The sequence below is a fragment of the Xenopus laevis genome, chromosome 2S (genome assembly GCF_017654675.1).
Source record: "Xenopus laevis strain J_2021 chromosome 2S, Xenopus_laevis_v10.1, whole genome shotgun sequence".
NCBI classification, from domain to species: Eukaryota; Metazoa; Chordata; class Amphibia; order Anura; family Pipidae; genus Xenopus; species Xenopus laevis.
The window spans coordinates 153,334,840-153,479,018 of record NC_054374.1 but is presented as its reverse complement, the minus strand read 5'-3'; the positions used below and the strand labels follow the sequence as shown (position 1 = coordinate 153,479,018).

The 144,179-nt window shown below is 40.7% G+C and overlaps 2 protein-coding genes across 2 annotated transcripts; both read right to left on the bottom strand.

Moving 5' to 3' along the window:
• Positions 1-53,027: 53,027 nt before the first annotated feature.
• On the bottom strand, positions 53,028-84,605 carry ouro1.S (ouroboros 1 S homeolog). Its single transcript, XM_018250333.2, has 10 exons — positions 83,923-84,605; positions 81,282-81,493; positions 78,939-78,999; positions 77,997-78,092; positions 76,534-76,710; positions 75,191-75,316; positions 72,456-72,569; positions 70,995-71,101; positions 55,428-55,810; positions 53,028-53,698 (listed from the first exon to the last, which is right to left on the bottom strand). The coding sequence occupies exons 1-10, from the start codon at positions 84,559-84,561 to the stop codon at positions 53,682-53,684; spliced, it is 1,932 nt and encodes a 643-aa protein (XP_018105822.1). The 5' UTR covers positions 84,562-84,605; the 3' UTR covers positions 53,028-53,681.
• Positions 84,606-110,051: 25,446 nt separating this feature from the next.
• c11orf87.S (chromosome 11 open reading frame 87 S homeolog) lies at positions 110,052-111,721 on the bottom strand. The gene is made up of 2 exons (XM_018250332.2): positions 111,616-111,721; positions 110,052-111,099 (listed from the first exon to the last, which is right to left on the bottom strand). The coding sequence occupies exon 2, from the start codon at positions 111,020-111,022 to the stop codon at positions 110,591-110,593; it is 432 nt and encodes a 143-aa protein (XP_018105821.1). The 5' UTR covers positions 111,023-111,099; positions 111,616-111,721; the 3' UTR covers positions 110,052-110,590.
• Positions 111,722-144,179: the final 32,458 nt, after the last annotated feature.

The window sequence follows — 144,179 nt, the reverse complement described above, 5'->3', positions numbered from 1 at the left end:
ATATATTTATATATTACACACACACCGGCCTCTGTACTCTAGCCAAACAGCAGGCTCATAATTAACCATTTCAGCACAACACAATGCAGACAAAGGTACATTGATGAGTGGAATAAAATTTATTTTAATACATATAATACTAACATTTCCCCATTAAACAGTGGCAAGCCTTATACAGTACAACTAGTTGAATGAATTATATGTCTATAGGTAAATGTAAACATATAGTATATAAGGTCCCTATCACATTCACACAATGCACTAATTAACCTTTCTGTAAGATACATAGACCAATATTAGATTGTGTAACAGTTGTTGGATAGTATCAGTATATACAGTATATCGTGCTTGCCTTCATCTCTGCCCTTTGAAGGGGAATTTTAGTTATAAAACAGCTGGGGGGGCATAGACAGGACATTCTTTTTCTGTGCAAATCTCCTAACTTTGTACCCCCACCATTTATGTATTTCCAGGGTCTACTCTCTTTTATCTCTGGTCCTACATGCAATTGTACCTTCTCTTCTCCTTCAACCTACCCCTTCTGTACTCCTATGTGTGCTCTTCCTTCCTCCAACCATCTCCTCTTTTCTTATAGTGTCCTCCCTCTCCTCTCTTTGCAATTTGATGAGATCAGTCTGTCAGATTTTGGGAGCTGTAGATGACTGGTCAGAAGAAACAACTAATCAATTTATTGCCCAGAGACAAGGAGATACCTCCAGAGGTTATAAAGGGCTCCTTGCAGCCATATACCAGGAGAGTCACCTTTTGGTTGCAGTGGAACCTGGCAGTGACTCAAGGGGTTGGTGATAGAGTCCTGCAGTGGGATAACCCTCAGGTTACCCGCAAAACAAACCAGCACCCTGCGGAATGAGGGGAGCATTTTCAGGTGCAGGAATACCCGCTGGTCTGCGGGTCAGGTTGCGGGTCTTATCTAAATTTCTTATCTTATGTAATATTGTCTATATTTTACTCCTTTTAAAGTTTTACAAAACTTGTTTCTGTCCTATCCCACTTTTGATGACGTCACTTCTGGTTTGCAGCACCATCACTTCCTGTTCGATGATGATCAGCGGTTTGCGGGTCAGGTTGCAGATAAGTTGCGGGTCCGAGTTGGGTAACGGATCAAAGTGGGTAAATATGCGGGTTGCGGTTTGGGTTGCGGGTTCAGGTTGGGTCTGGGTCTTAGAAATTGGTTCCGCGCAGGACTCTAGTTGGTGACATCAAAGGGGCAAGGCAATAATGTCATAGAGTGTTGATGTCTATGGCTGTGATGTTTCCAGTGGTGATTGCCACATTTCGGCTAGGGTTGCTGCCTTTGTTGAAGCCAAAACCCTGACAAAGGGGGGTCTGTTTGGTTTAAAGCTGGCCAGGTGGCAAACACTAATTTGGGGTTTCCTATTGCTGAAGTTATGCAGTTCTGAACCAGACAACCAATGTTAAAACCTGACAGGTAGCAACCATAGGAGATGCTCTTGATGAGCTTGGCCAGAATGTTCTATTGCTATGAGACATACTGACCCAACTGGAAGATGTGACCAAGTGACATAACTGTGGAATCTATGGAGAGCATGTCCCTGCTAGTGCCTCATTGAGTAAACTGTCATTAGGACAATACTAGCAGCATTACAAACTTGTGGCTCCCATGTGAGGGCCCCTCAAAGGCTATGTAGAAGAGTGTGTCTGTGAAAGGCCTTTTGAATCCACTATTAGCTGCTTTGTATGTAGTAAATCTGCATGTTCAATGTATGAATCTATTTGTTGCTCATATGCTAACACTTTATAAATAATGATATAAATAATAATATTATCTATATACCTAAAGTATAGTTAGTTAGCATTAGCAGCCTAAATATATTAATATTATGATAAGAGAAAAGCCTATGGTGGGAGTGGCAGTTAATATTGAAATGAATGTAGGTGATGCCTACCCTTGTTACAGGTGGAACAGAATGGCACCTGCTCTACAGACCTTCTTCCCCCTAAAATAATGTGTAAGAAAAAAAAAATGTGTTTGATTATTTACTGACAATGACAATAAATTACCTTTTTTTCCTACCAGGCTTGTTATAAATAATAGCCTTGAGATTTCAGTGGCCTTTTGAAGTATCTTAACTATAATTGCTTTTATTACAAGCGGAGCTATCACATCTTCCATTCTGTCTAATCTGGAACACCAGCCATAAGGCCGAGTTCTAATACAAATCTGCAGCGAGCGTGGTGGTGGTGGGGGGGGTCGTTATTTGGCTCAGAAGGGCATCATAATATCAGGCAGGCAGTGGACCAGGCTTTGGATAATATGGGGTTTCTGGAACACAGTGGTCTAAATTCTGAATTATTTTGTTTCCTTCCTATATGTATAAATAATACAGGCGTTGGGATTTAAATTAGAACGGTTCAAACGCTGACAGTTTAGCTCTTGACTTAGCTGGCATTTTGAATGCTGAATGTTTTATTTATTAAGAGCAAATGAGGGAGATCATGTAACAGAGTAAAGAGATTCCATACAAAAACTTAGGGATTGGGGCCCAGCAGGAACATTTTCATTCGGAATCCGATATTCATTTCCAGACTCCCATAGTGTATGATAATGCATTAAAGGGATATCTCACACTTTATCTGAGATGAATGCTTGAAAGGGGCCTAACCTCAATTTTCCATAAAATTCTCCAAAAAAATATTTTTCTACCCAGGGCTGCCCCAAGTGCCGAACCTCAGCCTTAATCGGCACATGCACAGAAAGACCTGCTGTTCTGCATATGCCCTAATTATGGAGAAACAGGTACCCCTGCCCCCCTCCCTCAGTTCTGCCATCGAGGTTTAGCTGACAAGTACCTGCCAGTGGAAGGGGATGAGCTAAACTGTCAGCTAAACTGTCAGCATTTGAATAGTTCTTATTTAAATCCCAATGCCTGTATCATTTATACATATAGGAAAGAAAGACCTGCTTTTCAGTTTTTGGCTGAATAACTGAATCCAGGGTTATGGATTTGACTGAATACCAAACCAATTCCGAACCCTTCTCTAGCACCGGAAAAGCAGGCAGCACCAGCGGAAATCCCTGATACATGTGCAAAGCTTTTGAATTCAACCAAATGCCAAACCAAATCCAGGATTCGGTGCATTCCTATCCACCCAAGGCCCTGTGACTAGAGACGTGTATGGTCAGTTAGCCGCAGCTCTTAAAGTTCCCGCCCTGAAAAACTTGACCCATACAGAGTCAGCCTATGGGGTTTCTGTCAGGCAACATCTACTGGACCGTGAGACCCTTTACATTATCATTGCCTGCACACGATACCAGATCTGGCAGCATAGGTGCAGGAGATCCTTTGGCTTTGCTGGTGCTACTCCTGGTAACATTATTATGGCAATTCTGGCTCAGTTGAGTTTCCTGAAGGAAAATGAGATTAGAAGGTCAGAGGCTAATGAAAAGCGATGGCGATGGGTGCACATTCCTCCGTAAACTTGCATCTTGTTATACGCTGTATGGAAACTGTTGTATTGGTATTGTCTCCCACACTCTGATACTGCTCTTCTTTTATCCTCAGGGTGATGGCAGAGATATTGCACAGCACAATGTACGAGCAGAGAAATGTCCTGAGATTGTTCTTCATGCATTTCTGGAAGGGTGGGGGAGTTTAGTTATTGTTTTTGTGTTGGGGTGGTACAAAGGCCATATGGACAAAAACAAGACTTTGCAAGTTTGGCCTTGTGAATTGGTGGTTTGGACTATTGCCTATGGACAGAGGGATGGACTCGGCGGGCAGGAGGGTGTATGGGTGGGTTTGTTGCTTTTTTGATTTTCTGATATGTTAACGTTTTGAATTAATGTAAGTGTATTTTTATAATAAAAATCCCTATCCACCCAAGGGCCACCCTCCTTAAATTGTGGCCCTACACCCACAAGTACTTATAAGGTAAATACAGCCCTGTTTCCACCCAATTCACTTGTATAGGCTTTTAGTCGCCAATTACCGAAATCTACTAGGGGAACACCTCAAGTGAATGAGAATGATATGATAGGGACCTCGGACTTTAAGCTCCACTGGGGCAGGGACTTATGTGAATGATGGGGGAGGGACTGATGTTGGCCCTATATTAATAAAGTATAATAATAACTGTATTGCAGTCACCACTTCTCCTTTTGTAAATAATCCATTGGGGAGATAAAGATGGAAGGCCCAGTGCCTGGGTAGTCTCTGTAATTAATGGTATAAGAGCTGGTGCTAGGTTGCTGCTCTCTGTTTCTTGGCCCTTAATTATTAAATGCCTCAAAGCCGAATCAGAACAAAATCAATTAATTTTATTAGCTTAGTTTGGACTGCAGGCCCCTTGCGCACATCGGGCTTCAACTGAATGGGGACAGCAATTTATCAAGAGTTGTAGTCAAAATTCCAACAACCCCGAGCCCTGACAGAGAGGATGGATTGCTGCTTGTATTTCCCATGTGGGGCGCCTTTCCCTGGCATCTCATTACTGCCACGTGGATTACCCCCTCCATTGCTTCATTTGTATACCCTCGCCTACGAATGGAGCTGCCTAGGAGACATTTATAGAACAGAGTGTATGTGCTGAGATAAGCAAGTGGCACTATTCTGTCAGATTAAGTGGGTCAGACACATTTGTGACTGTGTATAGGCTTTGGCTTTGGCAGCTCTGACCTCTATTTCAGTGCTACAGATGTGAATGGTAAGTTCTCTAAGGAACAATGTAACGTGTAAGAAATCTCTTAACTCTCCGGGGAGTTCCATAACCATATAAAGTCAAAGGACCGCTGGCTGAGTACTTGTATACAGGTCATGGAACTCCAAAATTACAGTACTTTTAATATCCTTATATATTTCAATAGAGGACAGGGATGGACTGGGCCGGCCACTACTTTCTGACATGGCCCCAATCATGGGCACAAAAAGAATTAGGTACAAGGGTGGAGTCCTACCGGGTCCATTTATATAAAAAACCCATACCCGACCTTTACCTGCAACCCAAACCCACAACCCGAACTCGCAATAGGCCAGCTAACCTTCCGACCCTGGGGACACACGAAGGCCCGGACACACATGCAGTTTTACGGAAATGTGGCATGGTTTTTAAAAAAACCAACGGCCGCGTTAATACGCTAAGCGGTTTCATGCTTAGGCAATGGCACGTTAGGTTAGCGTATTTACGTGGCAGTCAGTTTTTTTAAAAACCACACCGTGTTTCCGTGCCAAAAACCGAATGTGTGTCCATGCCCTAAAGGAAATATATTCTATTATCAGCTTATAAACAGCCAATATCTTGAAAACTAGAAAAACTTAATGAAAGTGCTCACAAGTGCCCTGACAGGTTTTACATTAAATAGTTTTGAGAGTATTAACCAAGATTCGCTAAACACGTTAAAAGCGGTTTGCAGTCTGCAGCTTATTGGCCCGTCTGTGGGGCCTTCCGACTGGCTTCTTGATCATGGCAGGTTAAAAAATCCTGTCGGAACGCGGCTGGATCTGTGCGTTTATGCGGTTTATTCATTAAGATCCGATTGGATCAGCCCGATATAGCCCACCTCAATGTGGGAATATCCGGGAGAGATCCGCTTGTTTGGCGAAATGAGCAGATCTCTATGTCTATGGCCCCCTTAAAGGACAAGGAAAGTCTAAAATAGAATAAGGCTAGAAATGCTGTATTTTGTATACTAAACATAAACATGAATTTACTGGACCACAAGCCTAATCAAACAAATGATTTATGCTTTCAAAGTTGGCCACAGGGCGTCACCATCTTATAACTTTGTTAAACATTTTTGCAAGACTAAGACTAAGTGCACATGCTCAGTGTGGTCTGGGCTGCTTAGGGATCATCATAAACAAAGCTGCTTGAGTTCTGCATGGCTGGGAAGTAAGGCGGGGGCTCCCCCTGCTGTTCATAAGTATGATTGTTTCCCTGCTCAGCAGTTAGGGACCGTCTGACAATTCCTAACCACAGCAGTAAATGAAGGGAGAATTTCACTGCATACAGTCAGGTTTCTTATAAAAATGGTACACATTTTTTAATTAAAGTATATTGGAGATAGGTTTCTTTTTCATTAAAGAAAGTAAAAATGGGATTGTATTTTTTTGCCTTTCCTTGTCCTTTAAGAGAACGGGTGCTGACGGGGTGAGGACCAATGTGGCCCTTGATTGCCAGAAAAATCAAACCTCCGATCAATGTCTTGGCCAGATATCGATTGGGGAGACCCATAATTCAGTGTCAGACTGGGACATCAAGGGACCACCCAAAAACCTTAGACCAGGAGCAAACTCTCAGTACTATTATTTTTCCTCTCCTCACTCAACCAGAACAAGAAGGGAATCAGATGGCACTCACACATGCAAAATGTGCTAAATATGTTTGGTTTATTGAGATCTCCATACAATGTTTCAGGGGATCTATCCACTTTCTCAACTGTTCTCTCCTCACTCAACTTCTCCTAGTCCCTTGTCTTTGCATACTATAATCTATTATTCCATCTATTTAGCCTCTTTGTTCTCATAGAAATAGGGAACAGCCATGAAATAGGCCAAATGTTTAGCTGCATGAGGGCCCACCGAGCGTTTCCCTGGTATCCCTGTGGGACAGTGCAACATTGCAATACATTCAGTTTTGTAATTACCTGTAGAATACAGCTCCTGTCATGCTTTAACCATTTGACAATATGTTGGAGAATTTGGGAGTTGTAGTCCTGCAACCATATTGCAAGGAATGTTTTATGTCCTGCTGTTATGTTACTGCTCCCAACATGCAGCACGGTGCTCTGACACCTGTAACAGACACCTCTGAGCTGGATTATGTTGGATAAGTTTAAACAGAATTTACCATCACTCCGACCTTTTGTCCCGTATCCGCCGGTGCTCAGTATATAGTGACGGATCGGAATCCTCCGCTTTCTTGCATTAAACAACAAAATGAACGTGGTGACTGCAAGCAGGACCAAAACTGCTAAATATGTTACGTTTCAGGTTGTGCCCCTTTGTCAGATATATCCAATTAATTGACATAATAATCAATAAATGAGCATGCAACTCTCCATAGTTCCAATCCATAATGTTCACAGCCCATTGAGCATGAAGCATTATTCCTTCTAATCATGAGTCTAAAAAAGTGCTTGAAACTATGTAACATTTGTCATATTTACATGTTGCCAACCAATATACCATAGTTTTTAACCAATATACCATAGTTTTTAACCAATATACCATAGTTTTTAAGTAAGCCAGTAACATGTCACATATACAGAATCTGTCCCTGGAACATTGGGGCACTCATTCATCTCTGCCATCACTTGCAGTTCATCACATTCCTCCCAAAATCTTGAGTTTCAAACAATAAACCATTATAGAGCACCCCCCATAACTTGCTACGGCCATGCCCTGATACACCCAGCTCTGCCAAAACTTTGCCCCTTCACTAACAAGTCCTGTCCTTTTGGAGGTATAAAACATGGTTACTAACATATTAACTGCGTTCCAAAGAAAATGCCAACATAATTAGTGTCTCCCCCACCCCACGTTTTACATATCACCTTATAGTTTTGTAACACAGCTATAGTTTGTCAGGGACTGCCCTCTATTGGTCAAAGAGTAAACTGCAGTTTGAAGATAAAAAAACATCAGGTACAGGTATACTGTAGGACCTGTTATCCAGAATGCTCGGGACCTGTTGTTTTCCAGATATGGATCTTCATACCTTAAGTCTACTAGAAAATCATGGAAACATTAAATAAACCCAATAGGCTGGTTTTGCTTCCAATGATTAATTATATCTTAGTTGGGATCAAGTACAAGCTACTGTTTTATTATTACAGAGAAAAATATATATTTTTTAAAAAAATCTGGATTATTTGATTACAATGGAGTCTATGGGAGATGGCCTTTCCAAAATATGGAGCTTTCTGAATATCGTGTTTCCGAATAACGTATAGTCTAAGTATATGAGTCAAGAAGTCCTTTTAATTCAGAAATGGGTCCATGTTTAACTTTTCCTTATTAAACATAGTGAGGGGAGCATAGTATGACACATTTTCCAGAAAATTATTTGAAGACCCTCAGAGACCTTTCAAGGCTCTTGTGTGCCTGTTTGTGCTACATGGGATTTCATTGCAATGTGATGTTACAGTCGGCTCTAGAGCTGCAGGATTCTGTCATAAAAGACTCCCAAACCCAGGGAACCCACCAGGAACCCTGACTTGACATGTAACCACCATCTGCGGCCTAAAGGTCTGACTCTGAGCTTCTCATCCAACTCAAGGTCCTACTGCACATGTGTCATGGATAGTCCAGCAGGGCAGGCAAGGGGGGTGCTACAACATTACAAGAATGGGGGTGACATCCTATGTCAATGGTTCTCAAGTCTCCCTGAAGGTCCCTCCTTGGTTAGTGCCCCCGTTAGCTCATGAAATAAGTACAGATATAGAAGAATATCAGTTACTCAGTCACATCATTGAATTTCATTGAATACATGTTCATCCCAAAGCTCATCCTAACCAACGGGGCCCTCAGGTGCATCTAGGAAAGATTTGGGCCTCTCCATAGAATCCTCCTCAGTAATCTGATTAATTGATTGATCCAGGGGCCACAAGATCAGTCCAGTTTGGGCCACTGTTTATGGCTGCTAAATTGATGATCTATTGGTTATCTCACCAAACGAGTGGATCTGTGTATGACCAGCTACACAGCTTGACAGTCTTGATCAGATCTAGAGGCAGAGGAATGTTCATAGGGAAATAACGGAGGATACTTTTAGGGGTTTGTGAAATATATTAAGCCACAAAAAAGCTAATTGGTGTCATTATAAAGTTGTGATTTTGCAGTAGATGGGAGAGGAAGTAGGTTTAAAAAAATGGGTAAGTAGGTGAGCTTTGTTAAGGGGACATTTACCTTTAAATAAACATTTACCCCCATATGTAATAACATGCACTAAGTTTGCCCAGGAGCAGTTACCCATAGCAACCAATAAGATGCTTGCTTTAAATCAGATGACCAGTAAATTCTACCTGCTGATTGGTTGCTATGGGTCACTGCTCCTGGGCAAACTTAGTGCCTTTTATTACATAAACCCCTAAGTATGGTATAAATGCACTCTAAGAAATTTTCTGAATGGTCTTCATCTTGTATTGTCAAAACTTTTCAGATTATTAGCCTTATTATTAGCTAGCCACAGGGCCAAAACTAGGGGCAGGCTGAAGAGGCAGGTAACTCTTAAATTGTCTTCTGCTTACTGCCTATTCCATTTTCACAGCTCTCTTTAGTATTCACCATTTGTCCCGCTCCTACCCCCTCACCTCCTCATACCTCCCAACTGTCCCATTTTTACAGGGACAGTCCCTCTTTTGACAGCTGAACCCACAGTCCCTCGTTTGAACTGGAAAGTCACGATTTTCTCTGCACTGAACAGGCAGAAAAAGAAACAATGTTTCTAACTTAATTGGCTTTTGGCAGAGAGCCCAGAACAGCCACATCTGCAGATAAGATACTTTTGTAACAATTTTGAGATGAGCAAATAAGTAATTGTAACAATATAAGATAACAGGTCCCTTGTGAGAGGTTAAAGGGCAATTCACCTTCATTAGCAAAACTGTCATAACTGAAAAAAAAACCACAGAAATATGTTCATAACCTGCCAAATTTTGGTTCTCCTGCTTTGACTCACTTCTGACGCACATTGCACACGTTCTGACGCATAATCATTTTACAGATTGACACCGAGCGCTTATTCCTGATGGAGATTCCTGGTTGACTTGGATTGCTTTTGACTACACTTCGGATTTCCCCCTGGCTGTGCAGATTTCGATCCTGATCCGGACTCCTACCTGTCTGACTGCGCTTCTTATCTGAATCCCTTTCTGCTACGTTGCCTTTGGGTACAGTTAAGTGGCTACAGAATGTATTTCAGCACCTCTGTTACGCTGCACCTGGGTTTAAGGTGGCCATACACGGGCCGAAAAAAGTTGCAGACAGACAGAGTCGACAGCTTATTGGCCGTGTATGTGGCCCTCCAATGGGCTTCCCTGAACGATATCTGGAGGAAAGTTGCGGAACACATCTGTTCATTGATCCGACCGCCTACAAGGCTTTAGGTGTGTGAACAATAGAGGTGTCACAGTTGTGAACAATACAGGTGATTAGTCTGAATTTGAGGTTAAGGGCAGGACTACACGGCCTATTCCGCCGCGATCCGCCGCGCTGCGCAAAATCGCAGGCGTCACGTCGGATACGACGGAAATAAGGTAAGTTATTCAATTGTCGCATCGTGTCGCATTTTTGCGACTGCATCTGACAGTCGTGTCACGTCGCATCAACAATGCGACACGATCCGACACTGCCATTACTTACCTTGTTTCCGTAGCATCCGACGTGACACCTGCGATTTTGCGCAGCGCGTTGGATCGCGGCGGAATCGGTCGTGTAGTCCTGCCCTTAAACAATGCAGGGTCCAGTTAATCTCTGTAGTGATACCTTTTAAAGTTTACATTTAAGGGGGGGTTGCAGGCCACCAGTTGGACAGCCCTGGTCTAGATAGTTATTATGTACTGGTGCTGTGATTTCTTCTATAATAGAACATTGATATCAAATTGTGAATCATATCTGATTTATAATATATATATATATAGGGATTCCAAGTTTTTATATTCAGCAACCTGGCTAAAGCTGGCTTAATCCAATTATAACGATGCACATTCATTTTGAAGCATCAGGGTGAATTGCAGCAGATAAAGCTCAGCACTCGGACACAGCGGCGCTGTAATTATGTCAAAAAACACTGCATTATGGGTAAAAAAAAATAATCATGCTTTGTGACCAAATATTGCACTTTACAAACTATACTCTGTTCCTAAATGACTCTTGCAGTTTCATAAATGTGTACAAACATTGCTGGACTTTGACATATTATCAAAGGATAAAGTGTGCTGGGAGTTGTAGTGCAAGAACAGCAAGAGCAATTGCTTCTTTATGCAAACAGTCTGGTTAATGTTTTCCAAGGCTCCAAGCTTCCCACCTAATTCAAGAGGAACCTCTGCCTGGAATCCCCTCCTATGGTGGCCTTGGGAGTATCACTGAATACCCAAAAATACAGAGCAATCTCCCTTTATTACAAAGCTGGAGGGTGTAAGGTTGTTAGGGATGATTATTTTACTACTATTCTACTTAGGTTTTATAGTCCCTTTAATTGAAAAACATACTACACTTTTTAAATATGGCCACTAGATGGCAGTGTAGTAACACAATATAATAAAAGTTCTACACCGCTCTCCATACTGAATATTGGAAAATAAAGTTGGACTTGTTAATGGGATGAAGGTGCAGCATAACTAAGTAACTGAGGGTGGGGGCATTGCTCTTATGTAATAACTACCGTAACAGTAAAAATGTTAACTCAGGTTTTCCTGTTAATGTTTATTATAACATAAGGGCACTGGTTATCATGACACTAAATAACACTGTGGAATAGTTTTTTTTGGGTGCAAATGTGGGTGATGGTGTTGTTGGTGGAGGTGTTAGGGTGAATAAATGTTACTTCTAATTAGATCTACGGGGCAAATTTACTAACCTCCGAAAATTCGCCAGTGATGGCTTTGCTCACATCGCAACACTTCGGCAGGCGTAGATTCACCAGGACAACGCTAATTCACTAAGATCCGAAGTTGCGCTAGCGTTACTGCGCCAAGCAAAGCGAAGTTGCGCTATCGTTGGGTAATTTGCATATGGCAGGAAGTTAAAGTTCAATGAATGGATAATTTGCAGCAAATACATTACACTACACAAGCCCAGGAAACCTTAATAAAGAAAATAGAGTTGTTATATTGCCCTACACATGTGCCCAGTGTATAGTTTATGTGCCAAATGTTAGGAAATGTAGGGGGGAAGCGGGTTACCCCAAAAAAAATTGACGCTCTTTTGCAATGAAAAGACGCCAGCGTTTTTTGGGTCTTAGAAAATTTTTCAACTAAATTTTGAGGAAGTCCTATCTATTCTATTGCACTTCGCCTGGTCTGAGGTGGCGAAGGCAAGTCTGACGCAAGAGGTGACATTAAGTAAAATCCGCATCTTAGTGAATTTGCGTAGTTACGTCCATTCGCCAAAGCGCAAATTCATTCGGCAGGCGTTAGGGAGCGAAGTACCACTAGAGTCTATCTCCTTCGCTAGTGAAGTTACGCCAGCGACCGAAATCGGCTGAGTACCGAAATAACGTCACGCTGGCGAATTAGTCACTTCGCCCTTTAGTAAATTTGCCCCATGACTCTTCTTTCTGCAGTTCCTAGACTGGTGACTAGGAACTCACATATAAATCAAGGACACCCTGCTAATCCCTTCTTTTGTACAGGAAATTAAAGCAGAGCAGGAAGTAACACTTCCAAGACACCCCACTTGTTTCTGTCCCTATTTATAAGGCATGTATATAAGGCTTTTACGGAGTGTTGTCAAAATGAAAGTAGAGCAGGTAGTAACCTCCTAACACTTTGCCCTTATGTGTGTCCATATGTTTATTAACCACCTATTTAACATTTACAAATAAGCACCACATATGGCATGTCCCTGCGCCTCTCCTACTTGATCCTTGTGAGCTGATCCAACAAAAGAGGGGTTTCTCCTCTTAGCTCAGCTTGGTGAACTGAACTGAAAAAATGCGGGGAGTATTTTTTTTCCTGTTTGGGAAATTTTGCACTTTCCCACTAAAGCTACCTTAAACATGGGCCCTTCGGTGTCTGTATATAGAAAATCTGGAATATGAAAACAGAGCAGATAGTAGGAATTCCAGCGCTCTCACTTTATTTCTCAACCCGTCTCCCATCATTGCAAGGTGCCACAAGGGTTGCCAGCTTGGCGGTATTATTGCCAAATTGGGCTACTTTGGGTTTTAAAAGTCCAAACCTGCCAAGGTACGTAATTTGGCTAGTTTTGGAAGTTGCCGTGGGTTTGGACTTTAAAACCGCCCAATATCCCAGCCCAGCTTTTTCTGCGCCTGTTATTTTAATTGAATTATTCCCCTCCGACCCTGGCAGCTTCACTATAGACAGAGACTATGACTACGTGTGGAAAAACATGAAACGCGTAAGGTGTTACCTGTTGTGGAATAAAGATTTCTTGTTTGATCTTACACTGCATCTAAAGAGTTACTGGAGCCCAAGGAGGATTTGCTAAGTAAAGTGTTCTCCCCAAGCTACGGGTGGGACCACCAACGGAGATCGGTGAGTGTACCTGATTTTAAAAGTATAAGTGACCAAGATGATCAATTAATTAAATAATTAAGCTGGTAGCACCTGTTTCAATTTGGTATTAGTTTCACTATAGTCAGACATCGATCCCCCCTGAGTCTGCCTGCTGTTCGTTTGGGGGGTGATGCCCATCGCCTCCAGTTCCGTGCAGTCCTCCCCTCTGGACTCCAGCACAATTTGTTTCGGTGTACAAATTGGGCTATTTTTGGGATACTTTTAAAATGGCTTTTGGCTACTTTTTGGCTATTTTTTATAGTCTTTGGCTAGTTTTGAAATATAAACCTGGCAACCCTGGGTGCCACTAATCCCGAGTGAAAACATTACTGTTGTTGTGTTTGGACTGTGCTGGAGTGGCTGCTTCTTCATCCATGGCTGCTCTGTACAGAAATAAATGGTTCAATAAGCAAAGAAATGGAGCTGAGGAACAAAGTAGACCCTTGCTGAGGCCTCCAAAAGATGGCACATTCACTTCAGCTTTGTTGTGCTCACTGTGTTTTGCACCCTGTGCTGGATTTAGGCTGCACAGATCCCATGCTTCATGGATGGCTCCGAAGGGGTGCTGTGTTGAAGAGCTTTGTAAAGCGAGCCCCATATCTTTTATACTTTGCTTCCCTGCCAGGATTTGTGTGTGCCACTTATAGGCACAACTTTTTGTGCTTGATGGTGTATACAGCACTACATTATATATGAGCGCTATATAAGAATGACGTGGGCCCTATTTTGTGTATCAATAAGGTCGGAGTAAAACTGGGCCAACAGGTGCCGGAATCCAAGGCTGCTTTCTGCTAATAAGCCACAATTAGTTATGTCCGAACAACCCCCAGTTTCCCCAGACTCCCCTCTGGCTCAATAGGAAAATTTGGATGAATTCTGGAAGAGGGAAGGCTGATCCCATACAGATACCTTTAGTGAAATGGACATTTCCTTATAAAGTTAAGGCTGTACTGGCAGATAGAGTGGGCAGTTTCAAGAAAGGGGTGCCTTTTAAACACAGAATATCTAAGATGACTGCTTGCATTGTTATTGCCAACGGCTATGATTGTAATCAGAGGAGATTGATTCCCTCCCTTTGAAGCAATCGGGCAACTGTTCCAGATTTGATTTTCTTTCCTTAGATTAACAAAAAGATCCGTGAGGATTCTCTAGGCGCATAGAGCTTCTGTTTTGCATGAAATGTTTTTCTGAGCAATAAGTGAAGGCGCGGAGTGCAGTGAAAAACTGTAAATGCAACAGATTGTGCTTTAAACTAAGATTCCAAGCCGTATATTTCTCTCCATGAGGCAGAAGCCGGCAGAGAGCGCAATGTTCCTTGGCAGCAGGCAGGGGGTTTATTCATTCCGCAGGGTGCAGCATTAACCCAGCAGTGAGCAGGATATAATACAAAATAAAGAGCCAAAATTAATCCGGCATGTATTGTACCTTGCCTGGATTTTCCTTCTCACTGAATAAACAGCCGGGGTAGCCTGCTCAGTTGTCTCTACCCAGGCCTAATGCCAAGAATTAGTCTTCCATTAGCTGCTAGCTACCAGGGCTTTATATAAAAAGGATATATAACCCTATATATAATATAAGGCCAATAAAAATATACTCTGAACTTTTCAAGAAGTGTTTTGATGCCAAATATGATATGGAACTCACTCTGTACAGTTTAGTAAAGGAAATGATGATAAATGACCTGTCTATCTTTATTCTATAGGGGATGAAGTTAAGTCTTTAACAAACACATGTTTGCATCATGTAGGGACTCATAGGAACAGGGCCCCTATAGCTTCATTCCTACCAATGCCGGATTCAAGCCCATGTAACCATTCCTACTTTTTGCATTCCAGTTTCAACTGACTGCCCAGCACTACCAAAGAACTAGGAAGAGAAAGCGACCACCATCAATGCTGCACTACCCTAGACGGACTCCCCATAGCTCCGGCGAAGGGGAGTCCAAACAGCCTTAAACGTCTTCGGGGGGCGGGGATGGTGGGGCTCATCCTAGCTTCAGCGAAGTTGGATCCACCTGCTCATGCTGTTCCTTCAGGTACACTTGGACAATGTTTCCCATGCCTTCGGGTAGGAATCGGAAAGGATGATTCAATATCATCTGCTGTAGCCACCATGTTTCCCATTGAAATGGGTTGCTGGTGCCTGTAGGTGGACAAGGGGGTTTTGATGGACATGGTCCTCCCTGGGAGGATTGCCTTGATCAGAGTGAGCCATGACCCTAACATGATGAGAGATAAGTGAAATAAACTATATATATATCACCTGCCATTCTAGTAAACCTGCTGTCAAGATGTGACCTTGTTTTATAGCCGCATGGGTGCTGGCGTTTGTATTGCGACATGACTAATAGTATCAGGTGCCGGTTACAGATGAAATTCCAGGGCAGAACTGTAAGCAAAGCTCTGGTTTAAAGACATGTGTAATCACTGGGAACAAATCATAAATCCATAGCATTGCATCATCGTCCATGGCTACCAGTCACAGCCGAGCTCAATTAATTCCAATTCTGTGACAGTAGCAGTTAATTCCGGGCATTACGGCAAGATGTATAACATTCATTTTATCTCTAATTTTCTTTGGTCTTCCATGGAAGTATAGATTTAGGTTCCCTACAGGGTCTAGTCATGGAGGAGATCAATAGCTGTCCTAGTGTCGTCAGGGCATGCGATCGTTACAGTGATATCTTGTGGGATTACACGGCCTGTGGTGCTACTGACGGCTGCTGGAAGCTTCACACCAATAAACAAACCAGAAGTTATGTGAAAGGAGGATGATAATTATTTATTACCTTCTCAAACGGGATTCTATGGTTACTGAGGCTTTAAAAGGTCCTACAGAAAACAGCGAAATTCATTCTAGCCAGTTCCAAGCAGCAACTGCTGTATCTCCCTTTGTGACATCAGTCTCATACAGATAGAGCCAAAAGGACAGTGACAAAAAAGCTCCGCCCCCTCTTCTTCAAGGATAAAGATACAGGCCAAGGAGAACGGGGCACTTAAAGGATAAGTAAACCTTTAAAATAAGTGAATGTAAAATTGTTGAGTGCTATTCTAAGAACTTTTGCTATTTACTTTTAATTTGTTGAATTGCAAGATATTAAGGGATACATGTACTGTTAATATGATTGAATTTTGTTCCAACAGTGCCGCCTGCTGGTCAGTTTCTGAGCATGACGTAGTCGAGGAAGTTGTCAGGCGAAAGAAAGAGAGCTGGCCTCACGTTTTTTAGGTTAGGAAAGTTGTGGCTTTACTAGGGCGAGAGAGCACAATTGCGCTCTCCGCACTAGCGTTGCTGCCTCCCCCCGGAATTGGATTCAAGCTGGGGGGCGGCATTACTGGAGCCGCCTCAGGCTGCAATATATACAGGAACGGCGCTGAGTGAATGTAAAATTGACAAGAGCACCATTCTAAAATATTCAGAAATGTTATCTGAGGTTTCTAATGTTTTTCCTAACCAGAAGAACATCAAACCAGCCCTTTTTTTTCCTCCAGACATCTTTCTCAGCTACTTTGTGTCCAAAATGCTCAGATACTGACCATCAGGTGGCACTGTTGGAACAAAATTAATTTAACAGCACACGTATCCTTTGATATCTTGGAATTGAAAATAAATAAATCATACATGTCAATTGAAAAAGTGCTTAGAATAGCCCCCTCAACAATATTACATTTACTTATTTTAAAGGTTTAATTATCCTTTAAGGCAAGGGGTTGAGTTAAACCTTCAAAGTAATGCTGCTCTGAGTCCTCTGTCAAAAGAAACACCACCTTTCCTTCCTTTTCATGGGCTTATGTAATGCATGTCCTTCTTTCAGCTTAAAACTCCAGGGCTCGGGCTTGAACATGCCTAGTAAACTCCTCTCCCCTTCCCTCCTCTCCTCACCGCAGTAATCGAAACCCAGATCTATGACGAGCAGGGAGAGACTCAGGCAAGAAGTTACATCACAATATTCTCGAAATAATTTATATATTCACACAGATGGTATTTGTAAAAAGATTCTTTATATGTAATATTTTACATATTTTATCACACCAAGCTAATATGGCAGCTGCTATCCTCAACAAACAGAGAGAGCTTCTAGAGCTGTTTACTAAACAAAATAAATATAACATTGTAGCTTGCACTATTGTGGCTAATCTATTGGCAATAAAATGCCTCGGTAGCTTTCCTTCTCCTTTAAATCACACAGCAAATTATATTCTACAACCACTTAAGGAAAATCAATAATTAGTTATGTTTGTTGACCTAGTGCCAAAAAGAGAATTAAACTGTGTACATCATCAATGTGTGAATGAGTCAGAAGTCTTCCTCTCATTGCACATTTAATCTTTATACAGCACAACACCACAAGGTAAGAACCTTGTCTAAAGTCAGGTGAGTAACTACAGTTTCAGTGACTTCAGGGGGGCCCAGGACTGTAGAGATCCCAGAGTGGTTACTGACTAATGTGTAATGTCATTATCTTTTTGTTAAAGAAGAACTAAACCCTAAGAGCAGAGACACACGCTCAAATTTGGGGAGATTAGTCGCCCAGCGACAAATCTCCTCTTCTTCGGGGCGACTAATCTTCCCTACTGCCTCCCGTCGGCTAGAATGTAAATCACCAGCAGGATGGCAATCGGTGCGCTTCATTTTTCGAAGTTGCCCAAAGTTGCATCACAAGGGCCATCCCGCCGCCGATTTAGATTCTAGTTGGCGGGAGGCAGTTTGGGGAGATTAGTTGCCCCAAAGAAGAGGTGGTTTATTGTCAGGCAACTAAATCTCCCTGAAACTGAATGTGTGCCCTAAAAATTAATATCACTGGAAATGCTTTGTTTTATATACTGACCTTAATGCATCAACTTAAAGGTCCAGTACTGCTAAAGAAGTAATGATTCAAGAACTAAAACTTAACTAAAGAAGTAGCTAGAAATGTTGTACATTATGTTTTGTGCTTCTGTACCAGCCCAAGGCAACCACAGTCCTTTAGCAGTAAAGATCTGTGTCTCCAAAGATGCCCCAGTAGCTCCCCATCTTCTTTTCTGCTGATTCACTGCACATGCTCTGTGCTGCTGTCACTTACTGAGCTTAGGGACCCACTCACAATATACAGTACACATAGAATAGAAATGTCACAATATAAGGCTGATTAGTAATTAATACAGATAATTACTAAATGGCAGCACAGAAACCAGTGCAATTAGCATCAGAATTTAATAATCAGTAAACCTGTAGCATCAGTTTATATTACTGGGGAAGCTCATTTTCTGCTGGACAGGGGTGCTTCGCCAATGAGGCCAGTTGAGGCTGTCGCCTCAGGCGGCAGCGCCCCACTAGGTACTAGGGGCAGCAAAAATGCTGCTCCTGGTACTTTAAGAGCGGATTTCCAGGGGAGGGGGGCAGCAGCAACTGCTGCTGCCTCAGGCGGTGGAGGGGCCAGGATCGCCCCTGCTGCTGGATAATTAGTGACGAGCCCTAAGCTTAGCTTCTCAACAGCCAATCAGAGCCCACTGAGCATGTGAGTGTCACAGACACTTTCCAAGATGGTGACCCCCTGTGACAAGTTTGAAGTCCTGGATCATTGCTGCTATTGACAAGCTGAAACTTTAGCCTTGTGCAATAAGCTCAGTATATAAAATATGGCATTTTTATCCCTATTCGTTTTTAGGGTTTTGTTCTCCTTTAAACAATATTTAAACGTAAAGGTATAATGTGCGTGCTTCAGGAGAAAAACATTCCAGTCTGCCAATTTATAGAGCAAATATCTTCAAGGATTCCTAATAAAGCCTGTTATGTTAAAGCAAGGCTTATACGGTCTCAGGTAATGAGATTTATAGTGATAATTCAAGCAGAACTCTTAATCACTTCCATACAGATAATAGCATGAGCGCAATATACAGGAGATTAGACTTTATTTCATCAGCACTTTATCTGGAAACCACTTATCTCTCTCCTCGAGACTTTACCCAAACATTCTGCTTTATAAAATAATTCGAGATTAAACAATGTTCAGTAGTTTGTTTCCATATTTCATGCAGAGAACTGATGTATAAACTGTACATTGTGTAAGCCATCTTATTCCTGTCACTAATAAAGTACTAATACACTTTACAGTAAGATGCAGAGGGATTCAGTCAGTAGCAAGCGGATATGTTATATATATATATATCACTGGAATATAATGGCAATATTTACAGCAAATTCAAGCAATATGTTCTTGCAGTTGTATAATGCCTTTTTCAAGGGGTGGTTAACCTTTAAGTTAACTTTTAGTATTTTATAGAATGGCCTATTCTAAGCAACTTTTCAATTGGTCTTCATCCTTTATTTTTTTTTTTATTTGCCATCTCTTTCTAACGCTTTCCAGCTTTCAAATGAGGGTCACTGACCCCATCTAAAAATGAATGCTCTGTACGGCAACTACAAATGTATTGTTATTGCTACTTTTTATTACTCATCTTTCGATTCAGGCCTCTCCTAATCATATTCCAGTCTCTTATCCAAATCAACACATGGTTGCTAGGGTAATTTGGACCCTAGCAACCAGATTGTAGAAATTGCAAACTAGAGAGCTTCGGATTATAAAGCTAAATAACTCAAAAGCCACAAATAATAAAAAATGAAAAACAATTGCAAATTGTCTCAGAATATCACTCTCTACATCATACTAAACGTTAACTCAGAGGCGAACAACCCCTTTAATTTGAATATATGCACCTAGGGGAAAAGTGATCATCATTGTTTTGGCTTTGTTTCCCCATGGCTGCTCTATAACAGGCCTGATATTCTGCTGATGGCTAACTAAGTTCATCTTCCGTCTCTAACCTGAGAACTGCTCTAAAGTGGTGGTTTGCAAGTTTACTTTTAGTATGTTATAGAATGGTTAATTCTGAGCAACTTTTCAATTGATCTCCATTATTTTTTTTAATTATTTGCCTTCTTCTAGCTTTCAAATGGGGGTCACTGACCCCATCTAAAAAACAAATGCTCTGCAAAGCTACGGTCTTTCTCTACATTGTATTAAAAGTTTATTTAAACTGATTTAGAAAATGCACCGTGAGAAGGTATGTTATATATATATATATATATATGTATACATATATATATATATATATATATATATATAGATATCAAATCCTGAGCCTTGGCTGCCACAACTACTGGGGTTATGAAGCTGAACGCTGATTAATTTTTCCTCTCCAAAGATTCTGCAGAATCCACAAAACGTTCCTGGCCTGGCAGCATTGATATATGTAGGTTGTGTTTTTTCTTGTAATAGTGGTTTGGCTTGTGAGCAGTGTGGGTTTAGCCAAGAATAAAAAAAAAATATTGTTTATTTTGGATGGTTCATGTGTTTGGAACAGTGGAATAGTAGCTATAGAGGAAACAGACCCTACAGTTATGTGGGGCAGGGGACAGGGGTCTACTGTATAGAAATCCCCCTTCTCAGCCACTCTGCTCCCTGAAAATTTGTGGGAAATGGGGGTCGGCCCCTAAAAAAGGGCAGCCAGAGCACTATTCTCCTTCTTAGATTTAATAATCCTATCCAAATCCAGTGTTTAGCCAGTGGATGCCATGATCCAGCCCTCTCCAACTGAAGGAGTAGATTTAACAAAATATGACCCACAAAATCATTGCTGTAAACTGAAAAGAAGCACCTTGTGACGTTGCACTACAAAAAAAAAACCCGGCAAAGGTCAGGTGACTCTTCTCTTCTCACTAACTTCATTTTTTCTATGCCAAGCAACATCAGAAAAGGTTTCCTTTCTCAGGAAATTATTTTTCAGCCAATTGTCTGAAATAACCAGCAGGTGGTGCTGTTGTTTCAGAGTCATAACTTTCAGATATCTTAAAAACTATAAACAAATGTAATGTTGAAATCAAGAAGTGCTTAAGAAGTGCTTAACAAGGCACTCTTATACACTATTGCACTATTGCATTCTTTAAAGGGCATGTAAAATAAAATCACATTTTTATCTCCAATATACTTTAATTAAAAAATGGGTACTGTTTTTATGAGAAACCTGACTGTATGTAGTGAAATTCTCCCTTCATTTACTGCTGTGGATAGGAATTGTCAGACGGTCCCTAACTGCTCTGCAGGGAAACAATCATACTTATGAACAGCAGGGGGAGCCCCTGGCTTACTTCCCAGCCATGCAGAACTCAAGCAGCTTTGTTTGTTTCCCTGTAGAGCAGTCGGCGACTGTGTAGAGATTTGTAATGAATTTTATTTTTGCCTTTACTTCCTCTTTACTGTTTCCAACTCCAGCTGCAGGGACAAAGATTATGGAGCCAGATTTAAACAGATAAACTGGGATTCTATTTGGAGGATTATTTTGCTGCAGCCACTGGTTCTGCAGAGTTGGAGAAAGTTTGTATTAAACAATACAAAAACTATAAAATCCACATTAGATTACATGACAACACAGGACCCAGTTCAGTCTGTATATTCTGATTATTAATCAGTCTTGCTGTACCGGCTTCTGGCAGATATTATTCGACTTGTGCTGTTTTGATAATTTATGACGATCCCTAAGCAGCCCAGACCTTACTGAGCATGTGCACAGTCTTAGTCTTGCAAAGATGTTTAACAAAGTTACAAGATGGTGACCCCCTGTGGCCAACTTTGAAAGCATAAATCATTTGTTTTATTAGGTTTGTGCTGACGTAAGTTCATGTTTATAGTTAGTATACAAAATACGAAATTACTTCCCCTTTAAATGTAAAAACGTTGCATATTTTTATAATTGCATTCTCAGTTTTCTTCTTGCTGTTATGTCATCTCCACCATCTCTTTCGAGATTCTGCAATGGTGTTAACTCTACAAGATATTGGACAGAAACGTAAGTGCCTCAGTCTTACAAAAGGACTTTTGTTGAGATAAAGCCACATGGGACCACTTCCATTTTCAGCTGAATTCGAAATAGGTCTTCTGATTTTTCAATTCTCCTTATATTGTGCTGAAGTGCCGTTCTCTGCGCCTGTGTGATATATCCAGACAATATAGAAATATAAAATACAAGGGGAAAATAAGCTTCCCAATAACAGAGGGAATAGGAACGGCAACCAGAAAAAGGTGAATTAATAAAGTATTGCAGTTCAACAAGAGCAAGTACAGCATTGCTAAACCGTCACTTCGATTATACGTTTTTGGTATTGGAGTTCTATGCTGAAAAGCAAGCAGCACTTGCAGTGAGGAAAGAGGGAGCCCCTGGCAATTTAGAAATAATGGGGTCTCACCAGGGATGGGGAGAAATTTGCCTAAATCCGTGATGTTCTCCCTCCAGCGTTTCTCCTGTCCCAACGTTAAATTCTCTCGTTAAATTCTCTCGTTAAATTCATCACTTAATCATCACACTTGGGAATCATATTCTCATGTTCAATCTACATCCGACAATTACCATGGAATTGAATCAAAAATAGGTTTCTGTACGTGGAACATGAAGAGGGGGAGGGTCATGTTACTTCTCATTCTGGATTTTAAGTGCAAAAGAGGTTTCTTCTACATTCTTGAAAATGCCGTGCATTTTGAAACATTTTTTTTTACTGCTGTCAATTTTTGTTCCAAGGAGAGTATTTTTTTCCATATTAACTAATGGAACTATTCGTTTCGTAACAACATTTTTCATCAAAAGTCTTTTCTTGTAAAAAAGACAGTCTCTCCCCAGCAACTAAACAACTACAGTATTTCACTGTGAGGCTACAATTGTATTGTTACTTTGTACTCAGGCCACTTCCTATACATCTTCCATTATTTTGGTCAGTCTACTGCCTGGTTGTTGTCACTGTTCTCAGTGAAGCCAACAGGTGAGTTCCTAGATCCGTTGAGGTGGAAGTGCCAGGACAAAGGAGAAAGGCACTCATTTCTCTCCATCCCATCCAGAGGCTCAACATTGACTGGTGCCAACAGACATCCACAGGGTGCCTAAAGAACCTCCATCACTGTGTCCGTAACTGGCGAGATGCCTCCAGGTCATGACTCCTTCCTTCCTCCTTAGTGAAGCCTCAGCTGCTCTTATAACAGAGTGAGCTCTACAGGATCTGGCTGTGTCCTGGGACCCTCCAAAGATTTTTTGCAGGGGGCCTGGGGCTAGGGTTGCCACCTGGCCAGTATTTTACTGGCCTGGCTGGTAAAAATGATGGCTGATCCCAATGTTATTAATGAGGAAAAAAATAAATATATAGGAAGACCGGTATTTTTTTTCCAGAAAAGTTGGCAACCCTACCTGGGGCGCATTAGTTGCGCCACTGCATGCGTACCTGACCCATTACAGGACTCGATTCACGGTCTCACATCTCCATCTAGTGACTGGAACTTGTAATCACAATAAAACAACCCCCTTCCCACCAGTGCACCAACTATAACCAGAGGTGAGGGTATGGTCATGGGTATGATTGCATAAACTACAGATTTGAGGATCATTACAGAGTTGTTACTGTATTTCTTTAAGATTGCTGTTTTTTGTGATCTTATAGGCCCTAGTATTTGACTCAATACGCCCACTTTCCCTTTGTTTGAGTTTATAAAAAAAGAAAAAATTGGATTTTCATGGAGTACCTTACCTGCATTACGGTTTTATTTACTTTCAGCATTTTGACTAGATGTCCACATAATAAGCCCCCCTCCATATCTTTGAAATAAATGTCACAGAGGTGAGTACATGTACCCAAGCAGAATTTACTGTTCCATTCAATTGCAAGTCAATCTTTCATACAAAATTCCACATATATTTTATCAATTTAGCTCATAAATATAATCTCATGTGTTACACCGTGTACCTGCAGCTCTGTCGCTTTCTATACGCTCTAAGCTCTAAGAATGGCAAATATTTTTAAAGGCAAAACACATTTAGTAATTCAGTATAATAAAACACCCAAACTTTCAACCCCCCTTCCTATTTAGCTGTTTAAGTGGCCCCTTACAGAACCCAAGTTACAGTAAAATCAGTTTTATGATGTTGGAAACAGAAACTTTGTACAGATCATAATAAATAATAACTATAGACTGTTCAATTTCTTTGGAATTTGAAAGAACAATTTCCGTTTCTATCACTTTGGGCCACTTCAAGGTCACAGTGCCGTGGGGAATAATCTGCTGGTGTTGTGGATACGCCTTGTCTCCTAATACTTCTCATACAGTCCATCAATTTTACAGAGCCAAAAGGTCCCTATTAAGGGAAAAGAGGAAAATGTTTAAAAGAGATTTCATTCCATTTTTCTCCCCGGTGACTGTATAAAACCCTATATTGCAGAGCGGTACCTGATGTTTTTACAAATTCACATATTATTGCCAAGCATGTTTATAGGACAGACTTCTGTTGTGGCAAGTAATGTTACCGTTACACAAACTAACCCCTAGTAGATCCAACATCTCCTTATAATAGTTTACATGCAAATATGGGTAATACATTGAATGAAAACTTTGAATTATAAGCTTATCAGTTGTGGCAAGTATGATCACTTTTTGGTTTAGGATAGAGCCACACACATACACACAGTAATCCTAAAGGATTCCCAGACGTTTGATATGTTCCCAGTAGTGATGTGCGGGTTGACAGAAAAATCAACACAAACCCATCCCTCCCCCAAGCCTCCCATCCCTCCCCCAAGCAGCTTTGTGTATGACGATCCCTAAGCAGCCCAGACCACACTGAGCATGTGCACAGTCTTAGTCTTGCAAAGATGTATAACAAAGTTACAAGATGGTGACCCCCTGTAGCCAACTTTGAAAGCATAAATTTTTTGTTTGATTAGGCTTGTGGTGCAGTAAGTTCATGTTTATATTTAGTATACAAAATACAGCATTTCTAGCCTTATTCTATTTTAGACTTTACATGCCATTTAAGACAGACCCAATTAAATTCAGGGGAACAATGTTAAATTAACCTGTACTGAGCCACAAATTTGCACTTAGCACTCCATTGGGTCTAATTCTGCAGGGCAATTTAAGAGAGATTCATGGAATACTAAATACGTATCTCTTCCAGACACAGCCTTAATACATTTTTGTTCTAATGCACTCTTTGAGTTTGATGAGTTATTTTGATTATGGTATAGATTATAGAATATTAGGAAATGTAAACCCACCAAATTAGTATGTATAATTGTTAAGAGCACTCTTTGGTATTTATTTATTTATTTTTTCTAGCTTTCAGAAATATTGGTTAGGCTGCTAATATAATACATTTAAAACAACAGCACCCCTGTTGCTCGTTTTGGGTCAAATGGCTAAGATCGGCTGAAAGTTAACTTTGTGAGAAAAAACAAGGTCACGTGATGCTGCCCTGCTTAGAAAATGAAGTTAATGGGCAGAGTCACCTGGAGCATCTGTAGTCAGTTCTGAGCTTCACAAAGCATGAGAAAAAGATAAAAAAATAATTATAATTAACATGAACACTCCTTAATCAAATCACATATCATAAGTGACATTATAATAACATTATTATAACAAATTATTAAATATGTTTATTCCTTGAAATGGCTCCATCTAAGAAGCCTTCAGTGAAAAAGGAACGGAAATGGGATCCCATCCGTGACTGGGAGTGGGTTGCTTAAAGGACAAGGAAAGGCAAAAAAATACAATCCCATTTTTACTTTCTTTAATGAAAAAAAAACCTATCTCCAATATACTTCAATTAAAAAATGTGTACCGTTTTTATAAGAAACCTGACTGTATGCAGTGAAATTCTCCCTTCATGTACTGCTGTGTATAGGAATTGTCAGATGGTCCCTAACTGCTGAACAGGGAAACAATCATACTTATAATCAGCAGGGGGAGCCCCCGCCTTACTTACCAGGCATGCAGAACTCAAGCAGCTTTGTTTATGATGATCCCTAAGCAGCCGAGACCACACTGAGCATGTGCACTTAGTCTTAGGGGCCGATTCACTAAATTCGAGTGAAGGATTCGAAGTAAAAAAACTTCGAATTTCGAAGTATTTTTTGGGCTACTTCGACCATCGAATGGGCTACTTCGACCTTCGACTATGACTACGAATCGAAGGATTCAAACTAAAAATCGTTTGACTATTCGATAGTCGAAGTACTGTCTCTTTAAAAAAAACTTCGACCCCCTACTTCGGCAGCTAAAAGCTACCGAAGTCAATGTTAGCCTATGGGGAAGGTCCCCATAGGCTTGCCTAACTTTTTTTGATCGAAGGATATTCCTTCGATCGTTGGATTTAAATCCTTCGAATCGTTTAATTTGAAGGATTTAAATCCAACGATCGAAGGAATATCCTTCGATCATACGATCGTAGCATTTGCGCTAAATCCTTCAACTTCGATATTCGAAGTCGAAGGATTTCAATTCCTAGCCGAATATCGAGGGTTAATTAACCCTCGATATTCGACCCATAGTGAATCAGCCCCTTAGTCTTGCAAAAATGTTTAACAAAGTTACAAGATGACAGCCCCCTGTGGCCAACTTTGAAAGCATAAATCATTTGTTTGATTAGGCTTGTGGTCCAGTAAGTTCATGTTTATATTTAGTATAAAAAATACAGCATTTCTAGCCTTATTCTATTTTAGACTTACCTTGTCCTTTAAGCACTGCTACAGCAGTGGCAATAAAAGGTACCACAATCCAAAAGCTGATGATGTAGAGAAGTGATGCCCAACCAGTGGCTCTTTAGCAACATATTGCTCACCAACCCCTTGATGTTGCTCCCAGTGGCCTCAAAGCAGGTGATTATTTTAAAATTCTTGGCTTGGAGGCAACACAGAGCCTCCTATAGGCTGCCAGTCTACTGCATATTGGGACTACCTAATAGCCGATCACAGCCCTTATTTGGCAACCCCAGATACTTTTTCAAGCTTATGTCGCTCTTCTACTCTTTTTACATATGAATGTGGCTCATGAGTAAAAAAGGTTGGGGACCCCTGATGCAGGAGAGGGGAGAAGAAGGGGAAGAGAAGTGGCCAATGAGTGAGTCATGTGCCATTACAAGAGATTGGTCAGATTAAATGAATGAGATGCAACAGGCAAACAATGCAAGTCAGTAGGCCGGAGAGAGAGCAGTAATCCAATCCTGTAAATCTTGCTTCCAGTCGATGTGAGCGATTGCTATTTCCATGCTCGCTGTAAGCTGCGCCTGAGCCTGATTGCATACAAAACACTTATCGACCCAGAAACTGCAAATATATTTTTGCTCTGAACATTTTAATAACTGAGCGTGGAATTTTTCTGTGAAATTGCGATAGGGATGATGTTATCCCTGCCTTATCTTCTGGGTAATGTGTTTAACTTCTAACCTGCATTTTGTCTGACCAGTCCCATTGCCTTCATACTGGAAAACCTTATCTGTGCCGGCAGCCTTGTGCCTTCAGCCATTCCTCTTGCTTCTCTTGTACTATATTATTGACGCATCTTATCTTATCTGAAACCATGAAAATAGCTCAGCCAGGATCTGTTGACTAATGTGTTATGTTACTGTTTCTGAATTACTTAAAGGGGACCCGTCACCCAAAAAAATTATTCAAAATCATATTTTATCACATTAGTCAAGCTAAATGAACTTTAATTACACATTATAAATTATGCTCCCTGCTTGACCTATGCACATAACTGAGTGTTTTACATGCAGGCCTATATCCAGCCTGTGTGCTGCCCTTCCTTGAATACACTTTGCAACTCTACGTAACCAAGATGTGCATTTCGCTTCTGAAAACATTTCTGCCAGTTTAAAGGCAAAAAAATAAAATCCCATTTTTACTTTCTTTAATGAAAAAGAAACCTATCTCCAATATACTTTCTTTAAAAAATGTGTACCGTTTTTATAAGAAACCTGACTGTATGCAGTGAAATTCTCCTTTCATTTACTGCTGTGGATAGGAATTGTCAGATGGTCCCTAACTGCTGAGCAGGGAAACAATCATACTTATGAACAGCAGGGGGAGCCCCCGCCTTACTTCCCAGCCATGCAGAACTCAAGCAGCTTTGTTTATGACGATGCCTAAGCAGCTCAGACCACACTGAGCATGTGCACAGTCTTAGTCTTGCAAAGATGTTTAACAGTTACAAGATGGTGACCCCCTGTAGCCAACTTTGAAAGCATAAATTATTTGTTTGATTAGGCTTGTGGTGCAGTAAGTTCATGTTTATATTTAGTATACAAAATACAGCATTTCTAGCCTTATTCTATTTTAGACTTTACATGCCCTTGAAAGGGCATGTAAAGTCTAAAATAGAATAAGGCTAGAAATATATTTTTGCTCTGAATATTTTAATAACAGAGTGTGGAATTTTTCTGTGAAATTGTGATAGGGATGATGTTATCCCTGCCTTATCTTCTGGGTAATGTGTTTAACTTCTAACATGCATTTTGTCTGACCAGTCCCATTGCCTTCGTACTGGAAAACCTTATCTGTTCCGGCAGCCTTGTGCCTTCAGTCATTCCTCTTGCTTCTCTTGTACTATATTATTGACGCATCTTATCTTATCTAAAACCATGAAAATAGCTCAGCCATGATCTGTTGTCTAATGTGTTATGTTACTGTTTCTGAATTACTTAATCCCTGGGAAAAGCAGCAAACATTCACATATTTAATATATTGATCCAAATCATACATACATGTCTTCTACCAGAAATGGCTCCCATGCATAGGGGAGATCATTTACTATGTGATACAAACTTTGTGCCCTGCCCAGAATATAGGAGATTTGCCACAGAGACCTGCATGGCTTACGCTGTCTGCCCTATGCCACTGTGTGTGCCATACTCTGCCTGTCCTATGCTCCCTGTGTGTGCAATACTCTGCCTGCCCTATCCTTCCTGTGTGTGTCTAGGGGCAGAGCATAGATATGTTCCGGCAACAATTTTTTTGTGAAAGTGCACTAAGTTCTTCTTAGTTCTGTACTTTCAGCAGGGACATGCGTATATGACCTCTAGTTGCAAAAGATTACAATGTTTGTCAACATTTCATCACTTATGATTTATAGATACGTTGCTTTTATCTCCCAAGGTGCCTTCTCCTTCAGTAGAATAAATGCCATCTGCATGGAATTGCAGTTTGCCAAGACACTCATAGTGAAAAATCAAGGGAAGACCTTTGGGCAGATGGTACAAGAAAATAGCTATAGGATTTAAACTATAAACATAGACTGTCTGTCATAAAGACACATGGAAGGAGGTGAGGGTCCTGAGGGACAGTACCAGAGGATGAAGAAGGTTCCAAATGGAATAGCTGCAAGAAGTGATCCTTAGACTTGGCTAAACAGGTTTGCTGCTGCCATGAGGCAAGTTGAGAAAAACACCTCAGGTGGCAGCCCCCCATGACCCTCGGGCACACCGAAAGGTAAGTGAGAGGAGACGGCATCCAAAAGTCCCCAGAAATGCTGCTGTGGCTAAATGTAGATTATTGATCACTTTAGTGAGAGTTACATTTGAGTGTTTTGTTTGGAGGCACACAAAGAACAATCTTCCACCAGGCAGTAAAAATAAGTAAAACTGTATTGTGTCAGAAGGACATGGCCTCATGCGTTTTGTGTTACACACACTTAGTCATAGGCATAGGCTAAGCCTATGACTAAGTGTGTGTAACACGAGATGCGTAAGGCCATAATACATTTTTACTTATTTTTACTGCCTGGTGGAAGAGTGCCTGCTCTACAAAATTCTGGTTTTGGACCGCTCCCCTTGCTGAAAGTTTAAGGCCTCTTCCTCAACTTGATTAGTTAATTTGACTCGGTTGGACTACTATTGTATTGTGCTTTATTTGGAAGGCGGGCTGATGAAAATTAAGCAAAAATCACTGCAAAGGAGCTTTGTTGACAATTCAGTCCAGCTGCACAAAGGCATAAAAAAAAGCTCTTTTAATGTTTTAATGACAGAAGGATTACAATTTTGTTTGGCATCGTGTGGGACTGTACATACAATATTCCTGTTGCAGGAAAGGCATTTCTTTAAGGTTATAATGATAATATTATTTGACCTACCGCTGAGCCAATTGAGGGTTCATTGACTGAAATAAGAAATGGATTTTGGGAGGGAAAGCACTGTCCAAATGAAATATATGCATTATTGTAAGCTGAAGGCCAGAATGCAGTCACTATGCTTTATAAAACCCTGCCAAATCTTTGACACTTCAGGGAACATTTATTAAAATCTGAAGTTGAGAAAATCACAACGCAAATCTGATTTGGTCTACCTTGAATTTTCAAGATTGATAGAAAGGTCTAAAATAACAATGAGAAAATTCAGCAGCTGAAACCTGGTGAGTGTCAATGGGAGGTGCATTTTCAACATTCAAGCTATTTTAATTTTGGAGCATTTAACGTGTTTTTCTGATTGGAGTTTTTTCTGTAAATTTGAAAATGATAAAAAAAAAAAAAATCTCAAAAAAAGTTTCAAGTGAATAAGAGAAAGCAAACATTTCTTTCAGAAACAAAACTCAGGATTTTAGTTTAGAAATGGGGTTATTTCTGGGTAGTTTTAATTTGTTCAAACTTACTTTTATAAGAAAGATGTTTTGGAATATTGTTATCCACTTAGTTTCTATCCTAATTTCTAATGATACAATATTGATCATCCGTGTCAATGCTGAGACGGCTTTTCTTACTTATGAAACTCTTCATTTTAGAATCGTTTTTTTTAATTTTTGGCTGCCTTGAAATAGAAGACAATTCCCTGATTCATTTTTAAACAGGAGTGAGCATTTTGTAATGTTCTTTGCTAGTCGGATATTAAGGCAATGTTTCACTCAGTATGGAGAAGATATCAAGTTGTTTTGAGTTCAGGTATATGTTTTGAGTTCAGGTATATATAATGTATTTATTTTATCTGCTAATAGAGAAGATTGATTGCAAGCTCTTTTACAAATCTTGCCAACCCTATATTAAAATATCAACATAAAGATAAATAATAATAAAATATTGGTAAGAAAAAAGAAGACCAATTTCTCATGATACAGGCATGGGGCCTGTTATCCAGAATTCTTAGGGCCAGAGGTTTTCCGATTAAGGGATCTTTCTGTAATTTGGATCTTCATATATTATGTCTACTTGTAAATCATTTAAACATTAATAAATCCAAAAGGCTGTTTTTTCTCTGAATAAGGATTAATTATATCTTAATTTTGATCAAGTACAAAGTACAGTTTTGTTATTACAGAGAAAAAGATAATAGTTTTTTTGGATAATTAAATAAAACAGAGTCTATGGGAAATGGACTTTTTCATAATTCAAACCTTTTGGGATAATGGGTTTCTGGATAACCTGTACCTACCAAGCAATACCTCCAAGGACATGGGGGCTTACATAGTATGAGAGACAAAAGCTATTTTACTTGGGGTATATTATTTTTTTATCATCTCTACAAGTTTCAGTTATGTAGTGCAAATTGTATAACTAAGCACTCATTATTACTGTTGACATCAACTGAAGTTTTTCGGATAATGGATCTTTCCATGATTTGGATCTTCATACCTTAAGTCTACTAGAAAATCATGTAAACATTAAATAAACCCAATAGGCTGGTTTTGCCTCCAATAAGGATTAATTGTATCTTAGTTGGGATCAAGTACAAGCTACTGGTTTATTATTACAGAGAAAAAGGAAATAATTTTTTAAAATGTAGATTATTATTTGGATAAAATGGGGTCTATGGGAGGTGGCCTTTCCATAATTTGGAGATTTTTGGATGATGGGTTTCCGGATAACGGAGCCCAGGCCTGGACTGGGAGCCAAAATAGGCCCTGCCATTCCAAGTACACAGAGGCCCAAACAGCCACCTATCAGCCCCTACCAGCCCACTAGATGGTAACTTGCTATGGAATCATACAGCGGCCCCTTTGGCATTTGCCAGAACCCACAGATTGCCAGTCCGGGCCTGACAGAGCCCATACCTTTACTATGGAAGAATGTTGGGTGATTTTGGGTGTAAACTGGTGGAAGACTGAATCTCAGCACCTGCGAGAACCCATAAGGTACATGTGTACAGGTTTCCGGTGTTTGGTTATTGTCTACAGAATGGGAAAATCTGATTGGTCAGTTTGTTGGGGATAATGCTTTTGTCAGCTGACCCTTTCACGGATAAGAAGAAGGTCCCTGAAAGGTTTTGTATATTGGAAAGTTTCTTTCATTATGTGTTTACAGTCAAAAGTAGAACAGTAAAAATTCTTTAGTCTCCCCAGAAAGAAATGTTACCCTTCAGTTATGCTCACCATGAAGAAAATGGATTAAAGGAGAACTAAACCCTAAAGTTAAAAAAACTCTACCCCCTACCCTACATAGACCCCCCTCCCTCCTCCCCCCAGCTTATGTTACCCCGGACAAATGCCCCTAACTCTTTACTTACCCCTCAGTGCAGATTATGTCCAGTGGAGTTCACATGGACCATCTTCAGATGATTTGGTAATCTCCGGAATGAGACAGGTGCTTCAGCAATTTTTGTGAGTTTCGGCGCATGTGCAGTTGTCGCGATACAGAAAATTGCTCCAAACTCATTCCAAAGATTACTGAAGAGAAGAAGATGACTGCCGTCAACTCCGCTGGACAGAATCTACACGGAGGGGTAAGTAAAGATTTAGGGGTAGCAGCTAGGATGGGGGGGGATGGGGGGCTATGTAGGGTAGGAGGTAGGTTTTTTTTAACTTTAATTCTCCTTTAAGTCTTCAAAGTGGAATCACCTCTCTTAATATCCATTCTTCCACATTTCCGCCACTGCTACTCTTACAAATGATTCTTTCCTATTCCCTATCAACTATATTTTTCATCGCAGGGTTTATTTTGTAAAGAAACTCTTCATAGGGTCAGATATAATTTTTGATATTGAAACATAAAAGGAAAATGCTTCTGAAATGCTTACATATAAAAAGACTGATTGTTCTTTATGATTTTATTGCAGCCATTACTCAGTGTTCTAGATGTAATTTCTGGCTCGGGGATAAAATCTGTTGATCAGAGTAAGAATGTTTTTTTTTTTCTTTTTTTATATATACATAAATCTCCATCTCCTTTTAATTTCCGCAATTTGCCAGTAATTATAAAAACATAGAAACATCAACCAAGAAGGCCACAGGAGTCGACTGAACAGCTGGAGAGGGGTTTGAGACACATTCTATAAGTTTGAGGAACCCTGCTGGGAGTAGGAAACTCCAGTTCCTGCAAGATATTTGTTACAACTACAAGACAATAGTGGAACTTACAAGGCAGTTGGGGTCAGTTATTAAGATCCTGGGGCAAAGTAAAAAGCATTAAGGAGAGCAACAGTGCAGCCCTTAGTGCTCATTCAAAGAGACTGGTGGCACCTTGGGCTGGATAAAAAATCCAGTGTGAGGTGCAGAGCCCAGTGTTGGTGGGTACAGGCCAGTCATGTTCTTATCTGTAGCCTTCGAACTGGGGCATGTATGAAAGTGGTCATTCAGACTGGTTTTGTGTTCTGGTTCCCTATTTATATATGTGGATCTCAACCCATCATACAATATAGGCCCCCAATCATATAACAGTCTCCAGAACCGTTTAACATACTGTACATACAGTAAAGTCTTTCCCATCATACAGTACATTCTCCCCATCACATGGTGCAGCTTCTCCTACATACAGTACAGTCTACAGTCTACCCCTCATACAGTACAGTTCCCCATCATAGAGTATAGTCTCCCCATCATATAGTACAGCCTCTCCCTATCATACAGTACAGTCCCCCCACATATAGTACATCATCTCCCTATCATACAGTACAGTCCCCCCACATATAGTACAGCCTCTCCCTATCATAGAGTACAGCCCCCCATATAGTACAGCCTCTCCCTATCATACATTACAGTCCCCCACATATAGTACAGCCTCTCCCTATCATAGAGTACAGCCCCCCATATAGTACAGCCTCTCCCTATCATACATTACAGTCCCCCCACATATAGTACAGCCTCTCCCTATCATAGAGTACAGCCCCCCATATAGTACAGCCTCTCCCTATCATACATTACAGTCCCCCCACATATAGTACATCATCTCCCTATCATACAGTACATTCCCCCCACATATAGTACAGCCTCTCCCCATCATATTGTATAGTCCCCAATCATATATTACAACCTCTCCCTATAATACATAACAGTCCCCCCACATATAGCACATTATCTCCCTATCATAAAGTACAGCCTCTCCCCATTATATAGTATAGTCCCCCATCATATAGTACAGCCTCTCCCTATCATACAGCCCCCCCCCACATATAGTACAGCCTCCTTCTATCATATTGTACAACCTTTCTCTGTACATTTGGCTTCAAAGCCAGGCACTCCCTTTCTCCGAAGGATGCACTGGGTCCCCTCTCCCTATCATACAGTACAGTCCCACCACATATAGTACAGCTTCTCCCTATTATACAGTATAGTCTCCCCATCATAAAGTATAGTCAAAGTAAATGAAGGTGCATCCTAACCCATGCTCTCCACTGACTACATACCTATGCTATCTGCAGTGCCTATAGTATCTTGCAGAATTCCACAGAATACAGTATCCCTGCCTGTGAAGTTCTCTGTAGAGGATAGTAAATACCATGCCCCTATGCCAATAATCCTCAGCAATGCTTTTATTCTTTAACACTGTACCAGTAATAAGAGTTATCTGGCCATTTGTGGCCAATTAAAGTGAAAACACTGCAGAGCCATGTCATGGTTTACTGAACATTGACTTTTGTACTAAGCTTGTCTGAGGCATGAGAGAATTCTTATTCATATATCTTTCTCTAAATGCTAAATTGTTCCACACAGTGGAATATTTATCACGGCCCTTTATTAGTATTAGTTGCTGATCTCTGTGTTATTCCATGTACCTGTATTCCCTGCCCCATAAATGATATAACGGTAGTAACATAGGCAGCAAGTTCCCAATGACAGCATCCCTTAGTGACCAATCAGCAGTTATATTGTACAGGTATAGGATCCATTATCTGGAAACCCGATATCCAGAAAACTCCGAATTACGGAATGGCTGTCTCCCATAGACTGCATTTTATCCAATTAATCCAAATTTTTAATAATGATTTCCTTTTTCTCCATAATAATAAAACAGTAGCTTATACTTGATCCCAACTAAGATATAATTAATCCTTATTGGAAGCAGAACCAGCCTATTGGGTTTATTTAATGTTTAAATGAATTTCTAGTAGACTTAAGGCATGAAGACCCAAATTACGGAAAGATCCGTTATCCGGAAAACCCCAGGTCCCAAGCATTCTGGATAACAGGTCCCATACCTGTACTACAATTGCACAAAATCCAAACCTATTAAATGAAATCGTAAAAAAGTTGTAAAGAAATGAATGTACCAAATCTGCTATTTTGTGATTCCACTAACCTCCCGAATCCTTTGTGAAAGATTTTGCTGAATACTAGATCTGAATCCAAATTTGCAAAACAAATGAATGTAAAATAGCTCAGAGCCCTCTACTAAGTACTTTTGCAATCCACATTATTATTTTATTCGTTTTCAATATTTGCACCACTGATGTAATAAATTTGAAACCACAGCGACACCTGCTGTTCATTTTAGCCAACAGGTAACAGTACAAGTGCCTGAAAATTTAATTTATGAGAAAAGTAACTTGTGATGTTCCTTAGCTTAAAAAATTAAGTTAATGAGCAAAGAAAAACCATCTGATGTTTTTGCTGGTCAGTCCTTAAGGCTCTTACTGATGAGCGGTAGTAGCTGCGCTCCCCTGCGTTCCGTTTTTCTGCGTTCAGCTGCAGGGGAGCGCAGGAATAGAAGCATTACATTTTTTCGATGGGGCTGTACTCACACAGGCACGTGTAGGCGCCAAACGCAGGTTGAGACGCAACATGCTGCGCTTTTCCTGAATTCGGCGCCTACACGCGCCTGTGTGAGTACAGCCCCATTGGAAAAAATGTAATACGTCTATTCCTGCGCTCCCCTGCGGCTGAAACGCAGGGGAGCGCAGCTTCAACCACTCGTGAGTAAGAGTCCTAAGTATAGCAACATTACAAGATGATTCTTTTTTCTCATGAACGTAATTCTCAACTGAAATACATTTCTGTGTCTTGCTGTCATTCAAACACAATATTCTAGCAAATAGGTGTAGGACTGTACAGAAAAATAACCTGCATTATATATTAATATGAAATCCAATTAATATTCCCTGAGACATAAAATAATCCATTCAAATTCCCCTCAATGTTCCAGTTATTTAATGCAGAAAGAAATTGGTCTAACATCATAGTTTCAATGTACAGAATGAGTGTCTTTATATTATTACCCATTGTGAGATACTAATGAAGGTATTTCCTTTCAAATCCAACAAACTGGTAATTGGTCAGGGGCCTAATTAGATAATTACAGGTTTTTACTCGGGGCCCAGCAAGATCTAATTATGCCCCTGTTTCCCTCAAATATATTTATTCATTATTAGTCCGAGGAAACTGAGATAAGATCAAATTTGTAAATCATTATCATTACAGCTCTTTATCCATTGTGAGAAACAGCACGATATCACTTTGAAATGGCAGCACGTTTGATGGCTTCCCCAGTACTGTAATTGTTTTGAAGAAAAGTGAGTTCAATGAAAAAAAAGTAAAGACAAGGAAAAGAACTCACAGTTCACACCAGCCTGAAACAAGTGGAGATCCGAGAGTGCCAGCTTTAACTCCACTATTTGGAGTTTTAAGATATCAGCAAACTTTATGTATAGTTATATATTGTTACTATTAACAAATGGCTTCAAATGTTTGCAAAGAGAGTGGGATAACGAGAAGTGAAAGGATTTCCCAGCTACAGCATTTTTACCCAGTAATCTCCCAGGCTATTGTAGTGGTATGTTGGCATATTATCTGCACAGCTGTGTGCCCATTTTAGCCATGCCTTTTATAGGTTCTGGTATATTCTTAAAATATCCAGTGTATATTGTTTCCAAAATTGCTGCAGCTGCTTTAGAGTAAATACGTGTTGTTACTTTCCATTGCATGCAATGTTCAGAGATTATGAGTAGAATTGGACTCTAAGGCTAAGGCCACACTAGGCGATAGCGCCGCGATTTGACTCGCGGCGACTTTTTGCGACTTTTAAGCCGCAATCGCTGGGGAAACTTTTGCGCTGGCGTCTATGGGGAATCGCGAAAAATCGCCAGCGTAAAAACACACGCGGCGATCTTTTTTCTATTGTCGCTTGAAATCGCCTAGCGAGGCAATTTCGAGCGACAGTAGAGAAAAGAACGCCAGCACAAAAGTTTCCCCAGCGATTGCGGCTTAAAAGTCGCCGCGAGTCAAATCGCGGCGCTATCGCCTAGTGTGGCCTTAGCCTAAGGGGCCCATTTACTTAGTTTGAGTGAAGGAATAGAATAAAAAAAAACATCGAATTTCGAATGTCTTTTTTGGCTACTTCGACCATCGAATTGGCTACTTCGACCTTCGACTTCGAATCGAACGATTCAAACTAAAAATCGATCGAATATTCGACCATTCGATAATCTAAGTACTGTCTCTTTAAAAAAAACTTCGACCCCCTAATTCGCCACCTAAAACCTACCGAGGTGCAATGTTAACCTATGGGGAAGGCCCCCATAAGATTCCTAGCAATTTTTTGGTCAAAGAAAAATAGTTAGATCGATGGATTAAAATCCTTCAAATCGAACGATTCGAAGGATTTAAACGTTCGATCGAGCGATTTTTCGTTCAATCGTACTATTTGCGGTAAATCCTTCGACTTCGATATTCAAAGTCGAAGGATTTACATTTGGTAGTCGAATATCGAGGGTTAATTAACCCTCGTTATTCGACCCTATGTAAATCTGCCCCTAATTGTGCACCCTTCACTTGGTCAAACATGACCTTTTTTGTTTGCAGGCCATTTTTGCAAAACACTGAAAACACTGAAAGTTTGTGTTATATTAATTATATCCCTATTCTTTGAGAAGCATACAGTATACAGTAGTCTCTGTATTGATTGGCACAGGTATAACCACTGCCAGGAACATCACAGTGCACAAAGGCACCATTTTACTAATGAATAGTGACTCAGTGGAGGCATGATGGTTTATAATGGTAGGTACAATTCCGGTAGTAGGACAACTCAAATTCTAGCTATATATAACTAATGCCATACTGCTTGAGAAGGTGATGTACATCCTTTATGAAGTGCAGGGTGCAAAGTATAAAAAGCAGGTGCCATTTATCATATTTTTGCACTTTGTGCACCTTAAAAAATGGCCACATGTTTCTGTACTCAGAGACCTGTCTTCATAATAATATACTTTTTAGTAGTATGTGTCATTGGTTAATCCTATATAGAAAAGTGCATATTAAGAAATCAGGGCCGCCCCCTGGCATCCTAGGATTCAAGTTGCACACAAACAAATTATACATGTTAGGTCACAAGAGCCAATTAACAGACAGAGTTGTGTCTTTTGCTTCCACACTTCTTCCTGTTACAGTTAGAGCTGCAGTATTTCTGGTCAGGTGATCTCCGAGGCAGCACAGAGACCATCACAAAATGGTGGCTCAAGGTAAAAGATATAAAAGGTAAATATTTACGGATATATATTCCACTTTGGTAAGATTCTTTAATATGCCACTTAATTTGATGTAAACTATCTGTTGCTTAAGTATGTTGGGGGGTATAGTTACTAAAAAAGCAATTAAACATTAAATAAATCAATAGTATTGTTTTTCCTCTTATAATGATTAATTATATCTTAGCTGGGATTGATTACAAGCTACTGTTTTATTATTACAGAGAAAAAAATATAAAACAATTTGATTGATTTGACTAAAATCAATTAATGGGTTGCCAAGTAACAGATGTTATGCCTGTACCATACAGCACTACTTGTATATCTGGTGCTTTTAGATTTTTAATTCAGTTTCTTAGTTGTTGCCTTGTAAATCTTTGACATGCTTTAAAATAGCAAAATGGATGAATTTGGAATAATTGTGGTTCATAGAAATGCTAACTATTTTGTAGGCAGTACTCTCTTTTTTCTTAGGGGCAACTTAATCCACTGAATGCTGAATGTGACCCACTCAGTCCCTGCAAATGAATGTAGGTATGAGTTTAGGAATGAGTGTAGGGATGAGTAAAGGACTTGGTATAGGAATTGGTGTAGAAAATAGTGTAGGAATGAGTGTAAGAATGAGTACAGGAATGGGTATAGGAATGGGAGAAGAAAATGGTGTAGGAATGGGTGTATGAAATGATGTAGGAATGGGTCTTGAATGGGTGTAGGAAATGGTGTAGGAATGGGTGTAGGAATGAGTATAGGAATGGGTATAGGAATGGGTGTAAGAATGGGAGTTTATATATGGTGTAGGAATGGGTAGGAATGTGTGTAGGAATTAGTGTAAGAATGGGTGTAAGAATATGAATGGGTGTAGGGATGAGTAAAGGACTGGGTGTAGGAATGGGTGTAGAAAATAGTGTAGGAATGAGTGTAGGAATGAGTACAGGAATGGGTATAGGAATGGGAGAAGAAAATGGTGTAGGAATGGGTGTATAAAATGATGTAGGAATGGGTCTAGAATGGGTGTAGGAAATGGTGTAGGAATGGCTGTAGGAAATGGTGTAGGAATGGGTGCAGGAATGAGTATAGAAATGGGTATAGGAATGGCTGTAAGAATGGGAGTATGAAATGGTGTAGGAATGGGTGTAGGAAATGGTGTAGGAATGTGTGTAGGAATGAGTGTAGGAATGGGTGTAAGAATATGAATGGGTGTAGGAATGAGTGTAGTTTAGCAAATGGTGTAGCAATGGGTGTAGGAATGAGTGTAGGAATAGGTGTAGGAATGGGTGAAACAGTTCCTGCAAATGAATGTAGATATGGTTGTAGGAATGAGTGTAGGGATGACTATAGGACTGGGTGTAGGAATGGAGGTAGAAAATGGTGTAGGAATGAGTATAGGAATGGGTATAGGAATGGGTGTAGGAATGGGAGTATGAATGGGAGTATGAATGGGAGAAGAAAATGGTGTAGGAATGGGTGTAGGAAATGGTGTAGGAATGTGTGTAGGTATGGGTGTAGGAATGAGTATAGGAATGGGTGTAAGAATGGGAGTAAGAAATGGTGTAGGAATGTGTGTAGGAATGGTTGTATGAAATGGTGTAGGAATGGGTCTAGGAATGGGTGTAGGAAATGGTGTAGGAATGGGTGTAGGAAATGGTGTAGGAATGGGTGTAGGTATGAGTGTAGGAATGAGTATAGGAATGGGTGTAAGAATGGAGGTAGGAAATGGTGTAGGAATTGGTGTATGAAATGGTGTAGGAATGGATGCAGGAATTGGTGTAGGAAATGGTGTAGGATGGTGTAGCTAGCTTGAAAAAGAGCCGTGCTAGGCTCAAAACATTGCAAATGCTACCCTGCAGTGGGGAAGGACACTGTGGGAGGTGCACCCAAACAAATAAGAAAATTGAACCAGGTGCATGCCCCTCGAATTCTATTTGTGACTCCAAAGAAGAAGCCACATACTTTATCCCATTATAATGGACAGGAACTACAATCAGATCCCCGGCATAGGTAACATAATCAGAACTGAGCAGACATGCCAACCCTGCTGATCCACATTTTTGGAGCAGATACTTAAGTATTAGAATACAAATTACTGACAGTGGGTGAAAAGCCAGTTACAAGGTAGTTAAATCTGGGTGACTGAAAATTAAAGGTTATTTGACATATCTACCTGACCCAGTAAGAGAATGATGGGAATGGGGAGAAGTTGTTGTGAATTAACCATTAGGCCCAGAAACACTGCCCCTTCCCCTAAATACATATATTACAGTGTCAGGAAATGAGCAGAGAGTTTCCTTATCCGTAACAGCAACAAACAAAAGAACAGTAGTACATTAAATAAATGTTAACAGGACTGGAACTTGTTCAGGCAGCAAAACTGAATTACCAAAAAATAATGGAATATATATGGAAAATTATAATTCTTTAGCACAAAAAAACATATGCATCCATCTGTGCAGCTATCTCCAAAGAAAAACCAGAGAGAGAGAGAGAGAAAGAGAGAGGAAAACAAGTTTGAGAGTTGAAACTGAAGCCAAAGAACAGACGGGCAAAATGAATATGTTGTATTATTCCTGCGAGAGCTGTGAAGCCTCCAGTACCACAAAAACATAGAGATATTTAAATGCATTATCTGAATTATTTATAAATTTATGTACAAGATACCTGATCATTCTTTTATGTGTTCACAAAATAAAAGGCAATGTATCTGCAGTGCAGAGCCTGATTTGTGAAAACAATGGGCGCATTGGAATTCAGAAGCGCAGTTTAATGTAACTAACAGGGTTTCGAGGGAACAAATTCTTCCATCTCTAAAATTGAACGTAGTTTCCTAAATTTAAAAGTTCTTTCTATATCGATACCGCACGAAAATGCTTTGACTTGCTGGAATGAAAACATAAGCAGCAAGCTACCATTAGCTTCCACATTTCCTGAAACCAAGTTTTTATTTATTTATTCTGTGTAAGTGGAAACATTTTTATTTACAAGACTACGAACATAAAAATGCCAGGCCACCATACTGAGTAATGGGGGTATATTTATCAAAGAGTGAAGTTAGAGATCGCCACAGTCCGCCACTCTCAATTAATTAATTAATTAATTAATTAGAATTTAAAAGAGTATTTATCAATGGGTGTAAGTTCATCCTTTGATAAATTCGCCTTTCAAAATCCCATAGAAATGAATGGAGACTGGTGGAATTTCACTCTAGAGGACTGTGATGATCTCTAACTTCACACTTTGATATATATACCCCGATGGAAATCTGTAAAGGGGTAATAGAATTTTAAATTAGTTGTTATTATTACTACCAGTCACTAGATGGTTGGGTGAGATGTTAGGTTCTAGAACAGGTTCCTCTGCTTGTCACTCAAGAGAGAAGTGGATATGTAGGCTACAGGGTCAAACTAGGCTGTTGTGACACCAGGAGAAAGCTGGTGGGCCCCAGCCATTATGCACTTGAGGCCCCATCAACTCAGACCTGCACCCAGCTCCCACTTGAGAGTTCCACTCCAATCTGCGTTCTTGGCCACAGAGAGAAAGTAGAGGCAAATTCCCTAAGTGGCGAAAATTCGCCAGCTAAAGCTTCGCAGCCGTCTTAACACTTCACCAGGCCTAAATTCGCCGGGACAGCGCTAATTCTCTAAAATGCGAAGTTGCATCCAGGGCGCCGAACGCTGGCGAAGTTGTGCTAGCATTACTTCAGCAAGCATAGCAAAGTTCCGCTAGCGTTGGCTAATTTGCATACGGTGGAAAGTGAAAGTTTATTGGACGTATATGTTGCAGCAAATACATTACATTACACAAGCCCAGGGAAACTTAACAAATAAAATAGAGTTGTTATAATGCCCTACACATGAGCCCAGTGTATAGTTTATGTGCCATATGTAAGGAAATGTTGGGGGGAAGCCGGTTACCCTAAAATAATTTTGTAGGCTATCACTGTAAAAGACGACAGCGTTTTTTGGGACTTAGAACATTTTTCAACAAAAAATGAAGAAAGTCCTATGCACTCCATTGCACTTTGCCTGGTTTGAGGTGGCAAAGGCAAGTCTGGCACAAGAGGTGACGTTCAGTAAGATCCACATCTTACTGAATTTGTGGAGTTACGTCCCTTCGCCAGACCGAAAATTCGCCTGGCGATAGAGTGCGAATGATAGCCAGCATGTGTCTCTTTATCTAGCGAAGTTACGCCTCTCTCCGAATTGGCGAAGTACCGAAATGACGTCACGCTGGTGAATTTTCACTAGTGTTAGTCACTTCGCCCTGTAGATGGTACCTGATGTAGTGCTAGTGGAGGGGAGCAGCGGGTTTGGGTTCTGTTTGGTAGAGGGTACCCGTGGGGGGCCCTAAGACACCCCAGTCCAACACTGGCAGGCAAAATAAAGGTGAAAGAATATAAGAGTGGATGATGCCAGACGGCCTGAGTCCACCTACCTCAGAGAGGTGCCAAGGTGATCCAAATAGTTAGGTTAGCAAGTGGTAGGCCAGATTTATGGAGCTGAACATAGGTGGTGAAAGAATGAAGATTTGTTCAAACGATCACTTGAAAAAGGATCCATGATGATCCGAAACATGTTGTGACAATAAAGGAATTTTGCGGCTAAGACTGCGGATTGTAATGCTCCTTCCTATCCTACAATTTTCTGCATAGGTGGTGAAAGATAGGTGAGCAGCTGAGGAAGGGGTCGTCACCTTGTGGTACCTTCTCAATTAGGGATTCTAGAAAGGTCCTGTTGCCACAGAGAGGGCACCCCTAAACTCAAACCTTATTTTGTACCATAAAGCTGGTAACCATTAGAGCCACATGATCTGAAGAAAGAGTAAAGTAGGCAGCAAAAGAGGTCCAAGCGACCTGGGAATTCTTGTTCTGCTTTACTCTTGAACTGTGTACATTACTGTGAATTGTAGAAGCTTCTTTATCAAAGACTTTACTGACTTCATCTGTTAAGGCCACGTGGATCTGCTGTTTTTTCCATTCTACATGTTCAACGACATCTCCCCTTGCCTGTAACAATGGTTTGTTCCTTGAAGGTTAATACAGCCATTACTACAAATGATTATCTCTATTACACCATCTTACAATCCACGAATGGGAACCATAACTATTTATGTCTGTTCCTATTTTTCAATCCAAGTCAGGGACTGTACAGTGCAGGTCACCCCCCATCACAGTGCAATACTTTTGCTTGAATGTTCTATTGTTCAAGGGTTTGCATAGGATTCAACAGGGATTCCATTAAACATTATAAACAAGTGCAGTGGTAACTCTCTCTTGGCCACCAAAATGACCACTGTGATCATTTCAGGCTAACAAAAATATTTTTTAACTTTTTTTAACTTTTTAACTTTTCGCTGTCCTTTAGAAGCCCTAACCTGTCCTAGCCTAAATCCATTGACTTTACTTTGACCTAACCCCACTGATGGTATGATAAAAAGGATGGGGTCACAAGATTAATGCCCAGGGACAGTACTGAGGCAGCTGGTCCAGCAATACCTTGAGTCAACTTTCATTACACCCCCCCCCCACACTTTTGGATGCTTCCTGACATTCTAATTTCAATTTATACATCATTGACCTTAAAGGGGCAAGTGAAATGCTGATCCCTCCAACTTTTGTTGAAAATATGTTCATTTGGTTAAAACATGCTGTGCACTGGGCATTATCCATTAAACCTTTTGCTGGCTTATCAGACACCACAATGTGTTTCAGTATTTATTACCCATTCCATTACTTTATGACAGACCCTATGGTGCTGTTAAACATTCATTATTTACAAGTCTGTCTGCAGCAACTCTCTAAAAAGTGGCAGCAGAATTAAATAGCAAAGTGGGAGACATGAAATATATTACAATATGCAAAGCAAACAGGTATTCAAGGCGAGGAAGCCTTTATAATGCTTATTAGACAGGTTATCAGACTCTACATTCTAATGCTAGATTCCTACGGCAGCAATCGTAATGCTTCCTATTCACTTAAAGGAAAACTATACTCTCAAAATTAATACTTAAGTAACAGTTTTCATCATATTAAATGGCATATTAAAGAATCTTAAACTGGAACATTTCTTTAAGTAAGTATTGCCCTTTTACATCTTTTCCCTTGAGCTCTCATTGTGATATATTCTCAGTGCTGCCTCAGAGATCATCTGACCAGAAATACTGCAGCTCTCAATTAATGATGTGCTGGCCTGCGGGTTGGGCGGGTTCGGACCGACCTCGCACTACTCTTCACCTTCAAATACCGGCTCCCGGGCATGGCCGGGCCATGCCGTCTAGGCGCCTAGGCAACCTGGCCGGTCCGGCGCCTGCTAGCCGCACGCTTGCGTAAACTGGCACTTCCTGGCGGTGCGCATGCCCAAACTTCCACTTTTGTGCGCATGCGCGAACCGACGCTCTAGCTCACGTATGTGCCTTTTGCCGTTCGCTCGTGTATGCGCCAATTGATGTTAGCGCGCATGAGCGGAAGCACAGCTTCGTGGCCAAATAGAAGTAGCTTTTGGAGAGAGGCGACCGGATGTGTTGTAGGTGTCAGAGAAGGCATGTGCCTGGCGCCCCCCTAGCTTTTGCGCCCTAGGCACGTGCCTACTCTGCTTACCCCTAGTTCCGGCCCTGCTCTTCTTTTATAGACGCTGCGCCTGCTCATCCCCTTTTGTGATATCATCAGCGGGGCGGTGCGGGTCTATAAAAGAAACCCAGAAATTCGGCTCGGGCAGCGCAGTTGGAGGGCGGGTGGCGGACGGGTGAAATCCTGACCTGCACATCTCTACTCTCAATGTAAGAGGAAGAAGTGGGGAAGCAAAAGGCAGAACTTTGCCCAGTCATTGGCCCATGTGACCAAACATGTTTGGTTTGTTTGTGTGCACCGTGAATCATAGGATCCCAAGGGGCGGGATTATCTCCTAATCTGGCAATTTCCTAATCTGGCAATTTCCTATATAGCATAAACCAATGGCACATACTACTAAAAGTATATTATTTTGAAAACGGTTTATTTACATGAACCAGAGTTCAATGTGTTGTTTTATACAATATATTTTATAGAAACCTACATTGTTTGGGGGGGGGGTATAGTTTTCCTTTAAATAGCTACATATTTTGTTGAAATAAGAGCAGTGAGCTAATTCCAGGTGCTGTAATACACATGAGCTTCAGAGTTAAACAACACTAGCCATAGATTCTGTCTGCAACAAAAATACAGGTAAGGATCTGTTATCCAGAATGCTCAAGACCTGGGGTTTTCCGGATAAAGGGTGTTTCCGTAATTTGGTTCTTCATACCTTAAATCTACTAGAAAATCATGTAATCATTAAATAACTCCAATTGGCTGGTTCTGCTTCTAATAAGGATTAATTATATCTTAGTTGGGATCAAGTACAGATACTGTTTTATTATTACAGAGAAAATATAAATCATTTTTTAAAATTTGGATTATTTGAATAAAATGGAGTCTATGGGGGACGGCCTCTTTGTAATTCAGAGCTTTCTGGATAATGGGTTTCCAGATAACGGATAACGGATCCCATACCTGTATTGCAATAGGCACATTTTTGGCTTAAAATAACTCATTATGATGATGTGGAGTAAACATGAATTTAGAAGGCAGACCATCTTACAGTAACAGTAAGGAGGGAAGATGCTGTACATGTTTTCCCTAATCTCCATCGGATAAATTTAAAATGCATTTCACCAATTCCTGGCTTCCCGGCCCTTCGACACTTCTCCATCTGTCAAGGCGGCTCATCGTTTTTCACATTCTGTCACTCTCCTAATGGCTTCTTCAGATAAGTGTCTGTTGCACTAAAATAAAGATCCTGGCTCTAGCACAGGCAAGTCATCTGACAGACTAAAGGTCTATAACACAATAAATATAGCTATCATTAACAACAGCACATTCAATTAGATACAACACAGTGCCGAGCTGCAGCTGACAAAAGAGAGAGAGGAGGAAGAAATTAAATGCAGGTCATACACAAACATTCTATTTTAGAAATTGACCACTTGGTTAAGAAGGTTTATCTAGAAAGCTCCAAATTACAGGAAGATTTTATCCAAATTTTAATGATTTCCTTTTTCTCTGTAATAATAGAACCTTGTACAGGTATGGGATAAGTTATCCGGGAACCCATTACCCAGGAAGATGAATTATGGAAAGGCCGTCTCCCACAGACTCCATTATAATCAAATAATCCAAATTTTTTAAAAATGCTTTCCTTTTTCTCTGTAATAATAAAACAGTAGCTTGTACTTGATCCCAACTAAGATATAATTAATCCTTATTGGAAACAAAACCAGCTTATTGGGTTTATTTAATGTTTACATGATTTTCTAGTAGACTTAAGGTATGAAGATCCAAATTACGGAAAGATCTGTTATTTGGAAAACCCCAGGTCCAGAGCATTCTGGATAACAGGTCCTATTCTTGTACTAACAATTTACCTTTGTCAAAAAGTAGAGGTATGTGTTAAAAACAACCTTCAGAATGTATGTTATATGAAGTTTGTTAAAACTTGAATTATCCACTGTAAACTGAAGCAAACATGTTGAATTTGATGTGGCTCCTAATTTTACTATGCTTAATAACAGTGTCATCCACATAAACTTTCCTATTTCAGGGGTCTTTGAGATTAAGATGAATTATTCTTTGTTTATCTAGTACCAGTATATTCTGCAGCACAGATTTCCTATCACAGAAAACCCCAGGTCCAGAGCTTTCTGGATCATGGTCCCATACCTGTATAATGTAGTCGGAAGAGGACCCAGCACTACTCGGGACCAATTTGCAGCAATATTAAAAAAAATTATTGGCCTGTATATTAATTGCAATAATTGTATTATATATATATATATATATATATATATATATATATATATATATATATATATATATATATACACACATATACATATACAAGAGTCCTCTGCACTCAACCCATTATCAATATATTTAAGACAGAGACATTTTGTGCATACTGCTACTGAAAAATGCCTTCCCCTTTAAACAAAACCGGGATTGTTTGTCCATATATTGCAATATATTTAACATGAACAACTACGTCAAAGTCATCCCATATCTGGCCAGTCCTATGCTCAATTTTCATCTGATTCATTAAGAATTCTATTGCTTCATTATACATTTTACAAAGGGACTAAGTTTTACCTGCAACTTACTTGCTGCTGTCAAAGTAAAACTCCCAAACTTGGCTGCCCTTGCACCAGTGGGATCACCTGACTATAGCTGGGAAGGGTGGGAGCTACAACATGGAGCTGGTCACTGCTATTGTATAACTATAACAAACAAGGGAAAGTTGTGCTCACCACTCATTTTCAAAATATTTATAATGGGTTGAGTGCAGAGGACTCTTGCATTTGTCTATATGTATTTTGTGGTCACAGCCTCATTGCACCCCCGCCTAATGGTTTTATAAATTAGTGGAGAGCACAACTTTCCCTTGTTTTATATATATATAAAGAAAACTGCCACTTACATAAAAGAAGACCACTTGTGCCTGGGTACACAAACTCCGATGATTGAATTGTGAATAAATGTAGAGGAAGAGTCACACTCACAGGTCTTATGAATGCGGTGAATTTTAATAGCAGGAGACGTTTCGGGTAGTACCCTAGTCTAGTCTCAAAGTAACAAAAGTGAAAGCAGACACTCTTTTTAAAGGTATAGGGTTGGGAAAAGTGTAGTGGATGACATCATAAAAATTAGACAAGTGAAACAACAACAAGAAAAAATAAAGTGGGAAAAAAGTAATAAACTATAAACCACCATAGTAAAAGACTTCACAAATTAAGAATTTAAAAGTAAACCAAAAAAAAAACCCCAACAACTAAACAATGTTGCAAACACTGTAAAACAACGTAAATCATAATTCAAGATTGCAAATCTCACTTCAAAATATATAAATTATAACAGTACAAAATCGCTTATAAAACACTGCCAAAAAGACCTGAAACCTGAATAAGGAGAGCAAACAAACAAAACTATTATCAAGTTAATTTGATAATCGCTTTTACATTCAAAAACCCACCATATTAAGGGGCAGATTTAAAATTCAAAATTCAAGCTATTTTTTGTGTACTTCGACTTGGGAATAGTCCAAATTCGATTTGAATTTGAAAAAAAAATCGAAAATTTGCATTTCGAAATTTATCATGTACTGTCTCTTTAAAAATTCAACTTCGACCATTCGCCATCTAAAACCTGCTGAATTGCTGTTTTAGCCTATGGGGGACCTCCTAGAACCTATTCGGAGTCAATTGGTAGACTTTGAAAAATCAAAGTTTTTTTCGTGGGAAAATTGAATGCGCTATTACTACGATTCGTACGATTTGATCGAATTTGATCCAATCAATTTGATCGAAGACCGACCTATTTGATCGAAAACTGACATATTCGGCCAAAAAAAAACTTTGATTCAATTTCGGTTGGTCTTTTTTCGAAGTTTTTCAAATTCGAAATGTGACCCTTAATAAATCTGCCCCTTTTTAACTGTCAACAGGAAGCGGAACTGCCCAGATGATAACTCATTGGGAGAATTAATAACCCCAGGTGCTGGAAGTCATAGAAAGGGATCCTTGATGATGCAAGCGTTGGGAAGATCAGGGAACAAAAGTGGTGCTGCCTTTATTCCAGCCATTATTATCATTCATAGGTCCAAAAATTCAATTCCTCCAAAAGTTCAGAATAGAGTTGTTTCATAGGAGTTGCAATTGGCTAACTTTAGCCCTACACATAATAGTGCAAAACAAAGCAGCAAGTGTAGAACCGCATGGGGGGAGCCTCACAACGCTTAGTTTTCAGAAGTCGCCCGAAGTTTCCTCGTGAGGCAACTTTGGGCAAATTCGGAAAACAAAGCGAACCAGTTGCCACCCTGCCAGCGATTTACATTCTAGAGAAACAAAGTAGAAAGGCGACACCCTAAGGTTGAGATACGAGGTGCTAATCCGTGGGAAGCTATCCCCATGCGGGGCTAATGTAACAAGAAACGAAGAACGGATTGCACACTCGATTTGAAAAAATCATAAACAAAAAAAAAGAAAAGGTTACAAAAAAATACCAAAATAAATGGTGAGCCCAACGCGTTTCAACCGCAGTGGTCTTCCTCCGGGGCACAAATAAAAAATAATGAAAAAATAATGGCCATTTGCATTCTAGCCGTCAGGAGGCAGTTAAAGGACCAGAAACATCAAAAAATGTAATAAAAATATAATGCAGTGTTGCCCTGCACTGGTAAAACTACTGTGTTTGCTTCAGAAACACTACTATAGTTTATATAAACAAGCTGCTGTGTAGCCATGGGGGCAGCCATTCAAGCACAGGATACACAGTAGATAACAGATAAGTACTACTATAGTTTATATAAACAAGCTGCTGTGTAGCCATGGGGGCAGCCATTCAAGCACAGGATACACAGTAGATAACAGATAAGTACTACTATAGTTTATATAAACAAGCTGCTGTGTAGCCATGGGGGCAGCCATTCAAGCACAGGATACACAGTAGATAACAGATAAGTACTACTATAGTTTATATAAACTAGCTGCTGTGTAGCCATGGGGGCAGCCATTCAAGCACAGGATACACAGTAGATAACAGATAAGTACTACTATAGTTTATATAAACAAGCTGCTGTGTAGCCATGGGGGCAGCCATTCAAGCACAGGATACACAGTAGATAACAGATAAGTACTACTATAGTTTAGGGCTGGGACACACTGGGCGATTTGGGGAGATTTAGTCGCCTGGTGACTAATCGGCGCGACTTTCCACGACCAATCTTCCCCGAATGCCTCCCCTCGCTCTGAGCCTGGCTAAAATGAAAAATCGCCTGCGCTAATCACAGCTAAGCCGAAGCTTTGGGCAACTTCGGAAAACGAATCGCGCATGTGATTAGCGCAGGCGATTTTTCATTTTAGTCAGGCGCAGAGCGAGGGGAGGCATTCGGGAAAGATTGGTCGTGGAAAGTCGCGGCGATTAGTCGCCAGGCGACTAAATCTCCCCAAATCGCCCAGTGTGTCCCAGCCCTTATATAAATAAGCTGCTGTGTAGCCATGGGGGCAGCCATTCAAAGGAGAAAAGGCTCAGGTTAAACAGCAGATAAACTCTGTAGAACATGATGGTGTTATCTGTTATCCACTATTTAACCTGTGCCATATAGCCTTTTTTCAATTTCCGCCATTGCTACACAGCAGCTTATTTATATGAATTATAGTAGTGTTTCTGAAGCAAACAGATCAGTTTTACCAGTGCAGGGCAACAGTAGGGATGTAGCGAACTGCCGATTTGGTGTTCGCGAGCGCCGTTCGCGAACACCGGCAAAAAATGCGAACGTTCGCGGACAGTTCGCGAACTTCGAACACCCGCTAAAATCGTTCAATTCGAACGATCGAAGGATTTTAATCATTCGATCGAAGGATTTTCATTCGAATCGAACGATCGAAGCCATTTGATCGAATGCTTTTCATTCGATCGAATGCTTACAATCGTTCGAACGAATGGAAATCGTTCAATTTTTAGCGGTCGAAGGAATTCGAATGGTCGAATGGTCGAACGACTTGTATTCGAATCGAACGCGAACTCAAAATGCGAACGTTCGCGAACATTCGGCTGACGCGAACTAGTTCGCAGCAGAACAGTTCGCTACATCCCTAGGCAACAGTACATGATATTTTTATTACTTACACTTCAGTTTTTTGGTGTTCCTTTAAAGTTAACTCAATGGTAAACAACCCCTTTAAGGACTGCTGCCATGGATACCCAGACACTTATTTAAATATTCTGCTACTGAAGCCAAGAAACCATTTTTACCAGCACTGTGTAACTGTATATTATATTTAAATTAATGAAAATATAAAATACAGTAAGTGACGTCACTTCCGTAGTCTTCCTTGGACCCCCTACCCCTCAGCTCTGTCACCAGATTTCCTATGGAAATCCGTGGTGGAGAATGGGGAGGGTTTTTAAAAAAAAACAAAAAAAAAACTGAAAAAAATAGGCACCCCTAGGGCCGCCCCCAAAACCGTGCCGCCCTAGGCACAGGCCCTCAGGGGCCTATACTGTATATAAATACAGCCCTGGCAACATACCAACTCATGTTGAACATATATATGAATATTGCAATTATTAATAGATTTCAGAACTTCTAAAGTTATTTGTAAAAACAATAGCTATTGAAAGCAGCATTTGCTTAATGCGGCCAAGTTGTCAGCTTATTGGCTAGTGTATGAGGCCCTCCAATGACTTCCCCAACCCATATCTGGCCTGAAAATCAGCCAGATGCTCATTGGGCAAGTTTAAAAATTCCATGGGAACGAGGACTGCATTGTTTTGTGGATTTTGACATTGTTCTGAACGCCTGCATTCCCGGTGTTGTGATCTGATAGTTGGGCCCTAGGGTCCACAATCAGATTAGCCCCATGTCCCCATGCAAGGCTTGTTTGGCAAACTCTTCATACAAGCAGATATGCCCATGTATGGCCACCTTTAGTGTAACTCATGTAGGGTTGTACTTCAGATCCAGTGTAACGGCCGAAAAAAAATCTCACTGTTTTTGGGTCACTGATTTGGTTGAGCCCAAAAAGTTTCAATTACATTGTGTGAGAGTGCCTTGCCCCAATTTCCCTCTGTCTCTAAATGTTCTCAGTTTTTTTAGTCTACTCCATTTCCCTCATAATAGTCCCTAAATAGAAGCAAACTGCATATAGAAATAAGAGGCAGTTACTGGAAATGTTCCTCAACAAAAAGAATCCCACAATTATTTTGTTATATATTACATAAGCAGAGCTAACGAATATCAACAAGGTCTCCAATGTTTCTCTGAACTCAACCATAGTATAGCCACGTTTAAGGAGTTGACTACTGACTGAGTCTGAGAGATCTGGAAGCTGATGACCTCAATGCCATCACATAAGCTAGTGCTGGTAACTTGCTGCCCTCTAGATCAGGGGTCCCCAACCTTTTTTACTTGTGAGCCACATTTAAATGTAAAAAAGAGCTGGAGAGCAACACAAGCATGAAAAAGTTCATGGGGATGTCAAATAAGGGCTGTGATTGGCTGTTTGGTAGCCTCTAAATGGACTGGTAGCCTACAGGAGGCTCTTTTTAGAAGTACACCTGTTTATTTATACAACCAAAACTTGCCTCCAAACGAGGAATTCAAAAATAAGCCCCTGCTTTGATGCCACTGGGAGCAACATCCAAGGGGTTGGTGAGCAACATGTTGCTCTCAAGCTACTGGTTGGGGATCATTGCTCTAGATGTTGCTGAACTAAGACAGCCACCTTTGAGGTGGTTAGTGCCCATTATTGGAACAAATATTCAAACAGTGACTAGTCAAAGACACAAATAAGAATAAAGGTTGAATATTTAAATGCTTTAATATCTTTACAATTCTGGGGAGAGAATACAACCTGCTCAGACATGTCCTACACGCTCCATTACAAGGCCTTTACTGGAGAATAGAATAAAATACCTCTAGCAGAAACATTGTGCCGTGCGCTTGGATTGTGATGGCACTTTTCAATATTTTTATTCAGCCAATGTGTCAGTCACAGCAATCGTTATACCTAATTTTTTTTATCATTGCCGACATTCAGCCTGACACATATAGCCGGGTTCTTTTCAGTACAGCAGTCCATGGCACAGCGAACAATCTCCGATAAGCCAAACGTCCTGCCATTCAGTAATTAGAGATTTCTGTGGCAGGCTCAGGGTGACATGTATAATTTATCTTTCATTTGAAAATAACTGCTCAGTATTTGGAAGCAGGTGAGAAAAAAGCCTCTTAATTGACCGCATAAATGATTAGAGGACTTAGCACCCCGCACACAAAACGCAAGCACAAATAAAAGGTTCCCCTTATTAGAAAATATTTAAGTAGCAAATTATGAAGAGCTGAGGGTCTTCTGTAAGTGCAGATATAAAATCAGCCACATAGAAAATCTGCCGATTTCAGAATTCATTCATTCACACAGCAATCTCTCCGAAATGTGGGGCAGATGTTTATTGCTCTTCAGTAGCTGGTGGATACTGAAATAAAATTAACAGTGTTAGAAATGACTGTCATCATGATATAATACCATAAAGCTACTATAGTCAACAACATTTTCTTGCAGAATTGTGCCTACTACTATATTATCGTCCAACCATAATCCATACTTATGGAGAGGAACATTTACTTCCCCTTTGGTTAGTTGTGATATCAGACCATGTCTATGGGCAGAAAGATGATGGTTCTTATAAGGAGATAATAGAAATGGAAGGGTATGGGCAGAGAGTAATGACAGTTTAGGAAGCACCAACATGATACCAACTGCGTATGGAATTATACATTTATACAAGCTCCCCAATGGAAAGCCTTCCTTTAACAAAAAGTTGCCCTCCTACCGTATAGAAGGTTGTAGTCAGCAGATCAAACGCCTGATATTTCATTATTGGCAGGTAGAATTTACTGGTTCTGTTCTTTTGGAAAGCAATACTCTGATGGGTATTGGTGATCAGACCTGAGCTAAATATTGTACTTTTTATTACAACATACCAACAGTTTTTAACTCATAAGGGCTCAATTACTGAGCAAAAATCAACATGTTTTGTTTTAATCACAATGCAGTATCTTTTCCACAAAGTGTAATGGTGCAAAATTTGTGGCAACAATTTTTTTTGGAATAGGTGTGCGTGAATGGTATAATTTCCAGCCTGCTGATGTTGGCCATTTCAATCTACACGAAATTCACCAGGTGGAAGTCAGTTTCATGAGTAGGCGCAATAGGCTAAGGGAACCCTGGACAGTAGTACCTCCTCCATTACCTTTGTGGGCACTGCAATTTGTATGTAATTAATCAAAGCAGTGTGATCTACCATATTATCACTAGGCACAATTTCTAAGCCTGTGTAGGTGCCAGAACCATTGTAAAAATGTCAACTTCATGCTCATAGTTTAGCTCCCGAGAAGAAGCCTGAATAACTGATAAACTGAGGCTCTTCCAGAAGGATGTATCATTATATTAAGGTCTCTGCATAGGTAGCAGGGCTATATGGGTAGGAGGCAGATATCAGGGCTAGGAGAAAGCCAAAGGTGGGTCTAGTCCTGGGGGTGAGGGAGTGGCACCCTAGAGAAGGCAGGAACGGCACAAACTTAGGAAAGTCCTAAGTCAGTAGATCAGCATCCTTCAACCCACATATTGAGTTTTGTCCTAAAGGGCTTCCATGTTTTATTGTAAGCTCAACTATAGATTTATAAGTTAAGTTTGCATTCCTTATTACGTTTGTTAATGTTATCAGTTATTAAACAGCTGTCACCTCTCCAGTCCCAAACTGGATGTCGTTGAATGTTTCCTGGGGCTTAACATGGAGGAAGAGCTGCAGTAATAGTTGCCATGGATATTGGCATAATCAGCTAGTTTGGGTTCAATTCTTTTCATAAAGCCCAGTAACCAATATTACTGTATATGTGATGTCACAACAGTAAAATTACAAAAATTTTGTATGTTGTTTTAAGGAATATTATATGAACTGCTAAAATAACCCCTTCCTCCAAACCAACACATGTATATTACCATTTATAATAGTCCCCTGCTGAGAATCATAAAGTCATATCTGTGATCTGTATAAAAGCTCCTGACCCTGTTCTACCGTAACTTCAAAAGATCTTAACATTTACTGAAGAGAAGCATTTTTATATATGGTATATATTAATTTGCAAGTACAAGGAAAGAATATGTGATGCATTACAAGTGACCATCAATATAGTAAAACTTACCATTGCTGGAGTTCAAACTGAAACCTCCTGTAAAACTGCCGCTGCCTAGACCTCCGCCCAAGCTTAGTCCACTGCTGAGACCACCTCCGATTCCACCTCCGATTCCACCTCCAAGTCCTCCACTGAAACCTCCTCCAAGGCCTCCTCCATAGCCTCCTCCAAGGCCTCCTCCATAGCCTCCTCCAAGGCCTCCACCAAGGCTTCCACCAAGGCCTCCACCAAGACCACCGCCAAAACCACTGCCAAAACCACCGCCAAAACCACTGCCAAAACCACCTCCCACACCACCTCCAAGGCCAAGTCCACCTCCACCACCTCCGGCAGCTGCTCCACCAACACTAGATTTAGAGACCTGTACAGTAATGCCACCTCCACTGTTGAGCCTAAAAAACAGAAGACGGATGGTATATGTTATTGTACAAGACATTTCTAGATTTTATTATAGAGAAGCATCATCTACAGTGGACAGCTAACAGTTTTGGATATCCCTGCATGTAGGGGATAATGTATAGCCTTACAAGCAATAGCCTTACAAGCTATAGGAACCCACCAAGGAATTCTGTGAACATAGACCTGTGTTTATACAGTCCACAGAACTCCAAGGAGTTGGACTTGGAGTATCCTTATACATGATAGCAGGGGAACAACAACTGTTATATAACATTAAAGATTAAGATGAATGGAAAATGATTGCACCCATCCTTTATTCTCACCATTAAATATAGATTGCTTACATATGCTGCATTTTACTGGCAGATAAGCATCGTTGCCCTAGATATCCACTGATAAATGAATGAAAAATGAATCCTGCGGCTAAGCATTGAGGATACCTCGACAGTTCATCAAAATACATGCATACAGAATAAAACACACTTACAAATTACAGACTTTACTTTAGAACACTTGCCCTAGATAATGTATATATATATATATACTGTACCTGAAGGCATTTTTATAGCTCCTTGTTAGTTGGGTACTCCGATAAGCAACTTATTTCAAGTTATATGGGGTAATTTTTTGAGTGTCGGGTAGGATGCCAAGTGCCAAAAAATGTCAGCAATCCACCATATATTTTTTTTTTATTTTGTTTTGCTTTGTGATAAAGTAACTGTTACAGACTCCTTGCTCCTCCACTGTGAGCTGCTATCATGTTCTTCTCTAGTCCCTCAGCTCTGGTTCCAAACGACCCGAGCCAAGAGCCAATGTATTCCAAACAAATGAACAGGAATTAGCAAAGGAATAGTCAGAAATGGAATAAACCATTGATGCCATCAATACTAAGAGGGAATGCAGATAAGACGGTTAGCAATCCTGCATCGGAATATCAACCTCAGGATATAAACTTTGCTCTGGTATGTACAAACCCGGAAGTTTTATTCTCAGTCTCATTTTCTACTCTTATATCTCAAGCTACGAATAAATATCATTCAGAAAATGTTCTGATTCTGCTTTCCATGAACGTGTTGCAGAGCTTCAATGCCCAGCCGGGAGATCCACATAACGGGGTGTTCATGGGCAGCACAGACAGGGAAACATGATTCATCCTTAGATCTGAATTCTGTGCAAATCATTAAGATGTGTGCATTTAAGATGTGTGCATTCATATGAGTGCCGGAACTGATTAAAACAAATATACATTGTAGTTCAGAATCATATAATCAGCTTCTATGATGGGTGAACCTCATTTTCTGCTTCACGCTTTCTAATAACCCCTAAGCTCAGCAGCCTAGATCACACTGAGATCCAGGATGTGGAGCTGCTGGGGACAATATTGAAAGCCTGTATCCTTTGTTGTTATAGGGCTGCTGAATTTCTGGACTGGTACACTAAGTTCTGCATATAAAATGCACTTTTGTTTAAAAATTTGTTTTTAGGATTTAGTTTGCCTTTAAGGGCAATGGCACATGTGGAACTTGCCAGTGTTTTGCAAAAATGCACCAAGGCGGCCTTCTCCCCCACCAAATAAATATGACAACATAAATACAGGTATGAGACCTGTTATCCAGAATGCTTGGTTTCTGGAGTTTTCTGGATAAAGGATCTTTCTCTTATTTGGATCTTCATATCTCAAGTCGATTAAGGAAATAATTTGAATATTAAATGAACCCAAAAGGATTGTTTTACCTCCATTAGAAATGCATGATATCCTAGCTGGGATCGAGTACAAGATCCTGTTTTATTATTACAGGGAAAAGGGAAATCATTTTTAAAAATTTAAATTATTTGATAAAATTAAAGTCTATGGGAGGTGGCCTTCTTGGAATTCAGAGCTTTCTGGAATATGAGTTTCTGGTTTTCCAGATATCTAAAACAAATTCAGTTTTGGGTGACACTGCCATTTAAATCTTATTAGAAATCCTTATGCCAAGACTGACACCTTTTCTAGATATTCTGGTGTTAATATTTCTATTTGCTCTGCCTTTCTCCAGTCACTTTAATAAAAGGTTATGTTGAATAGCTTTAAATGGGCTCCTGCATTGCACAAAATAGGCAAAAACACTGCAGTCAGCAAACAGGGGCTGCGGATAGAACACACTCTCTGGCTGAGATCTTGGGCTCTGTTTTTGCAGTAATATTTTACTGGAATCCAACTCTGCTATTTATAGCAAGCCATTAACAAGTGCACAATGAAAAGAACACATTAGAGCCAACATCTTGTTCTCCTGCGCTCACAGAAACCAATCACAGTCACCCACAGCAATCACAAAATCTCTCACCAGCGACCGTATCAAGAAGCATCTTGCTTGCTTTTTTTAATGCTTTAAGACAGGGGTGCCCATGATACAGGGCTGCAAATAGGTAAAGAAGTAGGAAAATTATGCTTATGGGATGCACAGTGAAGCAGGAATATATATATCTAATCTCCTGAGTGGGAATCTATTCAAGTGATGGTACTGCTGCCTGAACACAAACATCCCTCATCTGTTCATCTACTAAATGTGCCTTATGGATTTAATTAGCAAACAGCATATAGTAACAGTGGATAATAGTCTATGGGAAGGGAGTGTGACTGTGGGATAGCAGGTATAGTAGGGAAAGATGGTGTCTATAGTAACAGTGGGATAATAGTCTCTGGGAAGGGAGTGTGACTGTGGGATAGCAGGTACAGTAGGGAGAGGTGGTGCCTATAGTAACAGTGGGATAATAGTCTCTGGGAAGGGAGTGTGACTGTGGGATAGCAGGTATAGTAGGGAAAGATAGTGTCTATAGTAACAGTGGGATAATAGTCTCTGGGAAGGGAGTGTGACTGTGGGATAGCAGGTACAGTAGGGAGAGGTGGTGCCTATAGTAACAGTGGGATAATAGTCTCTGGGAAGGGAGTGTGACTGTGGGATAGCAGGTATAGTAGGGAGAGATGGTGTCTATAGTAACAGTGGGATAATAGTCTCTGGGAAGGGAGTGTGACTGTGGGATAGCAGGTATAGTAGGGAGAGATGGTGTCTATAGTAACAGTGGATAATAGTCTCTGGGAAGGGAGTGTGACTGTGGGATAGCAGGTATAGTAGGGAGAGATGGTGTCTATAGTAACAGTGGATAATAGTCTCTGGGAAGGGAGTGTGACTGTGGGATAGCAGGTATATTAGGGAGAGATGGTGTCTATAGTAACAGTGGATAATAGTCTCTGGGAAGGGAGTGTGACTGGGATAGCAGGTACAGTATGGAGAGATGGTGCCTATAGTAACAGTGGATAATAGTCTCTGGGAAGGAAGGGAGTGTGACTGTGGGATAGCAGGTATAGTAGGGAGAGATGGTGTCTATAGTAACAGTGGGATAATAGTCTCTGGGAAGAGAGTGTGACTGTGGGATAGCAGATATAGTAGGGAGAGATGGTGTCTATAGTAACAGTGGATAATAGTCTCTGGGAAGGGAGTGTGACTGTGGGATAGCAGGAATAGTAGGGAGAGATTGTTCCTATAGTAACAGTGGATAATAGTCTCTGGGAAGGGAGTGTGACTGTGGGATAGCAGGTATAGTAGGGAGAGATGGTGCCTATAGTAACAGTGGATAATAGTCTCTGGGAAGGGAGTGTGACTGTGGGATAGCAGGTATAGTAGGGAGAGATGGTGCCTATAGTAACAGTGGGATAATAGTCTCTGGGAACAGAGTGTGACTGTGGGATAGCAGGTATAGTAGGGAGAGATAGTGCCTATAGTAATAGTGGGATAATAGTCTCTGGGAAGGGAGTGTGGCTGTGGGATAGCAGATATAGTAGGGAGAGATGGTGCCTATAGTAACAGTGGGATAATAGTCTCTGGGAAGGGAGTGTGACTGTGGGATAGCAGGTATAGTAGGGAGAGATGGTGTCTATAGTAACAGTGGGATAATAGTCTCTGGGAAGGGAGTGTGACTGTGGGATAGCAGGTTTAGTAGGGAAAGATAGTGTCTATAGTAACAGTGGGATAATAGTCTCTGGGAAGGGAGTGTGACTGTGGGATAGCAGGTTTAGTAGGGAAAGATAGTGTCTATAGTAACAGTGGGATAATAGTCTCTGGGAAGGGAGTGTGACTGTGGGATAGCAGGTATAGTAGGGAGAGATGGTGTCTATAGTAACAGTGGATAATAGTCTCTGGGAAGGGAGTGTGACTGTGGGATAGCAGGTATAGTAGGGAGAGATGGTGCCTATAGTAACAGTGGATAATAGTCTCTGGGAAGGAAGTGTGACTGTGGGATAGCAGGTATAGTAGGGAGAGATGGTGTCTATAGTAACAGTGGATAATAGTCTCTGGGAAGTGAATGTGACTGTGGGATAGCAGGTATAGTAGGGAAAGATGGTGTCTATAGTAACAGTGGGATAATAGTCTCTGGGAATGGAGTGTGACTGTGGGATAGCAGGTATAGTAGGGAGAGATGGTGTCTATAGTAACAGTGGATAATAGTCTCTGGGAAGGGAGTGTGACTGGGATAGCAGGTACAGTATGGAGAGATGGTGCCTATAGTAACAGTGGATAATAGTCTCTGGGAAGGAAGGGAGTGTGACTGTGGGATAGCAGGTATAGTAGGGAGAGATGGTGTCTATAGTAACAGTGGGATAATAGTCTCTGGGAAGAGAGTGTGACTGTGGGATAGCAGATATAGTAGGGAGAGATGGTGTCTATAGTAACAGTGGATAATAGTCTCTGGGAAGGGAGTGTGACTGTGGGATAGCAGGAATAGTAGGGAGAGATTGTTCCTATAGTAACAGTGGATAATAGTCTCTGGGAAGGGAGTGTGACTGTGGGATAGCAGGTATAGTAGGGAGAGATGGTGCCTATAGTAACAGTGGATAATAGTCTCTGGGAAGGGAGTGTGACTGTGGGATAGCAGGTATAGTAGGGAGAGATGGTGCCTATAGTAACAGTGGGATAATAGTCTCTGGGAACAGAGTGTGACTGTGGGATAGCAGGTATAGTAGGGAGAGATAGTGCCTATAGTAATAGTGGGATAATAGTCTCTGGGAAGGGAGTGTGGCTGTGGGATAGCAGATATAGTAGGGAGAGATGGTGCCTATAGTAAGAGTGGGATAATAGTCTCTGGGAACGGAGTGTGACTGTGGGATAGCAGGTATAGTAGGGAGAGATAGTGCCTATAGTAATAGTGGGATAATAGTCTCTGGGAAGGGAGTGTGACTGTGGGATAGCAGGTATAGTAGGGAGAGATTGTGTCTATAGTAACAGTGGATAATAGTCTCTGGGAAGGGAGTGTGACTGTGGGATAGCAGGTATAGTAGGAAGAGATGGTGCCTATAGTAACAGTGGATAATAGTCTCTGGGAAGGGAGTGTGACTGTGGGATAACAGGTATAGTAGGGAGAGATGGTGCCTATAGTAATAGTAGGATAATAGTCTCTGGGAAGGGAGTGTGGCTGTGGGATAGCAGGTATAGTAGGAAGAGATGGTGCCTATAGTAACAGTGGATAGTAGTCTCTGGGAAGGGAGTGTGACTGTGGGATAACAGGTATAGTAGGGAGAGATGGTGCCTATAGTAATAGTAGGATAATAGTCTCTGGGAAGGGAGTGTGACTGTGGGAAAGCAGGTATAGTAGGGAGATGGTGCCTATAGTAACAGTGGATAATAGTCCCTGGGAAGGGAGTGTGACTGTGGGATAGCAGGTATAGTAGGGAGAGATGGTGCCTATAGTAACAGTGGGATAATAGTCTCTGGGAAGGGAGTGTGACTGTGGGATAGCAGGTATAGTAGGGAGAGATGGTGCCTATAATAACAGTGGATAATAGTCTCTGGGAAGGGAGTGTGACTGTGGGATAGCAGGTATAGTAGGGAGAGATGGTGTCTATAGTAACAGTGGATAATAGTCTCTGGGAAGGGAGTGTGACTGTGGGATAGCAGGTATAGTAGGGAGAGATGGTGCCTATAGTAACAGTGGATAATAGTCTCTGGGAAGGGAGTGTGACTGTGGGATAGCAGGTATAGTAGGGAGAGATGGTGCCCATAGTAACAGTGGATAATAGTCTCTGGGAAGGAAGGGAGTGTGACTGTGGGATAGCAGGTATAGTAGGGAGAGATAGTGTCTATAGTAACAGTGGGATAATAGTCTCTGGGAAGAGAGTGTGACTGTGGGATAGCAGGTATAGTAGGGAGAGATGGTGCCTATAGTAACAGTGGGATAATAGTCTCTGGGAAGGGAGTGTGACTGTGGGATAGCAGGTATAGTAGGGAGAGATAGTGCCTATAGTAATAGTGGGATAATAGTCTCTGGGAAGGGAGTGTGACTGTGGGATAGCAGGTATAGTAGGGAGAGATGGTGCCTATAGTAACAGTGGATAATAGTCTCTGGGAAGGTAGTGTGACTGTGGGATAGCAGGTATAGTAGGGAAAGATGGTGTCTATAGTAGCAGCAGGATAACAGTCTATGCAATGGCATTACTTATCATAGCAACTGAATTTAATCTTAAATCCAAGAGTAAATCAGACAACCAAAAAAGGAAAATAATCAAGACTAAGTTGCTTAGTAGAGAGTAGAGCCCACTAATTCTCAGATATGATTATGAATAAAGACTTTGCTGGTAGAAACACAAAACATATATCTGTAGCCCTAAGTGATGATGCACTGGCTCTTCTATATTGCACATAGCCAAGATACATAGCCAACAGAAATAATTCTTAAAAACTTGTTCCATTTGTAATGATGCTCATTTAAGAACAACTTAAGGATGTTGTGATAAGCAAAATGTCTAATTAATGTTTCAAAATGAATGAATAGCCATTTAAATAAATAACAAAGGATGTATCAATATATTATGAAGCTAAATTGCCTTTTTACCATAAATAACTACATTTCTATCCTGCATTAGCCAGCTGGGAGCTGAGTGTGCCTCATACAATATAAAACATAATAGATACTTAAACATTCTGTGGTCAAATTAAGGCACAAGGCTTTATTATAGTGTCACATATACAGGAAATAATGGGCAAATTACTATAAAATAAACATATATGATATGTGTTACCATATAAAAGCATTAATGGTTATACAGCTATGGGACCAGTTTTCTGAAATGCTTGGGACCCGAGGCTTTCCAAATAAGGGGTCTTTCCATAATTTGGTTCTTCATACTTTAAGGGGCACATTTACTAAGCTTGAGTGAAGGGTTTGAAGTAAAAAACTTTGAACTTCGAAGTTTTTTTTGGGTACTTCGACCATCAAATAGGCTACTACGACCTTCGACTACGACTTCGACTCAAACTAAAAAACGTTCGACTATTCGACCATTCCATAGTCGAAGTACTGTCTCTTTAAAAACGACTAGCTACTTCGGCACTTTAAACCTACCGAGCTACAATGTTAGCCTATGGGGACCTTCCCCATAGGTTTTCTAAGCTTTTTTTGATCGAAGGAAAATCATTCGATCGATGGATTAAAATCCTTTGAATCGTTTTTCCTTTGATCGTTCGATCGAAGTATTTCCGGTAAATCATTCGACTTCAATATTCGAAGTCGAAGGATTTTACTTCGAGGGTCGAATATCGAGGGTTAATTAACCCTCGATATTCGACCCTTAGTAAATGTGCCCCTAAGTCTATGTAGAAATCATTTAAACATTAAATACACCCAATGGGCTGATTTTGCTTCCAATAAGGATTGATTATATCTTAGTTGGGATCAAGTACAAGCTACTGTTTTGTTATTACAGAGAAAAAAGAATATGTTTTAACATTTTGAATTATTTAATTAAAATAGAGATGGCCTTCCCGTAATTCAGAGCTTTCTGTATAACAGGTTTCCTGAAAACGGATCCCATACCTGTATCTTAATATGATTCTTTGTTTCTTAAAACAAACAAGTTTCAGTAAGCCATGTGACACATTACTAAGCGCCATTCAAAACTGATGCCATCACTAAGCGCCATTTATAACTGATGCCATGACTAAGCGCCATTTATAGCTGATGCCATCACTAAGCGCCATTTATAATTGATGACATCACTAAGCACCATTCATTACTGATGACATCGCTAAGCGCCATCTATAAGGATAATTTTTAAAGGATTTTCATATATTTTCTGCAGTGCAAAAGGAGCATTTGTTATTTTGTGCATTTATTAGGAAATAATTTCCATTTATATAATGTCTAAATTGTTAGCTGCATGAGCGTCTGTAAGGAGATAAGCAGCATTATGGATTCTAGGCACAGATCAGTAACTTTCTTGAGGAAGTACAGTTATGGAATCCATTGTCCTGAAACCTGTTATCCAGAAAGCTCCAAATTACCTTGTACTTGATTCAAACTAAGATATAATTAATCCTTATTGGAAGCAAAACCAGCCTATTGGGTTTATTTAATGATTACATGATTTTCTAGTAGACAAGGAGACATTTATCAAGGGTCGAATTTCAAATTCATGTGAGTTTTTTGATAATTTTTACTCAAAATTCGATTGGGAGGTCATTTATTGAAAAAAAATCGAATATGCAAAACTCGGACGAATTTTACCCACCTGAAAACTCGAATCAAATTTGCTTTGACTTCGACCAAACTCGAATTCGAAAAATCGTAAGATGTACAATCGTTCGAATCCCACTAACCGCACGATAATTTCGAAGGATTGGTCGGACTTCGCTAAAATCAGTCGTTCGGCAAGAAGAATCGTCGCATCTATGGGAAGCTTAATCCATGAATTTAGCAGGTTTTAGGTGACGAATAGTCGAATTTGAGTATGATAAATCTTGAAAATCGAATTACAGTTTTTTTTTTAAAAAACTCGAATTGAGTTTGGATATTTCTCTTGTCGAATTTTACAGTTTTGACCATTAAAAAAAAGAAAATTAAAATTAGAATTTTCAATTCGACCCTTAATAAATCTGCCCTTCTATGAAGATCCAAATTACGGAAAGATCCGTTATCTGGAAAACCCCAGGTCGCGAGCAGTCTGGATAACAGGCCTCATACCTGTATAAGGCAAGCACAGCAGTATTGCAGACCTCTGCAGTAGGAATATTATTATACCGTCATTTCATGAACGTTTCAGTACAGACTAATAGGAAAGGGAAATATAGTAATTAGAAAGTAGAGTGTTCCTTGCTTGTGGCAGTATAGGAACATGAGCCGGTTAGACTTACATCTTGTGCTTCGTTAATGGAATGGAAAGCGCAGAGAGAGCGAGGTCGGTGCACTATGAAAGCAAACTCTGTGACATGCTATGTGAGATTCCATAACTAGACAGAACAGAATATATGATGGGGATTTTTTCAGCCAGCTGGAAAGAACATTAGTTTCTGGCCTGATTTATATCTGTGCTGCTGGAGACACTTTACAAACAAGTTCTATACAGTGTGCCTGCTACAGTGCCATGCCAATACATTTGTTAGAAAATAAGAACGGCTTGTATTTACTGAGGGTCTTTTTTTTAAAAACCGTTTTAAGAAAACTGTTGCTTAAAGTGGAATATCTGTAGTTCCTCTTGGCAGAAGGCTGGGTGTTTGTTGCACCAAGCAGGGTTTTTCTATGCCTGCATTTTTAATATTTTTGGCACTAAAAGTTCTGATTAAGGCCTCTTCTTGGGCCCTTTCCTGCTTTCTCTTGCTTTGTGTTCTTTTATGACCCTTTACTTACTGCTTAGCCTGACTTTCTGTCAGTCTTTGGTTCTAACATCTGCTGCTTGCCTTGGTCCTCTGTTGACTAGAGTTCTGATGAACAATCCCTTCAGTAATATTGGCTCTTTGCAAATCAAGGTTGTATTTAGGAGATACAAACATGGGTAGATATCCCATGGTCTCACAGCAGTTCTGGGACTAGGAGTAGTCAGGAAAGCTTATGATTAAGTGTCAGATGGACATGAAACGCGTGAAGCTTGAAATGATGGTCTAAATAAAGATTTGTTCTCCTTTTTAACAAATATTTTTTGGTCGGATCGGCATGTTGGTTCCAGAGTGCCCTATACCTTTTTCATTGTTCTACATGGATTGACTGCTCCCCTGAGCTGAGAGGGCCTCGGGCAGGAGCACTTGGTGAGTTCTCCACTGGTATATATATATATGTGGCTTGGATTTTAATCTTAGTCAGGAAAGTTTGTCAACTTTGGCACCCTCTGGATGCTATGTGTTAGTTCCTCAAACCCAGACTAGAATAATAAAATTGCAACTCAGCAGAGTGAGCGCTTCAGTTCTGAATTGTCTTCCACACAGAGATTTGCTCAATCCTTATAGATAGGGCTGACACTGAATTATTTCAATTGGGGAAAAGGTCAGAAAAGAAGGTAAAGAGAAAATAGCACAAAAGGCAGGGTGGGAAATGTCATTTGGGGAGAAGAAGACTATGGGCAGGAGGAGGACAGAATGTGACAGGGAAAGGAAGAAGATTAAAACTAGAGGAATAAAAGATTTAATGTGTGGGAGGAAGAAAGAATGGCAAAAGGGAAGTGAAAGGAGGTTGAAGGAGGAAGGTACTGTAGCTAAAACCAGTGAATAGCTAGAGGTAAAGCTCTATCAATGCAGTCCCATATTCAGAATATTGTCCTTGGGGCACAGTGGCTTAGCCCTAGCTCTGCCTCATGGGACAGCAGATGTAGATGGAAGACAGTTAAAATGAAGCAAGATGACATGAGTAGGACAATATAGGGGCAATAATAGTTTATATTAGCGTTGCCTGACCCACAGCTTTTCATTTGTTAGAGTACATTTCTCAACACCCACCAAGTGGCTCTCAGGGGTGCTGGAAGCTAAAAGAACACAGGCTAGACATTGCTACTTTACAGTGTATTAAAAAATAAAAAAGTCCTTGGCCCAAACTTCTACTAAAGACAACCCTGGCTCCAATCCAATTGAAGAATTTCTAGCTAAACTCTCAGTTTTCCCAATCTAAATTGCATTGCAGATGACAGCAGATAACTTAACGGCAATTTCAGTGTGTCTCATAAATACATGGATGTAGGAAGAGAACTATCACCTTATTATTCCACAAGGCAACCAGTTGTGTTGCACTTATCTTGATGGTTCCGCACTCTCCTCCAAGCTCTGCTCATGACAAATAAGTGCCGCAGTGAGAATCACCAGGGGCCTAAACAAGTCACTTATCAAGCTGCCCTAGAACTAAGCATGCTTGGCTTGAAACCTGAGAAAGTAATAGCATATGAAAATGATTTCATGGCACCAGCTATCTTTCTTGGTCTAAAGGCAGAAACCATGGATCAAGTTGTAATTCAGCATGAATAAAAAGTATATACATTCGTTTTCCCCCCATAAAATTTATAAATTTAATAAAATTAAGACCATTGCTAAATTTACTAGTATTAGATAATTTAGCTGAAAGGGGTCCGTTCATTACATATTCCATGGGGGAAGTCGGATAACTACTGTTTTAACCCTGCCCTACTGGGCTTGGATCCGCTCACTCCAATAAATTTCAACAATCTTTGCCTTATCTTCTTCCTCCTTTTCAAGTATTTCTACTGTACATGACTTACTCTATCTGAGAGATAAGAGCTTTTCCCCGGAATCATCCAATTACCATGCACAAATTTACTCAGTGGACACTCAGCATAAAAATGATCCATTTAGTGTTTAGGCATAATCTTAACACACTATGATATAGCTTGCACAATAAACCCTTGATAAGAAATAATGATCCCAGAACAGTTCCCAGTCTACGTATCTATACAATAGCAACCGATAGGCTCTCAGTGCACGCCATTAAATAACAATCTGCTAGTCATTTTTTTCCTATCCGAAATGAAAGAGAATAAAAAAAATCCATACAACTGTAAGAGCCATTCTGAGCTGCACATCCTATTCATTTGCTGGATAGTGTACTTTTATGTTCTGCCAGTTCAGACCCAGGGGAAATAAAGATATTTGGGCTCATTTAGGAAGGGCTAGAAGCAAATTCTGGAGCACCAAGGGCCACACTCATGGCGCTTAGCTCTCCAGGGGGGCAATCTACACCTGCTCTGGGTTAAGCAGGTGGTAACTACAGGGTTCCCAAATACCTAGTTTACTCAAAATTTCCTTGCTTGTATAGCAGGCATTAATGCTAGTTATGGAAAGAAGTAGAAAACTTTTGGAAAGCATTCCAGGAGCAATGACACCTCTGTTCCCTAATGTGCATGGGCCAAATGGTAAAATTCCACCACTGTCTATTCATTCCTATGAAGAGGCATATTAATCAATGGGTGAGAGTTAAAGTTGGTAATTATACCTCTAAAAATCCCATATCAATTATGGGGACTATTTACAAAAACTCAAATTTTTCCCATTGTTTTATTAAAGGAGTTGTTCACCTTTGAGTTAACTTTTAGTACGATGTAAGGAGCAATATTCTGAGACAATTTTTAATTGTTTTTAATTTTTTTATTATTTGTGTTTTAGACTTATTTAGGTTTTTATTCAGCCGTTCTCCAGTTTGCAGTGTCAGCAATCTGGTTGCTAGGGTCCAAGTGACCCCCCGTTCGAAAGCGCAAAAGAGTCAGCAGAAAAAGGCAAATAATTCATCAACTATAAAAAAATAAATAATGAAGACCAATTGAAAAGTTGCTTAGAATTGGCCATACTATCACATACTAAAAGTTAACCAGAAGGTGAACTACCCCTTTAATAAAAATTCGAGCTAACTCCCAACCATGATATGGCTTTGTTTACTTAAAATTCACGTCGAAAAATGTTCTCGGAAAAGACTCGACAAAATCGTGTGACAATTCAAATCATGCAACTTTTTTCAAATTGTCTCCCGAAAAATTACAGAACCACAAATTCAGATTATAAACCAGCGTCAAACAGCCCGAAACTCTTAACAATCAAAAAGATTATTGTTCAGATTATTAAAAGGACCATCTGGCATTGACTTTTACAAGACTTTGATAGGTTTTAGCTGGATTATTTTCAGATTCGGACTTTTAGCAACTTCGGACAATAAATCTTGAAAAATTCAATTTTGTTTTTTTAACTCCAAAAATTTGCGAAACATTTTAGTTTAGGAAAACGCATAGACAGAGGCGGCCTGGAAGTGGCATATCAAGTCGTGATCAAAGGAACTACTTGTGATAAAAAAAGAATATAGTTGGGATGTGAAACTCCAGCTGTTATAAACTCAAAGCTGTTAGAGAAGCCTAGAAAGAGCAAACTGATTTTTTTTTATATTTAATGGGGCTAGACATATAGTCAGTTTCCCAGGTGCTCCCAGTCATGTGACTTGTGCTCTGATAAACCCATCAACCCTTCAGCAGAACAATGGGAAGGTAACCAGATAGCTCCCTGGTAGGTATAAGATTAGCAATCAGTAGTAAAAAATCTCACCCAACCTAAATGATCTTCAAGTTGAGTATTTGGGTGGATGTAGGAGAGCATTAAGCATTTTCCTTAATGTATACCCTTAATTTATAGCCTTCAAGCTTTTCCCCCGCTACCACTGATGCAAGTTCTAGATTACATTTATAGACCCGCGGCTGCCCCGCCAATGATGTCACAAAAGGGGTGGGGCAAGCAGGTGCAGCATCTATAGAAGACGAACCCGGTAGTTGGAAGCCGTCATTTGACCCGCCACCCACGAAGAAGAGTACGGGGTCAGCCCAAACCCGCCCGACCCGATTGTGCCGCGGGTATCGGGCCAGCCCGCACATCACTACCCTGGTGTCCCAGATCATTTTGGAATAGAGACTAGTCTGCAATTTCTGGATAAAGCCTTGTTTCCAGAACTATTAAAGGGATACTCTCATGGGAATTTTTTTTTTTTCAAAATTAATCAGTTAATAGTACTGCTCCAGCAGAATTCTGCACTGAAATCCATTTCTCAAAAGAGTAAACAGATTTTTTTATATTCTATTTTGAAATCTGACATGGGGCTAGACATTTTGTCAATTTCCCAGCTGCCCCTGGTCATGTGACTTGTGCCTGCTCTTTAGGAGAGAAATGCTTTCTGGCAGGCTGCTGTTTTTCCTTCCCAAGGTAACTGAATGTGTCTCAGTAAAGCAATAATTCCAGCAGCACTCCGATATGCACTCCGATATGCTGCTGGAATTATTGCTTTACAGTGGAATTTTCCTCGGGCAGAGAGGAACACAGCTGTGCACCCGACGCTACAAAAGGCGATCTAGTGTAAGTATGGCACCTTATTGATTTGATTTGAATGTGTCTCAGTGGTACATGGGTTTTTACTATTGAGTGCTGTGCTTAGATCTACCAGGCAGCTGTTATCTTGTGTTGTTAGGGAGCTGTTATCTGGTTACCTTCCCATTGTTCTTTTGTTTGGCTGCTGGGGGGGAAAAGGGAGGGGGGTGATATCACTTCAACTTGCAGTACAGCAGTAAAGGGTGATTGAAGTTTATCAGAGCACAAGTCACTTGACTTGGGGCAGCTGGGAAATTGACAATATGTCTAGCCCCATGTCAGATTTCAAAATTGAATATAAAAAAATCTGTTTGCTCTTTTGAGAAATGGATTTCAGTGCAGAATTCTGCTGGAGCAGTACTATTAACTGATTAATTTTGAAAAAAAAAAAATTTCCCATGAGAGTATCCCTTTAATAGTTCTGGAAACAAGGCTTTATCCAAAAATTGCAGACTAGTCTCTATTCCAAAATGGATTAAGAAATGGATTTCAGTGCAGAATTCTGATTTATTTTGGAAAAAAATTTTTTTCCCATGACAGTATCCCTTTAAGGCCTTTCTGTTAGCTAAGAAGGCACAACTGTGAGAATCAGAAAGCTACAATAAATCTGAACAAAACCAAAGACACTAATGGTGATGTAAGGTCAACTGTGGCAGCGCTCGTGGAATACTATCACGGCCATAAATATTTCTTAGTGTCCCTAGCACAGCAGTTTCTCTGAACATTAATATCCCGCTACTTGAATAGGCTTGGTTACACTAGATTTTTATATGCCGAGTCTGTAATGTGTCACTTGAAAACTGGTAGAGCAAATTTAATTGCAAGCTGACATATTTATTGATGTTCACAAAAGCAATTGCTATCCTGGCCAAGCTCATTACAGAGTCCTGGGGGAGTGTGCCAGCTTGTGTAGCTGGGCAAACCTTCCGTTCCTTCTCCCACCAGTGCATATTAACCATATTTTTATTGGCGACCCAAGGTCAAATTGATATGTCTGGTGACTAAAGCAATGTTTTTATGTGTAATTATTTTTTACCTTAGCTCTTCACTATCCATTAGTTTCTTGTAGGCTGTAATTTCAACATCTAATGCCATCTTCACTGCCAAGAGGTCCTGGTATTCTTGACCATACTGAGCAATTTGCTAAAATAATAGAGATATACAATTAGTTAGGAAGATAATATCATGTAATTTAATTTTGCTGAAGTGTTTAATTTTGTTATGTATAAAGCAACAATGATCCAGCCAATAGAAGGACAATCCTGCCCCCAGTCCAGTTAGAATGGCTTTCCTGCTAAGGGTTGGATAATTAGGGGTTATGAGCAGGCATGGTACATTGTGACCTCCAGGAACCTATCAGTTGTCTACTGTCTTTTAAGGGTTCTACATCAGTATCAACACTGGTTGGTATGGGTAACATGGCTAAGGGTTGGGCAGAACCAAACTTATCGTGTGCAGCCATGTGTAAAATTAAGTTGCCACGCCATCAGCCAACAGTGGCCCATTTTCAACTATGGTAGGATATATGTGTTCAATATTGACTCATTGATCTCCTCACCTTTAATCTCATTGAAGGACCATCCTGCCCCCAGTACAGCTAAATTGACAGAATGGCTTCCTGGTGGAGGTTGGTTTATAGGGTTATTATCAAACATGATCAGTTTGTTCCACCATCAGTGTCAGACTGGGGGTGGGGTCTGGGTCAGTGGCATAACTAGATGTTACTGGGCCCCACAGCAAAATAATTTGAGGGGCCCCCAAACTCTCTAGAGGTTGTACTGTTCTACCAATATATATAAATTACTCATTAATTAGAGCCTCATGGGGCCCCTATACCTCCTGGGCCCCAATGCTTCCTCTGTAGTTACGCCACTTGTCTGAGTCCATGGGGGCTGTCATATCAGGGGCCCACACCTCCCCCAAGGCCCCCACCACCCGATGGTCCCTCTGCCCCTGCCGCAACCTCATTCTGCCCCATGCCAGTGTGCACCTACTGATATCTTTGGGCGTTTGACATGGAGATCAGGCAATTGATCAATTGGCCACTGGGATCAAGTCTGGGCCGATGGGGCCCACTGGGTTTTATCCTGTCGTCCCACCAGCCCAGTCCGACCCTGTCTACCATTATGACCCACAGCAACCTATGAGTGGTCTGCTTTGATTATTTCAGCTTTATTACATCAGTGACATCATTGGTTTTCTGCTCTCATTATTTTATCTTTTCTACTGTTCATCAGTGACAACTCAGGTTGGTATGGGTAACACGACTAAGCATCAAACTGCAGAATCAAACCAATCGTGTGCAACCATGTGTAAAATGAAGTGCCCATGCCGTCAACCAACGGTGGCCCATGTTGGTATGATACATTTGTTAAATATTAGCCCATAGAGGTGTCATCTTTAATCTCATGGTAAGAGGAAGAGGAATTAAACCAGAGAGAAGATATTTAATATGATTCTCCTTCTCCTTGTGCCACCTGTGTGCAGTGCTCCTTACCTTTCTGATGTCATCAAGTTGCGCCTTGAGAGCGATGGCTTGTTCTTGATATGTGTCTGATTCACTGCCGGTGCTGGCCTCTGCTTCTGAGACCTGAGCCTCCAGCTGTATGTTCTGCAACACAAGGAAAAAAAGTCAGGCACTTAAATATGAGACGAAATTAGGTGATTTATGGTCATCTCGGTACAACAGCTTAACACAATCAATACATAAATTGGTGGTATTTAAAGCTACATTACCTTCTGGGATGTTCGTGGTCTGCAATTTATCATGTCCTAATTGTACGGAACAAACAAACCTAACTGTGAATTGAAATCCTGGAATGAATAGACACACCAGGCATCTGTCATGATTTAGGATTAGTTCACACGAGGAGATTCGGGGAGATTTTGTCGCCTGGCGACTAATCGCCTCGTCTTCTGAGCGTCAATCTCCCCGAACTGCCTCAGCATGTTTTCCCATAGGCTATAATGAAAAGTCGCCTGTGATGCGTTTTCTATAGTCGCCCGAAGTTGCCTCTCATATTCATAGGCCTTTCATATTCATGGACATTTAGGGAACAAGCCCACCCCTCAGGCATTGTTACATGATGGATCTGAAGGAAACGAAGGAAAACGGAGCGTCTCGCTATCATGTTACATGCTCACAAATGAATATGCATAAATCGTTTCCTCGAAGGCATAGACAGAAAAAAAAGGAGCAGAATAACTAGACTGGAGTAGTATTTCAGTAGAAAACAGAGCTGAATAAGCCACAGTAGAGAAAAGCGTTTAAATACCCATTGGCTCATTAAAACAACAACGATCAAAGCAAAATAAAACCAAATTTTTTTTGTTTTTAATGTTTATAACATTGTATAACACTTATCACGAATTTTAATACAGGTATAGGATCCGTTATCCGGAAACGCATTATCCGGAAAGCTCCGAATTACGGAAAGGTCATCTCCCATAGACTCCATTTTATCCAAATAATGATTTTCTTTTTCTCTGTAATAATAAAACAGTAGCTTGTACGTGATCCCAACTAAGATATAATTAATCCTTATTGGAAGCAAAACCAGCCTATTGGGTTTATTTAATGTTTACATGATTTTCTAGTAGACATAAGGTATGAAGATCCAAACTACAGAAAGATCAGTTATTTGGAAAACTCCAGGTCCTGAGCACTCTGGATAACAGGTCCCATACTTGTATATACTGTAACTACAGATATGGGACCTGTTATCCAGAATACTCTGGACCTGTGGTTTTCCTGATAATGGATCTTTCCTTTATTTGGATTTTCATACCTTAAAGGGGACCCGTCACCCTAAAAAATTATTCCCAATCCCATTTTATCACATTAGTCAAGCAGAATGAACTTTAGTTGTACTATATAAATTATTTGAATCTAGTTTCTCTTGGTCTGGAAACTTATAATTATAGCAAGGATTTGGTGGACACTTTTATTAAGCCTTTACATCATCTTAAAATCCTATTTTTGCACCAGAATGGGGGACCCGATGTCCATCCCCATCCACTGGTTACACAATTAAACGGTGAATAGAATGTGGGGAGAGAAGTGACATCTAGGAAGTGCTGGAAGGCATAGATGAGGGGCAGGTAATATTTGATTGACAGCTGAGATTCTTAAATGAGTTTACAACAACTATGACTGCTTTAATAAAAAAAAAGATTTTGGATTTCATGTTTAATTTGAAAATGACTTTTATTCTATAGCTTTTTATGTGACAGGTCCCCTTTAAATCTACTAGAAAATCATGTAAATATTAAATAAACCCAATAGGCTGGTTTTGCTTCCAAAAAGGATTAATTATATCTTAGTTGGGATCAAGTACATGCTACTGTTTTATTATTACAGAGAAAAAGAAAATATTTTTTTTTTTGTAAAATCTGGATTTTTTGGATAAAATGGAGTCTATTGGAGACGGTCTTTCCATTATTCAGAGCTTTCTGAATAACGGATCCCATACTTGTACTATCGTGTATTAGCAAACAAAAATCATTTGATGTGGTTTATTTTGATAAGGACTTTTGCTTTGGACTTATTTACTCCACAAGGTTTTTCTATAAAATCTAAAATCTATATGGCTCACATTCTTCCCTACAATTATCTGTCTTATGCAACCGCAACCCCTACATTGTCCTACTTATTGTATTTTCAGCCAGCGGTTTTTGCCAGTCAGCATTGGACTAGGCACCTTGGGCCCATCGAGAACTGCTGACCAAACGACAACCCAGATGTGCTGACACATGCACTGACCCTAACCCACCTTCCCCAAATAAGACCCAAAATGATGTGTTGCAATCTCATGTATAGCAGCTCCCTACAGCAGTGTAACTAGGGGACCACAGGCCCAATTAACTGCACCCCTCTCCCAATCTGCCCCCTCCCCAACTGAAACACATGCTGTGGAAGTCTCTTCAATTCGGACATCCATTCTGTGCACTTCATGTCTGGTATCTCTGGTGGACCCTAATGGGTGCAATCTGATCCCCTTGTAGTTACGGCACCAGATCCCTACTCGTCTATGTCCGCTCTCACTGGGGGACAGGGCAGCATGGGTATATACAGTAAGTGATCATGACTGGTTGAGTTTGGAGGAGTTTGGGTCAGAGAAGCCTGCAAGGACCAGGGCCGTCCAGGTTTATTCCTAGTCCGACACTGACCAGAAATAACACAATACAAGTAAATGAAATGCTTAAATATAAAATATCTATAAATTATCTCACCAGGGATTTCACACGTTCGATTTCACGCTGTATTGATTCCACCTGGAATTTCACCATCCTGTACTCTTCCTTGAATGATATCAGGGCTTGGACTGATGACTGTGTAGAACCCGATGCCATAACGATCTTTTGGAATCAAAGAAAATGTCCCGTTTGAATAGAAAACAACTAATAAACAGAAGAGAGAAGAGAACCCTCTCCTTCAGAATAAAAAAATAAGGATTGTGCAGCCCATGACTCCCAAAATCTGCTGTGAAATTGAAAGTCTGACTTCCTGGATGAAACTTTTAAACCTATCCTGTCCTGACACTGGGACAAGGGACAGTATCCTTCAGCCGCTGCCTTCTACAGATGAACTGGCAGTGAGGGTGTTCACCCAGCGAATAAGGGCACAAATCATAAATGATTAATAAATCATGCATGATAAACACAGGATGGAAAGTAACCGTTCTTCCAGCTCTACTTCATGTGGGTGAAGTAATTACGTTGCGTATTGACGATCATTCCTGCTCCATTTTGCATGTAAATAGCTTTTCTATTTTTAAATAGCTTTTCTTTTTCTAGCCAGCAGAATTATGGGGAACGAGAACAACCTACGTGCTGAAAAATGCATGTTGATGTGGCGTATTTACGCCCGACTGAGCTTTTTTAAAAACGCAACGTAAAAATGACATGTCTGGCCTTGCCCTTAGGCCCAGCTAGGCTGAAATTCGGAGTCAATATTTGCTTTCCTAGATATATTATGGACTAAAGGACAGTTGGGATTAACACTAATTTTCTGCCATTGATGTTTTTTGGAACAACCAATAATCAGATGAATTCAGGTCACTGAATCTGTTATAATTTGAGTTGTGCAGTAGACTAGAATCAATAAAGGGGTTTTTGTTTACTTTTATAATGTATAATGTTTGATAGACAATTTCCCTTTGGCCTTTATCTCTAATTATGTGTGGGTTTTGAATTATGGAGCAGCTCTCCATTTGGGAATTTTAAAAGCAATCTGGTTGTTAGGGAGCAAATTACCCTCGCAACCAGGCCATGCTTTAAATGAGAGTCTGAAATATGAATAGGAGATGGCTGAATAGAAAGGTAAGTAATAAAAGGTAACAATAAAATGAAAGCTTCACAGAGCTGCTGGGGTCAATACCCATTTTAAAGCTTGAAGAAGTAAATAATGAATGAAGAAGAAGAAGTCAAATAATTAAAGAAAACTATAAAAAGTATAGAAAAATTGGAATCAATGAAAAGTAATTACAAGAATTGGTCATTCTATAACATACTTAAAGGTGAATTGCTCCTTTAAAGTCTATAAACCAATAAAAGGTGCAGAAACATCATCTTACCTTGTTCTCAGCCACTGAGAAAGCTTCCTGCTTTGTCGACGCAACCAGGGCTTCGTATTGCGCTTTCATGTCTGAGATGGCTGATGTTAGATCTGCGGCTTGTGCGTAGTTATCAAAAGAGATGGAGATGGCGGCTTTGGTGCCACTGGTGACAAGAGTGTGCACTTCTCTGACTTTCTGTTCAGGAGCAAACACATTGGGGTCAAGAACAAGAAAAGAGCATCACAGTACCCCTGGGTTTGGCAAAATTCTCATACTGGGCATTGCACAAGGATGGGTATCAAGCAACCTGCAAGTGTTCTCTATGTCAAATAATAATACATTTATATCTTAATTCATACCTAGCTATACTGGGATTTAGAATAAAAATCTCTGGTATACTGAATTCTTTGCAGAGATTGTCCAGGAGGAACACTTTTTGTGCACCACTCAAAACTGTAGTCTTCTCCTGGATCATCCAGGACGGCTGCTGTGCGCCAATACTTATTTATTTATTTGAGTCTGAAATGAGTTTTTTTACTATTTTTACAAAAAAAATCAGGTTGTATATAAGTCAATGGGAGAAGTCCCGAAGATATCCTGATCTGTGCTGGGTTTTGTACAATGATCCGAAGATTTTGCGGCTTTAAGGCTAAAATATGAAAAAGATCGGTAAATGTTTTGATAAATAAGGGGAAATAACCCGTGCGGATTTGGTCGGAGTATATTTCAGAAATAAATTAGATATTTTAATATTTTGATAAATAAACCCCTTGGAATATATTTATATACTATCCACCTATTTGATCCAGTGGGGCTGAAAATGTAGTTTCATGGACACATAAGTGATGACCAAGGCTTCATTATTTGGGCTGACCACAAGAAGAGCAGGTCTTTTTGTATTTGGGTTATTAGCTAATACTGCATTGTCCAATCAAAATTATTGAGAAAATGGTGGAGATCAGGTGATGCCTGTGCTTCACTTAGGTAAAAACAATCCACTGATTGGCTGCTGGAAGTATTGCAGCTGTACCACCCCAGCTAGGGAAGCCAATCAGGAACTCTATCAAAATAGGGATGGCGTTTAGCCCAGCCCACTAATTCTGCATCATGGCTTCTAGGATAATGAGAGAAAACAGAAAAGCACTGGTGACTTTGAAACATACTCGTTATTGTCACTGCAATAGACTTCACTGGAGGCCTCTGTTGGCACCTTCTACAAGATCAGGTTTTACCTCAGGCAGGTTCATTTTTAAAGATGGCCGTAAATTCTCATCATAAAGTATCTTGGATTATTATATGATACATTTATTTCCAGCCATTTAATTAGAAAGAAAATCCAAATAAGGAATGAAATTAACTAAGCCCTTGACCGTGTGCATGTGACATCGGTCTGGCCCAATGGGCTGTGCTCCTTTGTATCTACTCTCCTGAACTGTAACCTCTCCTGTTGGGACATGTCACCTTCCAGCCCTAATACTTACAGCATCATATAACTGCTTGGAAAGGGTTATCTGATCCTCAACTCCAGATAGTTTTGTCAGCAAATCAAAGATTGTCAAATACAGATGGTCCACGTCCTGTAAGAGAATTGGAGAGAGCAAGAACTACAGTGAGGTTTGGTCTATACATCAAACTGCTTATTTATTCTAGTGTTTTATCAACAAAAACATACATTTCGCAATACACCAATACAATACCCAAAGCCGTGTAAGTAAAAATGCTGATTAGTGATGTGAAAAATTATAATCAGTGTTTAGTGATGTCATTTGTGTCACATGGCTTAAGAATTAAAGATCTCCTGCACTCTGAAGCTGACCATCTATTCCCATATTTGGCTGATTTCAACCATACTATTCAACCTTCAGGGTTGGTTCCGATAGATCACCCTGAAATCCAGTTAGATAGAAGATGTTCTGTCTTGTTAGAAAATATAGTCTGCAGAAAATATGGTTCATCAGTAGATGAAGAAGTGAAGCTTTGGGCTGATCGATGGAATAGTGCACCCGGCTGAAGCTTTAGGTTCAGAGGTGTCTAGTAGTGATGAGGACTGGTGTGTGAGTCTTTCCGTATAAATATATATAATTCACAAAAGCCATGAATATCTTGTAAATTATATCCTTATAAACGGTGAGTTCTGATGTCATCAGTTATAAACGGTGAGTAGTGATGTCATTTCTGTCACATGACTCACTGAAACTTGTGTATTATAATAAATAAAGTACCCCCTGTTGCAAAATATGAGGATATTAGAAATTACCTCGGAGTTCCAAGAGTGCCTCTTGCTTTTATATGGTCATAAAACTCCTTGGTAACTTATAATATCCTTATAATTTACAAGAGGGGGTAATTTATTCACTATATAAACAGTGCTGTTTGGTGAAGGTCGGCTTTATTGTGTTTGTTTAATAAATAGATACACTGACCTCTTTCAGAGTAGTCCATTCACTCTCCAAGTTCTTAGTTGAGTCGCTGTCTTCATCGAATCTGCAAAGTTTCCAGGAGAAATTGGAAGTTAGATTTTTTCTCACCCATAGAAATGGGACAGTGTGCCGAGCAAGGGAAACTACAAGCAGCAGTTCTTTCATATAATTTAAGGTATCTTGTATCCAATGCTCATACAAAACTGGGGGCCCTTTAAGTAAGGTTCATTTTTAGCGATGAGAAAATAATTTCGCCATGGTAAGTTTCGCAGCAGATTTCCGTGTTTCAATGAAACAGCAGCAAAAATTCACCATCCGTTAAGCCTCGCGCATCAAAAAAAATCAGGTATAAAAAAGACGCGCAAAAAGTGTTTTCGAACTTTTGCAAACTTTTTGATGTTTCGCAAATTTTTCGCCAACTAGAAAAATCACTATTCCTTTTCACATACACACATGTGTGTGGTTCGCCTTTAAATTAAATCTTAGTATGTTATACCACGGCTAATGTCTTCATTATTTGAATTTTTTAGCTTTCACATGGCAGTCACTGACCCCATCTAAAAAATGCTCTGTAAGGCTAAATATTGTTATTGATAATTTTTATTGCTCATCTGTCTATTTCAACCTCTCCTAATCATATTCCTGTCTCTTATTTAATTCAATGCATGGTTGCTAGGGGAATAGGTTGCTAGGGGAATATGGCCCCAACCAGATTGCTGAAATTGCAAACCAGACAGCTACGGAATAAAAAGCTAAATAACTAAAAACAAAAAACACACAAATAATAAAAAATGAAAACCAATTACAACTTGTCACGGAATGCCACTCTCTATATCATACCAAAAGTTAATTTAAAGGTGAACAACCCTTTCAAATAGGTGACCAGCAAATGCTATGTATCTGCAAATTGGTTGTGGCAGGCGATTGTAGCTTTTATTACATAACCCCCTTAATCCTATTCCTATAACCCCCTTAATCCTAATCCTATAAATTTCCTCTACTGGAAGAAAAATGCCGGAAGAGAAAAAGGCAGATTCCTTTCCAGAAACCCAGAGACAGGAAAGAATGGCATCCACCTGTCAGTGTGCAGATCGGGTAGATTTGGGTCAGAAAATACAAATGTTTTTTGTGTCTGAAATCTGCCTAGATATCTACAATACTTTCCCTGCTGGGGTGCCTTCCCCCTGCTATAGATCTGGACAAGTGTGGGAGTCGCTATTAATCACTGTATAGGTATGGGACATGTTATCCAGAATGCTCGGGATCTGGGGCTTTCCGAATAATGAATCTTTCTTTAAGTTGGATCTTCATACATTTTAGGGGCAGATTTATCCAGGGTCAAATTTCCAATTTAAAAAACTTCAAATTCAAATTAAAAAAGATCAACCGAAATTTATTTAAAAAAAATCAATGTTTTTTTTGGCTGTATAAGTCCATTTTCGATTGAATTCGAATTGTACGAATCGAAGTAACATCGCATTCGATCGAATTCGATTCAAAGTTTTTCCATAAAAAACCCCTTTGATTTTTCAAAGTCCACCAATTGACTCCAAATAGGTTCTAGGAGGTCCCCCATAGGCTAAAACAGAAATTCGGCAGGTTTTAGATGGTGAATGGTCGAAGTCGAGACAGTACATGATACATTTCGATATTCGAATTCTCGAATATCGTCTAGAAAATCATGTAAACATTAAGGGGCAGATTTATCAAGGGTCGAATTTCGAGTTCATGGGAGTTTCTAAAAACTCCCATAAACTTGAAATTCAGAAAAAAACAACCAATCAAAATTTATTTAAAAAAGAATATTTTTGGAGCGAATAGGATAGACCCACATACTTGAATCAAATTTGATTCGAGTTTTGTCTCTTGGAAAAATTTTGATTTTCAGGAGTCCACCAAACGACTCCAAAATGATTGTAGGACGTCCCACATAGGCTAAAACACCAATTCGGCAGGTTTTAGATGGCGAATAGTTGAATTTAAATTCTTAAAGGGACGGTACATGGTCAATTTTGAAATTCACATTTTTTTAAAAACATTCTCTAGTCAAATTACACTAAAATAAACTCGAAAATTTTGAATTTTTAAAAGCTAAGAAAAAGCTACTGTTTTATTATTACAGAGAAAAAGGAAATCATTTTTAGAAATTTGGATTATTTGAATAAAATGAAGTCTGTGGGAGAGGGCCTTTCTGTAATTCGGAGCATTCTGGTAATGGGTTTCCGGATAACAGATCCCATACCTGTACTATAAAAAGCTCAACTTCCTATTAAAGAATGCTCAACTCTTAGGGTTATCTGCACTCTATGGGACAGGTACGGGTATCTTTGGAACAGTGAAACTTACTTCGCTTGCACTTCTTCGACTATCTGTTTGTAGTGATCGATTTCTGAGAGTATGGCTGCTTTTGTTTGGCTCAGGGTCTCAATCTGGGCTTTGTAACCAGCAACAGCAGTGGTGGCAACAATGGAGGGGGAGGCTGGCGAACTTGCATCACTCCTGTTGTACACGGAAATCTGAGCTCTAAGGATGGCGTTCTGTTGCTCCAAACTGCGGACCTTGGAAGAAGAGAATGTGTAGCTCCAGTTAATATAGTGTATGCACATAAATCCATTGTGACGTCTGCACCCTAAAGCAGGGTGTCCACACTTGACAAAGAGTCGCACGAGACTCGAAACATGTTGTGTTAAACAATAAACACTGAAGCTTGAGCAGTTAATCTTGCAGTTTGGGTCGATCCTTGTGAACTTTGTGGATATATTCAGCAGCACACACGGCGGAGGTGCATCACATGGTTTTCGACTAAAAAGTTTTTTCGCAGTTTGTTTGAGGTAACAGCACCATTTCTTTTTGAATTACAAGAGAGGATCTGCATGCGGCTCCCTAAAAGAGTTTCCACAGCAAAAAACACCTCTTTAGAGACCACTTTGTATGAGGGATAACTAAATTCCTACACTTTTGCAAGATGCTGAATCGTGGAATCCTTACTATTAAAGGGGAACAATTATGATAATTTTAATATAAGCTTAATCATACAGTGCACTAAAATAAAAAAAATTCTAAAAATAATCTGACCTGCTTCCGAAACAGATGCCAAGAGAGTGATAGAGAAGAAAAACCTGATTATTTCAGAAACTATTTCATGAATTAAAAAACGTTGGAGAGCAACATAAGCTTGCAAAAAGTCCAAAATATGGGCTGCAATTGGCCATTGGTAGCCCCTATGTAGCCCCTATGTGGACTGGCAGCCTTCAGGAGGTTCTGAGAGCTGCTGACTTCGGGAAGGCAGGGCGGGAGCACAAGGGGAGGTATCTTCTGTCCATTGCTTCCCCTTATTGGTCACTGAGTTTAAGTCCCGGTTGAGCTGCTCAGGGATTGGATAGCCGAGGTTTGAACTTCTCCTCCAGCTCATCCAATCACCATGCAGCCGCCTGTGCTCCCCACCTCCCTTCTGTAGTTGGCAGCTCACTGACAGCAGGTGGGCCACACTAATGAAGTAAGTGTAACATGGCAGGGCCCCCTAAAGGTAAACCTTTGTGGTCCCTGTTGTGTGGTGGGGCCCTGGGCACCAAATTTCTTTTAAACGTCTGGGGGGGCAAGTTTTTTTACATGGACGTTTACGGGGGGCCCTGGCCACCAATTTTCTTATAACGTGGGGGGCCCTGGCCACCAATTTTTTTCCCAATGTGGGGTCTTAGCCACCAATATTTATTAATGGGGGGCCCTGACCACAAATGTTTTTTTCAATGGGGGGGGGGCCCTGACCACCAATATTCTTTTATTAACATGTGGGAACCATAGCCACCAATTTTTTTTTTTATTAGTATGTGGTGGGGGGTGGACCTGTGGGGTGGGGAGGGCGGACCTGTAGGTGGGGCTTGTGGTGGGCGTAGCCCTGGGGTCCAGGAAATGTTTTCGTATGGGGCCCTGTGATTACTGATGGCGGCCCTGCTGACAGTATCCCCTAGTTACACAATTACGAATGATATAAGGGACTTTCTAGCCTTTGTCAATAAATTAATTTTACAAACCTGGCATTACCTTAGCACCTGTACATGGGCTTAGCTTAAAAAAAAAAAAAAAAGTTGTTTTTGGTTGACAAATAATAAAAGTGATGAAACTTTTTATAGGGAGTCAGAAACTTCTCCAAAGAAAACTCCCTGCCATCATTCAGGTCACAGTGTATAACGGCAGCCATAACATACAGTTATATAGCCCTACTCAGTTGCCATATGTGAGATGCATTCCATATATAAACTAAACTGTATTAATATATCAGAGGTCAGTGCATTTCAGAACCCTACAAAAGATGTTGCCCACTCACAGGCTAAACCCCAGAGTACACATATATCATATTATAATTGGGATTTGTTGGCATAGGACAAATTCAACAAACTGCAAAATATATAAACATATCAAGATAAAGAATACACCATAAAGTTGTTTAGGGACAATAATTTATATTCCTGTAAAGTATTCCATTTGGACACATATCAAAGTTATAGCACAAATTAACTTAGATCTTAAGCATGTACCTCCAGAATTTTCGTTAGATAAAATAGGCAGGCAGCTGAGAAGAAAGTTTAATTACATTAATAAACCGCACACAACCCCCGGTTACATGTTCTGATGGACAGTTGTGAGTTTACAGAGTGATTTATGGTTATATTTTGATGGGTAAAACAAGGATACTCTACTGGTGCAAAGTGTAGGTTAAAATAAGCTTTTGGATGAATATTCCACCTTCAGGTGACCATGTTTGCCTTCAGTCAGCTTCAAAACACAAATATGAGGACATCTAAACCTATTACTAACCAATTTACTTCTGAATACTTATAGAAAATTGAATGTAAGTTATTAAAAATAAAGGCAACTGTCCTAGTTTTGCTGGAACACTTGGTGACCATCCATTAGGAACCTGCAGGGTTGCCCAATCCTGAGTGAAAGCCCTCATGCTTCCCTTGGGGAGCCACCTGTGCCCACCTACCTTATCAATGAAGGCTGCAAACTTGTTGTTGAGGTTCTGGAGTTCTTCCTTTTCCTTCAAACGAGTCACTTGCACGGTGTCCACAGAAGGCAGGGAGGGGTCAATGGAGGGGATGTCAGGGAGGCCAGACCCAGGCCCACCACCGAGACCACCTAGTCCACCTAGTCCACCAGGGCCAGCTTTAGCGCTGAAGAGGAAGGCTGGGCTGACTCCATAGCTTCCTACTTTAAAACCTCTACCTCCCAGGCGGCCTCTCAAGGCACCATAGGCACCTCCAAATCTACCCCCTGCTCCTCCAATTCCGCCACCTAATCCCAGACCTGCACCGGCTCCAAATCCGGCTCCAAATCCTGCTCCTAACCCTGCACCGGCTCCGGCTCTTAGACCAAAACCTCCTCCCAATCCGCCTCTGAAGCCAAACCCTGCACCACCTGCTGCTGCACCCAGTCCAGCCGCTCTGGAGAGTCCAATCCCCCCGAATCCCCCAGCACCAAATGCTCCCCCGAATCCCCCAGCACCAAATGCTCCCCCAAATCCACCAGCCCTAGCGCTTCTGCCTGAAGAGAAGATCCTGTTGCTTCCATAGGATGCGCCATAGCGCACGGCGGAGCTACTCGCTTTCACTTGCTTCTCAGTCATCGTTTCGGCCAATAATTCACTCTCCAGAGACAAAGTCAGTTGAACAACTCCATCCCTTTATGTACCTGTGCTACAAGGTGCAGGACAGACGCACAAACTCACCTTCTCATTGGCCCAAACGCTTTTTCATCCAGTCATCAAAAATGTCCCTTCTGGATGCAAACTCCAAACCAATGCGCGCTGCTGGCCTGGGGGGTTCTAATTAACAGCAATGGACTGGGGCTTGAAAGCAGCTTCAAGAATTAGGAAAATGCTGCTCTACACAATCTAAATAGGAGCATCTGGCCTTGAGCTATAGCGTTGCTCTCAGTCTGCCTCAAGGTTGGACAATGTTCCAGCTTGCAAAAAGCATTTTATTCACAGCAGCATCATTCTTTATTGGATGCTCCTAAGGCTCCCTATAACTCTACAGCTATGTAAGTGTAGCTTTGCCACGTAGGTTATTTTATAGGGAGGCTACAAAATGAATAGCTTACCTGGATACTGATTTCTGTTACAGAATCAGAGACAGAACACAGAAGGGGCTACACAAATACTGTTTTCCAATGGCAGTTACACTTACAAGAGATATACTGGAACATTGTTTAGAATTACAAATCTTTCATTATGCAAAATATAAACAAACAGTTTTTGGGTGGAGTTTGCTTTTAAAGGGGTGGTTCATCTTTAAATTTAGTTTTAGTATGCGGTAGAGTATGATATTCTCCCACACTTTGCAACTGGTTTTCATTTTTTTTAATTTGTGGTTTTGAGTTATTGTTTAGCAGCTCTCCGCTTTGGAGACCCTAGCAACCATGCATCGATTTGAATAAGAGGCTGGAATATGAATGGGAGATGGACTGAATAGAAAGACGAGTAATCAAAAGTAGCAATAATAATAATGTTGTAGCCTTAGGGTAAGGACACACGGGCAGATTCGCCGGCTATAATGAAAAATCCCAAGCTTCGCGAGGAAACTTCGGAAGACTTCAGGAAACAAAGCTCCGCGAGTTTTCATTATAGCCGGCGGGAAGGTAGAGGAAGGCAGTTCGGGGAGATTGTAGCCCCGAAGAAGAGTGATTTGTCACTGGGGCGACTAATCTCCCCGAATCTGCCTATGTGTCCTTACCCTTAGGGGCATTTGTTTTTTTTAGATGGGGGTCAGTGACCCCCATCTGAAAGCTGGAAGAAGAAGGCAAGTAATTGAAAAACAATAAAAAAAAGAAGTTCCTTAGAATTATACTAAAAGTTAACTTATAACAAGGTGAACCAAACCTTTAAGCAAAAATGTGCTTTAAAACAGGAAGGTTAACCTTAAAATAGGTAATGTCGAATCAGTGAATTACTTTCACCTGTGTTAAAAGTTACAGTCCCAACCGGGGATACAATATACCATCCATGTAGACCCGGGAAGTTCTTCTTACCTGTGTCCCATCCAGCCATGATCAAACTACAACATCCTACATTCAACCAACGCTAAGCTGTTTAGCTTTTTGGTATTCATTTGATACTAATAGGTCCCACAGCAAATATATTTTTTTGGCCCCCAAAATGTCTAGAGGTTGACCTATTTTACCAATATTTATTTAACTTCTATATGAATTAGGGCCTCATGGGGCCCCTATACCTCCTGGGCCCCCCTGCAGCCACAGGGTCTGCTTCCCCTATAGTTACACCCTAGTCAGGGACATTTGTGCAGCATCTGCCAATAGGCAAAAATCATCTTCCGTCACAAGAAACATAAGCTTTGGATTGATGTTGATATCTCAATGAAAAAAAGGCCTTTTCATACATAAGGGTTTGGAGGGGGGGGGGGGGGTGATACCAAATATCTGCATTGGGCCGTTGGGTCTCTAGCTACACCCCTGAGGATTTTCATGAAAATGTATGATATGGAGAGGGGGAATGCTGGCATTTACATATAGATCCACATTACTGCCACTATCTTAATAATCAGGTATGGCATCCGTTTTCCAGAAAGTGCCAAATTATGGAAAGCCCATCTCCCATAGACTCTATTTTACCCAAATAATGCAATTTTTTAAAAACTGATTTCCTTTTTCTCTGTAATAATAAAACAGTACATTGTACTTGATCCAAACTAAGATCTAATTAATCTTTATTGTAACCAAAACCAGCCTATTTAGGTTTATTTAACGTTTAAACGATTTTCTAGTTGACTTAAAGGGGTGGTTCACCTTTAAGCTAATTTTTATTATGTTATAGAATGACCAATTCTAAGCAACTTTTCAATTGGTGTTCATTATTTATTTTTTATAGTTTTATAGTTATTTGTCTTTTTCCTTCTGATTCTTTGCAGCTTTCAAATGGGCGTCACTGTCCCCTTCTTAAAAAAACAAATGCTCTGTAAGGGTACAAAATGTATTGTTATTGCTACTTTTTATTACTGATCCTTCTATTCAGACTCTCTCCTATTCATATTCCAGTCTCTTATTCAAATCAATGCAACATTGCTAGGGTAATTTGGACCCTGGTTACCAGATTGCTTAAAATGCAAATTGAAGAGCTGCTGAATAAAAAGCTAAATAATAAAAAATTAAAACCAATTGCAAATTGTCTCAGAATATCTCTCTACATCATACTAAAAGTTATCTCAAAGGTGAACAACCCCTTTAAGGTATGAAAATCCAAATTATGGAAAGATCTGTTATCTGGAAACCCCCAGGTCTCTTACCTATACCAACATCAACAGACACTCAACGTACAAAGCTGTGAAAGCTCTAGACCTTTTCCCAGCAGATGAGATGCCAGTTGAGCTTCCCAGGTAAAAAATTCCTTACTAAGCCCAAAACGCAATCACATAATTCCCTGAACCAATTACTTATCATTCCTTTATAAGTTACATTAACACAAGAGAGACATTCAACTCAATTTCTCATGACCTATTCACTATCACATGATATCAGTTTATTCTCCTGCTCCTCCTCTCAACTGGACCCTGAGGGGTGGTTAAAGGAACAGTACTGGCAAAAATGAAAGTACAATCCTTTATTGCTCCCAAAGATTCCATGTCTTGGAACTAGAGGTGTGCACAGCTACAGAATGAGATGACATGGGTATGGTTCGGGTGCGGTCCTACAAGGACAATGTTTTGTGTGTTAGAGTTGGAGTTTTTTCCTGACTTGCACATAACTAATATGGACATTTACCCAGAAGAACAATAGAATAGGGAGCCACTTTGACTTCCAGGTATGGTTAGAACATGTCAGAATACTAGTCTTGCAGGGGGGATTGTCAGAATACATCACATGGTTTGATAGACCTTTTGGGTCCAAGCTTTTCTTATAGTGTGACTATTGGCAAGCTCAAGGTAATTACGCAGATAAAAATAAAAACCTGTTTGTAACAGCAAATGTGCTGCCACAAGTATTCACTTTGCATCTCCCCAAGTTGGTCTTTGTGATGGATCAGCAGCTTTGTGCACCCCGAAAGGTCCATGCTGTAGTTTAGGAAGTACTGATATATTGAGTTGAAGTTTCAGATAATGGGTTATCATCACCAATTTAATGGTTGGTTTGGTGGATTTGTTTGAACATTACCCTGGGCCCTAAATTGCCCTGACAAATACTTACCAATTTAAGCAATTATGTGCCTCTGAATTTTCTACCACAAGTCTACCCAAAAGAATATTTTCAGTTCTATCCTACAGTCACACAGTGTGATAGTTATAAATTTATTTGCCCAAATGTATTTTGACTTCATACTGGAGCCCTTCAATACTTCTGCTTTATTCTCTTTTCCATTAACAGGAAGGTTGCGTATTCTCTACATGTCATCTCACCTCTTTGGGATGTGTCAGCCCTGAACAATCACCAGCCGTCTTTTTTTTATTTTTTTTACCAATGTCTAACCCGCTTGGGTCTATACAGTATATACCTACTGCAACCATGCAGAGAGCTCATAGCTTTTATCACGTTCTGTACTATAAATGTAGGTTTCGTTTGCCCAAAGATTTAACTGACTGTAAGCTCTTCAGAATAAAAATTGACTGTTGCTTATTTTTGCTAAATAAAATATGAGTGTGTATTTTGTTTCCATGCCTCGTTGATTGTGTTACACTTTGATCAGTGTGTGTGTATAAGCCACATTTAGTATTGTGCTTTAACATCAAAAATTCATACTTAGGAAGTTTATATTTCAGGCAAGATTGTGCTTTTGCCGGTTCCTCCCAAAGCACGAAAAAACAGCTTATGGTGAAGAATTAAAAGGCCATATAAACTAAAAGAGTCTTATAATTAACTGCTTGATTTGAAGATGGCGCCTACATTGAAGATATAATAGCAAGGTGCAGGATTAAAGGAAATTAGGGTACACCGAGCAAGCCTAACAGTTTGGCATGTTTTAGGTGCTAATACATTTATGTGTTATCTACCTCTGGTTCATGTGGTTGAGAGCTATTTTAGGTATATTATAATATGTTTTGGGAAATGTTGACGAATATCATTATTCACAGACCATCACATCCTGGGACATCAATAAGTAACAAGTTAGGTTATGAGTCTCACATCTGGAATTATAGATTGAGGATCATTGATCATTAATCATCACTTATTCATTTATTTATTATACCACTGTATTCCATTCCATACCTTCTCCTATTCAGAAATACATAAACATTCACCTTTTAATATACCCATTAGACAAAGGGAAAATAAAAATAAATGGACAGTGATACGTTTATACACAATCGGATATTAATATTGATCCTGCCATTTGGAACAAGTTGGGATCAAAAGGCTAATGGGACTTTTGGTATTTCAGGGATAGAATTAAAAAGGGGCAATTATGCAGACAACGGGGGTTAAAAACGAAATCAATGGGCAAAAAATAGCAGTTCACTGTGTTACTTATTTACTAGGGATGCATCGAATCCACTATTTTGGATTCGTATGAAATTCGAATCATTTGCAAAAGATTTGGCCGAATACCAAACTGAATCCGAATCCTAATTTGCATATGAAATTAGGATGGGAAGGGGAAAACATTTTTTACTTCCTTGTTTTGTGACAAAAAGTCAGATTTTTCTCCCTGCCCTGGGTTAGGGTTAGCCAGTGTATTAGGGTTAGTGTATTAAGGTTAGGGTTAGAGTTAAGGTTAGGGTGTATTAGGGTTAGGGTATTAGGGTATTAGGGTTAGGGTTCCAAATTTGGATTCAGATTCGGTGGGGCAGAAGGATTCAGCCATATCCGAATCATGCTGAAAAAGGCAGAATCCTGGCCAAATCCTTTTGGTATTTCAGAGTTAAAAAGGGCCAATTATGCAGACGACAAGGGTAGAAATGAAATCAATGGCCAAAAATAGCAGTTCACTGTGTTATTTATTTACTAGGGATGCACCAAATCCACTATTTTGGATTTGGCCAACCCCCGAATCCTTCACAAAAGATTAAGCCAAATACTGAACCAAATCTGAATCCTAATTTGCATATGCAAATTACAGCTGGGATGGGGAAAACATTTTTACTTCCTTTTTGTGACTAAAAGTTCCCTCCCCAACTCTAATTTTCATATGCAAATTTGGATTCGGATTCTGCCAGGCAGAAGTATTCAGCCGAATCTGAATCCTGCTGAAAAAAGACAAATCTTGGCCGAATCCTGCATAAAAAGGCTGAATCCTGGCCGAATCCCGAAACGAACCCTGGATTCAATGCATCCCTAATATTTATAGATGTGACTTGAGAATGGAGCAATTGCAAATTCCATCACAGTGTCAGAAAGTTTTAACCAGAGCCGCTCCAGCTGTTGGTGCCATGCTTAGAGGATGCTGGGAATGTAGATGGCTGATGTGATGTGTTGGTGTGTTGTGTAGATGTGTTGGCATGATAGACTTGACACTGCAGAGTCAGCAACCAATCAGGTGCTTAGAACAGCAGCATAAAAAAAATGCTATCTCAGGAGCCATAAGTGAATAGTCAAACCCCTGGGGAAATCATTAGCAATGTTTTAGTAGGCTCATTCTACCGTTAATGGCTGCTAGAGAAATAATCCTTACCGGTGACCAGTGTTGTGTATTCTCTTGTGAGCACGCAGGTCTCCAGTCTATATGGGCTGAGTAGATTTTATTGCTTAACTGAAGGGAGCAGGGTTGGACCACGTAGGTAGGGGTCACGGTTTGTTCTACATACATATAATGTTCCAATTTAGAAAGGGCTAAAATTTTCCAGTTTAACACAACTGTTCCAACAGTTTTGCTATCAGTAGCTACTTGCACCTGCCTTCATTGGATATTTTTTGGTTGGCTCAAGCCACCATTGGATGTCCAACGATTGGTTAGAGCCCTTTTTAGCTTGTCACATTGTCACATTGGTCATTCAGCCATAGTTCCAAGAACACATAGGGCTGTTTTTGCTTTTAGTGACCCTTTAGATGAAGGCATTGTTTTTACGTTTAGCTAGCGTTTGTCATATAGTGTATTGGAAATCGTGTACACACATAACTTGAACGGCATCTTGAGGGAGTTAAAGTGGACCTGTCACCCAGACAAAAAAATCTGTATAATAAAAGTCCTTTTCAAATTAAACATGAAATCCAATACCTATTTTTTATTAAAGCATTCATAGCTGTTGTAAGCTCATTTAAAAATCTCAGCTGTCAATCAAATATTGTCTGCCACTCCTCTATGCACTGGGCATAGAGGCGGGGCAGACAATTACTTTCACTTTCCATTCAGCACTTCCTAGATGTCACTGCTCTCCCCACATTCCCCCAGTTCTCTTCACTGTTTAATTGTGTAGCCAGGACATGGGGATGGACATCAGGTCCCCCATTCTGGTGCACAAACAAGATTCTGAGATGATACAAGGCTTGTCTTAATAACAGTGTCCATAAAATGGCTGCTGCCTGCTTCCTATAATTTTGAAATCCCAGACTGAAGGAAGCAAGATTCAAATAATTCATATAGTGTAATTAAAGTTCATTTTGCTTGACTAATGTGATAAAATAGGATTTTGAATAATATTTTTGGGTGACGGGTCCCCTTTAAGTTATCCAACTTGTAGCTTGGAAGGTAAATAGGAGAGGGTTTGGAGGGAGAGGATTTGAATAGAGGATAATTGTAAAAATAGTGATGGGCAAATTTATTCCGTTTCGCTCCATTGAAAAATGAGTGAATTCCATGTGAAATTAGCGAAACAGTGGAAAATTAGAGAAATGCGAATTTTGATGCTCGCGTCAATTCTGATGCTCGCGTCAATTTTGACAACAGCATTAAAGTTAATGGGTTTCCAAACAAAGTTGACACACAACGTTTTTGACACAAGCGACTTTTCTGGCGCACGTCCAAAAATTTTCAACGCAGGCAAATTTTCGCTGCCGTTTCGCGGCTGTATTTGCCGGCGGTGAAACATGGAAATTCATCACAAATTTGCGCCTGGCGTATTTATTCGCCTATAACTAGAAATGATAAAACCAGTTTAAGATCCATCACCAGTTGCTGATGCAGAAAACCCACAATACCCTATATTTGGAAGCACACTGAGGGGCTTTCAGCCAAAACCTAGGTGCTCATGTACATAAATGCGTATTTTGTATAATTTTTATGCACATCACCTACCAGTATGGGATCCATTATACATTAGTCTCCCATAGACTCAATTTCATCCAGATAATTGAAATTTTCAAACATTATTACCTTTTTCTCTGTAATAATAAAACAGTAGATTGTACTTGATTCCAACTAAGATATAATTAATATATAAGCAAAACCAGCCTATTGGGTTTATTTAATGCTTATATGATTTCTAGTAGATTTTCTGGATAACAGGTCCGATACCTCTACAATAAATAAAATGGAATTCATTCCTAAACAGGAATGTCCCCCTTTCAATTGCATATAATTCCACCGCAGTATCCAAAGTGCATAACCTGATTTTATTGAATCCATTAAGGGGCATTTGTAATCTTTTTCCCCGTTACATGCTTTACTACAGTTAACATTTTGATTGAGCGTAGCACGCTTGCTTTTTCCAATCAGTAGCTGAATGGAGTCAGTTTCACAAATAGATCCCTCAGGTGCTTTTCTGCGTTTGCACAGAGCCAGCTGCTCGCTGGGGAAGCAATGAAAGGTCATCCATACATCAGGAGGAGCTGCCTGCTTGTTCCCATATAAAATATCACAGTAGCAAGGGGGGGAAAGAAGCACCACTATTTTTTTTATTGCAACAGCCTGTTATAAATGCATAGAAAGAGGCCCAGGGGATTAGAAACTCTGTATCAGCATTTTGAGGCACCTGTTTGGGCAAGCCCTTCATAGTAACCTGCACGTTTGCACAGTAGGAGAGGCAGACACTGTTTTAGGGTAGAACTAGACAAGTATTTTGGATGGGATTCTGCCGGATCCAACACGCTGCGCCAAAACGCAGGCGTCAAGTCGGATGCGACGGAAAACAAGGTAAGCAATAGCAATGTCGTATGGTGTCGCAGCATTTGTCTGGTGCGACGCGACTGTTGGAGGTAGACGCAGCATGCAGTCTTATTGCGCCGGACGAACAATGCGACACCATCCGACACTTGTATTTCTTACTTTGTTTTCCGTCACATCCAACTTGATGCTTGCGTTTTGGCGCAGCGCGTCGGATCCGGCAGAATTTCGTCCAAAACACTCGTCTAGTTCTACCCTTAGTGTGAATTACTAATAAAAGTCCAGGAGATACTAAAATTGCGGACGACTTTGTCGGTACCCCCAGCCACCCCTAGGTATTTACTTAGTGATTGGAGAACATTTTTCAGATTCTTAATGGTGTAAAAAGTTATATCGTACAATGATAGTTTCTGATTGACAGGCACAGATACATAGTAAGTTAGGTTGAAAAAAGACACTTGTCCATCAAGTTCGACCTTTTAAGTCTATATCTAATCTGCCTAACTGCCAGTTGATCCAGAGTAAGGCAACAAACCCTGTTTGAAACCTCTCCAATTTGCCTCGGAGGGGGGAGAAAAATTCCTTCCTGACTCCAAGATGCCAATCGGACCAGTCCCTGGATCAACTTGTACTATGAGCTATCTCCCATAACCCTGTATTCCCTCACTTGCTAAACACCATCCAACCCCTTCTTATACCTATCTAATGTATCAGCCTGTACCACTGATTCAGGGAGAGAATTCCACATCTTCACAGCTCTCACTGTAACAAACCCCTTCCCAATATTTAGCAGGAAACTCTTTTCTTCTAATTGGAATGGGTGACCTTGTGTCAGCTGGAAAGACCTACTGGTAAATAAATCATTAGAGAGATTATTATATGATCCCCTTATATATTTATACATAGTTATCATATCATCCCTTAAGCGCCTCTTCTCCAGCGTGAACATCCCCAATTTGGCCAGTCTTTCCTTATAGCTAAGATTTTCAATACCTTTTACCAGCTTAGTTGCCCTTCTCTGTACCCTCTCTAATACAATAATGTCCTGTTTGATTGATGGAGACCAAAACTGTACGGCATATTCTAGATGGGGCCTTACCAGTGCTCTATAACATGGAAGAATGACCCCCTCCTCCCTTGACTCTATGCCCCATTTAATACAGCTCAAGACCTTATTTGCCCTTGATGCTGCTGACTGGCATTGCTTGCTACAGACAAGTTTATCATCTACAAGGACTCCAAGGTCCTTTTCCATTATGGATTTGCCTAGTGCAGTCCCATTAAGGGTACAATTGGATATTTATAAACAAAGGAACACAAGGGACTCTTCCCCAAACTACAAGTGTCTGGAACGATTTACAAATAATGTAGATAACTATATATCAAAGATAAGATAAAAAGCGATTTTTATTCACCACCATGCCATATTAAACAAGTGAGGTTAAAAACATTTAAAATAAAAAGCAGCGCTGCATGTGGAACTGAAGGGATCCCTTCTGAAAAGACAAAACAAACCCCAAAAGCTGATTGTGTAGACCAGCTAAGGGAAAAATTAGCATGCTATTGAATGTAGTAATAAAAAATACGCCGTTGGTAATATGATGGAAAAGCTCAGGAGCAGGAATGTAAATGTGCGCTTGTAGGCACCTTAGCTCAATAGGAATCAAATGGGTAAATCCATCTTGTTCCTAAACAGGAAAAAGTTCCAAAGCTTGTAAACGAACAGCATGCGAATGTTGCCCTACTTGATGTAATGTGAAACGGATTTTCGGGGTAATCCCCTAGGTCTTATATACTTGTAGATCTGCAATCAGGTAGCTCCAATATTAGGGTTAATGCTTACTTAGCGTGCTGGGGTCTGTGTGGGTCTAGGAAGGGGTTTACTTGCCTGCAGTGTGCAATGGCAATTGTGGAATCCAAATCGGAATGTCACAGCGTGTATTTCCCCAAAAACAGCTGACTGTTCACAAGTACTAAGTCCACCGCTCTCTGTAGCGGTCCTGTGACCCACAAAGGGAATGTTTAAATATACCGACCGTGTAACAGGTTACGCTCACAAGAGGCTTCCGCGTCCTTCGATCGGCTATGCAGCTTCACTGTTCCCAGACCTCACCCAGTCACGCCAAAGTACAGTCCAGAAGGGTTTCCCTGCAGCGAATGCAACGCTGAACCTCGACAGCTGTTTCGCCACAACTCGTGGCTTTGTCAAGAGGCCGAACAACGGAAATGCTGAGGATTTAAAGGTAATGTCATGTGACTCTGAAAAGATAATGTCATATGACTCTAGAACCTAGGGTTAGTATAAAAAGTTTCTGTTCAAAAAGAAGGGAAACTGTACGGCATATTCTAGATGGGGCCTTACCAGTGCCTTACCTTACCAGTGGAAGACTAACCCCCTCCTCCCGTGAATCTATGCCCCTTTTAATACAGCTCAAGACCTTATTTGCCCTTGATGCTGCTGACTGGCATTGCTTACTTCAGCCAAGTTTATTATCTACAAGGACTCCAAGGTCCTTCTCCATTATGGATTTGCCTAGTGTAGTCCAGCAGCGTAACAACGCCAAAAAAATCTTAAGAGGGCCACGGGGTCTGCTTCCTCTATAGTTACACCACTGCTGCAGTCCCATTAAGGGTATAAGTGTCTTGCATATTAATAATAACATAATTAATTAATAAATTAATAATAACCTGTAAGAAAGGAAATTCTAACTTTACACAAATAGCCTCTTCACCAGTAAAAGCCACCAATGCAACTATGTATACCTCTGGTTATTGGACTTTATGTTGGTTCAAGCCCCGACTGGATGCCCTAAAAGTTACCTCAAAGGTGAGCCACCCCTTTGAAATGTCAAGACTGAGAGGTGCATAACAAACAAAGTATATTAGCGAAAAGCATATAGTCACCCCTGACAACGGCAAACTAAATGAATTGTATTTGTCATAAGAATTATAGGCAAATTCCTCTGATTCTTGTTGTAACTGGCCCCTCTGATAAATGTCATATTCATATACAAATGCTTTACATTGCAATCTACAAACTGCCGGAGGGTCTGTATGATTAATGTAGAAATCCCAAAGGCATCATTTGAAAGTGTAAAAAAAAGTGTAAAAATAACAAAAACCTGCCTCTTTAGCATGTAGATCTGAGCCAGCCCTATCACTTGTAATTGATTTTATTTCTTCCTTTAGAGAGCTGCTTTGGTGAATGTATTGCCGTGCTACTATGAGTTAGTTGAGAATGCGACAGGCATGTTAACTTTGTTCATTTTGTAATAAATGTAGATTAAAATAAACGGTGAGGCTGAGCATGTTCTGCACACACTGTTTATCAGGACAAATGCCCGGCCTCGCATCCATCCATTAATAATCTAAATAAGAGAACAGAAAAAGTTTAACCCAAACCAACTTTCATTTGTAAGCAGGGTCGGCTTACAAATTGAACTTTGTACACTGTATCGGCCATTGCTTCAGACGTGTGATTCCCTTATTTAATACAATGCTGGTTCCTGTATAAGTTAGAGTCCTTTGCAGAACTAAGTTTTGAAACCCATTCAGCGACCTGGATCTGAAAACCCACATTTTTACCAGCTACCCAACCCAACCCCCAAATGCCTTGTACGGAACCCAATCCTCAACTGGCTGACTACCAAGAAACAGCTGTTGCTGTAAACTGGAAGTGACATCAGAAGTGGTTGGGGCAAAAAATAGTTTTTAAAAAAATTAGTAAAATAGTAAAACTTGCTGTAGGTAAAACCCACAACTCACAGAACCACATCTATAACCGCACCAGAAAGTCCTTCCTGCAACCTGCAAGTTATCCATTCTTTGCGTGTACCCAATCTGCTGCAGAACTCCAGCTTAGGTGTCCCTGTCCTGCCCCCTATTTTATGAGGCAATGTAAAGAGGTGCTAAAATAGAGGCATATTGACACTACTAAAGGTTCTTGTGCTCCTAGCACTTTCACATTGTTGTCCCATTGTTGGCACCAATACACCCACACAGCCTGCTCTAAAGAATAGTGCACAGCAGCACAAGTTTTCCTATGAATGCTGGTGAACCCTTGAATTACCATGACCCTGAATGCGAAGTAATTCCAACGTTCCTACGGTGCGGTTGCATCAACAGCTGCATTCTGAGTCTATAGAGTCTCTGGGGAATGGGCAGAAGTTTGGTTGCTGAACTGTGCCTGTAATCTTGAATTATGTGCCATAAGTGTGTTGTTCAATTGCATTTGCTACACTGTGCTATAGATACTATTATTAAATCCCCCTTCTTTGTCACAGGGTTGGAGCACTGGGAACAGGGAACCCCTGTTGCTTGATGTCCTGCCAATATGCACAGTATGTGAGTTATTGAGCTTTGCATCTGTGATCTGTGACTATAGATATGTGCGTCCGTAGGCTACACTTTCCATAGGCCCCATTCAAGGCAACTCTCACTTGCAGATGCTGAAATCAGTGTGTCTTAGAGCTTCTATACCAGCCCAAGACAACCAAATCCCTTTAGCAGTAAAGATCTGTGTCTCCAAAGATGCCCCAGTAGCTCCCCATCTTCTTTTCTGCTGATTCACTGCACATGCTCTGTGCTGCTGTCACTTACTGAGCTTAGGGAGCCACTCACAATATACAGTACACATAGAATAGAAATGTCACAATATAAGGCTGATTAGTAATTAATACAGATAATTACTACATGGCAGCACAGAAACCAGTGCAATTAGCATCAGAATTTAATAATCAGCAAACCTGTAGCATCAGCTTATATTACAGGGGAAGCTCATTTTCTGCTGGATAATTAGTGACGAGCCCTAAGCTTAGCTTCTCAACAGCTGCTCAGAGCCCACTGAGCATGTGAGTGTCACAGACACTTTCCAAGATGGTGACCCCCTGTGACAAGTTTGAAGTCCTGGATCATTGCTGCTATTGACAAGCTGAAACTTTAGGCCGGTGCAATAAGTTCAGTATATAAAACAGTTTAGTTTTAGCCATATTCATTTTTAGGGTTTAGTTTTCATTAGTATTCCATTAGCCCAGATTTACAGCTTGAGTACAAAGTGCAGTTTTCTATGTTACTATGTTACTATGTATGTTACTAGTATTATGCCGCCGCTTCTCTTGTCTAATCTCTATTGGCTTTTGGTGTTTCCGGGGTTCCTTGGTGTCAGTAGGTACAATAGGGAGCAAGTATCTTTTATGAATATGCACTAAGTTGTGTTCACTTGCACTTGGGAGTTGTAAATGAGGCTTCATATATTTTATTTTAACTTCTGGAGATGAGCCTGGCATCCCATATAACAACACATATACAAAGGCTTAACATTATAGAGAAGCTTTATTTACATATCTAAATCGTTTCTTCACAATTGATTTGCAGGAAGTGACTGCTGGAGCTTGCACGGTGCTCACATTCTTTGTACTCATCAAATCAGCTGCCTGATGTTCTGCTAGTTGCCACATGTAAAGCGTCCGAGCCTGGAAATCTGCACTTGTATTAAATATATTTAATCATTGACAGCTCCCTTAAAGGAAACACCTGCCGTCTTATAATCAGTACACACTTTACTGCAGGGAGGGAACATGCGGTATTGTCCCCAAGGGTTTTCCTTCCCAGGGTCCTATTCATTCTGCAAAACACCAATGACAATTCTCTCATGGAAACTAGCCATCGTAGCACTCTTAGGCAACTTATGATACCTCAACGCAGATTATCTCTATTTACAGCTGAAGGTCAGAATCAGATCTTAAAGGAGAACTAAAGCCTAACTAAAGAAGTAGCTAGAAATGTTGTACGTTATGTTTTGTGCTTCTGTACCAGCCCAAGGCAACCACAGCCCTTTAGCAGTAAAGATCTGTGTCTCCAAAGATGCCCCAGTAGCTCCCCATCTTCTTTTCTGCTGATTCACTGCACATGCTCTGTGCTGCTGTCACTTACTGAGCTTAGGGACCCACTCACAATATAAAGTACACATAGAATAGAAATGTTACAATATAAGAATGATTAGTAATTAATACAGATAATTACTACATGGCAGCACAGAAACCAGTGCAATTAGCATCAGAATTTAATAATCAGCAAACCTGTAGCATCAGCTTATATTACAGGGGAAGCTCATTTTCTGCTGGATAATTAGTGACGAGCCCTAAGCTTAGCTTCTCAACAGCTGCTCAGAGCCCACTGAGCATGTGAGTGTCACAGACACTTTCCAAGATGGTGACCCCCTGTGACAAGTTTAAAGTCCTGGATCATTGCTGCTATTGACAAGCTGAAATGTTAGGCAGGTGCAATAATTATGGTATATAAAATATGGATTTTTTAGCCATATTAATTTTTAGGGTTTAGTTCTCCTTTAAAGGGGTCTACGGCCAGAGAATGCAGATAAGAGAGACCAAACTGTGTGTTTGAATACAGAAAACTGCACAGACAATTCTTTCAAGAATTAAAGGGATACTATCACTCTTTGGAAAATTACGGAAAAGGCTTCAGGCATTGTTGAAGCTTCCCTTTCAGCAGTGTGGGCAACTTTTGTTAACCTTGGACCAGATTGACTTATATATTTCCCTAGTTGCTGGGCAGATTCCCATGTAGTTAGAGATAATTTACACATATATGCTATTGGCCAGGAGGTACGGTGACCACATCCTGTCACACTCTGGTATAGTGAGTGAGAAGGGGGTGGATCTTCCTCTTTGGCTGTTGCTGATCCAGCTGGGTGTGCCCAGGGGAGCCTGGGTACAGCAAGGCCCAGAAAGCCATGTGCCCTAGAGGGACCAGGTCCCAGCGGTGTCCAACCTTTTGGCTTCCTGGGCCACATTGGAAAAAGAAAAATTGTCTGGGGCCAAACATGAAATACACAAACACTTTTGATTTATAAAAGTAAAGAAAATACACAGGAAAGAACTACAATACCAGTTGGATAACCAGATGGAGCTAAACACTGGTATATGGGACACCTGGATATTAAATAGACTTATTATTATATTATTATGACATTTCCTCGGGAACTGAGAGTTTCAAGCTGGGCTGCATTCATATCCATCCTGGGCCGCATGGTTGGACACTCCTGCTCTAGATTCTCGGTCGGGGAACAGGGACTCCATGAATGAGGCTAATAGACTGTCTCTAATAGACTCTCTAGGAGAGTGATATAGAGAGTAGAGATAGTAAGAGCAGCTTGGCTCAGACTAGGAGGGATAACAAGGTAGCTCTCCTCTCAGGCAAAACTGGCCTGTAGTTTAGGGACACAGCCTAAAAGGGATTAGTTCTAGTGATTTCATTGATCCCCTGTGTGAGGATCCAGGTCACTGTGCTGTCTCTGGAGGAAAGTCCCCGGCATCTACCTTGGAAGCTCTTTGTGAGCAGGTGTGCCTGTATATTCTGCATCTACCTCTGTCAGCTCTGTGTGAGCAGCTGTGCCTATATACTGCCAATGCCTCTGTTCCACTGTAAGTAAACCTGTGGATCATTAGTCTTGGACAAATAAAAGTTATTTTGTTATATTGCAAGAACCTCCTGGCACCCATTTTTTCCTGTTTTGTTGCACAATAGCCGGAGAGTTGCAGTTGCACTACACCATTCGTGAAATCTTCCATTTAGCGGAGGCCCTAGCCTGCAGTGTTTGAGTCACATGTAACCCATGCTCTAACAACTAGCTGGACATTAACTCCTTTGGGTCTGGATAGCCCAAATTAGCATTACACTTATAAACTGCTATATACAATAAGGAGAACGCAAAAAAAGGTGAGTGCAGAGTGTCAGCGTCAAATTCAGTGCGTCCGCGTCAAATTCTGTGTGTCCTCATCAAATGCGGACTTGGCTCAACGCCCCAGTTCAGGTATGTCAGCAGCCCAGCAGTCAGGGCCTGATTTTTCAGGGCTGGCACCCCTAGGCCTCACGGTCAGATCGCCCGCCCACAGCCCCGCCGCAAGCACATTAAAGGAGAAGGAAACCCAGTTGGCGTAAAAACCCTCCCCCCCTCCACTGTGTTGCTTCCCCTCCCTCCTCCCCCCTGGCCTACCTGTCCCGCTGGGCAAATGGCCCTAACTTGTTACTTACCCTTCTGCGCAGGTCCAGTCTACGGAGTTCACAGGCGCCATCTTCTTCCTGCTTTGACCGGCGTTTTGGCGCATGCACAGTAGGAGCATTTTGCCGGTACTGATCTACTGCGCATGCGCCAAAAGTCACTAAGTTTTCCTTCGTGACTTTTGGCGCATGCGCAGTAGATCCGTACCGGCGAAATGCTCCTACTGCGCATGCGCCGGTCAAAGCAGGAAGAAGATCGCTTGGAAGAAGATGGCGTCGTTGAACTCCGTAGACTGGAACTGCGCAGAAGGGTAAGTAACAAGTTAGGGGCAGGTAGGCCGGGGTTGAGGAGGGAGGGGAAGCAACACAGGGGAGGGGGGGAGGGTTTTTGCGCCGACTGGGTTTCCTTCTCCTTTAAGGATATAAATCATCTTATGACTATATATATACACAATATATATAGCAGTCCAGTGAAAGCACTCACGGCAATGACCCTTCAGGGGTTTATCAAAATATTTTTATTAGTGCATGGTGCATCTCAACGCGTTTCGACTCGCAGAGAGCCGTCGTCAGGATCCTCTCCTCTCTGCGAGTCGAAACGCATTGAGATGCACCATGCACTAATAAAAATATTTTGGGACTGGGACCATGCAGGTCTTGGGGCGCCACTTCGTCAAATCTGGCCCTGAACAGAATATTGGGAAGGTAACCAGATAGCAGCTCCCTAATTCAAGATAACAGTTACCTGGTAGATCTGAGAACAGCACTCAATAGTAAAATCCAGGTCCCAATGAGACACACTCAGTTACATTGAGTAGGAGAAACAACAGCCTGCCAGAAAGCAGTTCCATCATAAAGCATATGACCAGGCAAAATGAAATTTTATATTGTAGAGTGAATTATTTGCAGTGTAAACAGTGTCATTTAGAAATAAAAACTACACGATAAAAATCATGACAGAATCCTTTTTAAGCCTATTATGAATGAGAAAGCTAAACGTTAAAGCAAAATGCAACTTCTTTCTAAAGCATCCTATTATTGAATACAACGTGTATTCCCTTGAGAAAGGTCACAGGTACTGACCAAAATATCAGGTTTGAAAATTAAATAAAAATATATATATATATTTTTGTTTGCACAAGATCTGTTGAGTCCTTTACTTTACTGGACTATTACATTATTTGTTTCCAACACCCAGGCAGACAATATATTTTTGAACTCCTCCACTTGTTTAATTGGTGAAACCACTGATCCCTGCAGCAAGAAAAGACTCATTTTTTCCAAGGGTTAGCTGTGTGTGGCCTCAGCATTGTCTCTGTCTTCTATGTCTGTCTAAAGTATGTATGTATGTATGTATGTATGTATGTATGTGTATATATATATATATATATATATATATATATATATATATATATATATATATATATATATATATATATATATATATATATATATATATATATTTATATATATGAATAAAAACCATAACATTATTTTGGCCAGGCAGCCTGTATGTCACTTTTGTGAAGGCAATGCCAAGTCATGTTGTTTTACATTATAGATGAGGGAATAATTCTACACTAAGTCTCTACAGTCTGAAGAAGAGCAAATGACAATCTCCATGGATCAATGCAGAGGGGGTTTTACAGCCTCATACATTTTTGGAAATAAGTGGGAAATACATTTTGTTAATGAATGCACCAGGTTAGCCAACTGGGACTGAGTAAAGGGGTTTGCTTAATGATATAAAATATAACTGCTCCGTGGATAACAGAGTGCAGTTTCCATGTGTGCGCTACTTAAATGCCTCCGAACATATTCATTTACAGAAAACATAACCATATGCAGAATCTTCATGCTTGGCTGCTTTCCAAGAACACACACACTGCTCAACCATTTGATGGTTTTATGCAATATGTATGAGCCTAACAAGTACTGGAGCTTCCGGCTGCAGAAATGGGCAGGTTTCGGGTATAGCTCATGTGCAGATAAGTGGTACATATAATTCCAAAGGGCCAATCTGCTGCATTCCTAATGTTGTTCACCCACAGCTCTGTACCCCCAGTTATCTTTGTCAGATGGCTGATGGGAGTGGTAGTTTAACAAGATTTAAAATTGCCTACATTACTGACCTGTTCCACCTCTGCTAAGTAAACCAAACAATAATCATTGATAATTAACATAGTGCTGTCCAGCATATTTCTTCCAAACAAAATTACTTTTGGCTTTATGGGATATTATTGCCACTGTATTAACCTACATTTGAAAAATGCTGGCAACTATAAAAGTCAAGTAACATATTATAAAATTATCCTTACTAAAGATAGATAGATGGATGGATGGATGGATGGATGGATGGATGGATGGATAGATAGATAGATACCAAAAAAGAGTACTGTATGCATTTTGGGGTGTCCTGCCCCCCAAAATCAAACGCTAGATAACAAGCAAATGAATTGAAAGATCAATAATAAATAACAGAAGATATGATAGATAGATAGATAGATAGATAGATAGATAGATAGATAGATAGATAGATAGATAGATAGATAGATAGATAGATAGATAGATAGATAGATAGATAGATACAGTAGATAGATAGATAGATAGATAGATAGATAGATAGATAGATAGATAGATAGATAGATAGATAGATAGATAGATAGATAGATAGATAGATAGATAGATAGATAGATAGATAGATAGATAGATAGATAGATAGATAGATAGATAAGCGAATGAATTGAAAGATCAATAGTAAATAACAGAAGATATGTATACTTAGAATAAATAGATAGATGATATATAACAGATATGTGATAGATAATTTATTGATGGATAATAGATAGATGATCAACAGTTAGATGATAGATAGATAATTAGATAAATAGAAAGTAAAAACGTGGGTGACTACATAGCTATATATTTAGAATTAATAGATAGATGATTCATTGCATATGGTAGAAAGATAGAGGGTAAATAAGTGCATAGATTAATATATATAGAAAGAGAGAATAAATAGATTATATATTGACCATATATAGATGATAGAGAGATAGATTATAGACAGACAGACGGGTAGATTGATAGATGATAGCCAGACAGATAGGTAGAGAGAGAGATAGCAGCGACATATATATATATATATATATATATACATACATACATACATACATACATACATACATACATACTTTAGACAGACATAGAAGACAGAGACAATGCTGAGGCCACACACAGCTAACCCTTGGAAAAAAAGAGTCTTTTCTTGCTGCAGGGATCAGTGGTTTCACCAATTAAACAAGTGCCACTAACAAGTCTGTGCTTGGCACATTGTCTACAGTGACATTTTATGCAGTACAGCTGATATTTCCTAGGAAAGCTGCTTCTGCATCTATATCAGGCAATGTGTGTTTACTGTTGGGTTATTCTTTTCGGTTTATTGTACATCTAAGGCACATTTGATTATTTTGCACCACAATGGCTGTTAGCAGGTATCACCATGACGCCTGCTGAGTCCAGACAGAGGTTATCAATTCTGGCCCATTATTACAGTATGACTTTGCTATTGGCTCACTTTGCCTTACAATATAGATCTAATTGTGCTGCCTTGGGATTGATTTTGCTGCTTTTCACATAGCCTTCAGTACATCAACCAATAAGGAATGCTGCTCAGTTGTACAGCATAAATCAGCAGACATAAACAATGAATTATAGCCAGGGGATGCCAAACTGTTGCCTCTTTAACAACAAACACAGTCTTCCATAGGAGCTAATGCAATCATTTCTATTCCTTAAAGGGCATGTAAAATTAAAACCCATTTTTACTTTCTTTAATGAAAAAGAAACCTATCTGTAATATACTTTAATTAAAAAATGTGTACCATTTTTTATAAGAAACCTGACTGTATGCAGTGAAATTCTCCCTTCATTTACTGCTGTGGATAGGAATTGTCAGACTGTCCCTAGCAGGGAAACAATCATTCTTATGAACAGCAGGGGGAGCCCCCGCCTTACTTCCCAGCCATGCAGAACTCAAGCAGCTTTGTTTATTTCCCTTTAGAGCAGTTGGCGACTGTGTAGAGATTTGTATTGGATTTTATTTTTGCCTTTACATCCCCTGTACTGTTTCCAACTCCAGCTCCAGGGACAAAGATCATGGAGCCAGATTTAAACAGATAAACTTGGATTCTATTTGGAGGATTATTTTGCTGCAGCCACTGGTTCTGCAGAGTTGGAGAAAGTTTTGTATTAAACAATACAAAATCTATAAAATCCACATTAGAATCCATGACAACACAGGACCCAGTGCAGTCTGCATATTCTGATTATTAACCAGTCTTGCTGTATCGGTTTCTGGCAGATATTATTCGACTTGTGCTGTTTTGATCATTTATGACGATCCCTAAGCAGCGCAGACCACACTGAGCATGTGCACAGTCTTGGTCTTGCAAAGATGTTTACCAAAGTTACAAGATGGTGACCCCCTGTGGCCAACTTTGAAAGCATAAATCATTTGTTTGATTAAACGCATCAGGTGATGTTGGTTTGTGACCTGTTGCAATAAACCACCTTCCTTTTAACCAGATGTGCCGCCTTTCCATCCTTTGAGCATATCTTATTACAGTGGGAACACTGGTGGCAGAGCACCCGGTAAACCAAGATGGAGCTGCACTAAGAAAACACACAGCGGGTGAGTATGGAGCGGCCCGAACCCTTTTGTCTAATTTGTTTGATTAGGCTTGTGGTGCTTATGTTAAGTATACAAAATACAGCATTTCTAACCTTTTTCTATTTTAGACTTTACTTCCCATTTAACTTAAATGACATTACGGTGTGAAAACCGCCTTTGTCAGATAAAACTGCAAAATCTACAGATAAAACCCTAGTTATGTTCTTCTTGACCTCTTCATATTCATTACCCGTAGTGATGGGCAAATGTATCCCATTTCGGTTTGCCACAAATTTTTCGGATTTCCCGCAAAATTCGCGTAACTGGCGAAAAATTAGCGAAACGCTGATTTTTGACGACGGCGACATAGTTGATGCCGGCGCCAATTAAAGTCAATGGGCGTCCGTAAATCATCGCCGGCGTCAAAATCGGCAACAGTGTCAGAACCGGTGCTGGCATCACAATTTTTTCGACGCCCGCAAATTTCCGCCACCAAATTTTCACAACAGATTCTCAAATTTATTCACCGGCGGCTAAACGCTAATTCGTCGCAAATTCATGCCTGGCGAATACATTCACCCATCACTAATTACATGTGCCAAATTGCTGCAGAGGCCGCTGTACCACTTCTGGGTAACTCCGGCTGCCTCTGAATCTATACATTTTCGCTGCAGTGTTTCCTTGTCCGTTATTAAAGAGTGCCTCAGTTGAGGTAAATAATAATGCAGCTCCAACAGATCTATCAAGACAAAGAGGAATGTTCCATAATTAAGGTACAGCAAGCCTCCTTACTAAGGTAACAATTCAAAGAAATATATAGTATATAAAATGAACAAAAAAAATGCATTGCCCTTTAAAATACAAATAATGTTCTTTTACACTGATATATGGATAGTGCGGATCTTTGTCTGGCAGGGGGCGATGAGAGTTGCAGTTTCACAATAAGCCCGAAAGGGGTCTATAAATTCCTGGCTTTCTGATCTGCATGCAGTGGTGTTTCTGCTGGTGAGTGTGCCAGTATATAGCTACGTATAGAGGCAGGTGCAGCAGTGCAGAACATCTCCAACCCATCTCATGCATAACGTTACTTTGGTAACATTACAGCACCACACTCCTGATGTCAGACGTGAGCAAAATAAGAAGCAGCCATTGCTCGTGACTCTATTTCAGGGCACAAGGAGGAACAGCTCTAACACGAGCATCGGTTCATATGGATCTAACCTTAAGCCTTGGAAGGTTTGTTACAAAGCTACAGTTTTAGTCCTTTCGTTTATTAGCGTCATTTTCCAAACCCTTTTGTCTTCCTCCCCCTTAAGTCTCCAGAATGGTTGGGACTATAAAACCGGTGACATGATATATGGCCAGGGCTCAGGCACTGTGGGCCTCTCAGTGTGGGGAAGGGCCATACAGCATTGGATGTATTTAAAAGGTTAGTCTGCATTTGCCTTCAGGATAGCACATTTATCATCTTATGAAGATGTAGTGACCCTTCAAACATAGATTCCAGGGTCTCATTGTGGCTTAAAGGGAAGGAAAGGTTAAAAGTAAGTGAGATTTATCAGAAAGGTCTATATAAATACACCAGTAAACCCTCAAAGTAATGCTGCTCTGAGTCCTCTGTCAAAAGAAAGCCACATTTCTTTCCTTCTATTGGGTACAAATGGACTTCTGTATCAGACTTCCTGTTTTCAGCATAAACCTCCAGGGCTAGGGCTTGAGCATGCTCAGTTTGCTCCTCTCTGCTGTAATCTGGAGAGACTCAGGCAGGAAGTGATGTCACAGCAAGCTAATATGGCAGCTGCTCTCCTAAATAAACAGAGACAGTGTCTAGAGCTGTTTACTCAGGTATGAAAAAGCATTATAAAGAATAAAAATGGTGTTCTAGCTTGCACTGGTGTGGCTAATCTATTGCCAATAAACTGCCTTGGTAGCTTTCCTTCTCCTTTAAGAGGAAAAAAATGCTTTGACATGTCAAGAAAATATGAGAACTACTATAGGATTCAAATTAAATGTATTGCGTGACTAGGCACCCAGTTTTACTAAAGGCTGGTGAAGTGGTAGAAGTCTTCTTCAATAGTGATGGGCGAATTTGCGCCATTTCGCTTTGCCGGAAAATTTGCGAATTTCGCGAAATGGCGAAAAAATTTGCGAAACGGCGCGGCTAAAAAATTTTTTGCCGCCGGCGAACATTTGCGGGCGAATTTTCGCGGGCGTTTTGCGAATTTATTCGCTGGTGGCGAATTGCGCAAATTCGCGCCTGGCGAATAAATTCGCCCATCACTATTCTTCAACAAAAACAAACTACATCAACCTGTTAAGGTGGTTATTTTGACGCCAACCATCCTACTGGACCAAGAGTCACCTACATGGATTGTCACATACTATGCACCCATGCTACAAATAAGTGGCTCTGAAATAGGGGTAGGTGCATCCCCTCATGTCTGCCAATATCTCACCCACGTGCCGAGAACAAGAATGCACAGATCAAATGTTTACTCTAGACTGCAGTCTGACATCCCATGATGGGGTCTCAAAACGGCCCCTTAAGGTTGCTATATACACCCCGATAACCGGGCCAAAATGGAGAAAACCCAACCAATGACATAAATCAACTTTATATTTTGTTACGTATTATAAAACTAGGTTCAATTATAATCAGTGAAGCTTTGCAGGATCCATTTTAAAAGGTTTTGTACACTGGAGGCCCTCCAGCTCTTGTGAAACGGTTACTCTAAGAATGCAAGTCAGAAAGCTGAGAGCTGTGGTTCAACACAAGCTATAGCACCAGGTTACTTGTACTGTAGCTAGTCTAGAATGCCTTTTTAAATATGGAGTGCCTCTCATTAAAAGAGCTGTCCCTGTAAAGCACTGCAGGGGGATATTTAATTGTTCATCGCCTCTCTTGCTGCTACTTTGCCCACCATGGGGGGAAATTGTATTATAAATCAATGGAATTAGTTCCCCATTGCATTTGCACAGCATCACACTCTCACCACAATCAGCAGACCCAGCAATCTTAACCCTTTCTCCCTAAACTGCAGTTTGGATGAGCAGTCCACAGCAGAGCAGGGGAAAATGTACCAAAAATGCAGCAGCTTAAGATAGAAAATTTATTCCTATAACAATAGAAGCTAAATCCATGCTACCGAACTCAGTTTCCTGAGAAACCTCTAATATCAGTAGCAGTATAACATAAAACATATGTCAGAGAGAGAGAGAAAGAGAGAGAGAGAGAGAGAGAGAGAGAGAGAGAGAGAGACAGAGAGAGAGAGAGAGAGAGAGAGAGAGAGAGAGAGAGAGAGAGTGCATAGTACAAGAGCCATTTTTTTGCCTCATTACCAATTAGGAGTTAACTTAAAGGATAAGTGAACCTTTAAAATAAGGGAATGTAAGATTGATGAGTGGGATATTCTATGAACTTTTGCAATGTACATTCATTTTTATTTCAAGATATTAAGGGATAAATGTACTGTTAATATGAATTAATTTTATTACAACAGCACCACCCGCTGGTCAGTTTTATCACTATTCTGACCACCAAGTAGTCAAGTTGTCAGGAGAAAGAAAGAGGCTGCTCTGATGTTCTTCTGCTTAGGATTAAAAAGTAGAAACATTTCTCATATCTTTCCTAAGAAGAAGAACATCAGATCAGCCTCTTTCTTTCTCCTGACAACTTCCTTGACTACTTGGTGGTCAGACTGGAGGGAAACTGACCAACAGGGGGTGCTACTGTAACAAAATGTATTCATATCAACAGTACATTTATCCCATAATACCTTGAAATAAAAACAAAATAAATAATTAATCTACATTGCAAACGTGCTTAGAATAGCCCCCTCATCAATTTTACATTCACTTATTTTAAAGGTTTACTTATGTTTTAAGGGCACATGTTATTCAAACATTAAAAAGAACATTTGGGTTAGTTAGTGCATAACTGCACTTCTTCAGGACTTCACATCACCCGATGGGGGAGGAAAAAAAAGGAAAGACTGTATCTCCTTGAGCAGGAACAGTTCAGAGAATTCGGCATGTGGGAAACCATCAGAAAGAAAGAGAATGTGGGTTTGAGGCTGCAGGCAGGAATCTGCATTCAGCACCGGCAAAGCGAGACAGCTCCTTATATATCAAACGGGGAGAAGCATAAGGGAGTCTGATGAGCTCCACTACTCGACTTTAAGCTCCACAAGGCAAATATTGTCCTTAGAAAAGAGGATTATCAGTAAAGATATTATTTTGGGGAGTGTAGGGGGGTATATTATATTTGCTGCGAGTTCCTCTGAAACTGAGAATTCTCTCTAGGAAGCCACACTGGGTTTGATTTATAGAACAGACACTGGATCTCACTGTAATATCCCTGGGATTTGCTGTTTCTTGGATAGTGTCTCAGCTGCTTCGTTAGTGTATAAGATAATCATATAGCGGAGAAGGATGCGGGTTATCCTGTATGAGATCTATGTACAGAGCAAATGGGATTTCCCCCAGGCAAAAATGACATTACATTTGGTAAGCATTGTACGGTTCCGTTCCCCCCCAGAAAAAAGAATAAAAAGCGAAGCCTTTATCGCACGATGGTGGCCATAGACGTAACAATTATGATCTTTCTTGGAAAAGACGGTTAGTTTCAATACACACGTGTAGAGCTGAATCGTCAGATATACAGATAAAAACAATAGAATTCTACCTGTATCTGAGGTTTCAGCACTAACAATGGCCGATGTTCTGGTGCCTTCAAAGGCACCCAATCAAAATTTTCTGTCCAGCCCGATCGACGAGCCAAGTCTCGATATTGGTCGGCTCTTTTCCCACCATTTGAAAATTTTTGCACCGGATATCGTACAAAAATTTGTTTTGTGTGATATTATCTGTGCATCTATGGCCACAACGCAATGTGGTCTTGATCATGCGGTGAAATTGTTGCCTTGGTATTAATTTTCCAAATATGTACAAGATATTTCATCTCCTTTCTGTGCATCTGGATCATGACAAGACCAGGGATTGCTGCTGCAGTTGCTCTGTAGCTCTGTCCAACCCTGAAGCTTCCACTTGAGGCTCCTCATTAATATTGGCCTCCAGATCTAGACGAATGTTCTCTTTTCTCTGTATAGCAGGGGAGGTAGAGAAATGAACTCTCTCCGCTTTGGGGCTGCAGTTGTCTCTCTCATATTCCTCCTGCGCTTTCTCTATCTTGCGCTTTTTCATTTTGCTCTTGTGCATGTGAAAGGTGCTCAAGGAGAGGACGACCAAGCAGAAAATCACAGTGGCCAGGACTATCAAAACCAGAGTGGAGGAGAAGGACTGAAAGAGGGGTTCCACCTGGGTCGTGCAGCTGCTGGTGTTGGAGACAGTGGTCCTGTTTATCAGACAAGGGGGCACAGACAGCCTCAGCTGCTTAGAAATCCTGGCACTCATTTAGACGGCTGGCACCACCGCTGGCCTCTGTTTTACCAACTCAAAGAGGGAAAGGATTCCTTGCCTAGAACAACTGCCTGCAGAGGGAGAAAGGAATTAATTAAAGTAATTAAAAATAGGGATCAATTGTCCTTTTTTTTCCCTAAAACGCCCAAACGCTGCCCCATTCCTGCTCCAATTGCTGACAGATTTCACCCCCCATTGGGATGAGATGGGAATCACTGCACCAATGTGCCCGATGAATCTCTCATCCAATCACTCAGCTCAGACAATCCAGCAACTGCCAACTTGGACACTAACTGAGTCCGTGCCTTTGTCTCAGCCAAAATGGGCTGCAGAAACACAAGTAAATCAGTGTAAACCTGAAAGCCAAAGAGGCATAACTTACAGGCAGCGCCAGGGAGCCGCAGGATTCAGTCGGCGCCTTCTGAGCGTTTATGCAGCGCTTTATAGTAACCCCCACCTCCCCTATACTAATATACTAAGTGCCCTTGAGAGTTAGACTGGCTGCCGGGCACTATTTCTTGGAAGGACAAGAAGCCACTGGGAGTGAAGCAATTTCGGTTTCCCAGCTCCGGTAGCCAAGCGCTTACCTGTGGACACAATAAGGAGCGTGTTGCGGCTGCTGCTGCTTCTCCCCAGCGCCGGCTGCAGAAGGCACTGAATGAGCAGACCGGCAGCTCGGGAACCCACAGCCTATTGGCTGCCTGAGCGGTGTTGACGTCATTCTGCCACTGTACTGGGATCCTTCTCTGCCTGCAGTAACCCCTGCAGCTATGGGGACAAGGAGCGCCCCTGCTGGATCCCTGCAATTATGGGGACAAGGAGCGCCCCTGTTGGGTCCCTGTAGCTATGGGTACAAGGAGCTCCCCTGTCGGATCCCTGCAGTTATGGGGACAAGGAGCTCCCCTGTTGGATCCCTGCAGAAATGGGGACAAGGATCGCCCCAGTTGGATCTTTGCAGTTATGGGGACAAGGAGCACCCCTGTTGGATCCCTGCAGTTATAGGGACAACAAGCGCCCCTGTCGGATCCCTGCAGTTATGGGGACAAGGAGCTCCCCTGTAGATCCCTGCAGTTATGGGGACAAGGAGCTCCCCTGTTGGATCCCTGCAGCAATGGGGACAAGGCTCGCCCCTGTTGGATCCCTGCAGTTATGGGTACAAGGAACACCCTTGTCGGATCTCCCACTGCAGACATTCAGGGCAGGGAATGATGAGAGCAGGGCAACCCAAAATGAATAAACTACTATTTTCTAATCTACACCACAGCACATTCATATTCTATCCACATGTCATCTATATATCGCTGTCAGCTAACGATTCTGTATTTCCTTTCATTATCTAACAGCCAAGAAGGACCCCCTCCCATCATCCAGAGACTATTGATTGAGCAGCAGTGGGAGCCTACAGTTTGAGTATGGCTACTCCTTGCCCATGGACAGTTGCTTTATTACAAACATACTGAATGCAATAGAGACATGACACGCACTGCTCCTCCTGCAGCCGTTCCCTGTATCCCCCACTGTCCAGGAATGGAGTCAATGCAGCTGGATGTAGAAGTCACAGAGCCCTTTCCATAGTAAGTTAGGTTGAAAAAAGACACACGTCCATCAAGTTCAACCTTTTAACTCTATTTTAACCTGCCTAACTGCCAGTTGATCCAGAGGAAGGCAAAAAAAAAAAAAACCCATTTGAATCCTCTCCAATTTGCCTCAGAGAGGGAAAAACTCCCTTCCTGACTCCAAAATGGCAATTGGACCAGTGCCTGGAAGAGATCCTTATTCATTGCTGCTGGCTGCCTACCTTGTGAATTACAGATTATGTAACACTAAGAGAAAAACACAGTATGTGACCTGCATGTTGGTCCCTGGAACACTCCCTCCCCAAAATGTCTAGAGGATGACCTGTTTTAGGAATATTTATTGAATTTGTATTTTAATTAGGGCCCATACTTCCTGGGCCCCCCTGCAGCCACAGGGTCTGCTTCCTCTGTAGTTACATCTCTGCTCCCTCCTTCAATAACCCACAGGGGACAACTGTAGATACATGGGAAGCTTGCCATTGCTGCTTGTAACACACAGAAATGTTTGTTTTTGGTTTTAAAAGAAGACTAATGACTAATTTAAACCATAGAAGTTACAGGGTCATAGGATGTATCCAACCTAATAACCCCCAGCACCCACATTCTACTCTTTACAATTCTGTGAGTTGTAGACCAGTAACAAGTGGAGACATACATGGTCAGTACTGTTACAATGCCGGCTCATTGGCAGACAGATAAAGGACTCCTATCAAGGAGCGTGTATTGATCAATCTCCTCTCTGTATGCTAGTCTAGGGACCGAATCCACTGTTTTGGGATTAGGACAAATCCCAAATCCTTCATGAAAGATTCAGCCGAATACCGAACTGGATCTCAACCCTAACTTGCCTATGCAAATCAAGGCGAGGAAGGGCTAGAGGGTTGAAAAATGAACGTCCTTACTTGCGTGATGAAAAGGTACTTGATTTTTAGGATATGGATGTGGTACATAGATTTGGCTGAATCAGAATCCAACTGAAGAAGGAATCAAATCCTGGATTTAATGCATTCCTACTAGTGAGTGTGTGACATTCATTCTAGCATCAATCAGGCCATTGAGGGAGTGCCGCTGTGATTGTGTGTAGTTCCACACTCGCTGCACATTCTCACAACTCTTTCACTGTGATATATTTTGAATAATAAGTGATAATTTACCCCCTTACTATTAAATATCTTGGACATCACATGCTGTCTTGCTGAACTGCTCAGCGTCTAAAAATATTGCCCTGTTACAATAGGGCGATAGGGCGCCCTTCACAGTGGAGGACATCCTGGACAATGCCAGCTACAATTCCATCCCCATCTTTGTGTTCATACAATGATAAACAGGCAGGGGTGCTAGTGATGAGCGGAGTTGGACTGGGGTACACATAGCCCACTGGGTGCCCAACTCAAGGTGCTACCTTCCCAGCCACTTAAAGGGATGGTTCACCTTTAAGGTAACCTTTAATATGTTATAGAATTCTAAGCAACTTTTCAATTGGTTTTCATTGTTTTATTTGTTATAGTTTTTATAATTTTTATAATATTTTTCTTCTGACACTGTGCAGCTTTCAAATGGGCGTCGGTGACCCCTTCTAAAAAGCAAATGCTCTGTAAGGCTACAAATGTATTGTTATTGCTCATTTTTATTATTCATCTTTCGTAATCAGGCCTCTCCTATTCTTCTCCCAGTCTCCTTTTCAAATAAACGCATAGTTGCTAGGGTAATTTGGACCCTAGCTACAAAATTGCTTAAAATCCAAATAGAAGAGCTGCTGAATAACTCAAAAACCTTAAATAATAAAAAATGAAAACCAATAGCAAATTGTCTCGGAATATCACTCTCTACATCATTCTAAGTTATCTACTCAAGGTGAACAACCCCTTTAAGGGCTCACTACCAATCCACCGCAGCCCCCCGCACCCACTCTGCTACGCACTTACTTCACTGCAGCACGTCCAGGGGATAAAATAAAGATGGCTGCATGTTCCATTTTGGTAATAGAGTTGGCATGCAGGCAGGTGGCAGGGCCCTAACAGGGTTGGGGCCCACCGGGTGATGAGTTCGGGGGTGGTGAGGGAACCAGGGACCAGAATAAAAGTAGGCAAACTGAAGACGTATGTGCCTTGCACACCCCAAGTGCCTCTTCTGAATACCCCTGGGGTGATCACTTTTCTGACATAACTGATACTACAGGGTGATAATCTAGATGCAGAGCACCTTAGTTTCTATGCTGAGCCTGGTATCATGAATTCTGTATTGTTCATCAGTCCTTAAAGTGGACCTGTCATCTGCACATAAAAAGCTGTATAATAAAAGTCCTTTACAAATTAAACATAGAACCAAAATTCTTTTCTCCATTAAAACATCCATACCTGTTATAAAGATGTTTAACCCTTTAAGTGCCACAGAACGTAGAATCTACGTTCTGTGGATCAAAGGACCAAAGTGCCACAGATCGTAGATTCTACGTTCTGCAGCACTTCCGGGTTTGCGAGCGGAGGAGCGGCTGTTAGAGCCGCTCGCTCCGCTCCTTCACGATCCCCTGCCCCTAGGCAACGAGCAGAGCAGGGGATCGAGTGGCCCCTGGGGCGCGATCACCCAGGGGCCCAAAAACAGCAGCAGGCACGTGTTACTTACGTGTCCTGCTGCTGCAGCCTACACCGCGCCGGAGATCTCCGCCCCCACAGCACAGGGACACAGATGACGTCGCAGATCTCTTCCAGAGGCTCTTCCTGATCGTGTGCAACAGTCTCCAGCGACTTTTTCAGGTTAGTGCAACAATTACACACACAAACACACCAACACACACTTATTACAGTAATACACACTTAGATTCACACTTACACACACTTACACATACATTTTTGGGGATTGGGGGGGTCACTTACACTCACTGCACTTACACACACGTGCACACGCACACACGCGCACATAACATGTAATTTACCATTTGTACACACGCACACGCACATACATGGCATTGTGGCTTTTTTTTTTTTTTTCTTATCGCATCGTTTCTTTTTTTGGCTGAAAAAAATGTTTTATTGCCATTACGAATAGCGTATTCGCTAACCGTACTGTGCAATACCTTTTGTATGTTATTTCGGTGATTATATTGCAATTTTGGGTATTTTGGTGCATTTTTAGCCATTTTATTGAATTTTTAGCCATTTTATTGCATTTTCAGCTCTGCGTATGTTGTGTTCACTTGTTTCTAGCCGTATAACCTGTTTGGCCCAGCTAAAATATTCAAACTGTGATTCTGACGGCCGATAACACTAGTCTGGAAAAAAAAACATTGATTTTTGTGGTTTTATTGGATTTTTTTTGCATTTCACTCTTTACTGCCTTATTTTGTTTTGCCTTGTAAATTTTTTCTACTATATATCCATTTGGGGGTCTCTGTGCGCCACATAGTTTGGTATATCTATGCATACTGGGCATCAAAGTGTTCAGTAGACCCCTGGCGTTCATATTTAGGATGTTTTATGCTGATAAGTTATGAAATGTGTGGCATATAATGGGGTAGAATTGAAGCTTTGTGACGATTTTCAGAAATTTGATAAAAACCGTTACGTTCAGCATTGCTTTGCAGTTTGGCAGTTTGCAGTAGAAACACTTATTTACCCATATTGGATTCGTCAGAATGTGTACTTTCTGAAAATATATGGTTTTCTGGGGTCTCTGTACTGTTAGGGGGTCTAATGTCGCATAATACACACACCAGGTGCTCATATTGCAGCAGCCAGCGCGTCAGCCGTGAAAATGTATATACACTATTGTCATTTGGGGGTCTCTGTGCGCCACATAGTTTGGTATATCTATGCATATTGGGCATCAAAGTGTTCAGTAGACCCCTGGCGTTCATATTTAGGATGTTTTATGCTGATACGTTACGAAATGTGTGGCATATAATGGGGTAAAATTCAAGCTTTGTGACGATTTTCAGAAATTTGATAAAAACCGTTATGTTCAGCATTGCTTTGCAGTTTGACAGTTTGCAGTAGAAACACTTATTTACCCATATTGGATTCGTCAGAATGTGTACTTTCTGAAAATATATGGTTTTCTGGGGTCTCTGTACTGTTAGGGGGGTCTAATGTTGCATAATACACACACCAGGTGCTTATATTGCAGCAGCCAGCGCATCAGCCTTGAAAATGTATATACACTATTGTCATTTGGGGGTCTCTGTGCGCCACATAGTTTGGTATATCTATGCATACTGGGCATCAAAGTGTTCAGTAGACCCCTGGCGTTCATATTTAGGATGTTTTATGCTGATAAGTTACGAAATGTGTGGCATATAATGGGGTAGAATTCAAGCTTTGTGACGATTTTCCGAAATTTGATAAAAACCGTTATGTTCAGCATTGCTTTGCAGTTTGGCAGTTTGCAGTAAAAACACTTATTTACCCATATTGGATTCGTCAGAATGTGTACTTTCTGAAAATATATGGTTTTCTGGGGTCTCTGTACTGTTAGGGGGGTCTAATGTCGCATAATACACACACCAGGTGCTCATATTGCAGCAGCCAGCGCGTCAGCCGTGAAAATGTATATACACTATTGTCATTTGGGGGTCTCTGTGCGCCACATAGTTTGGTATATCTATGCATATTGGGCATCAAAGTGTTCAGTAGACCCCTGGCGTTCATATTTAGGATGTTTTATGCTGATACGTTACGAAATGTGTGGCATATAATGGGGTAAAATTCAAGCTTTGTGACGATTTTCAGAAATTTGATAAAAACCGTTATGTTCAGCATTGCTTTGCAGTTTGGCAGTTTGCAGTAGAAACACTTATTTACCCATATTGGATTCGTCAGAATGTGTACTTTCTGAAAATATATGGTTTTCTGGGGTCTCTGTACTGTTAGGGGGGTCTAATGTTGCATAATACACACACCAGGTGCTTATATTGCAGCAGCCAGCGCGTCAGCCGTGAAAATGTATATACACTATTGTCATTTGGGGGTCTCTGTGCGCCACATAGTTTGGTATATCTATGCATATTGGGCATCAAAGTGTTCAGTAGACCCCTGGCATTCATATTTAGGATGTTTTATGCTGATAAGTTACGAAATGTGTGGCATATAATGGGGTAGAATTCAAGCTTTGTGACGATTTTCTGAAATTTGATAAAAACTGTTATTTTCAGCATTGCTTTGCAGTTTGGCAGTTTGCAGTAGAAACACTTATTTACCCATATTGGATTCGTCAGAATGTGTACTTTCTGAAAATATATGGTTTTCTGGGGTCTCTGTACTGTTAGGTGGTCTAATGTCGCATAATACACACACCAGGTGGTTATATTGAAGCAGCAAGCGCGTCAGCCGTGAAAATGTCTATACATATTGTCATTTGGGGGTCTCTGTGCGCCACAAAGTTTGGTATATCTATGCACATTGGGCATCAAACTGTTTAGTAGACCCCTATGTTTATATTTAGGATGCTTTATGCTGGTAATGATACATGGACAATACGATGCTGGAAAGTTGAAGCTTTGAGGCAATTTCCAGATATTTCACCAAAACCGCCAAATTTGGCAAAGCCTTGCGACTCAGTAGTTTGGAGCAGAAAGGCATGGGTACCCATTTTAGATTCGGTAGAATGTGTACTTTCCAAAACTATATGGGTTTTGGGGGGCAAACATATATTTCTGTGTTTTTACCCCACAAAAATGCAGTCAATGTGTTGATTTTTCATTAGCTGAAGTTACCCACGGGACTGTTTGTATGCGCTAACTTCATTTTGGGGCCTCTAAATGCCAGATACTTTGGTAAACTTATGAACAATGGCCACCAAAATGTTCAGAGGAACCCTGGCAATCATATTTAGGGTGCTTTTTCTTAGTACGTAATGATACATGGGTGATATAGTGCTGGGAAGTTGAAGCTTTGAGGCAATTTTCAGATATTTCACCAAAACTGACAACTTTGGGAAAGCCTTGCGACTCAGTAGTTTGGAGCAGAAAGGCATGGGTACCCATTTTAGATTCAGTAGAATGTGTACTTTCCAAAAATATATGGGTTTGGGGGGTAAACATATATTTCTGTGTTTTTACCCCACAAAAATGCAGTCAATGTGTTGATTTCTCATTAGATGAAGTTACCTACAGGACTATTTGTCTGCGCTAACTTCATTTTGAGGCCTCTAAATGCCAGATACTTTGGTAAACCTATGAACAATGGCCACCAAACTGTTTGGAGGAACCCTGGCAATCATATTTAGGGTGCGTTTTCTTGGTGCGTAACGATACATGGGTGATATGGTGCTGAGAAGTTGAAGCTTTGAGGCAATTTTCAGATATTTCACCAAAACCGACAATTGTGGGAAAGCCTTGCGACTCAGTAGTTTGGAGCAGAAAGGCATGGGTACCCATTTTAGATTCGGTAGAATGTGTACTTTCCAAAAATATATGGGTTTGGGGGGTCAACATATATTTCTGTGTTTTTACCCCACAAAAATGCAGTCAATGTGTTGATTTTTCATTAGCTGAAGTTACCCACGGGACTGTTTGTATGCGCTATCTTCATTTTGGGGCCTCTAAATGCCAGATACTTTGGTAAACCTAGGAACAATGGCCACCAAACTGTTCGGAGGAACCCTGGCAATCATATTTAGGGTGCTTTGTCTTGGTGCGTAACGATACATGGGCGATATGGTGCTGAGAAGTTGAAGCTTTGAGGCAATTTTCAGATATTTCACCAAAACCGACAATTGTGGGAAAGCCTTGCGACTCAGTAGTTTGGAGCAGAAAGGCATGGGTACCCATTTTAGATTCGGTAGAATGTGTACTTTCCAAAAATATATGGGTTTTGGGGGTAAACATATATTTCTGTGTTTTTACCCCACAAAAATGCAGTCAATGTGTTGATTTTTCATTAGCTGAAGTTACCCACGGGACTGTTTGTATGCGCTAACTTCATTTTGGGGCCTCTAAATGCCAGATACTTTGGTAAACCTAGGAACAATGGCCACCAAACTGTTTGGAGGAACCCTGGCAATCATATTTAGGGTGCTTTTTCTTGGTGCATAACGATACATGGGTGATATGGTGCTGAGAAGTTGAAGGTTTGAGGCAATTTTCACATATTTCACCAAAACCGACAATTGTGGGAAAGCCTTGCGACTCAGTAGTTTGGAGCAGAAAGGCATGGGTACCCATTTTAGATTCGGTAGAATGTGTACTTTCCAAAAATATATGGGTTTTGGGGGTAAACATATATTTCTGTGTTTTTACCCCACAAAAATGCAGTCAATGTGTTGATTTTTCATTAGCTGAAGTTACCCACGGGACTGTTTGTATGCGCTAACTTCATTTTGGGGCCTCTAAATGCCAGATACTTTGGTAAACCTATGAACAATGGCCACCAAAATGTTCAGAGGAACCATGGCAATCATATTTAGGGTGCTTTTTCTTAGTGCATAATGATACATGGGTGATATGGTGCTGGGAAGTTGAAGGTTTGAGGCAATTTTCACATATTTCACCAAAACCGACAATTTTGGGAAAGCCTTGCGACTCAGTAGTTTGGAGCAGAAAGGCATGGGTACCCATTTTAGATTCGGTAGAATGTGTACTTTCCAAAAATATATGGGTTTGGGGGGTAAACATATATTTCTGTGTTTTTACCCCAAAAAAAATGCAGTCAATGTGTTGATTTCTCAGTAGCTGAAGTAAAGTCCTGATCAATTTGGATGTGCTAACTTCATATTGGTGTCTCTAAATGCCAGATACTTTGGTAAACCTATGCATAATGGGTATCAAACTGTTCAGTGGACCCCTGGCAATCATATTTCAGGTGCTTTTTCTTGGTACCTAATATAGTTTGGGATATGCGGAGCAGCAAAATAAAACCTTTGAAATGATTTTTCAGAATTTTGAATTTTTTTTTGAAGAACCGCTATGTTCAGACAAGCTTTTATGTTTGGTAGTTGGGAGTAGAGAGACATAGTTACCCATTTTGTAATCGGCAGAATGTGTACTTTTCAAAAATGTATGGTTTTCTGGGGTAAACCTACGGTTTCAGGAGTTTTTGCCTTGGAATCTAAAGCATGCCGTTTTCTGCCTTAGTGCTTTCAAAATTCGGCAATATACTGCCGGGAGTTTTTGAGGTACAGAAGTCCTAAATCTCCCTAAAACTATACATATCTGGTATTGGCACGTTCGAGAGACATAAGGCTTTCCAAATCAGTTGGATTTTCATCCGTAAAATGAAATATTTTTCTGGTATAAATTGATATACGAAGAAAAATGGTAATTTTTCTTTTTTTTTTTGGTATTTAGCACTATAAATTTTTTTGCACAGGTGGAAATACATGAAAACTCAGGCAGATTTAGAAAGCTCAGTTTCTACCGAAAAAAACAATGTATAGTTTTCCTAGGTAAACTATAGGTTTCCCCTCAGAAAATGCCCCTAAAGAGAGAGAGCACAAAATGTTTCAAAAACGGCTGGCATTTCGCGTAACCAAAATGTGAAATTCTGCTGGCACTTAAAGGGTTAAACATCTGAACTGCCAATCAAATATTACCTGGCCCACCTCTAGGCATATAGGCGGGGCAGTCAATTACTTTTACTTTCCATTCAGCAATTCCTAGATGTCGTCAGGGGCGTAACTACAGAGGAAGCAGACCCTGCGGCTGCAGGGGGGCCCAGGAGGTATAGGGGCCCCATGAGGCCCTAATTAATGAGCAATTTCAATATATATTGGTAAAAAAGGGCAACATGTGGTTATGTTGGGGGCCATAAAATGAATTTGCTGTGGGGCCCAGTAACATCTAGTTACGCCACTGGATGTCGTCGAACTCCCTACATTCCTCTTTCCCACCTCATGCACTATAATTGTGTAGGGAACTGTGCGTGGGCATTAGGTCCCCCATTCTGGTGCATACATAGGATTTTGGGGCGATACGCAATTTGTCTAAATAACAAATTGCCACAAAATGGCTCCTGCCTGCTTGCTGTGGTTGTGTAATTCCAAGACTGAAGTAAACAAAATTTTTACAATAAATACAATATAAGTAAAAAAGTTCATTTTGCTCAACTAACATGATAAGAAAATAATTTGGGATTATTTCTTAAAGTGACAGGTCCCTTTAAGCTCAGTAGCTGCCCAGAACATGCGAATCAGTAGAAAAGAACAGATATTTTCTGCTAAAGGTCAATGGAGGCTATGGGCAGCCATAGAAGCCCAAACACATGGGGTCTATCATTGCTAGACTTTGTTGAGCATTAGTTCTCTTTTAAGACAGAGATACTGTAGATAATGTGATCCATCTCAGATGGAGAGGAAGCAGATGCCTCTTTGGAAAGCTCGTGTCTGAATACTCCCCATTTATAATATTATTTTCCTGCAAAGATGTGTGACCTGCATCTAATACAAGCCATTACTGTGCATCCCTACTGCAGATAATTCTATGAACACAAACTGCCAAAAGTGCAGTTTAACCTTTGTGGTTTATCAGTCGCTTTATGTTCTTGGCAATGCTACATTAAGGCAAGCACCACATTCGCCGACGAAGCAAGCCTTACTGAAGTTACAAATGTTCCTGTGATAGCCATAACAAGCCCATGATATGTGCGGAGTGTCTCTACAAATTATGTCAGAAGACCAGTGTTCTACTGCAGTTTGCTTTGCTCTTCAACAATATATTATCTGCCCGGCTCTGTATGGTTTCCAATGAATGCACATTGATATCAGAGGCTGCCAAGGTACAGTCAAAACAGCTGATGAATAGCTCTGCCTCGCAATTGATTTGCTGCCTTGCAACTCAGTTTAGGGTATTGAAAGAAGGTTTTAAATATTTCTTATCTCTTATTACAAGCAATGCATTTTCTGCTATTTCAGTTCAAGCTTCTCCAAGCTTTATTTATGGTCTGGATAATACTTGGGGCATTAAAGGCTGTCTGTGCAGGAACTTGGTCTGGTTTCGTCTTGCATATTTGAAGGAGAACTAAACCCTAAAAATGAATATGGCTAAAAATAATGTATTTTATATACTGAACTGATTGTACCAGCCTATAGTTTCAGCTTCTCAATGATCCAGGAATTCAAACTTGTCACAGGGGGTCACCATCTTGGAAAGTGTCTGTGACACTCACATGCTCAGTGGGCTCTGATTGGCTGTTGAGAAGCTAAGCTTAGGGCTCGTCACTATTTATCCAGCAGAAAATGAGCTTCCCCTGTAATATAAGCTGATTCTACAGGGCTGATTATTAAATTCTGACACTAATTGCACTGGTTTCTGTGCTGCCATGTAGTAATTATCTGTATTAATTACTAATCAGCCTTATATTGTGACATTTCTATTCTATGTGTACTGTATATTGTGAGTGGGTCCCTAAGCTCAGTAAGTGACAGCAGCACAGAGCATGTGCAGTGAATCAGCAGAAAAGAAGATGGGGAGCTACTGGGGCATCTTTGGAGACACAGATCTTCCCTGCTAAAGGGCTGTGATTGCCCCAATCAGTAGCTCATGAGCAACATGTTGCTCCCCAACCCCTTGGATGTTGCTCCCAGTGGCCTCAAAGCCGGTTCTTATTTTGAATTCCAGGCTTCGAGGCAAGTTTTGTTGCATAAAAACCAGATGCACTGTCAAACAGAGTCTGATTATTGGTTGACAGTCAACATAGGGGCTACCAAATGGCCAATCACAGCACTTATTTGGCACCCCAAGAACATTTTTCATGCTACTTAGACAGAATTGGGGCTTGGACAGATTACCAGTGTGACTGTGCATGCATGGGGCATCTTTTCTCTTTGGGGGTCACATTATATTTGCTGGCAGGGCCCTCAGCATTTTCAGTGCAGAAGCTTCTTTCAGGAGTCTGATGGAACGGTTGAGAAGGGTTGCCAATGTGGGGGTCCCTCTAGTGTAAAACAGGCAGGCACTTTCAATTCCAGTTTGAAGAGAGAAGCATAGAGACAGACAAACAACTAAATGAAAAATAATTTCCTACTGTTCAACAGCTTCAGCTTCATAATTTAACTGATTGATAGAATATAGTATACAGGGTCGGACTGGGGGGCCCGGGGCCCCCCACCCCCCTACTAAGGCCCAGCAACACCCCCGGAAATAGCAGGAGAAGGGTTCGGCCAGTACGACACTGATAGTATATACTGTGTGTGGATCTTTAATTATGAATCCTTGTTGTTTAGTTGTCTCAACCTCATTAAAATGTGGAATCCATTAATGTGGCAGAAATGCTTTAGCCAGGTTTTTCCCCCCATTCAATGAAGTTGACAGGCAAATGAAAGTAAGCCTATGTGGCCTACACAATCCCTACAGCATTCAACCTTGGCAATGTCATTGTAGGCAAGAGGTGCATGGACTATTAATAGGCAGTATATCCATAGCATTCACTGGAATAGAGAAATCATTCATTAGAAAGAAGGGAAAGTGGGATGCATGGAGGCTTACAGAGATACATAATACAGTTTATTACTTAATTTTATATAAATGTTAGAGTTGTAACACAGAAGTGCCAGGGGTATGGGGCTCAGAAGATGACAGTTATCTGTTGCCAGTGTGGATTCCTCTTATGGACATTTGAATGAAGGAATGGACAATCCCACATTTGCATGAACAGGACTGGTCTACATAAACATTCTATTAGCATGCTATTGGGATAAATACTTCTAAGGGATCCTTCTAAAAACAAAAAAGGCTGGTAGGTTTAGTAAAGATATGGCCCAAAGTATAGGTTGGTTGTGACAATATTGTTCTGTGTGTTTGTTTTACAGCAATGAGCACATAGTTAGGAGATGTCTTGTTTGCTTCTTTTATTGCTTGCCTTATGATAATCAGGGTCGGACTAGGGTGGTGGGACACAAGAAAAAAAACAGCAGCATCACACCAGGACTCTCCCCTACCTGGTGGGCCCCGGACACCCCAGTGTGACATCAGTTATAATAAAGCTCTCCTGCTTGAGGGAAGTACTGCCACACAATTTTTAGGGTGCTTTGAAGGGCCCAGAAATGATATCATTGCCCTGGGCCCACAGCCTAATCCTTATGTTGTTGATGTGGCCAGAACTGGTTTTTAAGCACTGGTTTTGGGGTAGGATTGAGAAGGCTTTACCCTAGCCCCCAAAAGCAGTGTAAAACCCCATAAAAAAATACTAAAATTATATATTAAATATAAAATTGCATCACCTGAAAAAAGTGTTTTCAGTATATACATAAGAGAAGTCCCACCGGCAGCCCTCCAGCCATCGTTGTAGCTAACACAGTAACATAGTAAGTTAGGTTGAAAAAATACACTTGCCCATCAAGTTCAGCCTTTAAAGTCTATATATAACCTGCCTAACTGCCAGTTGATCCAGAGGAAGGCAAAAAACCCCATTTGAAGCCTCTCCAATTTGCTTGAGAAGAGGAAAAAAGATGCTTCCTGACTCCAAAATGGCAATGGGACCAGTCCCTGGATCCAGGGCTGGGCCAGGACCGCTGGGCACCCCCAGGCAACCTGGCCAGCCCTGGCGCCCCATCCACCGCGTGTGCAGGAAGAGTGCGCGCACTGACCGGCCGCATGAACCCCTTCCAGTACACTCTCCCCCGTCCTCTCATGTGTGCGCACATGCACAAATAGGCGGAAGCGCGGAACTCACTCAGTCAGATTAGGGGTAGGCAGCAGTGACAGGTACGTGCCTGGCGCCCCCCAAGCTTTGCGCCCTAGGCACTTGCCTACTCTGCCTACCCCTAGTTCCGGCCCTGCCTGGATCAACTGGTACCATGAGCTATCTTCCATTACCCTGTATTCCCTCACTTGCTAAACACCATCCACCCCCTTCTTAAAGCTATCTAATGTATCAGCCTGTACCACTGATTCAGGGAGACAATTCCACATCTTCACAGCTCTCACTGTAACAAACCCCTTCCCAATATTTAGGAGGAACCTCTTTTCTTCTAATCGGAATGGGTGACCTTGTGTCAGCTGGAAAGAGCTACTGGTAAATAAAGCATTAGAGAGATTATTATTTGATCCCGTTATATATTTACACATAGTTATCATATCACCCCTTAAGCACCTCTTCTTCAGCGTGAACAACCCCAACAACCCCCAAAGTACATTAAAAAGCATTTCCTTACCCAGACTGCTTTCACAATTTGTGCTAAATGGGGATTACCCAAAAATTGGACCCTCATTTTCAGATCTCATTAGGACCACTGCATATTGGTCAACCACAGACCTCACCCTGAGCCCAGTGCTACCCTCAGGATAATGGCAGCCATACTCAATCCCCAAATTGTCAGTATCCACAGAACATGAATATGAGTTGGGACTGGTGAAGCATTTTATTCATTCCCAAATTTACAGAAAATCTTCAAACATACAATTTTGCTGGAACATGTATGGCCAACCTAAGCTGTTGGTTGAAACCGATATCGGAACGAACATCTTAATAGACATAAGTAACAGACAACACATCTGGCATTTCTGGGTGGTCCCTTCCTCTGAAGTTAAAACACAAAATATGTGGGAAATATTTTTAAAAGAGCTTCAGCTGCAATACCAGTTCTCACCACTAGTATTAACCAGTCATAGGGTTGCTATATAACAGCAACATAGTCCAATGGGCGCTGCAGATTCGATTTTTAGGATTGAAAATGGATTTATTTCTTTAGCATTCCCGGCTTCAGCTGTCATCAAGAGGCTGATAACACCATTAAATCAGTATCTAGGCAAATACAGATGTAATCCTGCTTTATCTCTGTTGAAAAGGTGAGCAATGCTGCATGTCAGGGCTCCACATCAATAAGACAACGTTTTATGGATTCATCATATTTTCCCAATCCACGATTAGACAGTCATTTCTATTTGCCTATTCTCAAAGCACCTGTCAAAAACATTTATTGGCCGATAGATACCCCTGAACCATAGCTATAGTCTGCTAGAAACAAATAACTGTTGCTCATAAACTTCAGTGTATATAATAGTAATAACATTTGTTATTTATTGAATGGCCAATTTTAAGCAACTGTTCAACTGGTCTTCATTATTTATAATTTTTTTAAGTATTTGCTTTCTTCTTCTGACTCTTTCCAGTTTTTAATGAGAGGTCACTGATTCCACCAAAAAAAAACAAATGCTCTGTAAGGCTACACATTTATTGCTATTGCTACTTTTTATAACTCACCTTTTAATTCTCTCTCTCTCCAATTTCATATTCCAGTCTCCCTTTTAAAGCAATGCATGGTTGCTAGGGAATTTGAAATGGCGTTCTGGATTTTGTGTGACTATTGTGGGGTTAGCCTGGATTTTGTCTGACTATTGTGGGGTTAGCCTGGATGTTGCGTGACTATTGTGGGTTTGGGTTGGATTTTGTGTGACTATTGTGGGTTTGGGTTGGATTTTGTGTGACCATTGTGGGTTTAGCCTGGATTTTATGTGACTATTGTGGGTCTGGGTTGGATTTTGGGTGACCATTGCGGGGTTGGGATGGATTTTGCATGGCTTTTGTGGGTTTGGGTTGGATTTTGTGTAACAATTGTGGGTTTGGATTGGATTTTGCATGACTATTGTGGGTTTGGGTTGGATTTTACGTGAATATTGTGGGTTTGGGTTGGATTTTACGTGAATATTGTGGGTTTGGATTGGATTCTGCATGACTATTGTGGGTTTGGGTTGGATTTTGGGTAACCATTGTGGGTTAAAGTTGGGTGACTTGGAAAGTACTCCTTCTCCTTTGCTCCTGAAGGTTTCTAGTCTTTGAAAATGCAAAATACTGCATTCCACCTGCGTTCTGTGCTTATGTGTGGCGTCATGGGCTAATTTATTCGCCAGGCATGGATTAGCAGCGAATTTCCACACTTCGCCGCCCGCAAATGTTCTTGCAAATCTGCTGTGAAAATTTGCCAAGGAAAAGTTAGCTGTCATGTGTCAAAATTTTTGTGCGCATAAAAATTGTGCGTCATAATTATTCGGACAGCCATTGACATTAACGCATTTGGACAAAAGAGTCGCCCGTATAAAAATTGTCACTGGCATCAAAATTGTCGGGTGTCAAAACTATTTTGAGTAAGTTGTCCAGTATACTGTGCAAACTATTGTATTTTAATAGGTAACAACTGAGAATTTTTCCTGGAAACCTTACACAAAATAAACAGGCTGTAAAACATAACGCACATTTTTTGAGACAGTGTGTATATTTAGCTCATTGCTCCAAATTCCCAGGAGATTGTCACAAATGTTTCAATATTCCTTTATTTTGGAATTCCAGAAGAAACAATCTTATAGTTATAACCTATAAAGTGCCTACTGCTGAAAAGATTGTCCCTTGCTGTGTGCAGCACCCCTGCAGTCAGGGGAATAATTTTTAAAAATTAGAATTATTTGATTATAATGGAGACGGCCTTTCCGTAATTTGGAGCTTTCAGGGTAATGGGTTTCTGGATAACAGATCCCATACCAGTACCTATAATTAGACGAGAAAAAAAATACACATCAAAGATTGATGTTTGCTGTTTGGATAATGTGCAATATTATAATTCTGTTGTGCTGTTGGTGCCTCCAAGAAAACCAGTGTGAGCTCACAAACACTTGATAAATAATAAATATCCGAGCGAAGACATTTTCACTATAGTAATGCAAAAATAGTTGGCAACATTCCATGCTATTTACCTGCAATCTATTATTTACATACTGTAATACCTCATGCTGAGCCCCTGAATCCACAAATATTAAAGGGATACTATCATCCCTAAATCCCACTTCTCACCCTAGGCTTATACTCGAGTCAATTTTTTGGAGGTAAAATGACCAGTTTTTGGAGGTAAAATTAGCTACCTCGGCTTATACTCGGGACAGCTTATACTCAAGTATATACGGGTATATAGAACTTCTGCTTTGTAAGAGAAAGGATAAAGGTTAAGCATTTGACAAATGTGCCAAAAACTCACGGAATTTAAGCATCTCATTCCGCCCACCCCAAAATTTCACATAATATTTTCAGGCACAAATACACACTTTATTGTTGCCTTAGAATGTTTTACAATGATTAGAAGTTCCTATATGAATCAGAATATATTTGTTTTGAAATTTCATTATGAAATGACTCACTGTGAGCCTAACGTGCCGAGCAGACTGTTTTTTTTTGTACGGAAGGCAATAAATGTGCCATCTTGTTTAGTGTGTTCCCTTTCTGCAACCAGTGACTAAATAATCGTATTTTATTTATATTGAGACTTTCAACCTGTTTTTATGTTTTATCTCCAAAGTGCTGTACAGCAGTGGGGCCGGCTATCTCAAGACACACACTTGCCACGGCTGTTGAAGATTAACTAAAACATATAAAAAAGGAAAAAGGCAATCAGACTGTTATTTGTGGCAAAATGACAGTTTGTTGCCATTGCTTCCAGGACAACAGTGCTGCGCTTTGCTGGTCTGATCCAATAAATCTCTGGGGTGTATTCTGCTTCCCAACAGATCAATGCTCAGAAGGCAGAGAAGATACTTGCACTTAACAAGTTGCAAATTGATTTTCTATTTAAAGACTACTCAGTGAGTTCAGGAATGGGCACCCTCCTCCGTAAGGTCAGGGATAGTGTGTACTTGTCTGTGCAACACGTTTTGTATTGAGCATATTATGGGGCACATTTACTTATATTTTTTTGGCTACTTCGACCATCGAATTGCGTCAATTTTGACACCAGTGTTAAAGTCGATGGGCGTCCGAATAATGTTGACGCATGACAGTTTTGACACGAATGACTTTTCCGACGTGCGTGCAAAATGTTTTGAATTTGTGAAATGCAGAAATTTGCGGCTGGCGAATTTATTCACCCATCACTTCTGATGGCAGCCATGCTTTCATAACACATGGAGCACTCAAAGTAGGTTATGTAGCCTTTAACTAACTATATTTTTCAATGGACCTTTCCATTTCTCAGCACTGGCACCAAATCAAATGAAAAGGAACAAATAAATATCTTAAATTACCTTTCCCAACTCTCCCGCCCTTCTGTGTATATCCTCTCGGAGGTATTTGATTTACCACTATGCATTGTGATTCCTCCATTATTTAGGCACTATTTTCTTATTCATGTCAGTATATGGCACAGACTTCATGCATTATTATAGAGACATCACAGTCCTGTAGTGCAATGCCCGTTTTGTTAATTAAAGTGCTATTTCTGATTGCATACATGGCATCGTTATGTTCATTATAGCTGATTGCATTAACCGTCTAACAGGAAATGTTGTGACAGCAATCCTCGTACTAACGATCGCTCATTATTTACAAGTAGTGACGGGCGAATTTATTCGCCAGGCGCGAATTTGCGGCGAATTTGCGCGTTTCGCCGCCAGCGAATAAATTTGTGAAACGCCCGCGAAAATTCGCGGCAAAAAAAACGGGCGCCGGCGGCAAAAACGGGCGCCGGCGTCAAAAACGAGACGCCGGCGCCGTTTCGCGAATTTTTCGCCGTTTCGCGAATTTCGCGCGAAATTTCGCGAATTTTTCGGCGAAGCGAAACGGCGCAAATTCGCCCATCACTATTTACAAGTGAAGTGTGACAACATATTTATGGATCAGTCAGAATTTAGATTTAAAAAGCTGGCATGAAATTGTGTCCTAAAGTCAATGAAACCTTACTGTTTGGCTGCTATAGGAAGGGACTGAATCACTACCCTGATTACTCCCCTTTTGCCCTATCCCTTACAACAATCATTAATTATAACCAGTCTAACATGGGAACAAGAACTCCCAGCATCCTCAGCCATCAAGAGCAAGGCAGGACATGTTGAATCAAAGGGTTATTGCTTGCCCTGGATCTATTGGTCTATTTATTTACTACTGAGTACGTGGATCTCCCATACTCTATCTTAATCAAATAATTCACAAATTTAAAAAATGATTTCCTTTTCTCTGTAGTAATAAAACAATACCTTGTACTTGATCCAAATAAGATATAAACAAAACAATTTTCCACCATTAAAGGAGAAGGAAAGGCTAAAATTAAGTAGTTTTATCAGAAAGGTCTATATAAATACACCAGTAAACCCTCAGAGTAATGCTGCTCTGAGTCCTCTGTCAAATAAAACACCACATTTCTTTCCTTCTATTGTGTACACATGGGGGCAAATTTACTAAAGGGTGAAGTGGCTGAAGCTAGCGAAAATTCGACAGCGTGATGTCATTTTGCCACTCAGCCGATTTACTAACGGGTGCTGCCGTAAATTCACTAGCGAAGTGGACCTACTCTAGCGCTACTTCGCACCCTTACGCCAGGCGAAGTTGCGCTATGGCGAAGGGACGAAACTACGCTAATTCACTATCTTGAGGATTTTTGTGAACGTTATCTCTTGCGCCAGACTTTACTTCACCACCTCAGACCAGGCGAAGTGCAATAGAGTAGATAGGGATGGTTCAAAAAAAGTTTGCATTTTTTCTAAGTCCCTAAGTCTTTTACTTTTTATAGGGTGATAGGCTGAAAAAGTACGAATTTTTTTTATTAGGGTACCCTCCTTCCCCCCAACATCTGATAACATATGGCACCTAAACTATACTGTGGGCACATGTGTAGGGCATTAGAATACATTTAATAAGGTTCCCTGGCCTTGTGTAGTGTAATGTGTTTGTTGCTACATATACGGCCATTGTACTTTAACTGCACACCGTATGCAAATTTCCGATCACTAGCGTAACTTCGAACCGCTGATCATAACATCAGCAGCGCAATTTTGCAAACAATCGGTCAACTTCAGATCTTCGTGAATTTGCGCAGCCCTGTCGAATCTACGCCTGTTGAAGTTCGGCGAAGGCAACGCTGGCCCAACTTCGAAGGTAAGTAAATTTGCCCCATGGACTTCTGTATCAGACTTCCTGTTTTCATCTTAAACCTCCTTGCCCCGGGCTTGAGCATGCTCAGTTTGCTCCTCTTCCCCCCCCTTTCTCTGCTGTAATCTGAGCCCAGAGCTATCAGTGAGGAGGGAGAGACTCAGGCAGGAAGTGATGTCACACCAAGCTAATATGGCAGCTGCTATCCTAAACAAACAGCTTTTTACTCAGGTATGGTAAAGCATTCTACAGAATAAATATAGCATTGTAGCTTGCACTATTGCAGCTAATCTATTGGCAATAAAATGCCTCCGTAGCTTTCCTTCTCCTTTAAGGCGAGATATGGGACTCTCTCTCTCTCTCTCTCTCTCTCTCTCCTTCCTTGCTTGAAAATGCTCTCACAGACTAGGCAGTTTAAAAAAAATCACTTTTATTACATGCTACGTGTTTTGTGGTGATTTGGGCTGGCTTCTGCACAAAATCTTCGGGTCCTAGGATTGCCGGCTTCCGGCTCCTAAATTTCTAGAATTGTGCCCGCCACCAACATCACTGCAGGGTGGGCGCAGGTATATATATATATATATATATATATAGATAGATAGATAGATAGATAGATAGATAGATAGATAGATAGAGAGAGAGAGAGAGAGAGAGAGAGAGAGAGAGAGAGAGAGAGAGAGAGAGAGAGAGAGAGAGAACAGCGGGCCGGGACGGGTGGGAGGTTGTGGTGTAGGGTCTGTTGTAGGCCGAGAACTTCTTGACCCGCACAGCACTAGCTTTTGATCCCTCCTGGATCATCATCAGGATTTGATACAAAAAGTACATGAGGAATTTAAATCTCAAACATGTCCAATCAGAACCTTGCTCATACAATTTAAATACATAAAAACAACATGTCAATAATATGTTACACAAATCTACTTGCAAACATGTTACAAGTGTAACAAATATAAAAGTCACAAAAAAAAATACTGTGCCTTGAACCTTAATGAGCATTCTAACTCTAAAGTGAAAATAAATCAAACTACTCTTTCTATATATCCAGTTTCGAAAATTCAAGGTCAGCATACAGCACTATGAATGCAATTTGTTCCATGGCTAGACTAGAGATATATAATAAATGGAGAATGAATACAAGAAAAGTATTTAACATGGAAATTCTACAGAGAAGGTGCAGGGTTGTATACAGTTTGTTGGCCACTGGCTGGTTAAACCATAACGAAGGGATCTAAGCAATGGTCTCATTTACTTACGCAAGTGCAATTCCGGACTCTTTGTTTTCTATAATCCCCATGTAATTACACCCACACAGGGAGCTGCTGCCAATACATTATTAGCATGCAATCTTTTGGTGGTACAAGTCTGCTGCAGGAGCGCTGGAATTACTGTCATATTCAGGATGGAGGTAGTTCCAGCATTCCACAGTGTGAATAGGCACACAATATGGCCATGATTCAGCTGAAGAGGCAGGATGGACACAAGCAAAAATAAATACAATATTTATGCTTTTGTGTTCCATAGCCCTTATAGAAACAAACTACCTGTTAGACATGGGGGCTGCTCAGGCCGAGGGCGTGTGCCGCGGCATACCGTCCAGCTGCACCTAAACCTTGCCTGTTTTCGGAGCACTAGAGACCATAAGTGCACAAGTGATTTTGCCTGTTATTTACAATTATTCTTGTAGAGTTTAAGCTAATGGCACGTGGAGGGGCAGAGCCACCATCAGGAGAATACAGGGTTACTGCAATCAGAGGCCCCATGGTGGGGTAGTTTTGGGCAGTTCACAGCGGAAAAAATTGCAAAACACATTGAAGTCAATGGGCGTCAAAAATAATTTCCGCGCCCAACAAATTTATAAACTCCAGATGCATTAAAGTCAATGGGCGTTTTTTTTTTTTCTTAAAGGGGTAGTTCACCTTAAGGTAACTTTTAGTCTGATATAGAATGGTCAATTCTAAGCAAAATTTAAATTGGTCCTCATTATTTATTTTTTATAGTTTGATAGTTATTTGCCTTTTTCTGCCGACTCTTTGCAGCTTTCAATTGGGCATTGCTGATCCCATCTAAAAAGCATATTTATATTCTATAAAGCTACCAATGTATTGTTATTGTTACTTTTTATTACTCATCTTTCTATTCAGGCCTCTCCTATTTATATTCCAGTCTCTTATTCAAATCAGCGCATGGTTGCTAGGGGAATTTGAACCCTAGCAACCAGATTACCCAAACTGCAAACTGGAGAACTGCTGAATAAAAAGCTGAATAACTCAAAAACCTTCAATAATAAAATGAAAAACAATTGCAAATTGTTCAAATGCATTGAAGTCAATGGGCTTTTTTTTGCAGTATCATTTTTTCTTTTTTGTTGCAGCAAATTTTTGCCACAGTTTGGTGAAAACATTTGCAGATGGTCAAATGTATTTAAGATATTGTGGCCTGATACTATAGAATACAGGATCCATTATCTGGAAACCTGTAATCCAGAAAGTTCTGAATTACAGAAAGGCCATAGACTCCAATTTATCCGAATAATCCAAATTTTTTAAAAATGATTTTGTTTTGTCTCTGTAATAATAAGACCGTACCCTGTACTTGATACAAACTAAGATATAATTAAACATTATCGAAGCAAAGCAGGCCTGTTGCGTTTATACATGATTTTCTAGTATATTTAAGGTATGAAGATCCAAATTACAGAAAGATCTGTTAACTGGAAATCCCCAGGTCCCAAGCATTTCGGATAACAGGTCCAATACCTGTATCACAGCATACAGTTTATGACTTTAAATGGTATATATGCTCTATGCTTCACCTTAATTCCTTTAGTGATTTACTGGTACGAGAACAAAAAAACCATTAGACAAGAGGATTTCCAGGGCCAGTGTGGCTTGATCCAATGCCCAGTAAAAGTTTCTATCATTAGTATATTATGAATCCTGATGCAAGATCAATGTTTCCCGTTCACGGTCATTGCTTTTCTTAGGACAGAGATTTCCAGCACTTTAAAGATTGAATTTAACAATGTATTTTCCGCTGATTATCCAAGCATATTTTTCATTTTGTTTCTCGGATGCTCTAAATAGTGTAAAGCTTCTGATCCGCACACATCTATCATATATATATATAATATACTCTGATAACGGCTCTTTGTTCATTCTTTCCATTTGGCAGAACACGGGCATTTAGCGTGGTGTGGAAGCTTGCCAAATGAAATAAAAATGAGATACACGGGGAAAGTGTCCACAACTGCAAAGTGAGAATGACTGAAGCGGTAATTACATCCACTGGCTGAAAGGAGTGAATACACAAATCACATTTACGTGAATCACATATAACAAAATTTTTGGGGCAGAGGGCCCTCGGCCCCGCCCACCCGGGTGCCCAAGCCCCACCCCAGATCCCGCCCAGTCCACATCACAGTTAAAAGACCACACAGACATCAGCGCTAAAAAAGTAACCCCCCACACAAGTTATAAAAAGCTATTGATGGTCAGGGCCCCCTTATAAGTTAAAAAAAAAAAACATTGGTGCCAGGGCCCCCCATAAAAGTTTTTTTTACATAAGCATTTGTGCCAGGGCCCCCTTACAAGTAAAAAAAAAATTGGCTTCAGGACTTCAACTTCGCCTCCTTTTGTGACTTTGGGTCTTTTCGCCGATTTAGGACTTTGGTTGTCGGCTTTTCGGCACTTCCACATTTCGGAACTTCAAAAATGACAGCGCTCTTAAGGGGGGCCCGGTTCTTTCAATAGTGAAGCACTGTTGAGCCCCCAAGCCTCCAGGAACCCTGTCATGTAAAAATGCACTGGCAGAGCCATTATAAGGTGGGCTCTTCTCCCAATAACTCTTCCCCCTTCCTCTCTGCAGTATCATACAGTGCCCAAGCTTCTTCCAATCCATTAGCCACAATGGCTCAACTAGGCTGACACTAACCTAGTCCCTACCCACTCCCATCCCTGTTTGGCGTACAATTGCCCAAGGCAGTACCCTACTAGCAGGTGGGGCAAATGTACTTGTATCCATATTGCATTGTTTTTTCCCACCTTACAGGCGCTAGGTGGTGACAATGTTGAGCCGAAAGGTGAATGTGCCTAAGGCAGGGCTCAATGAAGTTCCCTGATTTTCTCTACTGCTTGCTGCACTGATACCTGTGCTACAAAACAGGTTGGGAGGTTTAAAAAGGAGCAGAAAGTGGGGTGATGGGCTATAGAAGGGATAGAGTTTGGGGTAGGCAGAAGAGGTACATGCTTAGCAGTCCCCCACTTTTGTGCCCTGGGCACATGTCTCTTCTGCTTGCCGCTAGTTCTTGCCCAGGGTAGCAATATGACAGTTGCAAGTGCAGTCAGTGCAATACATGCCTGCAAGTGGGTTTGTGCTTCAGTGTGAATGAGACGCAATTACTGAGCACAATTACAAGGAGATAAAGACGAGGAAACTTCGGGCGACTTTGGAAAACGAAGTTCTCCGAGTGCCATCCCGTCGGGGATTTAGATTTTAGCCGGCAGGGTAGCTTTTAGTTACACAAAGAAGAGGCTCTAAATCGCAAGACTAAATCTGAATCTGAATATAAGCGTGTGCTCTAACCCTTAGATGCAAGTTAATGAATGGCGTATTTTTACAACAGAGGCAATATTTGCACACTTCGTTAATGAGTCCTTATTGTTAAGTTCAAGGCAGGTATTTGAAGTCAAGTACCTGAATGAATGGCGTTTATGCCAGCAACAACTGCTTCCGTTTTGTTTTGGTTTTCAACTGTAACTAATATCAGGCTTGCCACAGTAATTAAAGTGTCTTCTGGATGAGCTGATTTATTGTGCAGAACTAAATGAGAAAATGCATTTCCCTTCTCTGGGCCTGATGTCTTGCTTCCCTCCCACAGATATAATAGTATAATAATGCACTATAAGTTTCTTTCAAACCGAAAAAGTATTCCAAAATGTTTGGTGTAAGATAAACACAAAGGAGCAGATTTACTAAAGGGCGAATTGTCGCCAGCGACCTTTTTGCTCACATCGTGCCACTTCGCCAGCAAATTCGTTACCAGTACGCTAATTCACTAAAATGCGAAGTTGCGTCTGGCGACTTTCCGCTAGCGATACTTCTTCAGTGCGAGCATTTCAAGGCAAGATTCTCTAGCGTTCGTTTATACCTAGCGAAAAGTCGGTAGTGATCATACGCTTAGGTCAATTTGAGTAGGGCGGGTACATTAAAGTTGCATGGACGTCTTTATTAGAGATAATCGTGCAAATGCTTGAAGTGGCCACTTTTTTTTTTTTTTTTTACAAATGTCCAAGGAACCTTAATAAATACCAAAGAGATGATATAATTCCCTAGACATGAGCCTACTGTAAAATGAATGTTCCATGGCCCTCAAATATGTGGGGAAAAATGTTAACCCAAAAAAGTTTGTAAGGACTTTTGCAGGCAATCCCGCTTAAAAAAAGGAAAAGTCGCCAGCGTTTTTTTCAACTTTAATGCATTTTAGGCAGACAGGATATGATGTAAGTGACGTAAGATTGAGTAAGGTCTAGCATCATTGCAGCAGTTCGTCTGGTCTGAGGTGGCAACTCTGGTGAAAAAGGTAACGTTCAGTAAAATCCGCACTTTAGTGAATTTGCGGAGCAACAACCATTCGCCTGAGCAAAAAGTCGCCGCAGAGTGTGAAAGAACGCTAACAACGGTCTCTTTCACTAGCGAATTGTCGTCTGCACCTGTTAGTAAATTGGCAATGTCCCTGCAGATTGGATTTCTGGTGAATTTTCGCTAGCGACGGCCACTGAAGCAAATCTGCCCAAAAATGTTTGCATTTAAATACAATTTCCAGGCAGCCAATCCTGATATTTTATTTTTTTTCAAAATATCAGGATGGGGTGGTGAGATTCAGAGTTTTTTTTGCATTTCCTCAACATTATGCAGCGTCACACATTTTGACTTATAGAAGTCTGTGAAGCCGACCGACTCCAAGTTATTGCTAATGTAGCAGAAGGTTATGTTTATAGGATATCATTATATCAAGTTATTATTGTCTAAAGTCTTTGCATAAATTCCATATTCTTAGGATTTTAATATACTCTTTTACCTGCAGAATGTTTATATTTATGGGGTTAATTAAGAAGATGAACTCTCAGGGGCATATTCACTAAAGGACGAAGTGAAGCGAATTTGTCCCGTTTCGATTCACCGAAAAATTAGCGAATTTCGCTGAAGGCAAATTTTAACTGCCATGTCAATTTTGGCAGCCGCAGCAATTCTGGCACTCGCGTCAATTTTGATGCCGGTTTTAAAGTCAATGTGCGTCCGAATAATGTTGATGTGCGACGGTTTTGACGCAATCGACTTTTCTGACGTGCGTCCAAAATTTTTTGACGATGAGAATTTTCACTGGTGAATTTTTGCGGCTGTTTCACGGATCTTCCTCAATCCTCTGTCACTTACATCATATTTTGTGCCCGAAAATGCATTAAAGTTCCAAAAACGCTTGCGACTTTTCGTTTTTGAAGCGGGATTGCCTGCAAAAGTCCTAACAAACTTTTTTGGGGTAACTGGTTTTCTCCAGACAATTAATAGCATTTGGAACATTATTTTTACAGTGGGCTCAGGTGTAGGGCATTATATTAACTCTATTGTCTTTATTAAGGTTCCCTGGACATTTGTAAATAAAAAGTGGTAACTTAAACCATTTGCAATTTTTAGATTTCCTGCCCTATGCAAATTGAGCTAAGCGCAAGATCACTAGCGAACAGGGCCAGACCGGCCAGGCGCCCCGAGGCAACCCGACCAGTTGCGTCGCCCCTCCACCGCACTGTGCAAACCATTCACCCGCAGTCACCTTTGCATGCTCACATAGCACAGGATTCTTCAGGCTGCAGTTAAAGGTAGGTTCCTGGCGCCCCCCAAGCTTTGACACCGGTATTTGAAAAGAAATCGATGGCGGAGCTCTCCCCACACCTTCCTCTCACCCTCGTCCGCCGCAGCTATCGCGGGATCTCGGTAACTTACAGCTGAGTACTTGGATTCATGTAGAAGAAATACCCGCTGGCAGCGCAGGCGGACATATCCACGGGAGTTCCTCTGAGGAAGTGCCCAGCTTGTGGGGCACGAAACGCATTAGTTCTTCGCACACCCACTATCTACCACTGTGTATGTTTAAATAAAGCTGCATATTTATATTATATATCCTACCGCCTCCAGTGGATATGTCCGCCTGCGCTGCCAGCGGGTATTTCTTCTACTTGCCCCCCAAGCTTTGTTTATTTTGGGGTTGACTTGAAATTTAGAATTTAATAGAAATCCACCCAAATCGGGCAAAGTAAAGTAAACACTTAGGGGCAGATTTATCAAGGGTCGAATTTCAGATAAAAAAAAAAAATTAAATTCGATTAAAAAAACAAAATTTATTAAAAAAAAACGAAATTTTTTTTTCAAGTGAATAGGCCTTTTTTGTTTGAATTCAAAACATACGGATCGATCAATCAATGGAATTTCCAAAAAAAACTTTGATTTTTCGACTCCAAATAGGTTCTAGGAGGTCCCCCATAGGCTAAAACAGAAATTCAGCAGGTTTTAGATGGCGAATGGTCGAAGTTTTAAATAAGACAGTACATAATAAATTTAGAATTTGGACTATTCCCTAGTCGAAGTACACAAAAAATTGCTCGAAATTTGAATTTTTTTAAGTCGAATTTTCATTTCAACCCTTGATAAATCTGCCCCTTAATGTATAAAACACAGAATACAAACACTGCAGCAGGTTGCAATAATGCAAAAGCTGAAAAATTTGTACAGTTCGTACACTCGTCTTAGTGCTTAATTGTGATGTGGTGTGCTCCTTACCTGTATGTGTAAAGTGCTCCTGACACATCTATATTTCTTTTATGCCCATCTGGCCACAGACTGACTCTGATGTGGCCAAATCCAACCAAACATTGCCCCTTTCAGTCCAGGCCACCACCGCACAAAAGTCTGCATCACATAGCACTCAGTGCATCCAAGCATTCATTCACGTACAGTATAATTAATGATTGTATTGGCTCATTAGACTGCAGATGTGGCTTTAATGCTACTTATTGCCTCAGTCATGTTGTTTCCAACAGAGTAATATGAGGGGTGTGTACATTTATGTGCACTCTCTACCTCCTTTTTGTTTGATCGTCGTGGGCTTCAGCTGAACCAAGAGAGGAGAAGAATATGGCATTTTGTGTAGCTTTGAATTGAAGAATGGAGTTCAAAATTGTCCCCTTTAGTGTTCATTTAGCAAATGCATTTGGGACCTCATACTCAGGGTTGGACTGGGGGATGCAGATGATCCAGGGAGTGGGTCTGGGTCGGCGGGCCCATAAGAGCCGAGGGCCCACCGGGTTTTTTCCCTGCATCCCACCGGCTCAGTCAGACCCTGTTCATACTGGATTTAAAACTTGGTGTAAGGTACATACTGTGCAGCCACAGGGCAGATGATAAGGACAAGGTTCCTTTGCACCCTGTGAATGCCTGTACCCCCTAACTTGAGCATCATTCCAACTTACAAGTCAAGGGGTACACGGTGCAAAGTAAGGGGATAGATGGGTTACACCCACCCACCTCGCTCTCCCAAATTCTCTTAAATGCAGTCGTGCTGAATGCAACCAGCACTGTATTCAAATTTGTGAAAATGTGCGAATAAAACCTGGAAAACAGCATTCGTTTGTGCAAAGCGAAAATTCGCTACTGATCTTGCGCTTAGGTCAATTTGCATACAGCGGGTAATTTAAAGTTGTATGGACGTCTTTATTATAAATGTTGGTGAAAATGCTTGAAGTTACCACTTTTTATTACAAAAATCCAGGGAACCTTAATAAAGACAAGAGAGTTAATATAATGCCCTACACATGAGCCCACTGTAAAATGAATGTTCCATATGTTATGAAATGACTGGAAAAAACAATGGTGAAGGCAACTCTGGCGAAAGAGGTAACGTTCAGCAAAATCTGCATTTTAGTGAATTTGCAGAGTAACGTCCGTTCTCATGTAGCGAAAAGTCGCCATTGGTGATAGACTGCTAGCGACGGTCCTGTTCGCTAGCGAATTGGCACCTGCATCTGTTAGTAAATTGGCAATGTCCCTGCGGGTGGCAACGCTGGCGAAAAGTTGCTAGCGTTAGCCACTTCGCTCTTTAGTAAATCTGCCCCTTGGCTGGAGGGAAGCAATCCCTCATTATATAAAAAAATTTGTGAAATTCCCCTTAAAAGCATCAGTATTATCATGTACAGTATATAATATTCCAGGCAGAGAGTGTTTCGAGCATCAGAACATCAGACATTAGAACATTATGATTAAACCCTACACAGTAAAAGTCTTTACAAGTCTCTTTTGAACCATTTGTGGGGTTCATTGGCATAAATATTTCCCTTTTTATCTAGTTTGTACTAAGAGCATCCAGCACTATAATTCTTTCCATACATTCAATGATTCAGTGACATAAATGGAAGTTACTGGGCCCTACAGCAATATCTTTGAATGCCCCCCAAAACACCAGGGGGAGAACATAAATAAAAGATATACTCAGTGTCGGACTGGGACACCAGGGGCCCACCCAAAAACCTTTGACCAGGGGCCCACCAGTTAATCTTAGACCATGGGCCCACTCTTAGGGGCAAATTCACTAAGCGCCGAAGCGCCCAAAGCTAGCGTTGGGAATTTTCGTTACTTCGCAAATTCACTAACGGACGCTGGCGTAACTTCGCTAGTGTTACTTCGCACCCTTACGCCTGGCGAATTTGCGCAACTGACGATTGTTCTGAACGCTACCTTTTACGCTAGACTTCCTCAGACCAGGTGAAGCGCAATAGAGTAGATAGGGATTGCTTCAAAAAAAGTTACATTTTTTTCTAAGTCCCAAAAAACGCTGGCATTTTTTCTTTATTATGGGTGATAGGCTGAAAAAGATCGAAAATGTTTTTTTGGGCCCCCCCTACATTTCCTAACTCATGGCAACTTAACTATGTGTAGGGCAAAATAAAAATTTTATTTGATGTTTTGAAGGTTTCCCAGCCTTGTGAAGTGCTGCTACGAATACTTCCATTGAAATTTGAATTGAACAATGCAAATTAACCATCGCTAGCATAACTTCGCTTTGCTTGGCAAATCAACGCTAGCGCAACTTCGCAACCTTATGCTACCCCTGAGCGCAACTTCGGATTTTAGTGAATTTGCGGAGCGCTGGCGCAACTACGATTCTTAGTGAATGTCCCACTCTTAGTGCTGTTATTCTTCCTCTCCTCACCCTATATATACACTGTATATTATATATACTGTATATTAAACATCAGTCAGGGTTTCACTGGGCCCTGTATTCTCCTGCTTTCCCCCCTGTAGTCACAGAATCTGTTTCCCCCTATTGTTACATCCCTGCATTGATCCATAAATTACAAATACATAAATATGAACATCCTTGATCTGAAAATCCTGAATGATCTAAAACCTAAAGCTGGCCATAGATGTAAAGATTTGTAAAAGATCCAATCGTTATCGTGAGTCCATGATTATCTCGAAATGATAGTTTAAATGTACGATGTGTCCATCAACTAAAAAGACCATTTCAGGTGATATTGCCAGCAAAACTGAAGGGGAGCTGCCTGCTTGGCCCTGCAGACATAGATAGATTGCACTGGGACCGATAACGATTTTTAAACCTGGCCGATCAATTTTCTGACAGATATTGCCGAAAAATCATACGATGTACGATCGTTCGAATCCCATTTAACAGATTGGTCGGACGCTGAAATTGGTCGTTCACCAAAGAAGAATCGTTGCGTCTATGGGGACCTTAAGGCTGGCCGGACACAAAGCAGTTGTTACCAATCAGCAGAGGCAAGTTCTAAAGCTTCCGTCCTCTGGGGACTTTTCGCTCATTGATCTTTCCTTTTGCTTGTTATTGTGTAGTGACAATTTTCAGCTCTGTTTAAATACATTATTTATAAGGGATACACTGAGAGCATTGCGGGCCTGGCACCTCTAAGTTAAAGGGAATTATTGAACTATATTTCTAAGCAGGGTTTGGCTTCCATTCTTCAATTTCAAAATGTTTTGATTATTTTCAAATTAAACAAGCAGGATTTTAACAAAAGATCAAAGCTTTACAAATGAGTTACACCAATACAACTTGTTTTGGCTGAATGCCTTAAATTAAAAAATATAGATTTGAATCTTTAATTGGTGATGCCGCCTGAACTGTTGAACATGGTAAAACAAATGAATTAAAACCAAATCAAACAACCTATCTACCGAACAACGCTCAGTGAATATATTACAAGGATCTGAAATGGTACAGTCCTGCAACAAGGAATGAAAACTGAAATATGATGAACCACTAAAGGAGAGATTATAACTGTAACAAACCCAAAGTACGTGATTTGAAGCTAGAATCAATTTGATCCCAGAATAATGACCAAGTTTCAGTAAATATTTGTTTAAGATGTGATTTTGATGATTTAATCCTGACTGCTTCTTGCCAACAAAGTTGATTTAGGAGCAACAGAATATCTTCTTGGCTTCCATTCTTCATTCATGAGAAGTGTCGGACTGGCCCACTGAGATACCAGGAAAATTCCCGATAGGCCCAGGTGTCAGGGGGCCCTTGTGCTGCTTTACATTTGGCTTATTTCATGGCCAAAGAGGCTAAATAAATGAAATAATAGATTATAGTATGTAAAGAATAGAGACTAGGAGAATAGAGGTTGAGTGAGGAGAAGAATCATAATAGAACAGAGTAGGCCCCTGGTCTATGGTTCTTTGGTGGGCCCCTGGTCTAAGGTTTTTGGGTGGGCCCCTGGTGTCCCAGTCTGTTCATGAGTAAAATATAACATTATTGTCTGATATGTGCAAAGACTATACCTGACCTAGGTATTTAGATTTGCACACATAATTCTGAATTGTCATAAGAAAGATCACACGTTTGTGATCTCTGTCATTTTTGTCTTACTGTTGTTAATGGATCAGAGCTAACTGCTGATTGGCTGGCTCTGCACAGTAACATTCTAGTATACTAAATTGTAACTCCAGTGCCATTGTCTGTTATTGGTCTTCAGCTCCGGGCCCAGCTGGCCGAGTGCCCTAGGCAACCCACTGGCCATATTTCCCCCTCTCGCCTGCACACACACGCTTGTCTGACTGATGGGGAGTGGAGAGCTGAAAAAAACTTGCAGGAAGTAAGGCACAAAAGAGCCCGAACAAGGGGTAGGCTAAAAATGAGGTACGTGCCCAGAGCTCCCCACACCATCGCGCCCTAGGCACTTGCCTCTTCTGCCTACCCTTAATTCCAGCCCTGTTGGTCTTTTAGGATTATCAGTGGCTGGTCTCCTGTTTCCCAAGGCCATCAGATGATGGAGGTTTTAATGAAGAATCTGCAGTGCACTTTTATCTGTACTTTTATTATTGAGTCTCATTGATTTACTGGCTTGTTTTCAGTCTATTTTATGGGTTTTCCCTTGAATTATTTAAAGGTGTTGTTCACCTTTAAATTAAATTTTAGTATGATGTAGAGAGTGATATTCTGAGACGTTTTGCAAATGATCTTCATTATTATTAATTATTATTACTATCATTGTGCTTTCTGAGTTATTTAGCTTTTTATTCAGCAGCTCTCCAGTTTGCAGTTTTAGCAATCTGTTTTATAAATGGGGTCAGTGACCCTTATTTGAGATCTGGAAAGAATCGGAAGAAGGCAAATTATAAAAACACTATAAAAAATAAATAACGAAGACCAGTTGAAAAGTTACTTACAATTGACAATCCTATAACATAATAAAAGTTAACGTAAAGGTGAATCGCTCC

Bases quoted from the DNA above. Each gene is read 5' to 3' on its own strand.
- c11orf87.S (XM_018250332.2), bottom strand. From the start codon at position 111,022: ATGAGTGCCAGGATTTCTAAGCAGCTGAGGCTGTCTGTGCCCCCTTGT.
- ouro1.S (XM_018250333.2), bottom strand. From the start codon at position 84,561: ATGACTGAGAAGCAAGTGAAAGCGAGTAGCTCCGCCGTGCGCTATGGC. The intron at 78,093-78,938 runs GTCAGTGTATCT...ATTCTCTTACAG, and splicing joins AATGGACTACTCTGAAAGAG to GACGTGGACCATCTGTATTT. The intron at 72,570-75,190 runs GTGAGATAATTT...CTTGTGTTGCAG, and splicing joins TCGAACGTGTGAAATCCCTG to AACATACAGCTGGAGGCTCA.